Source organism: Ceratotherium simum, chromosome 3, assembly GCF_057802395.1.
Source record: "Ceratotherium simum simum isolate JZ-2026a chromosome 3, ASM5780239v1, whole genome shotgun sequence".
Classification (NCBI taxonomy): domain Eukaryota; kingdom Metazoa; phylum Chordata; class Mammalia; order Perissodactyla; family Rhinocerotidae; genus Ceratotherium; species Ceratotherium simum.
In genome coordinates, this window is record NC_141902.1 from 28,926,228 (window position 1) to 29,070,406 (window position 144,179).

At 37.8% G+C, this 144,179-nt stretch overlaps 5 protein-coding genes, 1 long non-coding RNA gene and 4 pseudogenes across 6 annotated transcripts; 2 read left to right on the forward strand and 8 right to left on the reverse strand.

The window, feature by feature from the left end:
* Positions 1–10,517: 10,517 nt before the first annotated feature.
* Positions 10,518–15,728, reverse strand: LOC101388215 (olfactory receptor 11G2-like; annotated as a pseudogene).
* Positions 15,729–34,895: 19,167 nt separating this feature from the next.
* Positions 34,896–49,812, reverse strand: LOC147917502 (uncharacterized). Its single transcript, XR_015550053.1, has 3 exons — positions 49,582–49,812; positions 41,088–41,187; positions 34,896–35,986 (listed from the first exon to the last, which is right to left on the reverse strand). It is a non-coding gene; the product is annotated as an uncharacterized LOC147917502 (long non-coding RNA).
* LOC106800421 (olfactory receptor 11G2-like) lies at positions 36,010–38,364 on the reverse strand. The gene has a single exon (XM_014780374.2). It carries the CDS (start codon positions 37,092–37,094, stop codon positions 36,141–36,143), a length of 954 nt encoding a protein of 317 aa, XP_014635860.1. The 5' UTR covers positions 37,095–38,364; the 3' UTR covers positions 36,010–36,140.
* Positions 49,813–61,009: 11,197 nt separating the features above from the next.
* On the reverse strand, positions 61,010–61,936 carry LOC101407927 (olfactory receptor 11H7-like; annotated as a pseudogene).
* A 4,254-nt stretch (positions 61,937–66,190) lies between these two features.
* LOC106799993 (olfactory receptor 11H6-like) lies at positions 66,191–67,180 on the reverse strand. The gene has a single exon (XM_014781012.1). The coding sequence runs from the start codon at positions 67,178–67,180 to the stop codon at positions 66,191–66,193; it is 990 nt and encodes a 329-aa protein (XP_014636498.1).
* A 16,595-nt stretch (positions 67,181–83,775) lies between these two features.
* Positions 83,776–84,765, reverse strand: LOC101408186 (olfactory receptor 11G2-like; annotated as a pseudogene).
* A 3,918-nt stretch (positions 84,766–88,683) lies between these two features.
* Positions 88,684–138,163, forward strand: LOC106800422 (olfactory receptor 11H2-like). Its single transcript, XM_014780377.2, is given in 7 exon segments — positions 88,684–89,629; positions 94,185–94,264; positions 97,326–97,403; positions 112,340–112,431; positions 135,648–135,703; positions 136,876–136,976; positions 137,080–138,163. Coding segments are annotated over 2 exon segments (987 nt in total). The 5' UTR covers positions 88,684–89,629; positions 94,185–94,264; positions 97,326–97,403; positions 112,340–112,431; positions 135,648–135,703; positions 136,876–136,973; the 3' UTR covers positions 138,064–138,163.
* LOC106800180 (olfactory receptor 11H6-like) lies at positions 96,116–97,109 on the reverse strand. Its single transcript, XM_014780375.2, has one exon. The coding sequence runs from the start codon at positions 97,107–97,109 to the stop codon at positions 96,156–96,158; it is 954 nt and encodes a 317-aa protein (XP_014635861.2). The 3' UTR covers positions 96,116–96,155.
* Positions 113,177–114,118, reverse strand: LOC101408449 (olfactory receptor 11H6-like). The gene has a single exon (XM_014780376.1). The coding sequence runs from the start codon at positions 114,116–114,118 to the stop codon at positions 113,177–113,179; it is 942 nt and encodes a 313-aa protein (XP_014635862.1).
* Positions 128,515–129,968, forward strand: LOC147917503 (olfactory receptor 11G2-like; annotated as a pseudogene).
* Positions 138,164–144,179: the final 6,016 nt, after the last annotated feature.

Here is a 144,179-nt window from a genome sequence, read left to right on the forward strand (position 1 = left end):
ATATATTTTTTTTTGTGAGGAAGATCAGCCCTGAACTAACATCCATGCCAATCCTCCTCTTTTTGCTGAGGACGACCGGCCCTGAGCTAACATCTATTGCCAATCCTCCTTCTTTTTTTCTCTTTTTCTCCCCAAAGCCCCAGTAGATAGTTATATGTCATAGCTGCACATCCTTCTAGTTGCTGTATGTGGGACGCAGCCTCAGCATGGCTGGACATGTGGTGTGTCAGTGCGCGCCCGGGATCCGAACTTGCGCCACCAGGAGCGGATCGCGTGCACCTAACTGCTAAGTCACAGGGCAGCCCCCTGAGGGAATTTTTTTTTTTTTCTAACTGATAGATCTGCTTTGTCTGCCTGTCTTTCATTATTCCAGGCCAGAAGTGCTGAAAACCTCTGCAAGTCCCAGAAAGCCTCAACTATGGACAGAAGGGAATTGGGATATCAACAACCCAGCTCCCTTGCTTCCATAACAGGATAACTCTGGAATGTCTACTTGACTACCTGGAGCTTCTCCAGAGGGATTAGCTCCAGTTCCCACAGCGGTAGCTGTCTTGACATGGTACCCTTTGTAGGAAGACTTCCTTTCCTCGTTCCCTTTTTCTCTGTCAATGTTCCCTTCATTACCCAAATGAACTACTTGCACTGGCATCCTAGTCTCAGGATTTACTTCTGGGGAGACCAATGAAGACAGAGGGGCAGGCACATTATGGCCTAACCACCATTTGTAACTATTTAGATGAGCAAATTTGTTTCAAGTGTCAAATAACTAGCTAAACTTTGCTTTTTCCAATTAAATTTTTGACATCTTAAATTTTGTCAGATGGGTACTAATTGTTATAATGGTTTCATTAAGAGTACTGTTCACTTTGTTTGGAAAGGTGAATTATGAACGTTTGTGAAACAAATCGTCAACAACAGTGTAATTCTTTTTTTTGTATGAGGAAGATCAGCCCTGAGCTAACATCCATACCAATCCTCCTCTTTTTGCTAAGGAAGACTGGCCCTGCGCCAACATCTGTGCCCATCATCCTCAACTTTATATGGGACGCTGCCACAGCATGGCCTGACAAGTGGTGCATCAGTGTGCGCCCAGGATCCGAACCCGGGCTGCCAGCAGCAGAGCACACGCACTTAACTGCTACACCACGGGGCTGGCCCCAACAGTGTAATTCTTTAAAAAGTCTATAAGTATCTCATCTATACATATTCTTCACATTTCTACCCCACCACTTTTTAGGAGAAAGTACAAAACATTGTTGCTTTACCTAATTCTGCTGTCTCCTTTTCATTGCTCAGAATAGATGGAAAAGATTAGATTGTGGGCAAGTTTTCTGTTTTTCTTTCTGCTAATTATGAAACTAAACTAGTACAGCTCCTCAGTTTAGTGTTCACCAATGAGCTCTGGTCAATATCTGAAAATAGTTTGTTTTCTTTTCCTCGTAAAAACAAACAAACAAGAACTTTGAGTAGACTCTGATGAGTACTCGACAGTTTGGATTCCGAGTTTCCTCCTCTGTTCGGCAGCTCATTTATGCTCCACAGCAGCCAGTTTTATTTTCAGATATCAAAGTTATTTTTAAGCAGAATTTTACCTTTTTACAAAGAATTCTGATGATTTTACATGTTCTTAAAAGAGTGATTTGTCTTTTGGAAATCTACTTAGCACCTTGATTTTGTCATTTTACTATCATATAAAAGCCTATTTGGCATAAAAAATGTTCAGAATACTTATGTTTATGAAGACACTTTTGTTCTTAGTTCTCAAGATAGCTTTTAAAATCAGCTTTTATTTTATTGTTTTTCTTTCTTTTAAATGATTTTATTGGGTCATATTGGCTTATGAGATTGTGTACATTTCAGGTGTACATTGTTGTATATCAGTTTCTGTATAGGATGCATCTTGTTCACCACTAATTGTGTAGCTTTTATCCATCCCTTACACATGTGCCCCAAATTAGAGAACTAATTTGTTCTCTTTATCCATGTGTTTGTTTATCTTCTACATATGATTGAAATCATATGGTGTTTATCTTTCTCTGTCTGGCTTATTTCACTTAGCATTGTATCTTCAAGGTCCGTCCAGGTCATCACAGTGGCATGATTTTGTCTTTTTTATGGCTCAGTAGTATTCCATTGTGTATACATACCACATCTTCTTTATCCATTCATCTGTTGATGGGCACTTGAGTTGCTTCCACATCTTGGCTATTCTGAATAATGCTACAATGAACATAGGTATTCATAAATCAATATGAATTGTTGATTTCATGTTCTTTGGCTAAATACCCAGTAATGGAATAGCTGGATCATATGGTATTTCTATTGTTCATTTTTTAAGAAATTTCCATACTGTTTTCTGTTGTCGCTTCACCAGTTTGCATTCTTACCAGCAGTGTACAAGGGTTCCCTTTTCTCCACATCCTAACATTTGTTATTTCTCATCCTGTTAGTTATAGCCATTCTTATGGATATAAGGTGAAATCTTATTGTAGGTTTGATTTGCATTTCTCTAATAATTAGTGATGTTGAACATCTTTTCATATGCCTGTTGGCCATCTGTATATCTTCTTTGGAAAAATGTCTATTTATATCCTCTGTGCATTTTTTGATTGGATTGTTTGTTTTTTTGTTGTTGAGTTGTATGAGGTCTGTATATACTTTGCAAATTAACCCACTGCTGGATATATGATTTGCAAATATTTTCTCCCAGTTGGTGGGTTGTCTTTTCATTTTGTTCATGGTTTACTTTGCCTTGCAGAAGCTTTTTAGTCTGATAGGACCCATTTGTTTATCTTTTCTTTTCTTTTCCTTGCTTGAGTGGACATGGTATTTGAAAAGATACTGCCAAGACCAGTGGCAAAGAGTATACTGCCTATATTTTCCTCTAAGGGCTTTATGGTTTCAGGTCTTATCTTGAAGTCTTTAATCCATTTTGAGTTAATTTTTGTGTGTGGTGTAAGATAATGGTCTACTTTCATTCTTGTGGATGTAGCTGTCCAGTTTTCCCAACATCATTAGTGAAGAGACTTTCCTTTCTCCATTGTATGTCCTTGGGTCCTTTGTTGAAGATTAGCTGTCCATAGATGTGTGGTTTCATTTCTGGGCTTTCAAATCTGTCCATGGATCTGTGTGTCTGTTTTTGTGCCAGTACCATGCTGTTTTGATTGTTATAGCTTTGAGGTACATTTTAAACTCAAGGATTGTGATGTCTCCAGCTTTGTTCTTTTTTATCAGGATCGTTTTTGTATTCCAGGTCTTTTGTTGTTCCATATAAATTTTAGGATTCTTTGTTCTATTTCTGTGAAGAATATCATTGGTATTCTGATTGGGATTGCATGATATCTGTAGATTGCTTTTGGTAATATGGACATTTTAACTATGTTTATTCTTCCAATCCAGGAGCATGGAATATCTTTCCATTTCTTTATGTCTTCTTTGATTTATTTCAATAATATCTTATAGCTTCCAGTGTATAGGTCTTTCACCTCCTTGCATAAATTTATTCCTAGTTATTTTATTCTTTTTGCTGTGATTTTAAATGGGATTCTATTCTTGACTTCTCTTTCTGCTAGTTTGTTACTATTGTATAGAAATGCAACTGATTTTTATAAGTTGATTTTGTACCCTGAAACTTTGCTATAGTTGTTGATTATTTCTAATAGTTTTCTGGTGGATTTTTTAGGGTTTTCTCTGTATAGAATCGTGTCATTCACAAACAATGAGAATTTCACTTCTTTGTTTTCAATTTGGATACGTTTTATTTCTTTTTCTTGCCTAATTGCTCTGGCCAAAACCTCCAGTACTATGTTGAATAAGAGTGGCCAGAGTAAGAACCTTTGTCTTGGTCCTGTTCTCAGGGGGATGGCTTTCAGTTTTTCACCATTGAGCATGATGTGAGCTGTGAGTCTGTCCTATGTGGCCTTTATTATGTTGAAATATTTTCCTTTTATACTCATTTTATTGAGAGTTTTTATCATAAATGGATGTCAGATCTTGTCAAATGCTTTCTCTATGTCTATTGAGATGATCAGGCGATTTTTATTCCTCATCTTGTTAATGTGGTGTATCATTTTGATTGACTTGCGGATGTTGAACCATCTCTTCATCCTTGGTATAAATCCCACTTGACCATGGTGTATGATCCTTTTAATATATTGCTGTATTCAGTTTGCCAATATTTTGTTGAGGATTTTTGCATCTATGTTCATCAGCGATATTGGCCAGTAATTTTCCTTCTTTGCATTGTCCTTGCCTGGATTTGGTATCAGGTTTGTTGGCCTCATAGAATGAGTTAGGAAGCATTCCATCCTCTTCAATTTTTTGGAATAATTTGAGAAGAGTAGATATTAAATCTTCTTTGAATGTTTGGTAGAATTCTCCAGAGAGGCCATCTGGTCCTGGAATTTTGTTTTTTGGGAGGTTTTTAGATTACTGTTACAATCTCTTTACTTGTGATTGGTGTTTTCAGATTCTCTGTTTCTTCTTGATTCAGTTTTGGGAGGTTGTATGAGTCTAATAATTTTGCTATTTATTCTAGGTTATCCAATTTGTTGGCATATAGATTTTCATTGTATTTTCTTATAATCTTTTGTATTTCTGTTGTATCCATTGTAATTTCTCTGCTTTAATTTCTAATTGTATTTATTTGAAACTTCTCTCTTTTTTTCTTAGGAGCCTGGCTAATGGTTTGTTGATTTTGTTTATCTTCTCGAAGAAACAGCTCTTAGTTTCATTGATCCTATCTACTGCTTTTTAGTCTCTATTTCATTTATTTCTGTTCTAATTTTTATTATTTCTCTCCTTCTGCTGACTATGGGCTTTGTTTGTTCTTCTTTTCCTAGTTCTTTTAGGTGTAGTCTAAGATTACTTATTTCAGATTTTTCTTGTTTGTTGTGGTGGGCTTGTATTGTTATGAATTTCCCTCTTAGAACCATTTTTGTTGCATCCCATAAGAATTGGTATGTTGTATTTTCATTTTCATTTGTCTTCAGGTATTTTTTGATTTATTGATTGATTCACTGGTTGTTCAGTAGCACGTTGTTTAGTCCCCACATATTTGTCACTTTCCCAGCTTTTTTCTTGTAGTTGTTTTCTAGTTTCATATCATTGAGGTCAGAAAGGATGCTTGATATGAATTCAATCTTCTTAAATTTATTGAGGATTGCCTTGTTTCCCAACATATGGTCTATCTTTGAGAATGTTCCATGTGCACTTGAGAATAATGTGTATTCTGCTGTTTTTGGATGGTATGTTCTACATATATCTATTAAGTCTGTCTGTTCTAGTTTTTAAGTCCACTATTTCCTTGTTGACTTTCTGTCTGGATGATCTATCCATTGATGTAAGTGGGGTGTTGAGGTCCCCAATTTCTCCTTTTAGTTCTGTTAATAGTTGCTTTATGTAGTTGGGTGTTCTTGTGCTAGGTGCATATATATTCATAAGTGTTATGTCCTCTTGGTGGAATGTCCCTTTTATCCCTATATAATGCTCCTCTTTGTCTCTGATTATTTTTTTTTTTCTCCTGAAGTCTGTTTTGTCTGATATAAGTATGGCAACACCTGCTTTCTTTTGTTTGCCATTTTCTTGGAGTGTTGTCTTCCATCCCTTCACTCTGAGCCTGTTTGTCTTTAGAGCTGAGATGTGTTTCCTGGAGGCAGCATATTGTTGGGTCTTGTTTTTTAATCCATCCAGCTGCTCTGTGTCTTTTGATTGGTGAATTCAATCCATTTACACTTAGAGTGATTATTGATATATGAGGGCTCAATTCTGCCATTTTATTTCCTGTTTTATGGTTGTTCTATGTTTCCATTGTTTCTCTCCTCTTGTATTTCTGTCTGCCATTGAGTTTGGTCATTTTCTCTGTTTATGGTTTTCAGCTTTCTTTTTATTTGTGAATTGTGGCTCTGCTCTGTTTTTTTGTTTACTGGTTACCTTGAAGTTTGTATAAAAGATCTCATAGATGAGATAGTCCATTTTACAAGAGCCTCTTATCTCCATTAGCCTAAGCAGGTTCCATCCCTTTAACCTTCCCCTTCTGAGTTATTGTTGTCACAAATTATTCTGTTTTGCGTTTTGAGTATGTGACTAAATTGAAGTGTTTATAGTTATTTTTGATGCTTTCCTTCCCCTTATCTTTTATATTATAATTAAGTGTTTGCTAATCTATTACTATAGAGAGCTGCAGTTTTCTGATTTTTGTCTTACTATTTATCTCCTTGCTCAAACCTTTGTAAAGCTTTGCCTTTTTGTTTCAGATATGAGGGCTTCCTTCAACATTTCTTGTAAGGGGGGGTCTAGTCGCGATGAACTCCCTCAAGTTTTGTTTGTCTGGGAATGCTTTTATTTTTCCATCATATCTGAAGGATATTTTCACTGGATAGAGTATTCTTGGCTGAGAGCTTTTGTCTTTCAGTATTTTGAATATATCAATCCGTTCTTTCCTAGCCTGTAAGGTTTCTACTGAGAAATCCACTGAAAGCCTAATAGGTGTTCCTTTGTGTGTTATTTTCTTCTGCCTTGCTGCCCTTAAATATTTTTTGCATCATGGAATTTCTCCTGGTTTAGTTCTATATGCTTTGGAGAAGGTATTTTGGCATTGATGTAAATAGGAGTTGTATTGTCTTCATGTACTTGTAAGTCCAGTTCTTTCCCCAGGTTTGGGAAATTCTCAGCTATTATTTCTTTGAATAAGCTCTCTGCTCCTTTTCCCCTCTCTTTTCTCTTTGGAATACCTATAATTCTTATGCTGCATTTCCTAATTGAGTCAGATATTTCTCAAATAATTTAGTCATTTTTTTTCAGTCTTAATTTTCTCTCCTCCTCCACCTGAAGCATTTTTATATTTCTGTCTTCTAAATCACTACTTCTATCCTCCATAATGTCAGCTCTATTATTTAAGGATTCTAGATTATTTTTTATCTTATTAATTGTGTTGTTCATCTCCAGAATTTCTGTTTTTTTTTTTTTTTTTTGAGTTTCAATGTCTTTGGTGAAGTATTCCTTCTGCTCATTAATTTTATTCCTGAGCTCATTGAACAGTCTTTCTGAATTTTCTTATAACTCACTGAGTTTCTTTATGACAACTATTTTGAATTCTCTGTCATTTAGATTGTAAATTTCTGTGATTTTAGGATTGGTTTCTGGAGACTTGTCATTTTCCTTCTTCTCTGAAGTCTTATTGAAGTTTTTCATGGTGTTTGATAAACTGATCCTCTGCCAGTGCAGAGTGGTAGTATCAGGTCACAGATTCAACCTGCCACCTCTGCGGAGGGGGCAGGAGCTATATTTTCTGAACCTGTTGTGTCTGATGGAATTGTGGTGGGAGGGCTTGTCTGCATTTGTCCTCTGCCTGCAGCCACTTGGCAGTTCACACATACACATACACGTGCTCTGGTGCAGGACTACTGCCTTGGTAGGGGACTGGCTGACCCAGTGTGCTAGGTGGGAGAGGAGGGGCAGTTTCTTTCATGCACACGGGTTGGCTCTGTGCTCACAGGCAGTTTGTCTGGGCTGCTGTGCTTGATGGGGGCTCTTTCATGTGAGTTGAGCCATGCCACTTGGTGGAGAGCATTCCCATGGGCAGGGCTGCCATGGCATGGTGGGCTTTCCTGTGGCTGGGCTGCAACACCAAAACAAACGTGTTCACACAGGCCTGGCTGCACCCCACCTCCTCTTACAGTCACGTGCCAGCCTCTGTGTGAGGACCCGTGACCTAGATCGCTGCCACTGGAGAGGAGGAGGGATCTGCTCGCCTCTTTCCATGGCTTCCTGGGGATTGAGTCCTCCCACCTTCAGATATAGGGCTGTGAGGATCTCTCAGATATTCTATTGTTCTTTGTAGGGAATCTTCCATTGGTTAATGAATGTCCGTTTAGTTGTAATTTGGAGGAGGGACTAAGGGAACAACTTACTCCACCATGATGCTGACGTCACTCCCTAATATGCTTTTCTTTTTTTTTCTAAGAAAGATTCACCCTGAGCTAACATCTGTTGTCAATCTTCCTCTATTTTGCATGAGGGTTGTCACCTCAGTATGGCCATGAGTGGTGTAGGTCCATGCCCAGGAACTAAACTTGGGTCGCCGAAGTGGAGCGCTCTGAATTTAACCACTAGGCCATCAGGGCTGGGCCCAAATATGTTTTCTTTTAGGTAGCTTTTATAACTTAATTTTCTATTAGCTTTTTGCAACAAAACTTTCAACAACGTTACTTTAATTTTGAAGTCTTTAATTTAAGTGCACTTTTAAATAATCTTGTCGAATCAGAACATTCCTTCCAATGGCCAAAGGAATTCCCCTGAGGCTGACAGCAGTTTGGTGGGCCCCTTAGCTGCAAAAGAGTGTACAACCCACATTTCTGTATGAACATCTCTGACTGCCAAATGGGGTGCTACTGCATTTTTGTCTGACAATATTTTTGAGACCTCCAACCTGATGATTATTATTCCAAGCCCCTGGGACACTAAACAGTCTTGGTAAGATTCTGCAGTTCTTTGTAAACGTTTACAGCTTCTGGAACCTTTAGCTCGGAACTCGGAGCACTTGACTCTTTAAAGATTTCTTTGTTTCTCTGTTCAAAAGCTCGAAAGGAGCCCAAAGTGGCCACTGTAATTTTAAATTATCCTGGGTTATCTTGCTAGCTGTTTACAGTTATTTCCATTTTAGAGGGCTCTTTTTAATGTGTCCACAACAAAGATAATTTCTAAAGAGAGTTTGTTACAGTCACCAAGAAACTCATCCTTAAACAGCCAATTCAATTTAGACAAACAGTAACACATAATACAATTCTATGTATAAAACAGACCAGAATACTAGCTAGTTTGCCAGGAGTAGCTCAGAACCAGTGCCAGGAGCTTCTCAAAATCAGATTGCCAGGGGAAACTCAGAGCCAGTGCCACAAGTTGCCCAGATCCCAGAAGCAACTTCACACGTGAACCTTTTATCCTGCCTCTAATTATGACAGGGAGTTCAGGCCGAAAGTTCGGGACTCAGCCTACCAGGATTCCCCAGAATACAAGCTAAACTTGCACTTCTAGGAAATCAAACCATAAAGATAAGCTAAAGGACAGTCACTTTCTTTTTTTTTATTTCTTTTTTTTTTGTGAGGAAGATCAGCCCTGAGCTAACATCCATGCTAATCCTCTTCTTTTTGCTGAGGAAGACTGGCCATGGGCTAACATCTGTGCCTATCTTCCTCCACTTTTTTATATGGGATGCCACCATAGCATGGCTTGACCAGCGGTATGTCCGGGCACGCCGGGATCCAAACCCAGGCCGCCAGCAGCGGAGCACGCACACTTAACTGCTACGCCGCGGGGCGGCCCCGACAGTCACTTTCTTGAAGAACCCAGAGATGTCTTGATGCAGAAGCTGTTTCTTGTCCCCCGCCCCCCAAAAAAAAACACCTTTGGGCCTGGAGCACCACAGCAGGAAATGGGAATCCGATCAGCTGAGCAGCTAGACAAAATTGTCCCTTTGAGGTCACAAAAATTTTTTACCACACAAAATTGGGGTTCTCTTGTCTGATGCACATAAAAAAAAAAAAAAAAAAAAAACTAATTACAGCATCAGCTTTTGGGAAAAGAAATCAGCTTTATCCTGTGAGATCAATCTGCGGGGAGATGGGGGCCTGTGCCCTCAGATCTCTCTCCCCGAATCAGGATTTGGGGTGAAATTTAAGAGGGTAGGTTGTCACATGGAAATGCTGGTGGGACGGGTTTTGGTTGGTGGGCTTGAAGCATTTATCGTAAGGTTCTAAACATTTATGGTAAGGGTCAAAACATTTATGATGAGGGTCTAAATATTTATGCTAAGGTGGGGAAGGAATTTTAACACCAAATCTTCCTGAATGACAGCCTACTCGCTTCTGTTAAGAGTCTGACTTTTACGTTCTGGTCATGTCCCAGTCCTTTGGTTCCAGGGGGAGGAGAATCTTTAGTTTTGCGATCATTTCAGGTCAAGATTTATTCTTCTGTGCAAGCTCTGGCTAACGACTTTGCAAATTTTCTGAAAGAAAAAATTTCTTCATTACTCTCTTGATAAGATGGGGTCAGTCGAACTGGTACTTGAGGGCCATTGGTTACAGTGGACTAAGGGACACATTCCAGAAGTAAGAGCAGCACTGGTGTAGACTATTTTTACCCAAAAACAGTCCTTACATGACATCAAAGTGATCTGCCTCTACTCTGTCAATTGCTAGAAGAAAACTTAAATTTTATTGAGTTACTAAACTCCTTTTCTTTACAATTTTTTAAATATAATGTTTAGCATTCAATTAAAAGAACTGAGGCATGGTAAGAAACAGGCCAAATGATCAAGAACCAAGAGAACAAACAAACAGCAGACACATGCTCACAGGTGATTGAGGGTTTAGTCAATACTAGCATGAACAATTATCAGAATAAAACAAGTTTTCTTTTGACCTGAAAACAAGTTAAATACAATTTTTGTAAATGTTTGTAAGTAAGTTAAATATACTTCTGGGCTCTAATTGCCCAAGAACCATTTTGATGAACACATTTTATATTCCCAGAAATTTCTGCAGAGCCTTTTTCATATCTTTGTTCCTAAGACTATATATCACAGAGTTAAGGAGTGGGGTCAAAACAGAATAAAAGAGAGTCATAATCTTCTGCATTCCAGATTTATGCTGAGTCGTAGGGCTCCCAGACATGGCCAGTACTGAGCAGTAGAATAGTGAAACTACAGCCAGATGAGACCCACAAGTGGAGAAAGCCTTTCTTCTCCCACGTGCTAAAGGGACATTCAGTACAGCTTGTAGGACCAGAGCATAGGACGCCATGATGCAGAGAAAGGGAACGATGAGGGGCAGAGGACTTAAAGTAGAGAAGACAAGTTCTACCCCAGAAGCTTTTTTGCAAGTGAGTGCTAGAAGAGGACCTGTGTCACACAAGAAGTGGTCAATAACCCTGGATCGGCAGAAGGACATCTGGGAGATGATGACAATGGGAATCAAGAACCAGAGGAAACCAAGTACCCAGCAGCTGACCACAAGATTGGTGCAGAGACGTCCAGTCATAAGAGTGAGGTAATGGAGAGGCTGGCAGATGGCAAGGTATCGATCAAATGCCATAACAGCCAAAAAAAAAGCATTCTGTAGAACCCAAGGAGAAGAAAAAGTAGAACTGGAGAAAACACCCAGAGAAAGAGATGACCTTGCTGTCAGACAGGAAGGTGACTAGCATGTTGGGGACAGTGGAGGTGACATAGCAGATCTCCAGGTAGGAGAAGTTGGCAAGCAGGATGTACATGGGGGTGTGGAGTTTCTGATCCCAGAGCACAGCACAGATGATGGAACCATTGCTCATGAGGGTCAGGAGGTAGACAATAGAGAACAGCACAAAGAGGAGGATCTGTCCCTCCTTAGGGCAAGGGAAGCCCAGGAGGATGAAGCCAGTGATAGTGCTGGAGTTGCTGGGGGTGTTGGAGATTTTCACGGGTCTGTGAGCTGTGAAAGGACCAGCAAATATCAAATGACTCTGTATAGAGAGATGGAGACCCAGATTTATATTAAACCATCTTGAGAAAGAAAATAAAGATATATATGAAGAGCTACTTTTTTCTTTAAAATTGAAATATTGACCTGGATTGCTTTTTTATTCTCATTCACATTTTTACTGCAGACTCAAGAAAACTTTTGTTTAGAATTGATAAGTTCTTGAAGGAGATTGCTGTAGAGGTGTTTGAAGATTATATTCAACTAAATAATTAATAATCTATTTATCATCTATCTATGTGCCTATCTATCCATTCTCATAAAAATGGAATTTCTTCCATTTTCAGAAGAGGTAACATCACTGCAGTTGTGGTAGAAACTGAGTGAAAATATGTAGTTTTGTAACAAGAGCCCAGAGAACTTTTTGAATTCATTCTTTTATATGACTTCTGAAACTAGCCTTATTTCAAACTCAATGATTAACTTATCAATTTAATAATATTATATACCAATTTCATGTGTAAAACAGTATAATCAACAAGAGGAAATTTGCCTTAGTTTCTGTTGTCTTAAAACAGCAATTCTAGCCATCCACAGTAGACCAAGGGTAAAGAATTAAATATAGGCCATATTAAAACAGGGCTGTGCTTACCTGGAAAAGAGATATGAATTTGCCCAGTCTACGGTTACAGATATAATTCTATTCCAATAATACAAACTATGAGTATTAGTGGTAACATGGAATTCTAAATAGCAGTAGCTTTGCAGGGGATGGAGAGCTAAAGGTAAAGGTAGACTACCTTTGTTTAACAAATCTGCACTCAAGCCTTGGGTTCAATTAGAACCCTCTGTAAATAATTGTAAAATGAGCAACATGGAGGATGTCTGTGTTCTCCACTCCTTCTTCTGTGTTCAATTCATATTTTGCTTCTTGAAATCTGGCCAGGGACCCAGGGTGTCTAACTATTTCTTACTAGGAATATTCAAGTTCTGAGAAACCTGTAGAACCGAGAGCAAAAGGTGGCAGCAGCAAGCTAACACCCCTTCTCAAGTATAGGTGTGGGTGCTTAGAGTGTTGTGTTGGAGGAGGGATACAATTTCAGTGGTTGTGGGGAGAAGACTGAGGAATAATTATAACACAATACATGTTCTTTTAAAATCATTTCTGGGTCATTTTAAGCTCAAGATTCCCTGATTCCCATGGCATGAGGGATGCTTGGGGCCAATAAAATCTCCACAGATCTGCCAGACTCCATTTTAATCTATATAACTTGAACCTATTTAGTGGACTCCACTGTTGGTTGGGGGAAGATAGGCTAGGTTATGGTACCTGCATTATGAACTTCCATTTCCCATGAGTCTTTTCTTTTCTGCTTTTGAAGTTATTTGTCTAGGGGCCCAATAAATTTCTGAGACCACGTATTTATCTTTCATAAAGGGGAGTTGAAAGCAGACAGCAGAACAGTCTAACATTTTTTTAAAGTCCGTCTGTCCCAGCTTCACTCATGATCAAGGACATTAGGCATTTAGCCTTTTTTGCAGCATATCTTGGCCTTTGTAGTGTGTTTTCAAAGTTACATTGGAGTCACCATGAGCCCATCGATTGCTAATGTATAAAAACAGGGACACAAAACAAGAATTCTGCTATGTGTAAAGGTTCTTGATGGATTCTACAAAAAATTAAGTCTATAAATCTAGTACATATTCAGGAAAGAAACTTTATTATGATCAATTAAAAGCAATTGTTACTAGTAATGATTAGGTATTTTTGACCAGGCTTGTTTTACTGGTGCTCTCGAAATTTCATTTTAGGAGTAAGTATCTGCTTGACAATCTAACAATTGACCCCTTGGATTAAATGTTAAGAATTTTTTTCTAGTGGAACTTATTTCAGTGTAGTATTTCCTACCTTTCCTTTACCCTCACATCTAATTCATCAACAATTTCTGTTAGTTTGTCTCTAAAATAAGTCTCATGTCCCCTCCTTTCTGGTTCAAGCCTTCATCTTTTCTCCCCTGGACCACTGTGATGCTGTCCTGACCGATGCCTGTTTCCATCCTGGCCTCTCTACAACCAGTTATCCATGCCACAGCCAAAGAGACTCTTTAAAAAAGAAAATCAGATCAGTCCCTTCCCTTGCACACAAACTTCCCAATACACTTAGAATAGAATAAAATCTCCAAGTTGGCTCTTTGATTTGACCCCTCTTAGCATCTCCAACCTCATCTCATGATTCTATTAATCAAATACACACATCTCTTTCTCTCTCTCTCACACACACACACACACACAGATGTGCACACACACAGAAACACACTGATGGGCAAAAGAGGCACACACACTCCACTCACATAAGCACTGCAAATATAAAATAGGGTTTGACAAGTAGAGGGCTAGCAGGGTGTACACCATCCCCTGTGCTCTCCTGATCCCACTGGGAAGTGTATGTATTTGGAGTATTCCCACGTTAGCCAGTATTTCAGTTGAGACGGAGCCGCTTCTGTAATGCTCTACACCAGGGATCAGCAAAATTTTTCTTAAATACTTTATGTTTGCAGGACATGTAGTCTCTGTCTCAACTACTCACTTCTGCTGTTGTGTGAAAGCAGCCATAGACAATACCCAAATGAATGCACATGGCTGTATTCCAATAAAACTTTATGTCCACTGAAATTTGAATTTCATATCACTTTCATGTGTCACAGAATGTATTTCTTATGTTGACTTTTAAAATTAAATTAAAAATGTAAAAATTCTTAGGTCACTGGTGATAGAAAACCAGGCAGCAGGTCAGATTTGACCCATTGGCCATAGTTTGCTGAACCTAGTTTTATGCATTTATGGGGGAAAGCAAGGACCATCCATTTGACTGGTGAACTATGGAAGCTTCTTGGTCCAGCAAGCGACCTTATTGGAAAGGGAGGGGACCTCTAGAAGTCAGCAGCTGGAATCAGCCTGTTCTTCTGCTGAGCTAACAGATCTGTTGGGCCAGCTTTCAGTTAAATTACAAAAATGAGTGTCCAAAGACATCAGGATTTGCCTCTCTATCTCTGTGTAAAGACACACACACACTCATGCATGCACACCTTCCCTCCTCCAAACAATATTTCAGTAATATAACATTGGCCTTCTTTTAGTTTCTGGAAACAGCCAAGTACTTTCCCGGATCAGGGTCTTTGTTCTTGTTGTCTTTATGTTCATTCTTTACCCCCAGTGTCCAGCACAGTCTGAGGCAGATAATCGGTATTTTGTAAATATTTGTCAAAGAAATGATTGTTTATACTGTTACAAACATAGAATATAGATGGATGATAGATCAATAGATTTTTACCAATTACTTCATTTGAACTTCAAAAAACCTGTGTGATTAAATTGTAGGAAATGAAATATACAAGAGAGGCTCTAAATGACCTGAGGCTACCAGAATGTTGGCCCAGACTTGAGAGGAATTCCATTCAAAGGAAGTAATGGGACATTCAATGTTCTGGGTGGTAGAACATGTCCCACCTCAGATGGTTTTCTCTCTGACTGTTAAAGATAATTATGGTCCCACAGCTCTGGATGTTGAAGTAGGAGACAGGGTGGGATGGAAATTCCAGATTCAGCCTTGCAGCAAAGTTGCTTAGTGGCTCTAGTGGAAACTTTTAATCTGTGTAACATTGTTTTCTTTATATGAAAAGGGAGTTGGATTATATGATTTTTAATCACTTTTCCTTATAAAATGCTTCCTCTTATTCCTACTATATCACAAATATACGTGATATCAAGACTTTATAGATCTAGAGATGATATTTCAGTTACTTTTATCTCTCAAATGAAAATATCAGTGGGATAGTTTGTCACTTACACATGAAACCAAAAGATCCAGGCCAACTCCCTCTCTGGACAATTCTCCAACTTTGAGATCTGAGAAGGCTGCCCTAGGAAACAAGAGGCGTGTGAAAAATGATTCTTTGTGTGCTATCACAATTTCGTGCTTTACCTAACTAAATTGACAGTGGGTGAGAAAAAAAGCTTTCTAACAAGACTGTATTATTACTCACCTTTTATTACTTGGTTACTCTGTACAGAGAGCAGTGATATTGTTCCCTTGGCACAAGGCAAAGCTGTCCAAAGTAGCAGGAAGATTCCCCTGAATCAGCTACAGAAAATGCTGTGGCACGGGAGGAGCATAAATGTGGATACAGTGGTGTCAAAGCTGTGTTATGTTTAGAGGATACTTGGACTGAGTCAATTAACAAAGCCAAGCACAATAAACTACTCTCTTACCCCCATTATGTCTTGGACAGGTCGGGATAGCCCCAATCTAGGTTAGCCAGGTTCTGAGCTATAATATATAAGATGAGAGAAAGACATTTCTCTGATATTTTACCTTTTTCCCAAGACTAGTCCAAGAAGGCACAATGGTGTGGAAGGATTATTGGCCTGCTCTCACAGCAGAACATCCATCTGCTTCATTTGATCTTGACAAGAGATTGTTACCCCTGTCCCACTTCTGCAAATCTCTTAAAAATAAGAACAACTTTCCCATTTATGGAAAGTAGTAGGCAGCTAAGGCATAGTAGTAAAGCAGAGGGTTTGGAGTAAGGAGCCTGAGGTTTGAGTTATAACTCAAACCTGACCAATCGTGGAAACTTTGTCAAGTCAATTATATAAACTATTTCCCAGTTCCTTCAGCTGTAAAATGGGTGCCATAACACTTTCTCCAAAGGGCTGAGGACTCAGTGAGATAACATATGTGGAAGTGCTTGTCTAAGGTCTGGCACACAGTAATGTTTGGGAATTGTTCACCATATAATATACAGCTGCAGCAAAGAAAAGGCAGCCTTATTCAGAGGGTAGTAGTTTTTCTAGCTCTGTAATGTTTATTTTCTCCTCCAAGCATTACATCATCTCCTTTCATAGACAAGAGGGGAATCCAAACCTGAAGTTTCTCTGACAGTGTTTGATCTTCCTGGAGAGGAGAGGTTGTCCCCTCTACAATAAACATCAAGGAGTGAGGGACCAGATACAGGGTGAAGATTTCTCAGTGTTTTCTGGAGGATAGAGGGATTATAAGCAGAGCCTCCAGGGACTGAGCCCTGCTCCATGAGGATCAATTTACCACTTCTGGAATGAGAAGAGTGTCAGGAGACTGTTCTATGTTAGTTCTTCCCTTTCGCTGGGGCTTGCCTTCTCTAGAGACCCTGATGCCTATTGCCTTTGTTTTCAGTAGATTAGAAAAATATTTCCTTTCCCAAATCTCTCAGGGACAGCATGAGATCTAATCAATCTTTAAGCCCACTTAGGGCACCTACCAGGTGCCCAAGCAAAAGTCTATTACTAACACAGGGTGTTGTGGCTGTGATGCATGAAGCTATTTTCTGAACCTCTGGTTAGTGGTTCCAATTTGAGACAGAGCCTTCTCTGATTTTCCAGAAGTAGAGAGGAGCTGGAGGTGTGATGGGACCTCAGGCATAGAGGGGTATACAGTTACAGCAGGAATCAATCTCCTTCCAGGACCACCCTCCTTTCTTATAGATCTTTTCCTTTCATGTTTGTGGTGGCTGTGTGAGTCTCAAGCAGGTGCCTCTTAAGGCACACTTCCCAGGTCCTAGAGAGGCCAGAGCAGGGTGTTCCATCGCTGCACTGCAGCAACTGCATCTGGGAGTTGGGCTCTAAGCTTTCCTCATCCCCGGTGGAGGTGCAGGTCTTTAGCACAACTCATTCTCTGTCTGTCTATCCCCAAGTGTGGAGGGAGTTTCATCTCAAAAACTAATCAGTTCGTTTCACTTCCTTGTTTGAATAGCTTTGATATTTCCCTCTGTCCACAACATAAAAATCAAAACTGGCAGACAAAGACCCCTGCAGTTCAGCCCGAACCTTTTATTATCATTACTGTTGTTGTTGTTTTACCTTTTCCCCACCAGTTCTTGCAGATGTCCTTGTGTCACAGCCACACCATGTTACTTAGACACACAATGGAAGATCAGTTACTTTTGTTGAGTGAATAATTTAACCCTCTGGAAAGTAGACAAGAACATTCTACATTGAGGACTGGCAGTGGGAGAGGTAAGGCCTGTGGAATGAGGGACCTGGGAGATTAATTTACTCATCTGGATGTAGAAAGCTATTTTATGAAGTGTCCCTTTTGTCTTCCTTTTCTTTCTTAGCCTCTCCCCTAATTGTTCCCCTCAGCACAGATATTTTCTCACAGAATTCTTGGAGGTGGCATTAGAACAGTGTAACAGAGGTCATTGGCTCCCTGTCTATATCCTCTCCATATTTCCTCCTTCTTTCCACTCTGGCGCTACTGCCAGCATCTGCATTTATTCCCCTAAGTTTATTTTCTAACTGCAAAACCTGCTTGGCTTGCCTGTCCTTCAACATTTCAAGCCAGAAGTGCTGGGAAATTAATGACCTCCACACTCCCCAGAATCCCTCAGTTATGGACAGAAGGGAATTGACATATCAATATTGCCGCTTCCTTGCCCCTATAGGAGGATAACTCTGGAATGTCTACTTGACTACCTGGAACTTCTCCAGAGGGATTAGCTCCAGTGACCTACAGTGATAGCTGGCTTGACATGGCACCCTTTGTCAGAAGACTTCTCTTCTTCGTTTCTTTTTTCTCTGTCAGTGTTCCCTTCATTACCCAAAGGAACTACCTGTACTGGAATCCTAGTCTCAGGATTTTCTTCTGAGGAGACCCACAAAGACAGAGGGGCAGCTACATTATGGCCTAGATACCATTTACAGCTGTTTGGATAAGCAAATTTGTTTCAAGTTTCAAAGAACAAGTTAGACTTTTTTTTTCCAATTAAACTTTTTGACAGTCTAAATATTAATTTTGTCAGATGAGTGCTTTTTGTTATAATGGTTTCTTTAAGAGTACTATTCGCTTTATTTGAAAAGGCTAATTTTGAAAGTTTGTGAAACAGAAACATCAACAACAATTTAACTCTTAAAAAAGTCTGTAATATCTCATTCGTACATATTCTTCATGTTTCCCACCCCTCCACTTTTTAGGAGAAAGTACAAAACATTGCTGCTTTACCTAATTTGGTGTCTCCTTTTCATTGCATATAATAACTGGAAAATATTAGATTGTGGGCAAGTGTTCTAGTTTTCTTTATGCTAATTATGAAACTAAACTAGTACAGCTCCTCAGTTTAGTGTTCACCAATGAGCTCTGGTCAATACCTGAAAATCATTTGTTTTCTTTCCATTTTAAAAACAAAGAAAAAACTAAATGAACAAAAACTTTGAGTAGACTCTGATGAGTACTTGACAGTTTGGACTCAGTGTTTCTTCCTCTGTTCCCACAGCTCCTTTATGCTCCACAGCAGCCAGTTTTATTTTCAGATGTCAACTTTATTTTTAAAGCAGAAATTTACCTCTTTATAGGTTCTGATGACTACATGTCCTTGAAGGAGTGATTTGTCATTTATAAATCTATGCATTTACTCCAAAGGGCATTTTAAAGAATGTGAACTTTAAAAACCGTCTAGTTCAGTATTTTTTTCCCAAAGTATTTTCATGAACAGTAAAATTTAAATACATTATTCATAGTTTTAGCATTCTTTAACACCAAGCAGACCTCAGAACTATTGCTGTTCATTTAAGAGAGAATGGAAGAAGTTCAAGCTCTGTGGTTTCCTCCCACAGATGTAAAGGACACATGTATGTCCAAGAAATTTTGAAACAAGAAAGGATAGGACGGGCATTTGGATTCATTAGTGAAACAATTTTTGGAGGTTTTATAGCTTAAACAAGTATACAATCAGAGAATTTAAGATATTTAAAAACGAGATGATTATTAAAAAACAAAGTTTAATCACATTTTCAATACGAGAATTAGGAAATGCATTTTAGAGTTTAAATTTCAAGTGCTGTTATTTCACACATATTACCTTCACATCCTAATATAATCATAGGAAAAACCTCACAAAGTAACAAACACACTGCTAGTACTTCTCTTATGAAGCATCACATATCATCAAAGTTAAAACACAATGAGTCATAAGACATAGCACTATTTTATACATCCCTACAAAAGAAAACATTTTTGTCAGTGAAACTATAACACACTGTCAATTATAAGATGCACCTGTCAGAGATATTAAAAGGTGAAACATGTGCTTTTTAGTCTCAATGAAATAAGTTATTCTGAAGAGTTTCCAGTAAGTCTGCAGAAGCCTGTATAGTGCTCCTTCACATCTGTGATATCTGATGACCCAAATCCTCACAACTCTATCTCCCATTTCTTCTTCTCTTATGCTTAACAAGATAATTACATAGGAATCTAGGCATATATTCCAAAAGGATGTTGATTTAACTTTCTAGTAACTCTAACACTGATAACAAGTGGCAATGTTTAATCATTGAAGTCCTAATTAAAAAATGTAAGTTGCAGAATATTAAAATATCAATGTGGATAGGTAGGGCCAAATAAAATCATTTTATTTATTTATTTGGTATATAACTCTATTTAGTTATTTATTTTGTTTATTGCAGTAACATTGGTTTATAACATTGTATAAATTTCAAGTGTACATCATTATACTTCTATTTCTGCATGGGATTACACCATGTTTTCATGTTCCCCACCCAAATACTAATTACAATCCATCACCACGCACATGTGCCTAATTATCCCTTTCGCCCTCCTCCCTCCTCACTTCCCCTCTGGTAAACACCAACCTAATCTCTGTCTCTATGTGTTTGTTTGTTGTTGTTATTATCTACTACTTAATGAGTAAGATCATACGGTATTTGACCTTCTCCCTCTGACTTATTTCACTTTGCATAATACCCTCAATGTCCATCCATGTTGTCACAAATGGCTGGATTTCATCATTTATGGCTGAGTAGTATTCCATTGTGTATAAATACCACATTTTCTTTATCCATTCTTCCCTTGATGGGCACTTGGGTTGCTTCCACGTCTTGGCTATTGTGAATAACGCTGCAGTGAACAGAGGGGTGCAATGATCTTTACGCGTTGATGTTTTCACATTGTTTGGATAAATAACCAGCAGTGGAATAGATGGATCGTATGGTAGTTCTATCCTTAATGTTTTGAGGAATCTCCATACTGTTTTCCATAGTGGCTGCACCAGTTTACACTCCCACATAGCAGTGTATGAGTGTTCCCTTCTCTCCACATCCTCTCCAACACTTGTTTCCTGTCTTGTTAATTATAGCCATTCTGATGGGTGTGAGTTGATATGTCATCATAGTTTTGATTTGCATTTCCCTGATAATTAATGATGCTGAACATCTTTTCATGTGCCTGTTGGCCATCTGTATATCTTCTTTGGAGAAATGTCTTTTCAGGTCTTTTGCCCATTTTGTAATTGGGTTGTTACTTTTTATGTTGTTGAGATGCAGGAGTTCTTTATATATTTTGGAGATTAAGCCCTTATCAGAAGTATGGTTTGCAAATATCTTCTCCCAGTTGTTAGGTTGTCTTTTCATTTTGTTGATGGTTTCCTTTGTTGTGCAGAAGCTTTTTAGTTTGATGTAGTCCCATTTGTTTATTTTTTCTATTGTTTCTCTTGCCTGGTCAGACATGGTGCTTGAAAATATGTAGCTAAGACCGATGTAAAAGAGTGTACTGCCTATGTTTTCTTCTAGAAGTTTCACAGTTTCAGGTCTTACATTCAAGTCTTTAATCCATTTGGAGTTAATTTTTGTGTATGGTGTAAGGTAATGGTCTACTGGCTGTCCAGTTTTCCCAACACCATTTGTTGAAGAGACTTTCCATCTCCATTGTATGTTCTTGGCTCCTTTGTCAAAGATTAGCTGTCCATAGATGTGTGGGTTTATTTCTGGGGTTTCGATTCTGTTCCATTGATCTGTGTGTCTGTTTTTGTGCCAGTAACATGCTGTTTTGGTTACTATAGCTTTGTAGTATATTTTGAAATCAAGGAGTGTGATACCTCCAGCTTTGTTCTTTTTTCTCAGAATTCCTTTAGCTATTCGGGGTCTTTTGTTGTTCCATATAAATTTTAGGATTCTTTGTTCTCTTTCTGTGAAAAATGTTGTTGGAACTTTGATAGGGATTGCATTGAATCTATAGATTTATTTAGGAAGTATGGATATGTTAACTATGTTAATTCTTCCAATCTAAGAGCACAGAATATCTTTCCATTTCTGTGTCTTCTTCAATTTCTTTCAGCAATGTTTTATAGTTTTCAGTGTACAGATTTTTCACCTCTTTGGTTAAGTTTATTCCTAGGTATTTTATTCTTTTTGTTGCAATTGTAAATGAGACTGTATTCTTAATTTCTCTTTCTGCTACTTTGTTGTTAGTGTATAGAAATGCAACTGATTTTTGTATGTTGATTTTGTATCCTGCAACTTTACCATATTTGTTTATTAATTCTAAAAGTTTTTTGATGGATTCTTTAGGGTTTTCTATATACAAAATCATATCATCTGCAAATAGTGAGAGTTTCAGTTCTTCCTTTCCAATTTGGATCCCTTTTATTTCTTTTTCTTGCCTGATTGCTCTGGCTAGGACTTTCAATTCTACGTTAAATAGGAGTTGTGAGAGTGGGCATCCTTGTCTGGTTCCTGTTCTTAGAGGGATAGGTTTCAGTTTTTCACCATTGTGATGATATTAGCTGTGGGTTTGTCATATATGGCCTTTATTATGTTGAGGTACTTTCCTTCTATCCCCATTTTATTCAGAGTTTTTATCATAAATGGATGCTGTGTCTTGTCAAATGCTTTCTCTGCATCTATTGAAATGATCATGTGATTTTTATTCTTCATTTTATTAATGTGGTGTATCACATTGATTAATTTGTGAATGTTGTACCATCGCTGCATCCCTAGAATAAATCCCACCTGATCATGTTGTATAATCTTTTTAACGTATTGTTGTATGCGATTTGCTAGTATTTTGTTGAGGATTTTTGCATCGATGTTCATCAGTGATAGTGGCCTGTAATTTTCTTTTTTTGTGTTGTCCTTTTCTGGTTTTGGTATCAGTGTAATGTCAGCTTTGAAGAACGAGTTAGGGAGCTTGCCCCACTCCTCAATTTTTGGAAGAGTTTGAGAGGGATAGGTATTAAGTCTTCTTTGGATGTTTGGTAGAATTCATCAGGGAAGCCTTCTGGTCCTGGACTTTTATTTTTGGGGAGGCTTTTGATTACTGTTTTGATCTCCTTACTGGTGATTGGTCTATTCAAATTCTCTATTTCTTCTTGATACAGTTTTGGAAGGTTGTATGATTCTAGGAGCTTATCCATTTCTTCCAGATTGTGCAGTTTGTTGGCATATAGCTTTTCATCTTATTCTCTTATAATCTTTTGTATTTCTGAGGTGTCTGTTGTAATTTCTCCTCTTTCGCTTCTTTTTTTTGTTTTTGTTTTTTTTTTTTCTGGTTTGTTGTGGTAACATTGGTTTACAACATTGTATAAATTTCAGGTGTACATCATTATACTTCTATTTCTGCATAGATTACATCATGTTCTCATGTTCACCACCCAAATACTAATTACAATCCATCACCACACACATGTGCCTAATTATCCCTTTCACTCTCCTCCCTCCCTACTTCCCCTCTGGTAACCACCAATCCAATCTCTGTTTCTATGAGTTTGTTTGTTGTTATTATCTACTACTTAATGAGTGAGATCATACGTTATTTCCTCTTTTACTTCTGATTTCACTTATTTGAGCCTTCTCTCTCTTCTTCTTCGTGAGTCTAGCTAAAAGTTTGTCAATTTTATCTTTTCAGAGAACCGGCTCTTGTTTTTATTAATTTTTTCTATTGTTTTTTAGTCTCTATTTCATTTATGTCTGCTCTGATTTTCATTATTTCCCTTCTTTGACTGATTTTGGGCTTTGTTCTTCTTTTTCCAGTTCCTTTAGGAGCATTGTTAGATTGTTTATTTCATATTTTTCGTGTTTGTTGAGATAGACCTGTATTGCTATAAACTTCCCTCTTAGAACTGCTTTTGCTGTATCCCATAAATTCTGGCATGTCGTATTTTCATTTTCATTTGTCTCCAGCTATTTTTTGATTTCTCCTTTGATTTCTTCGTTGACCCAATCATTGCTTAGTAGCATTTTGTTTAATCTCCACATAGTTGTGGCTTTTATGATTTTCTTCCTATAGTTGATTTCTAGTTTCATGCTGTTGTGGTCAGAAAAGATGCTTGGTATTATTTCAATCTTCTTAAATTTATGGAGACTTGTTTTGTGGCCTAATATGTGATCAATCCTGGATAATGGAGAATGCATTTGAAAATAATGTGTATTCTTCAGTTTTTGGATGGAATGTTTTGTATATATCTACTAGGTCCATCTCTTCTAGTGTGTCATTTAAGGCCAATGTTTCCTTGTTGATCTTCTGTTTGGATGATCTATCCATTGGTGTAAGTAGAGTGTTAAAGTCCCCTATTATTATTGTGTTACTGTCTATTTCTATTTTTATGTCTGTTAATAATTGCTTTATATATTTACATGCTCCTACCTTGGGTGCATAGATATTTACAAGTGTTATGTCCTCTTGATTGATTGTTCCCTTGATCATTATGTAATGCCCTTCTTTGTCTCTTTTTACAGTTTTTGTTTTAAAGTCTATTTTCTCTGATATGAGTATTGCTTCCCCAGCTTTCTTTTCATAGCCATTAGCATGGAGTACCTTTTTCCATCCCTTTACTTTCAGTTTGTGAGTGTCTTTAGGTCTGAAGTGTGTCTCTTGTATGCAGCATATATATGGGTCTTGTTTTTTCATCCGGTCAGCCACCCTATGCCTCTTAATTGGAGCATTTAGTCCATTAATGTTTAAAGTAGCTATTGATAAGTATATACTTACTGCCATTTTTTAACTTTTTCCTTGGTGTTTTAGTAGTTCTTCTCTGTTCCTTCTTCTCTTGCTCCCTTCCCTTGTGGTTTGATGGCTTTCTTTAGTATTATGTTTGGATTCCTTTCTCTTACTTTTTGTATATTTATTATAGGTTTCTGGTTTGTGATTACCTTGGGGGTCATATATAGTAACCTATGTATATAGCAGTCTATGTTAAGTTGATAGTCTCTTTAGTTTGACCTCTGTATGAAAGCTGTACTCTTTAACTCCCTTCCTCCCTCATTTTATGTTTTTGATATCATATGTAACCTCTTTTTTGTGCTTTTGTATCCATTACCCTCTTATCATGGAAATAGATAACTTTTCCTATTTGTGGTCTTCTCTCTCCCCTTAAATAAGTCCCTTAAGCATTTCTTGTAGTACTGGTTTCTTGGTGACAAACTCCTTTAATTTTTGCTTGTCTGGGATACCTCTGATCTCTCCTGCCATTTTGAATGATAACCTTGCTGGGTAGAGTATTCTTGGCTGTAGGTCTTTTCCTTTTAGCATTTTAAATATATCATGCCACTCTCTTCTAGCCTGTAAGGTTTCTGCTGAGAAGTCAGCTGATAGCCTTATGGGGTTTCCTTTGTATGTAACTTGTCTTTCTCTTGTGGCTTTTAGGATTCTCTCTTTATCTTTAATTCTGGACATTTTATTTATGATGTGTCTTGGTGTGGGCCTCTTTGGGTTGATCTTATTTGGTGCTCTCTGTGCTTCCTGTACCTGGATTTCTGTTTCCTTCCTTAGGTTAGGGAAGTTTTCAGCTATTATTTCTTCAAATAGATTCTCTGTCCCTTTGTCTCGCTCTTCTCCTTCTGGGAAACTTATAACATGGATGTTAGTGCACTTGATGTTGTCCCAGAGGTCCCTTAGACTGTCCTCCCTCTTTTTAGTTCTTTTTTCTTTTATCTGTTCAGCTTGGGTGATTTCTTCTAGTCTTTCATCCAGCTCGCAGATCTGTTCTTCTGTATCCTCTACTCTGCTTTTGAGTCCCCCTAGTGAGTTTTTCATTTCCAGTATTGTATTCTTCATTTCTGATTAGTTCTTTTTTATATCTTCCATTTCTTTGTTGACATTCTCACTGAGTTCATCCATTCTTCTCCCAAGATCAGTGGGCATCCTTAACACTCTTTGTTTGAACTCTCTGTCAGGGAGGTTGCTCATTTCTGTTTCGCTTAGTTATTTTTCTGGGGTTTTTCCTGTTACCTTACTTGGAACATATTCCTTTGTCTCCTCATTTTGCCTCTTTCCCTGTGCTTGTGTCTATGTATTAGGTAGGTCAGCTACGTCTCCTGCTCTCAGAGATGTGGCCTTATATAAATGTTGCCTTAGGAGGCCTGGCAATGTGCTTCCCTCTCCTCTCCAGGTGCAAATGTTCCAGAAGTGACCTCTGGGTGGGCTACGTGTGTCCATCTGTTGTGGTGGGGTTGTTCTTCCCATAGGTTCCCAGGGAGGCTGGGCTATGCCCCTGGCCAGCTGTTGTAATGCTTAGCTGTGTGTAGTTGTTGTGGGCCCTTCAGTCTCTTTATCAGGTATGCAGTGTCCCAGAACAGTTGTCTGCAATGTCTAATAGCACACTCCTGTTGCCGTATTTCTATTAAGTGAGTAGGCCCCCAGTGTTTCAGGTTGTTAGGCTCAGGGGCTTACAGTTGCTATAAGCCTCTAGCCTTAAGGTCCCATGTCAACTCTCTGAGGATTGCAGCTGGGTGGGGCTGGCCTCAGGCACAGGAGCACCCAATTGTTTCAAGCTTTGTAAGGTGGGGCTAACCCCTATGTGGCTCTTTGAGAAGCACAAGTCTTCTGCAGATGACAAGCCCCCCAGCCCACATGTTCACACACACAGTCAACATGGTCCTGCCCCTGCACGCTCCCTGACCTCCTGAAGTGGACCCAGTCTCTCCAAGGTGGGAGCCCCACGCTCTCCATCACCGCCCCACACTCTCCACTGGCTCCTTGCACACACTCTGCCTTACAGAGGCAGACCCAGTTGCCAGGCTGTGCAGACTCCAGGCAGCTCCCTTAGCAGGCCCACAAGTTGCCCAAGGGCTTGTTGTTGGGTGGGACCCCTCCCTAGGATGGGCTTCCCTCCCTGGCTGAGCTGGATTAAATCAGTGCTCTAGTGGGTGTGGCAGACCCTGGGCTAGCAGGCCCCAGGGAGCACTCCAATGGCATCTGCTGGTGTCTGTGTCAGCACGCCCACACCAGGCCACAACTACAGCTGCCGCCAATGTCCCAGTCCCTGGAGAGGTCTCACCTCTCACCAAGATGCACTCAGAGCCTATCAGGTGAGTCTCTTTTCCCCAAAGGGCTGTGCACGTTTCTTTCTGCTGATTTTAGGTTGCTTTCTGAAATGGATGAGTTTGTGCGTGGGCCCTTTAAGAGCTGGTTTTAATTTCTTTGTGCACCAACTTTTCTGGGGGTACTCCCCCATGTTTTAGTAGCAGGCAAAGTCAGATATTATGCCACTCGTCTTGATTGTTCTGGGTCCACAAAATGTCTATAGCGAGGGTGTTCCCCGGCTCAGGGCCCCACTCCTCCAGGGAGGGCTATGTACCTTTGGGCTGCTCCTGGGTGACAGTGAGGTGCTGTGGCTTGTGAAGGTGGCGTTTTTTCTCTCCAGAAAGGAATTTCTGCCTTTTCCACCTCAATTAGGATTGTCATTTGTTGCAGGAGTTCCTCTTATCCAGTTTTCCGTTCTGTCTCAGGGGTAATGTTTCCAAGAGTAGTTGTAAATTGGCTGTGTCTGCGGGAGGAGGCGAGTTCAGAGTCTTCCTATGCCACCATCTTTACTTTGCATCCAAACAAAACCATTTTAATGTGGCAAAAGCGGAAGCTAAGTAAAATGGAAGTGGAGAATACAAAGACTGGTGTTCTATGTTTGCACCATTGCTAAGTATAAGGAGAGACCCCTGATATCAGTGAGGTGGGGATTCAGATCTCGTGTCATCTCTGTCTCCTTCTGTGGTTCAGATGAAGCATAGTCCTCCTGCAGTGTCATCACATATACTTTATATACTCAAAGGGAATTGTTTTGTGTTTAGTTCATCCCCAAATCATCTTTCATATCAATCTCCTAGACTTAATAGAAGCAATATGGAAAAATATATCCTGTATGATATCTTGCACAGCCACAAGGCTGTGACATTGAGACATCATCCATCTGCAACCAGGACTATTCACTGTGGAAGACGGAGCATGCGTGAAGATTTTCCAGGTAAAGGAATAATGGATTCATTTGATACGGCACTGATTCTTTCTCTTAATATGTTATCAGCAACAGATTTCTTCTAAGTAGAGAACAAATTTCAAAAGATAATATACTTTGTGAGGATGGAGCTTGTTGACACTCTCCACTAGGGAGCAGAATGCTGCTACCACTTCTCTTAGAAAGAGAACCACAAAGATTGCTCTACTATTCACATTTTCTACTACTACTCAGTGGCAGAGGTGTCTCAGATATAAAACCATTTTCTTGTAGAGAATGTGCAGGAGACACTACCTCATTCTGCAGCCCAGCTGATCTCTGGTGAGCTTTTAAGTTACTTTGTTGCAGATCTTCTTCCTAGAATGTCTACATCACTGGTTAGTTCAAGACTATCAATAACTACTGAATGATACCACCTATTTTTCATATTCCCTGTGATGTCAAGTTCCCCATCATCATTTTCTGGTTTTAAATCCCATTATTGTTGGATTGATTGCACCTGCTTCCATTCTCCTTGCCTCCGTCCTTTTTTCTCCCTCCCTCCCTCTCTCCCTCTCCCTGTTTCTCTTTTTCTTTCTTCCCCCCTCTCTTTTTTCTCTCTCTCCCTTTTCCTCCCTCCTTTCATTTCTTCCTTCTTCCCTCCCTTTTGTCCTTTTTCCCTTTTCCTCTACAGGCCACCTTTTTAGCCTTCTTAGAAGAGTTTCTTGTATTTCTGGAAACATTCGCATATTGAAAGTTGCTCGGCATTTCATCATTAATCATTTGAGTCTGAATTGACATTGAAATTTTATTATGAACATCATCAGAACTTCTTATTGGCAAAATCACATTTTTTGTTGAATTTTACTCTGAGCCATTGAGTAGATTTGCTTTAAAATGGTCTTTTTTTAAACTACTTTTTTTGGTATGATTGCCATGCAAAAGCTGTCCATATTAAACGTATACAACTTGATGACTTTGTGGATAGGTGTACATCTGTGAAACATCACCACCATCAAGTCCATAAACATATTCATCACCTCTCAAAGTTTCCACTCCTTTATTATTGTTTTTTGTGGTAGGAATATTTAACATAAAATCTACCCTCTTAGAAAATTTTGTCTGCAATACAGTATTGTTAGCTATAGGCACTGTACTGTAGTAGTTCTCCAGAACTTATTTATCTTGCATTACTGATAATTTGTACCCTCTACCATCGCCTTCCCACTTCCACCTTCCCCCAGCCCCTGGCAATCAGTATTCTGCTCTCTGCTTCTATGAGTTTGGCTATTTTAGATTCCACATATAAGTGAGATCATATAGTGTTTGTCTTTCTGTATTTGCCTCATTTCACTTAGCGTAATGTCCTCTTGTTTCATCCATGTTGCTGCAAATGGCAGGATTTCCTTCTTTTTAAAGGCTAATGGAATATATGTGTGTGTGTGTATACATATGTATATGAGCTAACATCTATGCCCATCTTCCTCCACTTTATATGTGGGATGCCTGTAACATCAAGGCTTGATAAGCGGTGCATAGGTCCATGCCTGGGATCCTAACCTGCGAACCCTGGGCTGCCGAAGCGAAGTGCACGAACTTAACCACTGTGCCACTGGGCTGGCCCCATGGCAGATCTATCTTTAATTTTTTGAGGAACCTCCATACTATTTTCCATAGTGATTGGACCAATTTACATTCCCACCAACAATGTCTAAGTGTTACCTTTTCACCACATCCTCACTAGCATCTGTTATCTCTTGTCTTTTTCTTTTTTTTGTGGGAGAGATCAGCCCTGAGCTAACATCTGTGCTAATCCTCCTCTTTTTGCTGAGGAAGACCGGCTCTGAGCTAACATCTATTGCCAATCCTCCTCCTTTTTTTTTTCCCCAAAGCCCCAGTAGATAGTTGTATGTCATAGTTGCACATCTTTCTAGTTGCTGTATGTGGGACACGACCTCAGCACGGCCGGAGAAGCGGTGCATCGGTATGCACCCAGGATCTGAACCCAGCCGCCAATAGTGGAATGTGAGCACTTAATCACTAAGCTACTGGGCCAACCCCTATCTCTGGTCTTCTTGATGGTGGCCATTCTAACAGGTGTGCGGTGATATCGCATTGCTTTTTGTTTTTTGTTTTTTTTTGTGGTGAGGAAGATTGAGCCTGAGCTAACATCTGTTGCCAATCTTCTTCTTTTTGCTTGAGGAAGATGGTCTCTGAGCTAACACCTGTGCCAATCTTCCTCTAGTTTGTATACTGGATGCCGCCATAGCATGGCTTGATGAGTGATGTGTAGGTCTGTGCCTGGGATCTTAACCTGCAAACCCCGGGCCACCAAAGTGGAGCATGCAAACTTAACTACTACCTCACTGGGGTAGCCCTTCTCATTGTGGTTTTGATTTGCATTTCCCTGATCATTAGTGATGTTGAGCATCTTTTCATGTGCCTATTGGCTATTTTGACATCCTCTTTGGTTCTTCTGCTCATTTTTAAGTCAGATCTTTTGTTTTTTTTTTTGTTATTAATTTCTATGAGTTCTTTATATATTTTGGATATTAACCCCTTATCTGATATATGGTTTGCAAAAATTTTCTCCCATTATGTAGGTTGTCTTGGTTGCCTTTCATTTCGTTTATTTTTCCTTTGCTGTGCAAAAGGTTTTTAGTTTGATGTAGTCCCACTTGCTGATTTTTGCTTTTGTTGCTTATGCTTTTGGTATCTTATCATTGCCCAGACCAAAGTCAAGAATCTTTTTTCCTATGGTTTCCTCTAGGGGTTTTACAGTTTCAGGTCTTATGTTCAAATCTTTAATACATTTTGAGTTGATTATTGTGTATGGTGTAAGATATGGTTCCAATTTGTATGTAGATGTTCAGTTTTCTCGCACCATTTATTGAAGAGACTATCCTCTCCCCATTTGTGTTCTTCGTGCCCCCGTCAGAGATTAGTTGACCATATATGTGTGGGCTTATTAGATGTGTTTCTTTCAACTTTGTAGCTTATTGTCATGATTTTGAAGCTGGCCACAAAGTTGGATCATGCTGTTCAATTGTTTAACTTCTCATCTTCTGGCTGAGCTGCAGAGTAGCATCTTGTGCATTCATTTCCAAAGGAGTCACTTACACAATCAAAACAGAAGATGTATTCATATCCTCCTTGGCACACAGGTTCCTTCAGAATATTGCCACAATCCAAATAGTTCAAGGTCTTATCCAGTTGGTTGTATTAATTTCCTATCGATGTTATATCAAATACCACACATTTAGTGGTTGAAAACAATGCAAATTAATTATCTTAGAATTCTGGAAGACAAAAGTCTGAAATAGATTCTACTGGACCAAATTCAAAGTGTTAGCAGGCCTGTGTTCCTTATGGAGGCTCTAAGGAAGAATCCATTCCCTTGCCTTTTTTAGCTTCTAGATGTCTCCTGCGTTACTTAGTTTGTGGGCCCTTCTTCCATCTCCAAAGACAGCAGTGAGACATCTTCAAACCTCCCTCTAACTCCGCTCTTACTTCCATTGTCACATTTCCTCTTTTGAATCTTTTTCTCCTTCCTCTCTTTTTCATTTATAAGGATCTTTATGATTAGATTGGCCACCCAGATAATCCAAGACTGTGTTCTTGTCTCAAGATTCTTAATTCAGTCGTATCTTCAAAGTCCTTTTTGTCATGCAAAGTAATATACTCACAGGTTTAGAGATTAGGACATGGATATCATTGGGGCATCATTATTCTGCCTACCACACTGGTCCAGGACAGTGTAGATGTAGACTCAGTTTTCGTAATCTGCCCAATCAATGGCAGACTCAGGCAAGGCTTGTTCTAGGAGAGGACTCTAGGTTGTATGTAGATATCCCTATCTTCTGTATATCACTTTATCGCCTACCAGTGATTGGAAGTAAGTTATCTAGTAAATCAGCTGAAGTTTCTAACACTCTCTCCTTAACTTTATTGAATTGTGAGTTAAATACTGACTATAAACCCTTCTGGCGTAACTTTTTCTCTCCATTGCCAGCCTAATTCAGAGATATGAAATAATCTTCATAAAAATAATTGCTGTTTGTCTAGGACTTAATAGTAATTAGAACAATTTGTAGGGTTTAGAAAGGTTAGATTTAATTTTACCTTTACATACAAGGGAACTCAAACTCAAAGGATTTTAGTCACTTTCTGCCATTGCACAATTTGTAAGGGTCAAAACTAGAATTCAAACCAATGTCATGAGTGTTTGGGTTCATTGCTCTTTGAGCCTATGTTGATGAGTTTTTGGGGCAATTATTGTGTTCTCCTATGTTCCCTGCACAATCCATAATGTATTGATCAATATTCAATCCAACACCATCTCCTTACCTGGCTGCTTTGCTCAGTTCTGCTTTATTTCCCTGGACACAGCTGAGTGCTGCTGGTTCTCTTTCATGGCTAATGATTGGTACCTGAACACCTGCTGCACTATCCCACCATCATGGTTAGCTCTGAGCCTTCTGATGTCCTTGTAACTGCTCACTGGTCTCCTTATATATTTAGTCCTCATTTTCTTCTTCTAACATTATTAATAACTTTATGTGTGATATGGACCCAATGATGCTCTGTCCTGTGTGATCCTACCCATCATAGAGTACCTATTCTATTCCCTGAGCCCCATATCGGGGAGTTCAGTTAAAATGCAAACATTTTTTACACCATGACATTGACATATTCCTGAGTGATGTCAATCTCAAACACTCTCATCTCCAGCCTACTTGACAGTAATATGAATCTTGCGCTCAGTCATGTCTTTTGTGGAATGAGAGCTAACAAATGCTCATGAATTGCCTTTGTATAGCCCAATAGTTCCATCTTTTCCTGTTTTGATTAAGAGGCACATGGGAGAATGATTCTTTTCTGACAATCCAATTTCACCTGTCTTTATTCTCTATAAATCTCTAGCTATTATTACAAAGAAAAAAATATTCTGTATGTGTAATCAAATTTTAGTAAAGAGACTATAAACAAAAATGAAATGCTGGATTAGAGAAAAATATTTGCAATGCATTGGCAGATAAAAGGTTAATATCTAAAATAAACAAACGTTTCTTAAGAAAAATATAAATAATTAAAAAATGGATAAGGATGTTAACAGGCAAATCAGAGTAGAGAAAATCCATTGGCCAGTAACATAAGAAAAAAAGCTCAACCTATCACTAGTAGAAGAAGTGGGCCATCTTTTCTGACCCACCAGGCTAGTAAATATTTTTTTTGTTTTTTTGCAGGGAAAGATTTGCCCTGAGCTAACATCTGTGGCCAATCTTCCTCTTTTTTTCCCCTCCCCAAAGCCGCAGTACGTAGTTGTATATCTTTAGTTGTTAGTCATTCTAGTTCTTCTATGTGAGCTGCTGTCACAGCATGGCAACTGATAGATGGGTGGTGTGGTTCTGTGACCAGGAAGCAAACCCAGGGTGCTAAAGTGGTAAGTGCCAAACATTAACCACTAGGCCATCAGGGCTGGTTCCAGACTTGCAAAATTTAAAGTCATTATATTAGTTTGTAGGGGTAGATAGGGTACTCATATTGATGGCGGAAATGTGATTGTATATGGCCTTGAGTGAAAGCAATCTAACAATATGTATTATGTGTATTGCTCTCTGATCTAAAAACACACTCCTAGTAATTCATCTCACAAAAATAAAGACACAAGTATTTTAGAATGTGTGTGTGTGTATATTGCATCATTATTTATAGGGACAAAATCAGGAAATGAAGTTAATGCATACAAATGGGGAACTAGCTGAGTAAATTGTGCGAAATGGACTATTAAATGGCTAATAAGAAAAATGAGATAAAATTTATAGTACTTGACTTTGAAGGAATCCATCAACATAATGTTAAGCCTAAAAAGCAAGATATGAAGAAGTTTACATTATATAATCCCATATTTTAAGACAATTGCATCATCCAAATTTATGTGAGTATATGTGTATATGTGTGCATGGGTATGTAACATATGCATGGGAATGTAGATGTGTGAAAGTATGTGTGTGTGTGTATAGGTGTTTATTACATTTGCATGGAGAATAATGTAGAAGGATACACACTAGGTAACTAATATTGCTTATTTAAATAGAGTGTGAGGGGGTTGTAGAGAAAAGTGAGGAAATATTGAAGGGAAGAAAGGAGAGGAAAAGAAAAAAATGAAGGTTGGCTTCCGTAGAGACAGCAGGTCTGTTGTGACCATATATGTAGAACTATATACATGTATGCATGTGTGCATATAAATTATATACATTAATATAAATTTTATATTATATATAATATACGTATGTATATAGACATGTCATAACAGGAGGAGATGGTTACCTAAAATTTAATGATAGCTGTCTTAGGATGGTGGGATTTTGGGTGATTTAAACCTGTGTATCCTTTTTGTTTAAAAAATGTTTATAATGAACAAGTATTGTGTAAATAAAAAAGAAAAATTAGGACATTTTAATTATAAAAATAATTACTATGTTACAAATGCACATTGAATGCAAAAAACTGATCTTTCCTTTGAGATGTAATGCTGAATATAGGGGCGGGGCAAAGAGCTGAAGCAGTTCCCAGCTTTTGTGGTTCCCACCCTGAGGGAAATCAGATGGGGTGTTTGATGTTCCATGTCTCTTAAAGAGTAGTTTTCACATTTTTTTTCTTTTTGTGAGGAAGATCGGCCCTGAGCTAACATCTGCCAATCCTCCTCTTTTTGTTGAGGAAGACTGGCCCTGGGCTAACATGCATGCCCATCTTCCTCTATATAGGACACTGCCACAGCATGGCTTGACAAGCGGTGCCTCGGTCCGCGCCCGGGATCCGAACCGGCGAACCCCGGGCTGCCACAGCGGAGCGCGCACACTTAACCATTTGCACCACTGGGCCGGCCCTAGTTTTCACATTTTAGTCATGAAATAATCCATTTTTATTTGCACATGTTGTTTTTAAAAAATGCATTTTGGGTTTTAATTTTTATCGTGTTTTACAATCAGACATCTTTTGCCTGTAGTAGCAGTAAACTGTAAAACAGGAGACTGGCTTTCTTTAAGTGCTTCATAGACCCTTTCTAGGGACACTCCTGACCTTTCTCTTGTAGTGACCCTGTAGACCATGAGCTGTAGTTAGCCATGTGGAAATACATCATTTTCCTGCTATCTTACCACTTACCTCTCCATACTTTGCATATACTGTTCCCCAGCCGACTCCTATGGCAACTAATCTCTCTCTTGTTCATAGCACATCTCACAATTTAAATTTTTTATCATCCTAGACTGTCAACTCCATGAGGGACTGAAATGTGACATTTCTGAGTTCTGTACCTGACTTATTGAAGGTATTCATTAAATGTTTTTTAATGAATGAGTGAACAATAAAGCATATAAATACAATAGTTCTGAAAAGAGACAAGTCATAGTTTTAACACAGTTTATTTTCTCCCACAGATCATCAGAAGATAAGTAATTTCCCATGTTCTTTCTCCAGTATCAATAAGTCTGAATGAAATGACGTCTGTGGGTCCACGGATCCTGGCTCCTTTGTTTGCCATGGAAGGCAGCCTGCTTCATAGATTCCCCAAGGAACCCAGGAATTGTGGCGAACTGTTTCTTAGGTTCCAATTCTCAGAAAATTTACCAGTAGAGAGATCATCATCATCATCATCATCATCATCATCATCATCTATAGATTTTGTATCAAAGATACCAAAGAGTACATAGTGAAAATAAGTCTTTCATTCTTTTGTATCCAAGACACCCTCTCTTCCCAAATGCAACCATTGTTAGGTTTCTTATCTATCCTTTGAAAGATATTCTTTTTTTTTTTTAAACACACACACAAATTTATAATTTTATACATAAATGACAGCTTACATACTATACATCATTTACTCACTTAACAATATAACTTGGAGGTGGTACCATATCTGTATATCTAAAACACCCTCATTTAAAAAATGCTACATTGTATTCCATTGTATGGGAACATCATAATTTATCTAAACACGTCTCAGTAAATGGGCATTTAAATGGTTTCTAATAATTTACCATTACAAACAATGCTGCAATGAATATTCTTGTACATACATATTTTCACATATGTATGATTATACGTGTGTAGGCTAAGTATATAGGAGTGAGTGCAATTGCTGGGTTAATGTATATGTGCATTTTAAATTTTGTTAAACTATTTGCAATTTGTCCTAAGTGGTAATTATACCAGTTTACACTTCTATCAGTAATGTATGTATTTTTCCCCTCCTCACATGAAAAAGTATTTGATGGCCACATATCTGAATGGCAAAAAGGAATACTTTCTTATGGTTTATTATGTATTTCTCTCTTTATGAGTGAAACAGAGCAGTTCTTTACAAAATAAAAAGATTTCTCTTTGTATTATAAAGTAATGACCAAAGCAAATCACTCAAATTTTTTATTCTCCAGCATCTTCATCTGCAAAAGGAGGGAGTTGGATAAAGTCTCTGCGTCCTTTCTCATCCCAACAATTCTAGGAAAAGGACAAACAACCATGATGAATAGGTTCAATAATAGGATGAATAATTCTCATAGTGGTACTAATTATTTATTTAAATCTTTTTACTAGAAAAAGTATGAAGATAAGCCAGTTGCCCAAATATTTTTTTTAACTACAGCTCTAATTTTTATATCGCCAGAAATGTCTGCAGGGCGTGTTTCATATCTTTGTTCCTCAGACTATAGATCACAGGATTAATGAGTGGAGTTCCCACAGAATAAAACAGAGTCACAAGCTTCTGCATGCCAGCTTCGTGCTCAGATGTTGGGCTCAGATACATGGCCATCACTGAACCATAGAAGAGTGAAACCACAGCCAAATGAGACCCACAGGTGGAGAAAGCCTTTCTTCTCCCAGCTGCTGAAGAGATCCTCAACACAGCTCTCAGGACCAGAGCATAGGAACTCATGATGCAGAGGAAAGGCATAAATAAGAGCAGAGAACTTATAACTGTCCAATAAGACTCCACTACTGGGGCTCTGGTACAGGTGAGTACTAACAGAGGACCTGGGTCACACAGGAAGTGGTCAATAATCCTGGACCCACAGAAGGACATCTGGGAAATGATGATGATAGGGACTGGGAACCAGAGGAAACCAAGTACCCAGCAGTTGACCACAAGATTGGTGCAGAGATGTCCAGTCATAAGAGCAGGGTAATAGAGAGGCCAGCAGATGGCAAGGTATCGATCAAATGCCATAATAGCCAAGAAAAAGCATTCTGTAGCACCCAAGGAGAAGAAAAAGTAGAACTGGAGAAAACACCCAGAGAAGGAGATGACCTTGGTGTCAGAAAGGAAGTTGGCTAACATGTTGGGGACAGTGGAGGTGACATAGCAGATCTCCAGGAAGGAGAAGTTGGCGAGCAGGATGTACATGGGAGTGTGGAGTCTCTGATCCCAGAGCACAGCACAGATGATGGAACCATTGCCCATGAGGGTCAGGAGGTAGACAATGGAGAAGAGCACAAAGAGGAGGATCTGCCCCTCCCTGGGGCAAGGGAAGCCCAGGAGGATGAAGACAGTGATGGTGCTGGAGTTGTTGGAGATTTTCATGTGTCTGTGAGCTGTGAAAGGACCCATAATTACTAAATAACCCTAGAATCACAGAGGGACTTCATCTTCTTCGTCCAAACGAGAAACTGACAGTTGTTTGTTTATTCATTATAAATTCAGTATTTATTGAGTGTTTACTATTTGCTAGGTATTTTTTCTAGGTACTGGGTGTACAGCAGTGAACAAAATAGATGAAAATCCTTATTTCATGTAGCTTACCCCAGGTAGGAGAATGCAATGTAGAAAACATTACAATGTATAATTTTCCTTTTCTCTCCCGTGAAACTAAATATACTGGGTTAGCTCTTCCTGGAAAATACCTTTTTAAGAGTAGGCTGAGGTTATTGCTAAGTCAAACAGGAGTGTCAATGGAGGTGACTGGGGATACACATGATCCTTGCATTTAGAAAATTTTCTGTAATCTTTTTTTTTTTTTTAATTTTATTTATTTATTTATTTTTTCCCCCAAAGCCCCAGTAGATAGTTGTATGTCATAGCTGCACATCCTTCTAGTTGCTGTATGTGGGACGCGGCCTCAGCATGGCCAGAGAAGCGGTACGTCGGTGCACGCCCGGGATCCAAACCCGGGCCGCCAGCAGCAGAGCGCGCACACTTAACCGCTAAGCCACGGGGCCAGCCCTGTAATCTTTTTTTTAAATGAATGGATAAGTGCTTTTGCTAAATACTCATGAGCAGTCACCTAATGCAACTGCTTGTAGGCAGGTGCCTTGTTAGATCATTGGATTCTGGAGCATGAAAAATGTGGGACTTTTGATGTCACTTAGAAATTACTTAAGAGTTGGCTATATTTCAACATAACCTGCTGATTTATTCTCTCTAGTACCATTATCTATCAATTTCAAGAATAAATCCATCCATGTTTGCTGGGGAAAACTACCTGAAAAAATAGCACATAAGGCCATCTGGATGGGTATCCTGAAAGTTAACATTAACGTTAGTAACCTGACCGTCTTGAAACAGGTCTATTCTCTGGCATAAGGATGCAGTGGTGTGCTAGAACTCTTTCTCTGGGTCAGGTTTGTTTAGGACGTTACTTGATTCTATGTCAAGGGGCACTCACGTGTCCAATAAGAACTGCCACGACTCTAACCATTTCTGTCTTAATATCTATCACCATAGGACTTTGCTGGCCTCAGCTAGGGTGGGATGGTGAGGGGGAGACGATGACTGCATTAGGAGCTCCATCTTCTATATGCTTTTGCTTAGCTTTTAAATTCATCAGTCTAGGAGCTCAGATTAAGTTTCAAATGATTATATATTTATTTCTTATGAAGGGGAGCTAAAAGCAGATTTTATTTTAAAATCTCATTTTATTATAAAATAAAACAATAAATTTATTAATAATTTAATAAAAATAGTATAAAATAACAAAATTTCATTATTTTTTTATAAAATCTCAAATTTATAAAAAATTTGTAAAATGACTCTCTATTATATCTGCTTGGCATAAAAATATTGAGGACTTTTGCCCTTGTTGAAGAAGTTTTTTTTTTCCTCTTCTGTAATTTGCCTTATCTCTTTGTAGAATGTTTTAAAACCAAGTGTTGGGGTCATTTGGCACACTAGCAGATGCTAGGATTTGATATAACTGATGAACTCAGGTTATTTATTCTCAGAGGTTAAAACAAAACAAAACAAACACTTTATGAAGCCTGTGAGTTTATAATATTAATTTAGAGAAATGATAATGGCTTTTTTCAATTCAAGGAATCTGTTGCTTAGTAGTGGCTGCATATTTTTGGTCTGGATTGTTTTGCTGGTTTTCCTCAAATCCCAATTTATATGCAGTCATCTATTTGACCATCTGATTCCTGGAAATGTGGATAGCTGACTAAATATTTGAGGACCTTCTTTTTTCTTCCTTATGTTTTTATGTCACATCTCCCTTTCTCTTATCCTTCATATACAATTCAGCTGTGATTCCTGTTTCCTGTATTTCTAAAATACAGTTTGATGCATCTGCTTCCTCTTTTCCCTGCACATCTACTTATTTGTCTGTCTTTGCCAGTTGAATGAGGGCAGGGACCCCGTCTGCTGAAGTCATTGCTTTGTTATAGTTGTGGCACATAGTAGGAATTTAATAAATTGATGTACAACTGCTCTCTTTTTCTCCCCCAAATATTTTCCTGATTATAAAATATGTTGAACACTGAAACTGGGAAATGCATGAATTGTAATGAAGAGAATAAAGCTTCTTTTTAAAAATATCTACAAATAGAAGATATTTTGAAATATGTTCTAAGCCTTAAAACAATATTATTTAATAAAAATGATTTTTATACCAGGTGAACTGAAAAAATGATGTGAGTAAAATTTGCAGGAATGTATTATTTAATAACTTCTCCATATTACCGGAAGTTACTGGAGTATTGATATAGATTTCAGGGAATTCATTTGAAAGGGGGTTTTGAGAGATTGAATGTTCTTGGTAACAGAAGCTATCTGAATTTAAGTGATTATTCCTTCAACAGCTAACAGATGGGCAGCGAGCGGAAGAGTGGAAAGACAACGGCATAAATTCTGTTGATTTTTTTTAAACTAATAGGCTTTCTGAGTCAAGCATAGTTATTTAACATCTCTGAGTTTTAGTTTCTTAAATGTAAAATGGGAGTTGTACTTCATAATTCTTAATCCTGTTCATCTCTGAGATGTTTATTGTTATTCTAGGAATGCCTACACTACATAGGACAGCTACACTTGCAAATCTAGAAGTGATATATAACGCTGGAAGGAAAATCTGTGCTGGATTTTGTGTTAATTATACATGAAGGTACAGGATTCAGAACAGTTCCTTTTCAGGATAGTTTTCCAAGTATAAGCCTCAAAAATCTATCCTGGAAAATAGGAAATGTGTTAAAATATTTTATGCTAAACTTAATAAAATTAAGTGAGGGTAAAGGTACAGTAATAATTACTAAGCTGTCTTGTTACTCATCGTTTGCCAGCTCCTAAGTATAGGAAGCAGCTGTTGTGTTAATTGGTCAGTCTCAGTGGGCCAAGTCCCCCTGTAATGAGAATGTGAGCAGAGGGGCCTCAAGGCCACATCTGTGCCCTCAGGCTGCTTGGAGAGAGGATTAAGAAAACAAAGCAAATCAGCTTTACTCTTATACTTGTGAAAATGGTCTCCAAAAGTCTGGATGCTATATGTGTATGTGAACTTCTGACTTCTGGATGCTACTTTAACAATCTAGATATTTTTCGCTGATACTTTCTTTGGAACTTAAAGCTGGTCCCAGAAACTGCAGTGGAGTTGAAGTCTTGGTATGCTCACGAGTTAACTCCTCAGCAGCCAGTCCAGACAATTCCCCTGTGAGCATAGTCCTCTGACTCCCTGGCCTGGGGAGGCTGTTCCATGGAGGAACACACCTCCAGAACTTGACCATCTGGGTTTGAATTCTGCCTCCACCACTTTCTAGTTGTGGTTGCTGCACAAGTTATTCACCTCTCTATGCTTCAATTTCATTTTCTGTAAGGAGGAGAGAATGAGAATACTGGCTACAGAGGGTGTTTTAAAGATTAAATAAAGAATATTTGTAAAATGCCTGGTAACCAGTTAATGCTGTATAGCCCTCTATCTCCTTGTATAAACCTTATTGAAAGCCCTTGAAAGTAAGTATACTTATCCATCGCTCTTAAGTGGTAGGCAACTGTGCTATATTAGAAGTAGTACTGGATTTGAATATGGGAGCCCAGGATTTGAATTCCAGAATTACATTGCACTGTTGCGGGAAATTCTAAAAGGCAATTATTTCTTGTCTCTTAGTTTCCTCAAATGACAAATGGAGATGATAATGCCTTCTTCTCCCAAGGGTTGTTACAAAGACTGTTGAATAAGATTGTAAATTGACAAGGTGGAAGCACCTTGTCAATATTGGACATATAATAAATATTAGATGTTTTGTGTAAAATTGTAGCAGAGTTCGCAGGAGTCTTTTTTTGAGTGATGTAGATTCTCCAGCTATATTTGAATGTTTTTTTCTCCTCTAAGTATTGCATTACCTTCTTTCTTGAAGCAGGAAAGGAAATCCCACCTGAAGCTTCTCAGTCAGTTTCTTGTAGCCGTTCTGAGAGTAGATGTAGTTGTCTTTGTAGTAACCAGCTGGAAGAGAAGGCATAAAAATAGGCTGGGATGAGGACCAGTGCATATATGTGCTGTAGAATCCAGGGATCATAAGTAGAGTTTGTCTTTTGCTCCTTGAGGATTCATTTACTGTATCTGGAAGGAGAACAATGCCAGGAGAAAAAGCTGTGCTAGTTATTCCCTTGCTCACTCCCTGTCTTCTCTGGAGACCCTTGTGCCTTCACTTCTGCTTTGATTTTCACCTCACCCCAGTGGTGGAGGAAGTAATATCTTCCACTGAGTCTGAATCTCTTAGAGAAGCAATCAATAGATTTATCAATCAGTCACCAAACCTGTTCTGAAAATCTATCATATGCTCAAGGGAAATTCTTTCAAACAAAACCCAAGGTATAGTATCTGTATGGCTGGAGTTTGTTTTTGGTCTTCTGATAAGTTGATGTCAATTGGGGGTTCTGGGGACAAGTACTCCCTCCACCCTCCAGAAAGAAGGGATCCTATTTGGAAGTACAGGACTTCAGCCAAGAGGGCTGTGGATTATCACTGCCTTCCTAAGACCACCATGGCCTCCTTAGTGATCTTTCCCTCTCTTCTTTCAGTCAGGGCTTCTGAGTCACAACAGTTCTACTGAAGAACCGTACCTCTCATGGGACATTTACCAGGCCCAAGGATACTTTTGGCCAAGGGGCCACATGGCAGGGTCATTCTGCAGCAGCAACATGCAGAGAAGCTGCAATTGGGGGTTGGGCTTCATCCTCAACAAAGGAGCAGGTCTTTAAGCACAACTCATGGACTGTCCCTTTATATTCCTTGAAGGAGTTTCCATCTTAAACATCTCACATCCTATTTAAGCACCTTTGATGTTTCCTCTACCCACAGCATAAAGCTCAACATCTGCAGCCTGGTCAGTAAGGCCCCTGCAGTGCAGCCCTGACTTATCTGTCAAGTCTTGCTTCTCAGAGTTTCCTGTGCCTTTTTTTCCTGTGCTCCAGCCATACTTAGCTATGCACACACACAACTCCAGCCCCGTATTTGTTGAGTGAGTCATTTTACCCTCTGAAAAGCATGAAAGGACACTCTGACTCTGAAAGTAGGAGACCCCACCTCTGTGGAGTGATGCGCCCAAAGACCTGGATTCACATATTCAGGTGTAGCGTGTTTATAAGTTAACTGCATGCAAGAATATCCATGTGTTGCTATGCTTATTTTTCTTTCTTTTTTTTGCCTTTCCCCCTCTCCCAGTCACTGTGATTAGATCTCAGAATACATTGATATTATGAGCAGATATATTATGAGCTGAATAGGATATCATGTGCTGACTTAGGCATGTAATCACCATTTACAATGTTTAGGTGAAAAAGGAAACCTGTTGCAGATTTAATCAGTCTTGGCGTGAACTTATATTTCTAGCAATGGTTATTTAAAAAGTACATACTTCATATGGGAAACTTGTTACGAAAAAGGATACAAAACAAAAGTATCGGTCATAATTAACTCCTCAGAAGAGTTGATGATGTTTTATTTACACAATATTCTCCTTTTCTTCACATTTCCGGTCAACTATTTCTTTTCTTCTTCTTCTCCTTATCCTCCTCCCCCTCCCCCTCCCCCTCCTCCTCCTCCTTCTCCTTCTTCGTTTCTTTTTCTTCTTTCTTCTTCTTTTTTTTTTTTTATGAGGAAGATTAGCCCTGAGCTAACACCTATTGCCAATCCTCCTCTTTTTGTTGAGGAAGATTAGCCCTGGGCTAACATCTGTTCCCATCTTCCTCTACTTTATGTGGGATGCCTGCCATAGCATGGCTTGACAAGTGGTGCATAGGTCCATGCCCAGGATCCAAACCTGTGAACCCTGGCGCACCAAAACAGAGTGGGTGAACTTAACCACTACCACCAGGCTGGCCCCACTGGTCAACTATTTTTTTTTTTTTAATTTTTTGTTTATTGCAGTAACATTGGTTTATAACATTGTAAAAATTTCAGGTGTACATCATTGTACTTCTATTTCTGCATAGATTACATCATGTTCACCACCAAAATACTAATTACAACCCATCACCACACACATGTACCCAATTATCCCTTTCACCCTCCTCCCTCCCCCCTTCCCCTCTGGTAACCACCAATCCAATCTCTGTCCCTATGTGTTTGTTTATTGTTGTTATTATCTACTACTTAATGAAGGAAATCATACGGTATTTGACCTTCTCCCTCTGACTTATTTCACTTTGCATCATGCCCTCAATGTCCATCCATGTTGTCACAAATTGCTGGATTTCGTCGTTTCTTATGGCTGAGTAGTATTCCATTGTGTATATATACCACAGCTTTTTTATCCATTCGTCCCTTGATGGGCACTTAGGTTGCTTCCAAGTCTTGGCTATCGTGAATAAGGCTGCAATGAACACAGGGGTGCATGTACCTTTGCAAATTGGTGTTTTCAAGTTCTTTGGATAAATACCCAACAGTGGAATAGCTGGATCATATGGTAGTTCTATCGTTGATTTTTTGAGGAATCTCCATACTGTTTTCCATAGTGGCTGCACCAGTTTGCACTCCCACCAGCAGTGTATGAGAGTTCCCTTCTCTCCACAACCTCTCCAACACATGTTGTTTCCTGTCTTGTTAATTATAGCCATTCTGACGGGCGTGAGGTGATATCTCATTGTAGTTTTGATTTGCATTTCCCTGATAGTTAGTGATTTTGAACATCTTTTCATGTGTCTGTTGGCCATCTGTATATCTTCTTTGGAGAAATGTCTGTTCAGGTCTTTTGCCCATTTTTAATTGGGTTGGTAGTTTTTGTTGTTGAGATGCATGAGTTCTTTATATATTTTGGAGATTAAGCCCTTATCAGATGTATGGTTTGCAAATATCTTCTCCCAATTGTTAGGTTGTCTTTTTCGTTTTGTTGATGGTTTCCTTTGCTGTGCAGAAGCTTTTTAGTTTGATGTAGTCCCATTTGTTTATTTTTTCTATTGTTTCTCTTGCCCGGTCAGATGTGGTGTTTGAAAAGATGTTGCTAAGACTGATGTCGAAGAGCGTACTGCCTATGTTTTCTTCTAGAACTTTCACAGTTTCAGGTCTTACATTCAAGTCTTTAATCCATTTGGAGTTAATTTTTGTGTATGGTGTAAGGTAAGAGTCTACTTTCATTTTTTTGCATATGGCTATCCAGTTTTCCCAACACCATTTGTTGAAGAGACTTTCTTTTCCCCATTGTATGTTCTTGGCTCCTTTGTCAAAGATTAGCTGTCCATAGATGTGTGGGTTTGTTTCTGGGCTTTCGATTCTATTCCATTGATCTGTGTGTCTGTTTTTGTGCCAGTACCATGCTGTTTTGGTTACTATAGCTTTGTAGTATATTTTGAAATCAGGGAGTGTGATACCTCCAGCTTTGTTCTTTTTTCTCAGGATTCCTTTAGCTATTCGGGGTCTTTTGTTGTTCCATATAAATTTTAGGATTCTTTGTTCTATTTCTGTGAAAAATGTTGTTGGAAGTTTGATAGGGATTGCATTGAATCTATAGATGGCTTTAGGAAGTATGGACATCTTAACTATGTTAATTCTTCCAATCCAAGAGCACGGAATATCTTTTCATTTCTTTGTGTCTTCTTCAATTTCTTTCAGAAATGTTTTATAGTTTTCGGTGTACAGATCTTTCACCTCTTTGGTTAAGTTTATTCCTAGGTATTTTATTCTTTTTGTTGCAATTGTAAATGGGATGGTATTCTTAATTTCTCTTTCTGCTACTTCGTTGTTAGTGTACAGAAATGCAACTGATTTTTGTATGTTGATTTTGTATCCTGCAACTTTCCCATATTCGTTTATTACTTCTAAAAGTTTTCTGGTGGATTCTTTAGGGTTTTCTATATATAAAATCATGTCATCTGCAAATAGTGACAGTTTCACTTCTTCCTTTCCAATTTGGATCCCTTTTATTTCTTTCTCTTGCCTGATTGCTCTGGCTAGGACTTCCAATACTATGTTAAATAGGAGTGGTGACAGTGGGCATCCTTGTCTGGTTCCTGTTCTTAGAGGGATAGCTTTCAGTTTTTCACCATTGAGGATGATATTAGCTGTGGGTTTCTCATATATGGTCTTTATTATGTTGAGGTACTTTCCTTCTATACCCATTTTATTCAGAGTTTTTATCATAAATGGATGCTGGATCTTGTCAAATGCTTTCTCTGCATCTATTGAGATGATCATGTGATTTTTGTTCTTCATTTTATTAATGTGGTGTATTACGTTGATTGATTTGCAAATGTTAAACCATCCCTGCATACCTGGAATAAATCCCACTTGATCATGGTGTATAATCTTTTAACGTATTGTTGTATGTGATTTGCTAGTATTTTGTTGAGGATTTTCGCATCGATGTTCATCAGTGATATTGGCCTGTAATTTTCTTTTTTGTGTTGTCCTTGTCTGGTTTTGGTATCAGGGTAATGTCAGCTTCGTAGAATGAGTTAGGAGCTTCCCCCTCCTCAATTTTTGGAAGAGTTTGAGAAGGATAGGTATTAAGTCTTCTTTGAATGTTTGGTAGAATTCACCAGGGAAGCCGTCTGGTCCTGGACTTTTATTTTTGGGGAGGTTTGTGATTACTGTTTCGATCTCCTTACTGGTGATTGGTCTATTCAAATTCTCTACTTCTTCTTGATCCAGTTTTGGAAGGTTGTATGATTCTAAGAATTTATCCATTTCTTCCAGATTGTCGAATTCCTTGGCCTATAGTTTTTCATAGTATTCTCTTATAATCTTTTGTATTTCTGAGGTGTCTGTTGTAACCTCTCCTCTTTCATTTCTGATTTTACTTATTTGTGCCTTCTTTCTTTTTTTCTTGGTGAGTCTAGCTAAAGGTTTGTCTATTTTGTTGATCTTTTCAAAGAACCAGCTCTTGGTTTTATTAATTTTTTCTATTGTTTTTTTGGTCTCTATTTCATTTATTTCTGCTCTGATTTTTATTATTTCCCTTCTTCTACTGATTTTGGGCTTTGTTTGTTCTTCTTTTTCCAGTTCCTTTAGGTGCATTGTTAGATTGTTTATTTGAGATTTTTCTTGTTTGTTGAGATAGGCCTGTATTGCTATAAACTTCCCTCTTAGAACCGCTTTTGCTGTATCCCATAAATTCTGGCATGTCGTATTTTCATTTTCATTTGTCTCCAGGTATTTTTGATTTCTTCTTTGATTTCTTCATTAACCCAGTCGTTGTTCAGTAGCATTTTGTTTAATCTCCATGTATTTGTGGCTTTTCTGATTTTCTTCCTATAGTTGATTTCTAGTTTCATACCTTTGTGGTCAGAAAAAGATGCTTGGTATTATTTCAATCTTCTTAAATTTATGGAGACTTGTTTTGTGGCCTAATATGTGATCAATCCTGGAGAACGTTCCATGTGCATTTGAAAAGAACGTGTATTCTTCGGTTTTTGGATGGAATGCTCTGTATATATCTACTAGGTCCATCTGTTCTAGTGTGTCGTTTAAGGCCAATGTTTCCTTATTGATCTTCTGTTTGGATGATCTATCCGTTGGTGTAAGTGGAGTGTTAAAGTCCCCTACTATTATTGTGTTACTGTCTATTTCTGTTTTTATGTCTGTTAATAATTGCTTTATATATTTAGGTGCACCTACATTGGAGTGCGTAGATATTTACAAGTGTTATATCCTCTTGTTGGATTGTTCCCTTGATCATTATGTAATGCCCTTCTTTGTCTCGTTTTACAGTTTTTGTTTTAAAGTCTATTTTGTCTGATATGAGTACTGCTACCCCAGCTTTCTTTTCATTGCCATTTGCGTGGAGTATCTTTTCCATCCCTTCACTTTCAGTTTGTGAGTGTCTTTAGGTCTGAAGTGTGTCTCTTGTATGCAGCATATATATGGGTCTTGTTTTTTTATCCAGTCAGCCACCCTATGCCTTTTAATTGGAGCATTTAGTCCATTGACGTTTAAAGTAGCTATTGATAAGTATGTACTTACTGCCATTTTTTAACTTTTTTTTTTTTCCTCAGTGTTTTAGTAGTCCTTCTCTGTTCCTTACTTCTTCTATACAGAATTGATGGTCACTTTAGTTTGACCTCTGTCTGAAAGCTGTACTCTTTAACTACCCTCCTCCCTCCTTTTATGTTTTTGATATCATATCCAACCTCTTTTTTGTGCATTTGTATCCATTACGTTCTAATCGTGGAAATAGATAATTTTTCCTATTTGTGGTCTTCTCTTTTCCCCTTAAATCAGTCCCTTTAACATTTCTTGTAACACTGGTTTCTTGGTGACAAACTCCTTTAATTTTTGCTTATCTGGGAAAATTTTGATCTCTCCTTCCATTTTGAACGATAACCTGGCTGGGTAGAGTATTCTTGGCTGTAAATTTTTTCCTTTTAGCACTTTAAATATATCATGCCATTCTCTTCTAGCCTGTAAGGTTTCTGCTGAGAAGTCAGCTGATAGCCTTATGGGGTTTCCTTTGTATGTAACTTGACATTCTCTTGCGGCCTTTAGGATTCTCTCTTTATCTTTAATTCTGGACATTTTGATTATGATGTGTCTTGGTGTGGGCCTCTTTGGGTTTATCTTGTTTGGGGTTCTCTGTGCCTCCTGTACCTGGATGTCTGTTTCCTTCCTTAGGTTAGGGAAGTTTTCATCTATTATTTCTTGAAATAGATTCTCTGCCCCCTTGTCTCGCTCTTCTCCTTCCGGGACACCTATAACACGGATGTTAGTGCGCTTGATGTTGTCCCAGAGGTCCCTTAGACTGTCCTCACTCTTTTTAATTCTTTTCTCTTTTACCTGTTCACCTTGGGTAATTTCTTCTAGTCTTTCTTCCAGCTCACAGATCCGTTCTTCTGTATCCTCTACTCTGCTTTTGAGTCCCTCTAATGAGTTTTTCATTTCCAGTATTGTATTCTTCATTTCTGATTGGTTCTTTTTTATGTCTTCCATTTCTTTGTTGACATTCTCACTGAGTCCATATATTCTTCTCCCCAGATCAGTGAGCATCCTTAACACTCTTAGTTTGAACTCTCTGTCGGGTAGGTTGCTCATTTCTGTTTCACTAAGTTCCTTTTCTGGGGTTTTGTCCTGTTCCCTTACTTGGAATGTATTCTTTTGCCTCTTCATTTTGCCTCTTTCCCTGTGCTTGTGTCTACGTATTAGGTAGGTCAGCTACGTCTCCTGCTCTTGGATAGGTGACCTTATGTAAGTGATGGCTTAGGAGGCTTCCAGTGTGCTTCCCTCTGTTCTCAATGTTCCAGGGGTGACCCCTATGTGGGCTACGTGTATCCTTCTGCTGTGGCCTGTTTGCTCTCCCTGTAGGCGCCCAGGGAGGCTGAGTTATGCTCCTGGCCAGCTGTTGTAATGCTCAGCTGCTTGTAGTTGTTGTGGGCTCTTCAGTCTCTTTATCAGCTGTGGGGAGCCCCAGCACAGTTGGCTGCAAGTTCTAATACCACATTTGTGTTGCAGTATTTCTTTTAAGTGAGTAGGCCCCCACCGTGGCAGGTTGTTAGGCTCAGGGCCTTACAATTGCTGTAAGCCTCTAGCCTATTAGGTCTCTTGTCAGCTCTCTGAGGATTGCAGCTGGGTGGGGCTGGCCTCAGGCACAGGAGCACCCAATTGTTTCAGGTTTTGGAAGGTGGAGCAAACCTCCTATGTGGGTCTTTGAGAAACATAAATCTTCTGTGGCTGAGAAGCCCTGCCGCCCACAGGTCCACACACACAGTCAACACAGTCCTGCCCCGTGTGAGCGCCCCGACCTCCCCAAGTGGACCCAGTCTCTCCACGGCGGGAGCCCCACACACTCTGCCACCGCCCCACACTCTCCACCTGCTCCTTGTGCACACCCTGCCCCGCTCAAGTCAGCTCAGTTGCCAGGCTGCAGAGAATCCAGTCACCAATCTATGCAGGCCCACAAGTTGCCTGAGGGCTTGTTGTTGGGTGGGGCTAGTCTCTAGGGTGGGCTGCCTGCCCTGGCTGAGCTGGATTAAATCGGTGCTCTAGCGGGTGGAGCAGACCCTGGGCTAGCAGGTCTCAGGGAGAACTCCAATGGCGTCTGTGTCAGCACGCTCACACCAGGCCACAACAATGGCCGCCGCCAATGTCCCAGTCCCTGGAGAGGTCTCACCCCTCACCGAGATGCACTCAGGGCCTATTAGGTGAGTCTCTTGTCACCGAAGCACTGTGCACCTTTCTTTCTGGTGATTTTAGGATGCTTTCTGGAACGGGTGAGTTTGTGCGCGGGCCCTTTAAGAGCCAGTTTTAGTTTCTTTGTGAACCGGGTTTTCTGGGGGTGCTACCCAATGCTTTAGTAGCAGACACAGTCAGATATTATGCTGCTGGTCTCAATTGTGCTGGGTCCACAAAATGCCCACAGCGGGGGCGCTCCCCGGCTCAGGGCCCCACACCTCCAGGGAGGCTGCGTACCTGTGAGCTGCTCCCGGCGGCCGTGAAGCTGGCGGTTTGTGAAGGTGGCGTTTTTCCTCTCCAGAAGGGAGTCTCTGCCTCTTCTACCCCAGTTAGGATTGTCCGTTGTTGCAGGAGTTCCTCTTATCCAGTTTTCAGTTCTGTCTCAGGGGTAATTTTTCCACGAGTAGTTGTAAATTGGCTGTGTCCACGGGAGGAGGTGAGTTCAGAGTCTGCCTACGCCGCCATTTTGACTCCCTGTCCTTTGATCCATTTTGAATTAATTTTTTTCTTTGGAATGAGTTAAGGGTCAAATTAAGTTCTTTTATTTGTGATGTTCAGATGCCCAGTGCCATTTTTTGAAGACACTATTCTTTCTTCATTGAATCATCATGGCACCCTGTTAAAAATTAATTGAGCATAGATATACAGGTTTATTTCTGGATTTTCAATTCTATTCCATTGATCTATATGTCTAGACTCAACCTCTACTACTTTGATTACTGTAATGTTGTAGTAAGTTCTGAAATTGGAAAGTATGTGTCCTTTAACTTCGTTCTTCTTTTTCCAAGATTGTTTTGGCTTTTTTAGGTCTTTTCAGATTCCCTATGAATTTTATAAGCAGCGCTTCTATTTCTGTGAAGAAATCCACCGGAATTTTTATAGAGATTTCATTGAATCTGTAGATCACTTGATGAATATTGGCATTTTAACAATATTAATATTTCCAGTCTATGAACATATCTTTCCATTTATTTAGATCTTAAATTTCTTTCACAATGTTTTATAATTAGTGTATAAGTCTTGCATCATCTTGATTAAATTCAATCCTAAGTATTTAATTATTTTTGATGCTATTGTAAATCGATTTGGCTTCTTAATTTCCTTTTCTGATTATTCATTGCTAGTGTATAGAAATACAACTGATTTTTGTATATTGGTCTTGTACCCTGTAATTTGGCTAAATTCATCTATTATTTCTAGATTTTGTGTGTGTGTGTGTGGATTCTTTGTGATTTTCTATATATAGTTTTGTGTTATCTGTGAATGGAGATAACTTGACTTCTCTCTTTCCAGTTTGGATGCCTTTTATTTTTTTTATTGCCAAATTAAACTGGCTAGAACTTCTAGTGTAGTGTTTAATAGTCGCTACTCAACGTTGTTGATGGAGTCCTTTAAGCAATTAGGGTGAATCAGGAAGCAGTTAGTAGTGTCCCTTTGATGAGTTCCAAGCCCTGGTTGCTGTGCTCCCAGCCTCTTCACAGTCCTTCAGTTATGCAGATCACCTCAGTATTCTGGATGCCGTGCAAAAGAAGCTGGCCTCTTGGGCAGCACCCCACACAGCTGGGGAAGTTGGGAGGCTTTCACGTTGTTGTAAAAGCACGCATCTTTATCTTGTTCCTGATTTCAGGAGGAAAGCTTTCAGTCTTTCACCATTGAGTATGATGTTAGCTGCGGGTTGTTTATAAGTGCTCTTTATCATGTTGAGGAAGTTTCCTTCTAATTTTAATTTGTTGAGTATTTTTATCATGGAAGAGCTTTGGATTTGTCTATTGATTTTTCTGCGTCAATTGAGACGATCATGTTTTTTTCCCGTTTATTCTATTCATGTAGTATATTACATTGATTGATTTTCTTATGTTAAATCACCCTTGCATTACTTGGATTTCTTATGTTGAACCACTCTTACATCTCACTTGGTCATGGTGTATAATTCTTTTAATATACTGCTGGATTCAGTTTTGTAGTGTTTTGTTAAGGATTTTTATATACATATATTCATTGGAGATATTGATCTGTAGTTTTAATTTCTTTTGATGTCTTTGCCTGGTATGGTATCAGGTTAGTGCTGGCTTCAGAAAATGAGATAGGAAATGTTCGTTTTTCTTGTATCTTTTGGAAGAATTTGAGAAAGATTGGTGTTAATTCCTCTTAAATGTTTGGTAGAGTACATCACTGAAGTGATATGGCCCTGGTTTTCTTTTTTGGCAGATTTTGATTAGTGATTTGATCTCTCTACTTATTATAGGTGCATTCAGATTTTCTATTCCTTTTTGAGTCAGTTTTGGTCGTTTGTGTGTTTCTAGGAATTCATGCATATTGTCTAGGTTATCTAATTTGTTGTCATCTAATTGTTCTTAGTATTCTCTTATAATCCTTTTTAAATCTGTAAGGTCAATAGCAATGTCGCCACTGTCGTTTCTTTCTTTCTTTTTCTTTTCAGTAATTTGAGTATTCTGTTTTTTTCTTAGTTCTGCTAAAGGTTTGTCAATTTTGTTGATCTTTTCAAAGAACCACCTTTTGATTTCATTTGTTTTCTCTATTATTTTTCTCTTCTCTATTTTGTTTATGTTTGCTTTAATGTTTATTATTTTCTTCTTTCCAATAGATTTTAGTTTACTTTTCTTTTTCTTGTTATTTGATCTGTAAAGTAACGTTAGTGATTTCAGATCTTTCTTTTTTTTTAATGTAGCTATTTACTAGTATTAATTTTCCTCTGAGAACTATTCTCACTGTATTATTTTCCTATTAACAAAGATTTAAAATTATTGTTTTATTCATTTGTGTTTTACATCACACAGAAAAAAAGAAGAGTTACAAACCAAAAATACAAAAATACTGCTTTTATATTTATTTATATAGTTACCTTTGCCAGTTTTTTTAATATATAAATATGGCTTTAAGTTACTTTCTATTGTCCTTTCATTTCAGCCATTAGGGCTCCCTTTAGTGTTTTTTTGTAGGGAGGTTTGCCAGAATTCTTAGTTGAGTGTTTTTCTTTTAGCATTCTAAATATGTCATCCCATTGCTTTCTGGCATCTTTGGTTTCTGATGAGAAATTGGTTGTTAATCTTATTCAGTATCCGTTGTTCATAATGAGTGACTTCTCTTTTGTTGTTTTCAAGATTCTTTTGAAGCCTCTGTATTTGACAGTTTGATTATAATGTGGCTCAGTGTGGATGTCTTTGATTTTATTCTACTTGGAGTTTATTGAGTTTCTTGGATATGTACAGTCACGTCTCTTATCGTTGGGCAGTTTTAACCATTATTTTGTCAGACATTCTTTCTGTCCTTTTCTTTCTCTCCCCTCTTCTTCTGGACTCTCATTATGTGTACATAGATATATTTATTGATGTCCTACATGTCTCTTAGATTCTGTTGGTTTTACTTAATTCTTTTCCTTTCTGTTTCTCAGACTGGGTAATCTCAATTGACCTATCTTTAAGTTCAGTGATTCTTCTGCTTTCTCAAATCTACTGTTGAACTTGTCTAGTGAATTTTTCCCTTTTGTTATTGTACATCCCAGCTCTAGAATTTTTATTTAGATCTTTTGTAAATTTCTATCTCTTTATCGATATTCTCTGTTTGGGGAAATTCCCAGGAATATGTGAGTGGTCTTCAGAGTCCTTATTCTCCAAAGTTTCTCACTCCAGAGCTTTTCTTCCCAGGATTTTCAGTGTGTTTATTGCTTATCTCTATTGATATCATTTGTCCTAGGTGGCAGAGGCTGGTTCCTTTGCCTTTTAATGTTTTTGAGGAATATCCTCTACACAGCTGTTTCTCTGCCCCGAAACATTTCCAAATTAGATGAAGTAAAGACAAGCCTCCTCTTGTAGTCTTTTAGGAAGCCACTAGACAGGTCAAAACAAATAAATAACTTTTGAGAATAAGGTGCATTCTGCTGTCTCTGGAACCAGGAACCCTTACTAGGAAGATATACTGGTATCTTTAAGAGTGCTGCTGAGCTGAGGAGGAGGAGATGTGGAAAGGGTAAGTTAAAATGCCATAAAGCTGTCCTACCATGTTTTATTTGCCTTTTTCTTGATGAAGCATTAGCTTGGTTGCTGTAAATCTTTGATTATTTTCCAGAGTTCTCATAAAGCTGATTCTGACAACTTTGGCCATTTTTTTCAGTGTTTCTGTAGAGGAATGGGTCTTTGGAGTTCTCTACGCCATCATGTTAATTTAGAGGAGAATAAGTGGTAAAGCTGAAGAAAAGCATGGGCATGACTAGTATAAAATTCCTCTTTCCCCTTTGGTGCATAGATAGACTGACGTAGTTGCAGATAGGCTCACGGGAGGCTCCTAAAGAATTGATAGCATTCCATATTTTTTTGTTTGGGTGAAGACAGGCACAAGCATTTCTAAGTTTTATATTCTTTAAACTTATATTTATATTATACAGACTTTTATGTATGTATGCTATATTACATAATTAAAAAAAAAAAGATTTGCAATACATTTGTCATTGTCTTTAACAAGACCCTTCCTAGAAATTTTTTTTAATGGGTTGAACCTATGTGAGAACAAAACACTTTAAAGCAATGTGTATCTAGCAATAGGGGAAAAATTAAACAATAATTCATTTACACAAGAGAACAGTACTAAACTGTGAAAAAGAATGAGGCATATCTATTTATATTGACCTGGATAGAAAGTTATAAAATTTTAAGAGAATAAAAACACATAAGCAATAGTCTGTATAATATAATCAGTTTAAAGAAATTAAAGCCATTATATAGGCATGCATTTGCATGTGTGAATATGTACAGAAACTCTGACCAGTACTAATCTTGTTACTGTGGGAAGTGGAATTGTGAGGACAGAGAGTGGGAAACTTTACCCTTAACTTTATACTCTTATGTATTGTTTGAAAATTTTATGACAAGCCTATATTATTTTATAATAAAAACACATATTAAGGGGCCGGCCCAGTGGCGCAAGCGGTTGGGTGCGTGCGCTCCGCTGCGGCGGCCCGGGGTTCGCTGGTTCGGATCCCGGGCACGCACCGATGCACTGCTTTGGCGAGCCATGCTGTGGCGGCGACCCATATAAAGTGGAGGAGGATGGGCACGGATGTTAGCCCAGGGCCGTCTTCCTTGGCAAAAAAAGAGGAGGATTGGCGGATGTTAGCACAGGGCTGATCTCCTCACAAAAAAAAAAAAAAAACAACAACAAAAAAAACACATATTAAAATGTAGTTTTAAAAACAGATAAGTGTCTTAAATATTAAAAATTGTAAATAATCAGTTAGTGGTTTTGTGACTAAAACATATTTAATTCTAGTGAGGGCTGATTCAAGAACTAGCTCATTCACTCAATTCTAAAAACTGTTCCTTTCTCCACATGCTTACTATGAGTCTATCAGTTATCATGCTAGATGCTGGGGATAAAAAGATGAGATACTGTCCTTGTCCTCAAAGGGCTAATAATCTGGAAAAAGAGACACAGACACATAGTAGACTCACCTCAAAGAGTCTGTGAGTAAAGTGATGGAATTCTATTTATTTTATTTTATTTTATTTTATTTTATTTTATTTTATTTTATTTTATTTTATTTTATTTTATTTATTTTTTTGGAGGAAGAGGCGGAGTCAAGATGGCGGCGTAGGCAGACTCTGAACTCACCTCCTCCCGTGGACACAGCCAATTTACAACTACTCGTGGAAAAATTACCCCTGAGACAGAACTGAAAACTGGATGAGAGGAACTCCTGCAACAACGGACAATCCTAACTGGGGTGGAAGAGGCAGAGACTCCCTTCCGGAGAGGAAAAACGCCGCCTTCACAAGCCGCCAGCGCCACGGCCGGGAGCAGCTCACAGGCACGCACCTCCCTGGAGGCGCGGGTCCTGAGCCGGGAGAGCGCCCGCTGTGGGGCATTTTGTGGACCCAGCACAATCGACACCAGTGGCATAATATCTGACCTTGCCTGCTACTAAAGCATTGGGGAGCACCCCCAGAAAACCGGTTCACAAAGAAACTAAAACTGGCTCTTAAAGGGCCCGCACAAACTCACCTGTGCCAGAAAGCATCCTAAAATCACCAGAAAGAAAGGTGCACACTGCTTTGGTGACAAGAGACTCACCTAATAGGCCCTGAGTGCATCTCGGTGAGGGGTGAGACCTCTCCAGGACTGGGACATTGGCGCGGCCATTGTTGTGTGGCCTGGTGTGAGCGTGCTGACACAGACACCATTGGAGTTCTCCTGAGGCCTGCTAGCCCAGGGTCTGCTCCACCCGCCAGAGCACCGATTTAATCCAGCTCAGCCAAGGCAGGCAGCCCACCCTAGAGACTGGCCCCACCTAACAACAAGCCTCAGGCAACGTGGTGGGCCTGCATAGATTGGTGACTGGATTTTCTGCAGCCTGGCAACTGAGCCGACTTGAGCGGGGCAGGGTGTGCACAAGGAGCGGGTGGAGAGTGTGGGGCGGTGGCAGAGTGTGGCAGGAGCTCCGCCGTGCGGAGAGACTGGGTCCGCTTGGGAGGTCGGGGCGCCACGGGGCAGGACTGTGTTGACTGTGTGTGTGGACCTCTGGGCGGCAGGGCTTGTCAGCTGCAGAAGACTTGTGCTTCTCAAAGACCCACATAGGAGGTTTGCCCCACCTTCCAAAGCCTGAAACAATTGGGTGCTCCCTGTGCCTGAGGCCAGCCCCACCCAGCTGCAATCCCAGAGAGCTGACAAGAGACCTAATAGGCTAGAGGTTTTACAGCACCCTAAGGCCTGAGCCCAACAACCTGCCACACTGGGGGCCTACTCACTTAAAAGAAATACTGCAACACAAATGTGGTATTAGAACTTACAGACAACTGTGCTGGGGCTCCCACACCTGATAAAGAGACTGAAGGGCCCACAACAACAACTACAAGCAGCTGAGCATTACAACAGCTGGCCAGGAGCATAACTCAGCCTCCCTGGGCACCTATAGGGAGAGCTAACAGGCCACAATAGAAGGACACACGTAGCCCACATAGGGGCCACCCTGGAACATTGAGAACTGAGGGAAGCACACTGGAAGCCTCCTAAGCCATCACTTACAAGGTCACCTATCCAAGAGCAGGAGACGAGCTGACCTACCTAATACGTGAGACACAAGCACAGGAAAGAGGCAAAATGAGGAGGCAAAAGAATACATTCCAAGTAAGGGAACAGGACAAACCCCAGAAAAGGAACTAAGTGAAACAGAAATGAGCAACCTACCTGACAGAGAGTTCAAACTAAGAGTGTTAAGGATGCTCACTGAACTGGGGAGAAGAATAGATGACCTCAGTGAGAATGTCAACAAAGAAATGGAAGAAAAAAAAAAGAACCAATCAGAAATGAAGAATACAATACTGGAAATGAAAAACTCATTAGAGGGACTCAAAAGCAGAGTAGAGGATACAGAAGAACGGACCAGTGAGCTGGACAAAAGACTAGAAGAAATTACCCAAGCTGAACAAGTAAAAGAGAAAACAATTAAAAAGAGTGAGGACAGTCTAAGGGACCTCTGGGACAACATCACGCGCACTAACATCCATGTTATAGGTGTCCCGGAAGGAGAAGAGCGAGACAAAGGGGCAGAGAATCTATTTCAAGAAATAATAGATGAAAACTTCCCTAAACTAAGGAAGGAAACAGACATCCAGGTACAGGAAGCAAAGAGAGCCCCAAACAAGATAAAACACAAAGATGCCCACACCAAGACACATCATAATCAAAATGTCCAGAATTAAAGATAAAGAGAGTATCTTAAAAACCGCAAGAGAAAGTCAAGTTACATACAAAGGAAACCCCATAAGGCTATCAGCTGACTTCTCAGCAGAAACCTTACAGGCTCGAAGAGAGTGGCATGATATATTTAGAGTGCTAAAAGGAAAAAACTTATAGCCAGGAATACTCTACCCAGCCAGGTTATCATTCAAAATGGAAGGAGAGATCAAAAATTTCCCAGACAAGCAAAAATTAAAGGAGTTTGTCACCAAGAAACCAGTGCTACAAGAAATGTTAAAGGGACTGATTTAAGGGGAAAAGAGAAGACCACAAATAGGAAAATATCTATTTCCACGATTAGAACGTAATGGATACAAATGCACAAAAAGAGGTTAGATATGATATCAAAAACATAAAAGGAGGGAGGAGGGTAGTTAAAGAGTACAGCTTTCAGACAGAGGTCAAACTAAAGTGACCATCAATTCTGTATAGAAGAAGTAAGGAACAGAGAAGGACTACTTAAACACTGAGGAAAAAAAAAAAAAAAAGATAAAAAAAGGCAGTAAGTACATACTTATCAATAGCTACTTTAAACGTCAATGGACTAAATGCCCCAATTAAAAGGCATAGGGTGGCTGACTGGATAAAAAAACAAGACCCATATATATGCTGCATACAAGAGACACACTTCAGACCTAAAGACACTCACAAACTGAAAGTGAAGGGATGGAAAAAGATACTCCACGCAAATGGCAATGAAAAGAAAGCTGGGGTAGCAGTACTCATATCAGACAAAATAGACTTTAAAACAAAAACTGTAAAAAGAGACAAAGAAGGGCATTACATAATGATCAAGGAACAATCCAACAAGAGGATATAACACTTGTAAATATCTACGCACTCCAATGTAGGTGCACCTAAATATATAAAGCAATTATTAACAGACATAAAAACAGAAATAGACAGTAACACAATAATAGTAGGGGACTTTAACACTCCACTTACACCAACAGATAGATCATCCAAACAGAAGATCAATAAGGAAACATTGGCCTTAAAACGACACCTTAGAACAGATGGACCTAGTAGATATATACAGAGCATTCCATCCAAAAACCGAAGAATACACGTTCTTTTCAAATGCACATGGAACATTCTCCAAGATTGATCACATATTAGGCCACAAAACAAGTCTCCATAAATTTAAGAAGATTGAAATAATACCAAGCATCTTTTCTGACCACAACGGTATGAAACTAGAAATCAACTATAGGAAGAAAATCAGAAAAGCCACAAATACATGGAGATTAAACAAAATGCTACTGAACAACGACTGGGTTAACGAAGAAATCAAAGAAGAAATCAAAAATACCTGGAGACAAATGAAAATGAAAATACGACATGCCAGAATTTATGGGATACAGCAAAAGCAGTTCTAAGAGGGAAGTTTATAGCGATACAGGCCTATCTCAACAAACAAGAAAAATCTCAAATAAACAATCTAAAAATGCACCTAAAGGAACTGGAAAAAGAAGAACAAACAAAGCCCAAAATCAGTAGAAGAAGGGAAATAATAAAAATCAGAGCAGAAATAAATGAATTAGAAACCAAAAAAACAATAGAAAAAAATTAATAAAACCAAGAGCTGGTTCTTTGAAAAGATCAACAAAATAGACAAACCTTTAGCTAGACTCACCAAGAAAAAAAGAGAGAAGGCACAAATAAGTAAAATCAGAAATGAAAGAGGAGAGGTTACAACAGACACCTCGGAAATATTTTTTTGGAGGAAGATCAGCCCTGAGCAAACATCCGTGCTAATCCTCCTCTTTTTGCTGAGGAAGACCGGCTCTGAGCTAACATCTATTGCTAATCCTCCTCCTTTTTTTCCCCAAAGCCCCAGTAGATAGTTGTATGTCATAGCTGCATATCCTTCTAGCTGCTGTATGTGGGATGAGGCCTCAGCATGGCCGGAGAAGCGGTGCGTCAGTGTGCTCCCGGGATCTGAACCCCGGCCACCAGTAGCAGAGCGCGCACACTTAACCGCTAAGCCACGGGGCCGGCCAGACCTGGTGTATTCTAGATGTATTACAGAGGGGCACATAGGCCAGCCTGGGGATGTTGGGAAGGCTGTCTGAAGTGACATCCGAGTTGAATCTTAGTGAAAGAATAGGTGTTTGACAGGTGTAGCTACATATTCAACGTCTAGTAAGTTGCAGTAGTAGGATACTTGTGAGCTATGGAGTTTTATAGAAAATGTTTTCTGTTCCTTTTTCAGCTAATTAGTTCAGCTGAATCACTAAAATATTAGTGCTGAGTTATGGCAAAACTGTGATGGATAGTTGAAGCTTGTCTTTAGTAGCTGCCTAAGCAGATTTTCTGATTCCTTTGCCCACCATTTTTAGGTCTCTCTACCTGCCCTGAAGCATTGTGCTCTCCACTCTTCCAAGAGGACTTGCAAAGAGATACCTTTCGGTCTTCAGGTGTGGTTTTTCTTCTTTCTGAGGCTACAGCAATGTTTAAACATTTGTACTTGTAGCTATTTAACTGGATGGTTTGGACTTGGTAGGATGTAAACATAAAGGAACTTTATTTTTTCTCACCATGTCTACTTCAGACACTTCCTGATATTCTGTCTGTCTCCACCTGTGGGTAATATCTTGGGCCGATATGATAGCTTTTCTAATTAATTTTAGTATTAATACATGGTCTCCTTATCCAGGTATTGGAAATTCTAGTGCAGTCTAAAACCAAAATTTTAATTTTTTATCCAAATTAAAACTTTATTTCTCAAGGTTGGGTCTGACTCAGCCTTGATCTATTTCTTTCCTCTGTCCTTTCACTCCTCCTCCTCCACATTACTGCACTGCCTCTGGTCACACTCGGATTGAGGTGGAAGAGAATTAAAAATAGAAAGGCTTTTCCTTGACTGGTGGTGTTGCCTTATGGGTTTAACAAATGTTTGTATGTTGATTTTAATCTCATGGAGTGCTTTCTTTTTGGGGGGAGGTGAGCTCCCCAAACTTCAGTTCCCTCGTGTGAGCAATACTTCACTGGCTGGCTACTTATGACTTCATTGGTCCTTAGATTCTGGCGACTCACTCCAATAGACTCACTTTTGTGGTTGCCTTACCTCTCCAACTAGTACTTCTGGGTGGAATTCCTGTCAAGATGGTCCAAGGTGGTTACCTTCCAGGAGCTCTAACTAGGCCTAATGTGGGTAATCTAAATTTGTTCTATTATTGGTGGGAATTCAATTTGCTCCTGTTATAGCCTGTTTTCTTTCTGCTCTGCTCTCAGAGCCGGCTTTTCTACAGTATTTACATTATTTTCCATGTATGAATCAGTGATAGTGTAGGTGTCCCTCAAACTCCAGGGGACAAGGTCAAGCTTTCTGAGTGGTTCTCTTGATGTCATCATCATTTTTCTTATGAGAATTACGTGCTAACAACTCACCAAAGATATTTTTACTTGTGGCTTCAATCAAACTTCCAGCCTCCCCTTGTATACTGTGGATGAGGATGATGAGCTAAGAACTGTGAAACTGGCTTTATAATCTCTTAGTGTATCCAGCATTGATGTGTGGATTTTCTGCCAAAAATTCAGGATAACAGGCATTTTACGTGTTATGTGTCTTTTTAACAAAGTGTTAGGCAGACATGTAAGCAAATAACCAATATCTTTCATATGTCTTAGAATTGTGTGGACAGATACGGCACATTGAAAAAGTTAAAAACGTCTTAGAAGTAAATATTAAGATTTCTAAGAGTTATTTTAACCATGTATTGAGTGACAATCCCTTTCCATGGTAACACATTTATGAAACTACAAGCACCTCAAAATATGATTGAATACATAGTGAATTTTGCTTTACTCAAAAGGTCCATGATGGCTATGAACTAAGCCAAGTGAGCTTGAGTTGGAAGAAGATTATTCTTTCACTTACAGGAAGAGAGTCATTGGGTTTCACAAAGCCTGTTCATAAGGTTTGGATAATTCTCATTCTACAAAAGACCTGACGGAGGGCAAATTTCATGTCTCTGTTACGTAGGGTGTAGATGAGGGGGTTTAAGACTGGTGTCACTACAGAGTATATCAGTGTGATGATCTTAGGCATAGAAACTGAGTTGCTAGATGTGGGACTCACATACATCACCATTATGGTTCCATAGAACAGAGACATCACAACTAAGTGGGATCCACAGGTGGAGAAGGCCTTTTGTCACCCAGCTGAAGAAGGAAACTGAAGAACAGCTCTGAGCACCAGGGTATAAGACCCAAGGATGTACAAAATGGTGAGAATGATGATAAAAGAGCTCATAGAATAGAATACACGCTCTATGATGTGTGTAGGGGCACAGGACAATGACATCAGTGAGTCCACATCACACAGAAAGGATCAGTGACGTTGGGACCACAAAAGGGTAGTTGAGAAATGTAGAAAATAGAAATTATATATCCAAGGAAACCAATGAGCCAGCAAAGAGACACCAGAATGGCACAGAGCTGCACAGTCATGATGAAGGGATAGTATAGTGGACAGCAGATGGCCAGGTACCTATCGTGAGCCATGACACACAGGAAGAAGCATTCAGTTGTGCCCAGGGAAAAGAAGAAGTAGAATTGAGTGAAGCAACCAGAGAAGGATATGGTCTTGGTTTTGGAAAGAAAGTTGACCAGCATGTTGGGGACTGTGCTGGTCACATTCCAGATCTCTAGGAAGGAGAAGTTGGCGAGGAGCGTGTACATAGGGGTATGGAGTCTGTGGTCGCACCTTACTGCACAAATGATGACCATAATCCCAGTCAGAGTCAAGACGTAGACCAACAAAATCACTGAGAAAAGAATGATCTGTATTTTCCAGGGACCAGGAAAGCCCAACAAGACAAACTGTGTCACAGTACATATCCCTGACTTATTCGTGGTCTCCAGACTGTGTAGAGAAGACAGACAGATAATGATAAGTCACTTTGCTGCTGAGGCATTTGAACATTTTCTTAGAACAGGGATCATGCAGGTAAATATATTGAATATTCTAAAACAAGACTGAATAAATCCTATCCTATTCTGAATGAGTCCTTTGGCCCTGATTCTTTGTAAATGTACAATTCCAGGCCACTTAAACTTACATTGTCAGTGGACAAAATCAGTTAAATTTCATCTTCTTTTGATATAAAGAAATCTTGAAATAGAGGCAAAATGGTTTATGTTATATTTAGTTTTTTTTTTCAGTGAAAGCTGTTCATATATAGCAATTAGTGCTATTCACTTCAAAATGTGAAGACACACATGCTATGATTTAAAATAGGTTTGAATTGGACAGTTTTTACATATTTGAATAGTTTGATCTTTGACTTTATATCAGACTCTCTCCCTTTCTCTCTCTCTCTCGAGGTATTTCCACTTGGAGAATTTATTTTCTATCATTTTTTTTTTTTTGAGGATGCCAGAATAAAATCAACAAAAGATATTCAAACAATTCTTCATGTATCTTGTGATTGCCTATTTAAAGACATTTATATTGCACTACAGCTCATTTACAATTTGGTGTTTAATCCTTTGTTTTTAGCTATAAAAAGTCACTATCATTCACTCTCTGAAGATTAATTTCACATGGCAATTTATTATGTTGCATATACATTTAAAAATATATGTTATTAAAGATGAATATATATTAGATGTATTGGAGAAGGAAATTAAAGTCACCAAGAGGTTCTCTTTTTTTTTTTTTAATTTTTTGTTTATTGCAGTAACATTGGTTTATGACATTGTAAAAATTTCAGGTGTACATCATTGTACTTCTATTTCTGCATAGATTACATCATGTTCACCACCAAAATACTAAATACAACCCATCACCACACACATGTACCGAATTATCCCTTTCACCCTCCTCCCTCCCCCCTTCCCCTCTGGTAACCACCAATCCAATCTCTGTCCCTATGTGTTTGTTTATTGTTGTTATTATCTACTACTTAATGAAGGAAATCATGCGGTATTTGACCTTCTCCCCAAGAGGTTCTCTTTTAAAGCTCTTTTTACTGCTGCCATGAGTTTCCCTTAAAATTAATTAGTTGGAAGATATTACTTTAATCTACTTAAGAAATAGCTGCCAATTTTCAAAATAACAGAAAACAAGGGAATCAAAGATGTTTCAAAAATAGTTATTTACCCATATTTCAAAATTTGCCCTTATTCTCTTTATAACACCATCACCAAAGATGATGTCATTTTGAGAATCAAATAAAACTCATAGAAAAGAGCACGATGATAGTTTTAACATATTGGAATCTGCAGATATTTTTTAACAAGATATTTTTAACCTTTTTGACTGATAAGAGAATTTTCCTTAAAAATAATTTTGATAGAAACAGTGTATATGGAACATTTATAGTACCTACTGGACATAATCACGTAGAAAAAAAGCCACTTATATTCAGTGAGGTCATACTAATAAGAAATCTATTTCTAATGATTTCTAATGAGCCTGTTGCAGGCTCACTAAATTAGTAATGCATAAAGTGAACTATGAACCTACTCATCTAGAAGCAAACATAGCCTTCCTACTGGGCTGGTTATGTTAAAGCAGGTTGTAGTCTTATGGGCAAAAAACCAAGAAGATAAGGAAATGGAAAGATGAGGATAAATTCTTCCTAATTTTTTAAACTAGGATGATTATGAAGAGCTAAACTAACCTGCATTGATGATCATTTAGGTGAGACATCATGAAAAAATCGTTCCTCACTATGAGAACTCTGTGCATTCCAAGCAAGAGACTTCTCTTCTCAAGAAGACAAGAGAACAGTGATGCAGAGAGCAGCCACTTACCCCTGGAACAGCAGCAATAGCTTGAACTCAGATTCACAGACTTTGACTCAAAATCGAAATGCACAAGATTTAGCTCTATGTATTTGAGCTATAGACTACTCTTTTTGACATTAAAAGAAAAAAAAAACCGCATAGACAAACTATTAGTCAGCTGTAGGGAAAGGATAGTAAATGAATTTCACAGATAATTTCCAACATAATTTTAAGAAGCAGTTCCTAATATAGTCACCATTAAACTCTGTGTGACTCTTAGTCCTCATATACGCTAATTTGATTTTATGCTTAAAAATTTTTTTAAAACCAAATCTCCTGAAGGTGCAGATGAGTAATGGAATGACAAACAGGAAAGGGCTAAAAGAGGAGATAAAAAAAAAAATCCCTGTTTTCTTTTGGATTCAGTCCCAGTGGATAGAGCTAGTCCCATACTGTTTTGTTCAAAGTATCTATAGAAGTCATACCATTCCTGGTGCCCTGGCCACTTCCTGAGAAGAGGAAGATATGTGGATGACTTTGGCACCATTTAGTGCACTTATTCTGTAGAGCATATGTTCCATGGTGACCTAAATTCTCTGAGAGTTTTTTGGGTTTCTTTTGGTTTTTGAGCTGAAAGAGAAACGAATATTCTTTGATATTTCTTGAGCATATTGAATGAACAAACGTATAGGTGAATAGGCCCACCTGTGGTGTATAATAGCAGCAATGCCCATCAGAGAAGATGTCTCCTATATACCATGAAGCTTTCCTAGGTCATCCTGAGAAGACTTAGGATAGTCACAAAGAGGAAGTCACAAAGATTCTCTCCTTCACTGGCTTTAATGTGGAAGCCCTGTGTGACAGCTTCCTGCATGGCTTATTTCACTCTCCCTGCACCGTTAAGATTCTAATTGCCTATTTCTTACCGAGTGCGTTGAAACTGTGTGCTGGTCTTAATTTATGTGTCATTTTAGCCACTGTTGAGAATTCTCAGGTATCTCTTCATGTGGTCCTGTAAGTTTCCATGATTTCCCTGGGGACTTTCTTACTTCTTGCCTGGGGGAATCATTAATATTTCTGATAAGTTGGCCCATCAGATTTATTAAAAATAATATGGTCCATTGACTCTAGGGGGACTGCGTGCTCTCCTTGAGCTTGTGTTTCTCAAAAAGGGTATGTGATTTTGTGCCATGAGATACACAAAGCCCCTAATTAAATGTCTTCCTGAAGTGACAATTTTACTCAGGGATGATAATTTTGTATTATACCAAATACGTATGTACTATGAAGCAGAAGATATAATTTGAGATATCTTTAAGATAAAACTTTGAATTGCAGGGAAATATTGTCTCCAAATGTGCGATGTTTTTTGACTGCTCTTGCCAAACATGATTTGATGGTGGAAAAGTTTGAGAAACGCAGTGCTAGATTATTTCACCACCTAGCACCAGCAGGCCTATCTTCCTGGCACTGCTAATTTCATTCCAAGTATGGCCATAACTAAAAGGATGTACTCTCATTTTAAGTAAATTGGCCTCTCAGCAGATGGCTTTCTTATTTGGTCATCGAGTTTGGGTACAAAAATGGAAGTTGTTCTTGGTATAATTTTCTCTGAATACGTTTCTGACCACGACTTTGCCCTAGAGCCTTCTGAGAGGCATAATATATGTTTAGGGCATTGTTACTCCTTATTACAAGTGGTATTGTGGTTGTCACAATTGATATGGGGAGGATGCACTGTGTGTAAAGATGCCCAATTGGTAGAAAATGTATTTAATGTAAAATAAGATTGATCATTGTGAATTGTGTCAGTAGAAGAGAAGGCTGAATGGAGCAGTCTACTGAGTGAAGGCTTTGAATGGCAGGAAGAAGAATTTGTACTTTATCTTTAAGTGATAGAAGTGTGAATCATATTCAGTTATTGATGTGAAAGCCTCAAACAATGGAAAATGTCCACTACTAGGCGTTTTTTTTTTTTTTTTTTGTAGCCTCTTGACCCATTGTCTTTTAGAATACTTATTTTCTGAATTTAGAAGATTGCACTCTCCCTTGAAAGGCTCCACACACATATGCATTTGATTCCTTCCTCTAGCTAAGATTAAACCAGCAAAGATACTCCACGTTAAAAGAACATATATATGATAACACCGTACAAATACTCAGTGAGTCATGCATGTTTAAAATGTTTTATTGAGCATTTATCATCAATGAACTGAGCTTTAACTGCTAAGGAACTGTGAAGAATAAGTCTCTCCCTCTACTTAAGTATGAGCCAGACATGACTTACTAAGGCCATTCTTCATTGTTTTTATAAAAAAGTGAGTTGAGAAGTGACAAATTCTTCTCTTTCAAAGATGTCTCAGTTTTGGTTAATTCTTAATCCCAGGACTTTCCTTAGGGCATCTTTCATGTCTTTGTTTTGGAGACTATAGATAATGGGATTTAAAAGTGGAGTCACTACTGAGTATACCAATGTGACAATCTTCTGCATTCCTGTGGGGGTCCCAGATGTTGGGCTCACATACATCACCATAAGGGTTCCGTAGAATAGAGACACCACCATGAGGTGGGACCCGCATGTGGAGAAAGCTTTAGTTCGACCAGCACCAGAGGGAACACGAAGCACAGCTCTGAGTATCAGAGTATAAGATCCTAAGATGAAGAGGAAGGGCCCAAAGATAATCACTGAGCTGAAAGTGTAACAGATAAGCTCAGTGGAAGGAGCAGGGATGCAGGCTAGTGCAAACAATGGGCCTGGGTCACACACGAAGTGGTGAATGATGTTGGGTCCACAGAAGGCAAGTTGGGAGATACGAATAATGGGGATTGGATAGTAGAGAAATCCACTCACCCAGCAAAAACAGACCAGGATCACACAGAACTTCCCAGTCATGATGGAGGGGTAATGTAGTGGGTGACAGATGGCCAGGTAGCGATCATAAGCCATAACTGATAAGATACACTCTGTTGTACCCAGTGAAGAAAAGAAATAGAATTGGAGGAAGCAGCCAGTGAAGGAGATAGTCTTGGTGTCAGAGAGGATGTTGACCAGCATGTTTGGGACAGTGGAGGAAATGTACCAGATCTCTAAGAAGGCAAAGTTTCCCAAGAAGATGTACATGGGCTTGTGAAGTTGCCTGTCCCATTTCACTGTACAAACAATAGCCCCATTTCCCAGCAGGGTCAGGAGATAGACCACCAGGATTAATGAGAAGAAGAAGTTCTGCATCTCTCTTTGACCGGGGAAACCCAGGAGGACAAACTCAGTCACGAAATTCATTGTTGTGTTCTGAGATCCCAAAGCTGTTAGAGAAACAGAGGTAACCAAAGAGTGAATAGTAATGAACATTTGTAGTTTTTGCTGACAGATTGCTTGAAAATGTATGAAATATTTTTACGTACATTATCTCATTTGGTCTTCCATATGACCCTTTGATTTGTAGGCAGGTGTGCTTTATGCTTCTCTTTTACAGATAAGGAAACTGCAGTTCAGAGACGTTTAAGGGGTTTACTTAAATGTGCAAAGGCAGTAGCCCCTAGATACACTGGTCCATATGGAGATTGTTTTGGAACAAACTCTACTTCATTTCAAATATTCCGTATTCAAATATGATTTCTTTGGGAGGCCATCATTTTCCCTGGCTTGTTTCCCCCTAGGCTGCACTTGGAGGGGCTTTATCATGACGAGGCTCTTGAGGTATCTTGTAGCTGGTCAAATTCTCTAGTATATAAAACCAAGTGCCTTCGTTTTTGCTAGGAATTAAGCCCAAAATACCATAACTTGTCCATTCATCATCTTGCTTTTATCCAAATTAAATAATGAATAGAGAGTTCACCTTAGGATGTGCTGAGACCACAAAGATCTTTCTCATGTTGGCTGAATTAAGAGTTGAGAGTTGAGACAGAACTAAATACTTGGATATTCTGCTAACAACCTTCCTAAAACTATTGGTCCAGGTTATTTCTATGTCCTAAAGTTTCCTGGTTAAAGTTCAAAATATTTGGCTTGGTAAGCCAACCATCATTATTTTAAATTTAGTAATATATTGAGTACAAATGTAGGATAATTGACCATATTATTTACTAATGTCAATGGTAAGATACTCACAAGTTTGCATCCTTATGCCATTGATACCATCTTCAGAGAGAGAAAGTCCTGCTTCTCAGTATTTGTCCAGACCTGGAGAAAACTCAGAGGATAAATGTTTGATTGCCAAGGTAACATTGGATATTTATATCAATTAACAATATTTTTAGAATGCTGAAAAAGATTCTTTCCAATAAACATGATTTTAATGAAAATCTAAATTTTGTCCAAGTGATTTAGTTCAACGGAATATAATTATGATGACCATATGTATCAATTTCTAGGAAAGTTGTAATTTCAAATATACTTCCCGTAACTATACCTATATTTGCCAGACCACATGCTGTCATTTTTGTTTGGAAATACAGTTACTGGGCTTGAAATAAGAAAAAAGTTGAATGCTGAATTTAAATTGTAGCACATTATACATTTGCTTATTCATTTAGGCATTTAACAAATGTTTATTCACCATTTATGATATTCCTAGCAGTGTGCTAAGTTCTGGGGTACAATCCTAAACATGAAACATAAAATTCCTTCCCTTTTGGAACTTCTGGTTTATAAAAGCAATCAAGACTGTCACCTACATCTGTACAGTCATGTCTCTGTGTGACGGTGGCTTCCTTGAACCGTGTGTTTCACAGCAGGCCCACCTATACGCTGTGGGCCGGAAAAAAGATATTTATTCCAGTCAGGAATAACAGATAAATCTATGTAGTGACAGTAGTAGCATGATGGCCAACTTTATTTGACATAAATGTGATATTTTGGGATTTTCAAGATGGTAGGCAGAGACAAGAGACATGAATTGACTTAGTCTACTCCCAGGCCAGGAAGGTATGGCACCGAGAAGAGAAATATAATTCCTATTCATGGTTTTTGACATGGATCCAGATCTCATAAGTCTTAACTCCCACTTGGTCTATTGACTTCAAAATGTCCAAGACATTTTGACATTTACATTGCAGTGAAATTTTAGTTATCTATGAAATACAGGATCAGAGTAAGATGGATAAATGAACTTCACAGGTAATTTGAAATCTCACTGCATACCTTTCTACCGCCTCCACCTCCAAAGTAAATCTATTAGTAGCTCAAATGGTGAATTTAAATCCACCTCTTTCATCTTCTATTCACCTCAAGTGATACAAGAAATGAACAGATGGAGAAAAGGTGGGCAATCCATTCTGTATGAACTGATAAGGAAGTCAGATCCTCCTCCATAACCCCAACCACTTGCTTGCTTGAGATTTAACCACTTGCCCAAGGAAGAGCATGTTTATGATTATAAGTAATGTGATCCTTCTTCCTTCAAACATTTATATTTTTAAGGTTAACCTGTAGATAAATCCAAAGGATAAGAGAATCTGCTGGCCTGCCTCTTTCTCAGTTGCCACTTGCCAACAACTCTGAAAAAATAAGAACAGCCTGCTTTAATAGCTCTTGCTGAAGGATATTTGTCAATCAAAACTTAAATGTTAGAAACAAAGCGGAACAAGACTCAGTCTATATTCTAATTGAAGGAAATTTAATGCCCCCTCAAAATATCCAAGACATTTGAGCGCTATTTTCCCTGAGTTGTATAGTGGGAGTTCTGTGATAGCAGAGTCAGCCCATATTGTGACTGTATCACCCCGAGCACTCCTCAGAGTGTGCTGGGAGAAGAGAACCGCAGCACCTAACACGTTGTTCCTACAAAGAACAAAGGCCACAGCATTAAGGGATTTAGGAAGAAGCAGCATGCTCTTTGTATCTGACAGCAGTGGCTGTGCAGGAGCAGTGGTGCACTGATGCAGGCAGAGTTTCCTTACATACCTGATGGTGTTTCTTGCTCCAAGAGGAAGATGTGAAAGAAATTCTAGGCACAAGGCTGTCCTTGTCACACAATCTAAAAGCTCATTCATGGATGGAGAGCAGTGTTGGTGGCTCCAGAGACTTGCTTCCTTCAGTATTCTGAACCAAGTGAAATGTATTTTTCATGTCAGTGATTATTCATGTCTACAAGTCTCTCCTGAATAGGATCCACAGCTCCCCACTGTGCTCGCTGGGAGGCACCTAGTTCCCTGTACATGTATCTCTGTGTTTGCACCTAATCCCACCTATATTAGTTTATATTTCCTCCAGTGGTCTGACTAGTGGACATAGAGGTCGAGAAAATATCCAAGAGTGGCCAGGGAAAGTTTCCTGTTTGTGGAGATGTCCTTCCTCTAAGGAACTGATCTGCCTGGGGAGTAGGGTAGGGGAGAGAAATGAGAGGGACAGGTTAATGGGAGAGAAGAGAAGGAGAAAGAATGTGTGTGTGTGTGTGTGTGTGTGTGTGTGAGCTTCTCTCCAAAGTAGACCTGCTTTATTATTCATGCCAAATGTATAAACACTTAAATTTAAAAAATTCTTTGTCTATACGTAGTTTACTTAATTTTGTTATGTTCAACATAAGGTAAAAAATCTCCTTTTTCAATTTTAAGTACAGCTTGAACAGGTTTGAAGAAATTTAGTCTTCTGTAAAAGCAGATTTGTAATGCAGTTGACTTAACATGATGCAATATTAGTGAAAATGAAAGTTTAGCACTGTAAATAGCCCAGAGTGGGAAGTATGAAGTTTTTCATTGTTATCAGGGGAAGGAGAACAAACAAAATGAGGTAGAGAACCTGAGGGGGAAATGAATTCAATCACAGCAAGAGTTCAAGTACAGAACACTACTGAGGTTAGGAGGGAGGCTGTGTAAGGAGAGAGCAGGTTCTCAATGATGTAGTCCCTGTACTGACACTTTTTTTATTATTGATGTTTTAATAGTTTTTAACATTGTGAAATTTTGGGTTGTACATTTTTGTTTGTCCCTCATAATATATATGACTCCCTTCATCCCCTGTGCTCACTCCCCACCCCCATTGCCCCTGGTAACCACAATACAGTTTTCTCTGTCCATGTATTCGTTTATATTCCACATATGAGTGAGATCATACAGTGTCTGTCTTTCTCTTTCTGGCTTATTTCACTTAACATAATACCCTCAAGGTCCATCCATGTTGTTGCAAATGGGACGATTTTGTCTTTTTTTATGGCTGAGTAGTATTCCATTGTATATATATACCACATCTTCTTGATCCAATCATCAGTCAAGGGACACTTGGGTTGCTTCCACTTCTTGGCTATAGTGAATAATGCTGCAATGAACATAGGGGTGCATAAGCCTCTTTGGATTGTTGATTTCAGGTTAGTTGGACAGATTCCCAGTAGTGGGATGGCTTGATCATAGGGCATCTCTATTTTTAAATCTTTGAGGAATCTCCATACCGTTTTCCATAGAGGCTGCACCAGTTTGCATTCCCACCAGCTGTGTATGAGGGTTCCTGTTTCTCCACATCCTCTCTAACACTTGTTGTTTTTTGTCTTGGTGATTATAGCCATTCTAACGGGCGTGAGGTGATATCTGAGTGTTGTTTTGATTTGCATTTCCCTGATGATTAGTGACGTTGAACACTTTTTCATGTGCCTATTGGCCATCCGTATATCTTCTTTAGAGAAGTATCTGTTCATTTCCTCTGCCCATTTTTTGCTCGGGTTGTTTGTTTTTTTTCTTGTTCAGTTGTGTGAGTTCTTTATATATTATGGAGATCAACCCCTTGTCAGATGTATGCTTTGCAAATATTCTCTCACAGCTGGTGGGTTGTTTGTTCATCTTGATTCTGGTTTCGTTTGTCTTATAGAAGCTCTTTAATCTGATAAAGTCCCACTTGTTTATTTTTTCTTTAATTTCCCTAGTCTGGGTAGGCATGTCATCTGAAAAGATTCCTTTATGACCAATGTCAAATAGTGTGTTGCCTATATTTTCTTCTATGAGTTTTATAGTTTCAGGTCTCACCTTCAGGTCTTTGATCCATTTTGAGTTAAATTTTGTGAATGGCGATAGCAGATGGTTCACTTTCATTCTTTTGCATTTGGCTGTCCAGTTTTCCCAATACCATTTATTGAAGAGACTTTCCTTTCTCCATTGTATGTTCTTAGCACCTTTGTCAAAAATTAGCTGTCCGTATATGTGTGGTTTTATTTCTGGGCTTTCAATTCTGTTCCATTAATCTGTGTGTCTGTTTTTGTAACACTACCATGCTGTTTTGATTACTATTGCTTTGTAGTATGTTTTGAAGTCAGGGATTATGATGTCTCCTGCTTTGTTCTTTTTTCTTAGGATTGCTTTAGCTATTCAGGGTCTTTTGTTCCCCCTTATAAATTTTAGTATTCTTTTTTCTATTTCTGTGAAGAATGTCATTGGGATTCTGATTGGGATTGCATTGAATCTGTAGATTACTTTAGGTAATATAGACATTTTAACTATGTTTATTCTTCCAAACCACATGCATGGGATATCTTTCCATTTATTTATGTCATCATCGATTTCTTTCAATAATGTCTTGTAGTTCTCATTGTATAGGTCCTTCACCTCCTTGGTAAGATTTATTCCTAGGTATTTTATTCTTTTTGATGCCATTGTAAATGGTATTATCTTTTTGAGCTCTCTTTCTGTTAGTTCATTATTAGCATATAGAAATGCAACTGATTTTTGTAGATTGATTTTATACCCTGCAACTTTGCTGTAGTTGTTGATTATTTCTAATAGTTTTCCAATGGATTCTTTAGGGTTTTCTATATATAAAATCATGTCATCTGCAAATGGTGAGAGTTTCACTTCTTTGTTATCTATTTGGATTCCTTTTATTCCTTCTTCTTGCCTAATTGCTCTGGCCAAAACCTCCAGTACTATGTTGAGCAGGAGTGGTGAGAGTGGGCAGCCCTACCCCCTTCCTGTTCTCAGAGGAATGGCTTTCAGTCCTTCCCCATTGAGTATGATGTTGGCTGTGGGTTTGTCATAAATAGCCTTTATTATGTTGAGGTACTTTCCTTCTATTCCCATTTTGTTGAGAGTTTTTATCATAAATGGATGTTGTATCTTGTCAAATGCCTTCTCTGAGTCTATTGAGATGACCATGTGGTTTTTATTATTTGTTTTGTTGATGTGATGTATCACGTTGATTGATTTGCGGATGTTGAACCATCCCTGCATCCCTGGTATAAACCTCAGTTGATCATGGAGTATGATCTTTTTAAAGTATTGCTGTATTCGGTTTGCCAATATTTTGTTGAGGATTTTTACATCTATGTTCATCAGCAATATTGACCTGTAATTTTCTTTCTTTGTATTGTCTTTGTCTGGCTTTGGTATCAGGGTGATGTTGGCCTCGTAGAATGATTTAGGAAGTGTTCCATCTTCCTCTATTTTTTGGAATAGTTTGAGAAGGATGGGTGTTAACTCTTCTTTGAATGTTTGATAAAATTGACCGGAGAAGCCATCTGGTCCTGGACTTTTATTTTTTGGGACGTTTTTGATTACTATTTCAATCTCTTTACTAGTGATCGGTCTATTCAGATTCTCCATTTCTTCTGGGTTCAGTTTTGGGAGGTTGTATGAGTCTAAGAATTTATCCATTTCTTCTAGATTGTCCAATTTGTTGGCATATAATTTCTCATAGTATTCTCTTATAATCCTCTGTATTTCCATGGTATCCATTGTGATTTCTCCTCTTTCATTTCTAATTTTATTTACTTTGGCCTTTTCTCTTTTTTTCTTAGTAAGCCTGGCTAAGGTTTCGTCGATTTTGTTTATCTTCTCAAAGAACCAACTCTTTGTTTCATTAATCCTTTCTACTGTTTTTTTTTTGGTCTCAATTTCATTTATTTCTGCTCTGATTTTTATTATTTTTCTCCTTCTGCTGACTTTGGGTTTTGTTTGTTCTACTTTTTCTAGTTCTGTTAGGTGTAATTTAAGGTTGCTTATTTGGGCTTTTTCTTGTTTGTTAAGGTGGGCTTGTTTCACTATGAGTTTCCCTCTCAGGACCACTTTTGCTGCATCCCATATGGTTTGATATGGCATATTTTCATTTTCGTTTGTTTCCAGATAGTTTTTGATTTCTCCTTTAATTTCATCAATGATCCATTGGTTGTTCAGTAGCATGTTGTTTAATCTCCACATTTTTGTCACTTTCCCAGTTTTTTTTTTTTTTCATGGTTCATTTCCAGTTTCATAGCATTTTGGTCTGAAAAGATGCTTGTTATAATTTCAATCTTCTTAAATTTATTGAGGCTTGCTTTGTTTCCCAACATATGGTCTATCCTTGAGAATGTTCCATGTGCTCTTGAGAAGAATGTGTAGTCAGCTGTTTTTGGATGGAGTGCTCTGTATATGTCTACTAGGTCCATCTCGTCCAGTTTTTCATTTAAGTCTACTATTTCTTTATTGACTTTTTGTCTGGATGATCTATCCATTGATGTAAGTGGGATATTAAGATCCCCTACTATTATTGTGTTGTTGTTAATGTCTCCTTTTAGGTTTGTTAATAGTTGCTTTATGTACCTTGGTGCTCCTATGTCGGGTGCATATATATTTATAAGTGATATGTCGTCTTGGTGGAGTGTCCCTTTTATCATTATATATTTCCCTTCTTCGTCTTTCTTAACCTGTTTTATCTTGAAGTCTACTTTGTCTGATATGAGTATGGCAACACCCGCTTTCTTTTGTTTGCCATTAGCTGGAATATTGTCTTCCATCCTTTCACACCGAGCCTGTGCTTGCCTTTAGTGCTGAGATGTGTTTCCTAGAGGCAGCATATTGTTGGGTCTTGCTTTTTAATCCATCCTGCCACTCTTTATCTTTTGATTGGAGAGTTCAATCCATTTACATTTAGGGTAATTATTGATATATGAGGGCTTAATGTTGCTGTTTTGTCACTTATTTTCTGGTTCTTTTGCATTTCCTTTGTTTCTTGTCCCATTCGTTTCGTACTGCCAATTCAGTTTGGTTGTTCTGTCTTATGACTCTTCTAGTTTTCTCTTTTTTATCATATGTGGTTTTGTTTTGATTACTTGTTTAGTGCTTAACTTGAGGTTTGTGTAAAAAATCTTTTGTATGAGATATTCCATTACCTGATGGCCTCCTATTTCCTTATACTAAGTCAATTCAATCACTTTCCTCTTCCCCTTCTAAGTTGCTTTTGTTATACCTTATTCTATCTTGTGTTGTGGCTGTGTGTTTACAGTGATGAGGTTAAATTTATTTTTGGTGAATTCCTTCCTTTGATCTTTGATTTTAGTATTTAAGTGGTTGCTAACCTATTCCGGTAAAGATCTACTGTTTTTCTGAGTTTATCTTCCTATTTTTCTCCTTGTTCCAAGCTTTGTAGTCCCTTTCTCTTCTTTTTTGCAGGCCTGAGGGCCTTCTTGAGTTTTTCTTGTAGTGGGGGTCTCGTGGCCATGAACTCCCTTAGCTTTTGTTTATCTGGGAGAGTTACTATTTCTCCATCATATTTGAAGGATATTTTTGCTGGATAGAGTATTCTTGGCTGAAAGTTTTTGTCTTTCAGTATTTTGAATATATCATTCCAGTCTCTCCTAGCCTGTAAAGTTTCTGTTGAGAAATCCACTGAGAGCCTGATGGGAGTTCCTTTGTACGTTATTTTTTGTTTTTGTCTAGCTGCCCTTAATATTGTTTCTTTCTCATTGACTCTGGCTAGCCTTACCACTAGGTGTCGTGGAGAGGGCCTTTGCCTGTTGATATATTTAGGTGACCTGTTGGCTTCGTTTACTGGTATTTCCTGCTCCTTCCCCAGATATGGGAAATTCTTAGCTATTATTTCCTTGAATAGGCTCTCTGTTCCTCTTTCCCTCTCTTCTCCCTCAGGAATGCCTATAATTCCCATGTTACATTTCCTAATAAAGTCAGATATTTCTCAGAGACTTTCTTCATTTCTTTTTAGTCTTGGTTCTCTCTCCTCTTCCATCTGGAGCATATCTGTATTTCTATCCTCTAAAATGTTAATTCTTTCCTCCATATTGTCAGCTCTGTTCTTTAAAGATTCCAGATTCTCCTTTATCTCCTCCATTGTGTTCTTCATCTCCATCAGCACTGATTGGTTTTTATTTATGATTTCAATCTCTTTTGTGAAGAAATTCCTAATCTCGTTGAATTGTTTGTCTGTGTTGTTTCGTATTTCGTTGAGTGTTTTTATGATAGCTATTTTGAAATCTCTGTCGTTTAGGTTATGGATTTCTGTGTCTTCGGGGTTTATTTCTGGGTGCTTGTCATTTTGCTTCTGGTCTGGTCATTTCATAAATCTTTGCCTTGCGATTCCTGTGTTGGCTTTGTTTTTCCTCATCCTGGAAATCTCTGGTTGCAATTTCCACCCGCCACCACTGTGTGGTGGTAAAGGGCTGTGTAGTCTAAGCCCCCTGCGCTCTGCCGCGGTTTTTCTGCTGCAATCCGCATTTTTTTTTTCTCCCTGCTGTGATCCGCGGGTTGAGTCACTTGGTCTTGTCTGCCGCAGATCGCTTGGTCTGGTCTGCCGCGGATCGCTTGGTCTGGTCTGCCTTGGTCTGGTCTGCCCCGGATAGCTTGGTCTGGTCTGGTTGGTTGAGCTGCAGGGTCCGGTTTGGGGGGGAGGGGCTCTCTTGCCCTCTTGGTCCCTGGCGTGGGGGTGCTTCTCGTTAGCCCCTCGTTATCTGCTCTTTGGGGTGCTCAGATGTTGATGGTAGCCCTGTGGCTCTTCTGAGTCTTCTCTGTGGGAGTTTCCCACTGGCTGAGAGAGCCTGAAGAGCTACGGTTTCCCTGCTGAGGGCCGCCTCTCCCCCCTCTCTGGGAGTCTCGTGGACCAGATCACTGATCTGATGGGGAGGGAGAGGAGTTCTCCTTACCTCTCCCCACCTCCTCCGGGGGCCCAGCATGTTCCACTCTCAGATGTGCGGCAGTGTGGATCTTTCCGACCTAGCTTTTCACTGTCTGGGATTCCATTGTTCGTCTGTGACTGTTCCTTTTGTTGTATCTTATCAGGGGAAGAGTTCACGGGAAAGCTCACTCTGCCATGACGCTGACGTCACTCTATCATTAGTATTTTAAAAAAATAATAATTTATTATAGAATCAACATTACTATTAATATACTATTACTTGATATAGAAACATCTGAAAATAAAGCATGCAATTGGAAAAAAGAAAAAAACAACAAAAAAGGCCTCCATATTACTACCCAAACATTGCCATTTAAAATATTTTGGTAGACTTTCCTTTTGTATTTTTTTCTAAAGGCTGGATTTTAATTTTTCTGCACAGAGATGTCGTAGTATATTTACAATATTATACTGTGTTTATTCATTAAGTTCTTATCAGCTATTTACCATAAATACTTCCTAATAGCTGAATATTATTTCAGCTTTAGTGGACATAGAGAATTTTCCCCATTTTTCAGTAGTATGTATAACTCTGCCATGACAAATTACTAGTGATGAGGAACATGTGCCTTGGACTCAGAGAGACCTGGTTGAGTCCCTGCTTTCCCGGTTACTACTAGACTGTACTATAGGCAAGTTGTCACCTATTCTCTCCAGGCCTTAGCTTTCTATTTTGTAAAGCAAGTAAAGTAGTAAACGGCTCATACAATGTTGTAATGAGAACTGAAAGAGATATGGTATACAAAATGCTTAGCTCAGAAGCTCACATACGATAACCTAACACTAGGAGACAGCATAACATAACAGTTAATAGTACAGTTTCTGGAGTCATAATTCTTTAATTCACCCTAGTTCCAACACTAACTGTTTAGCCTTAGGCAACTTGCTTAATCAATCTAGGCTTTAGTTACCTCATATGTAAAATGAAGATATTAACAGTGCTCCTGAGGCTGCACAATTCTTGAATGGCAAAAGTGGAAGTTAACCTTAGATACATTGTGAGCTAGCTGGTGGAGGTATCATGATTTTTGCGTGTGTGTGAGGAAGATTATCCTTGAGCTAACATCCATTGCCAATCCTCCTCTTTTTGCTGAGAAAGATTGGCCCTGGGCTAACATCCACGCCTGTCTTCCTCTACTTTATATGGGACACCGCTACAGCATAGCTTGACCACGAACCCTGGTCTGCCAAAGTGGAGCATGCAAACTCAACTGCGATGCCACCAGGCAGGCCCAGTAGCATGATTTTTTAAGTTACTTTCACAGTCTTCAACACGCTGGACAATTTTATTTCTAAAACCAAGATAATTCCCTATTCCCGTTGCTTCAGTCAGCTCTACTCCTTTTCTCTAAGCACAACTGCATGGTCCTTCTACTCTGTCATGGAAAATGGTCAGCACTTGGCCATCTGCCACCCAATGCACTACCCCATCCTTGTGACAAGATCTGTGGTCAGCTGATGTGTCTCTCTTAGCTCATTGATTTCCTCAAACACTCAACTCAATCCCTCTTTTCTCTCTAAGTACATGGTGGTGTAGGTGGGGTTCTCTGGAAACAGATGCTAAGATTTTATGTGGAAGGTTTGTGGTGGAGTTCTCTTGGGAACAACAGCTGTACAAGAGTGAGGAAACTAGGGTAGAGTGGAAGGAGAAGTTGAACTGTGTTAAAGTTGAAACAAAAGTCTCAGCTGAGGCCATGTGGAACTGTGGAGCTGGGATGACTGTTCAGAGTTGTCACTAATTGAGGCAAGAGTGTCAGGCCTTTGTACACCAGCACTGACCAATCACTGAATGCGAACTGACCCTGGGTAGGGGAGATCATCAAGGAAAAGGCTAGTGCCTTTGGCTGAAGGCAATTTATGGCAAGGGATTCAGTTGTGAGCCAGTCATCTAGACTTATGTCTAGTCATCTGTTAGACTTATGGCAGCTGGGGGAATGAGTGCCTCAGTCATGAATGAAAGATCTGGACAGCACATTACAGCATCTACTACACATGGGCCCACTGATTGCCCCTGCTCTATACCTATGCCACATCGTAGAACATGTACTTTTTACTCACCATCATTCTCATTATTTCATATGTCTTTGGACCATATATATTTGTGCTAAGAGCTATGCTTCATGCTTTAAGCAGATGTCATCAAAATGACTTCTCTAAATGTGGGTCTCACTTGGTGGTGGTGTTTCTGTTCTCTGAAAACCCAACGGTGATGTATGTGAACCCCACATCTGGCCATAGAGTACAAATGAAGGCAATAAATTGCTTCATTACAATGATATCCTCTATAAAGACTCTGGTCTTAAACTTCCTCAATGACAACCCACTCAATAAGGACATGAAACCTGTTCTCAGTCATGTCTTTCGTGGAATGAGTAATAGCCAAGGTTCATGAATAGCTCTTCCTATTGAAGGACCCTGCTGAAGGACACTGGTTTTATTAATTATACACGCTGGCCTACTATACAAAATGAGAATACTTGATATATCTAATCTTACTTTGGAAAGACTTGCATGTTATAAGGTCAAATGAAAAAACACTGTATAGAGGTCTATGTAATATGATTTGATTTTTGTAAGATAAAGAATGAAAATACCCCGATACACGATTATAAATGTTTTAGAGGAATGGAGAATGGTATGAAATGTATATCCTAGGTTTTTAATATTGTTTACCTTCTAGAGATGGGAGGTGATGGAGTGAAAAGTAGATTGAGGATGAAGTGGTGGTGGTAGGGAGTAGTAGGGAAAAAATAAAGGAGCCTACCGTAAAAACAGCATGTACAATATCCCACTCATGTAAACTTGACATATGTGAGTGTGTGTGTATGTGTATAAAAGAATGCATGAAAGATTATTCACCAAAATATTAATGGTGGTTACCTCAGAGTGGTGGGATTTTAGATAACTTTTTAAATATTTTTATGCTTTTGCCTATTGTTTGAGAATTACTGCAATGAGCATTTATTATTTACATATTAAGAAATGATCCAGCTTTTTTCTTATGGCAGATGAAAAGAACAATTGCATTAAAGAAATCTTTTTTGAATAGAAATAAATGTCGGTGTGTTCCTTGAAGTTAAAAAGAAAGCTAGATACTGAATTCACAAAAGCAGGTCAAATACACAAAGTGCATTGCAGCAAATGTGATTTTGGCTCAAAGGATAAGTTCTGAGTGTGAAATTTTAAATATCAGTATAATATTTGCACTTTGATGTCCTTTGAAGATTGATTTTTATATCTTAATACCCAAATGACATACTTGTTTGTTTTAACTGAATAAATTTGACGTGTAACATTGTGTAAGTTTAAGGTGTAATATGTGTTACGTTGATACATTTATATATAGTAATATGATTGCCATTGTAGTGATATTTATCACCTTACATCACTATAGTACAATATCATTGTCTATATTCATTATACTGTGCATTAGATCTCTGTAGCTTATTACTACTCGTTATAAGTTTGTACCCTTACACACCATCAATCTTATCCCCTACACTCTACCCCCTGGTAACCAGCATTTTACTTTTTTTTTTTGTTTTAACTTTTTTAGATTCCCCCTATAAGTGATATCATACCATACTTGTCTTTCTCTGTCTGTCTTACCTCGCTTAGCATAATGTGCTCAAGGTCCATCCATGTTGTCACAAATGGGGGGGTATCTTCCTTTCTCACGGCTAAATAATATTCCACTGTGTATATGTGTACCACATCCTTTTTATCTATTCATGCATTGATGGGCATTTGGGTTGTTTCCACATCTTGGCTATTGTAAATAATGCTGCAATAAACATGGGAGTGCATATACGTACCTTGTCAAAATCCTGTTTTCCCAAATGATGTATTTCTTTATTTCTCTCTGTTTCTTTTTATATCTATCTTCCTAGCTATATCTATTTAAGTGTTTGTTGAATTGTGAATTATATTACATCTTGGAGCCATATTTATTTTGATCAAGGATGCTTATTAAGGGCCAGCCCCGTGGCTTAGCGGTTAAGTGCGCGCGCTCCGCTGCTGGTGGCCCGGGTTCGGATCCCGGGTGCGCACTGACGCACCGCTTCTCCGGCCATGCTGAGCCCGTGTCCCACATACAGCAACTAGAAGGATGTGCAGCTATGACGTGTGGCTATCTACTGGGGCTTTGGGGGAAAAAATAAATAAATAAAATTATTAAAAAAAAATGATGTTTAAGGATGCTCATTAATATACCAATAAATGTGACCAATTGTAAATTATGATGGGTATTACATGCCCTATGGACACCTATTCTAGAAACACTTCTTTTCTGTGTATTGTGGTATACTTATAAATAGATAGTGATCAGTGAATGGTTACATGTATTTTTCAGAACATGCCATGATTTCTCACCCCTTTATACTCCTGGCTTTTATCTGTACTATTCTTTCACTTGCTCCCACAGCAACTTATAATTCCGTTATTTATAATACATCTTACTCCATTTACCACTTGTTTATGAGCCCCACAAGAGAGGGAAATATGTCTTATTCACTTCTGTATATGATTCACCTTCTAACTCAATGCCTACTATATTGAATGTGTTTGTTTTAATGAATAAGTGACCATGGAGGAAGACGATACAGCAATTATATAAAAAACAGACACTTTAAATTTTTAATAGTTTATTTATTCTCTTAGTTCCTCATAGGAGGAAGACATTTCCTACTTTGTTGCAACAGAACCAACAAATTTTAATGAGATAACATCAAGAGGTAGTCAGTTTTCTTCTTTTTCATTTTCCGTCAACAATCAGTCCTCTTCCTAGTTTCCGGAAGAATCAAAGAATTATGAAGAAATGTTTCCCTGGTTCTAATTTCGCAGTGAAATCGTTTTTAAATTTATTTATTAATGTTAACGTTAAATGTTATTTCAATGCAATACATGCATATAGAACAAAATTTTAAAAGTACGAAGGCATATACAGTGAAAATGTCTCCTCCTCCTTTCCCCAGACACCCAATTCTCTTTTCAAAAGCAATCACTGTTACTAGTTTCTTCTTTCTCCTTCTAGAAGCATACGATATATTTATGAACATATATACATACCTATATAATCTTTTTTCACATGAAAGATAGCCCAAGATACAGATCTCTTTCATTTAGCGGTATATTTTGAGGATAGTTTTATATCAATAGACATTACAGATCTTCATATTTAACAGTTACATGGCATATTCCATGCTGTGGATATATAATAATTTATCTAATCAGTCCTCAATGAATGGAAATTTAGGTTGTTCGGATCTTTTGCTAATAGAAACATTATAGTCATATTCTGGTACATATGCCATTTTTCTTACATGTAAGCATAGTAGTCAGATAAATATCTAGGAGTGGAATTGCTGAGTCAAAGTGAATGCCCCTTCAATTTTGATAGTTTTTGGCAAAATGTCCTCCATAGATGTTGTACCAGTTTGTGCTCTACTAGCAAGGGATGAGATTGCTATGTTTCCCAACATCATTTTTGATTTGTCAATTTTGGGGGAAAAGAGGTATATTCATTATATTTTTCTTTATATTTCTCTAATTCTGAATAAAATAGAATGTCTTTTCAGATGTTTAAAAGCCTTTGCTGGGCCGACCCGTGGCTTAGCAGTTAAGTGCATGCGCTCTGCTGCTGGCGGCCCGGGTTTGGATCCCGGGTGCGCACCGACGCACCGCTTCTCCGGTCATGCTGAGGCCGCATCCCACATACAGCAACTAGAAGGGTGTACAACTATGACATGCAACTATCTACTGGGGCTTTGGGGGATTAAAAAAAGGGAAAAGGATTGGCAATAGATGTTAGCTCAGAGCAGGTCTTCCTCAGCAAAAAAAAAAAAAAAAAAAAAGAGGAGGATTAGCATGGATGTTAGCTCAGGGCTGATCTTCCTCACACACACACAAAAAGCCTTTGCTGTTTACCTTTTTCATATATTTGGCACCTTTTCTGTTGTGCTGTTGCTTTTTTTCTTATTGACCTGAAGATATTTATATATATCTCTCTCTCAAAGATATTAATCTTTTGTCTGTAATTGATGCTACCATGGCAGATGTTCTAGAGGACAGAATATAAGCTCAACTGGAAGAGTAAAGATAATTTGTTGTTGTTGAAAGAATAAAAGAAAACTTTAGGGTTTGCCCTAGGGTTATAACCTTGTATAATTTGTAAGGGAAAATTCAAATAAAAAAAAGAGGCCTAATTATCCCTGTTAAAAATAAGGGAAGAGAGGTACCCCTTTCTCTTTTTTTAGAGCATTTACTTTAGAACACTTGTAATTATGTTTTTTCTCTGTCTTTGAAATGAATGTAAATCTTTTTAAAAGCTAAAGAAGACTCTTGCCAGCTTTATGACCCAGGAATGTCTTTGTCAAGGACCTGGGAAGTCTCTTTGAAATGTAATCATCAAGGTAGATAGCGCTTCAAGCTCCCAGTTTCTGTGGGAGGGTGGGATCCTGACTTTGGTGGTCTTAATTTTAAGTGGCAAAACTGCCTCCTGTCCTATAATATGTTTATCTTTCCTTTGTATGAAGCCAATTAGCAAACACAGATGCCCATCCCAATTACCAGATGAATCTAGGATGAACTATGTGTGGCAAATGGTGCTGTCAAGTCTTTTTGAGGACTAGTTATTGTTTATCTTGAAACATGTATGTAATGGGTTATGTTTGCGTGCCTACATAAAAGTATGAAATTTCTTTCTAGCTTTGCCATCTCTTAGTGGATTGAGTGTGATGCACATATTCCCTTGCTTTAATGCTTATTCTACAGTAAACTGTTTTATTCTCTTCTACCTTTATGGCGAGGTTTTCTGGTTGGGCAGGAGAATTGTTTTTAATTATATTTCCCCAACAAGCTCAATTCAGATTTTCAATCTACAGCTCTATCATATGTAAAATTAGGAAGGTGGAGGACATCTTTGAGATCCCTTATAGCCCTATAAATTCTAGGAAATAAAAAAATATTATAGTATATAAAATTCAAAACATTTGAACAATTTTCTGAGTCATGTCCAGTTCCTTTTTAAGCAAGAAATTAAAATCAGATTTTGCCCCCTAAAATATTTTAAACCAACACTCTTATTTTTAGGTTCCCAATAATTTCTTCATATCTTTGTTTCTCAGACTATATATCATAGGGTTAAATAGTGGAGTAACTACAGAATAAAACAGAGTCACTATCTCCTGTGTTCCAGCTTCATGCTCCGATGTTGGGCTTACATACATGATCATCACTGAGCCATAGAAAAGAGAAGCCATAGCCAGATGAGACCCAAAGATGGAGAAAGCCTCCCAGCTGCTGAAGGGACCCTCAACACAGACAGCTCTTAGGACTAGAGCATAGGACACCATGGTGAAGAGAAAGGGAATAAATAAGAGCAGAGATGTTAAAGTGGAGCTAGTTAACTCTATTACAGGGGCTCTGGTACAGGTGAGGGCCAACAGAGGACCTAGATCACACAAGAAGTGGTCAATGATCCTGGATACACAGAATGATATTCAGGAAATAACAATGATAGTAATCATGGACCAGAGAAACAAAGTACCCAGCAGCTGACCACAAGATTGGTCCAGAGACATCCAGTCATAAGAGTGGGGTAACGGAGAGGACGGCAGATGGCAAGGTATCGATCAAATGCCAAAATAGCCAAGAAAAACCATTATGTAGCACCCAAGGAGAAGAAAAAGTAGAATTGGAGAAAGCACCCAGAGAAGGAGATGACCTTGGTGTCAGATAGGAAGTTAGCCAACATGTTGGGGACAGTGGAGGTGACATAGCAGATCTCCAGGAAGGAGAAGTTGGCTAGGAGGATGTACATCAGGGTGTGGAATCTCTGATCCCAGTGCACAGTACAGATGATGGAACCATTGCTCATGAGGGTGAGGAGGTAGACAGTAGAGAAGAGCACAAAGAGGAGGATCTGCCCCTCTTAAGGGCAAGGGAAGCCCAGGAGGATGAAGCCAGTGATGGTGTTAGAGTCGTTGGAATTATTGGAGATTTTCCTGGGTCTGTGAACTGTAAAAAGACCCTCAAGTTATTGAATGACTGTGAATACAGATGGGAACCCAGTTAGATATTTAAGCCACCCTGGGGAATGCAATAAACACTTGTATATCAACAGTCACTATTTTGTCTGATCCTGAAATACTGTCCTGGGTTAGTTGTTGGACTGTAAAAACACTAGAAGTCAGTGAATATCAGTGGATAGACAGAGACGTTTCCTTATTGTGAAATGTATGGAAACATGCTTAATATATGAATGTATAGCTTATGAAATCATTATTAATAAAACTGTACTGTAACTACCACTGAGGTAAAATATTTTGGGGGGCAGAATCTCACTAGAATATCATTTGCACCCTAGAACCTCCCCTCATGCTCCATCTCAAATACCATCCTCTGCCTGTCTCTCCCTACAGTTTTATTTTTATTTATTTATTTATTTATTTTTTGAGGAAGATCAGCCCTGAGCTAACATGCGTGCTAATCCTCCTCTTTTTGCTGAGGAAGACTGGCTCTGAGCTAACATCTATGGCCAATCTTCCTCCTTTTTTCCCCGAAAGCCCCAGTAGATAGCTGTATGTCATAGTTGCACATCCTTCTAGTTGCTGTATGTGGGACACGGCCTCAGCATGGCCGGAGAAGCGGTGCGTTTGTGCGCGCCGGGGATCCGAACCTGGGCCGCCAGTAGTGCAGCGCGCGCACTTAACCGCTAAGCCATCGGGCCGGCCCCTCTCCCTACAGTTTTAACAATCTTTCCTTATGATAATCACTTCCTATTTTCTTTATTTTAATGACAAAGTATAAATTCCTAAACCAAAGCATTTAGTTTTGCTTGTTTTTGTACTTTATATAAATGAAATCATGTTATATGTAGTATTTTTGGATGGCTTCTTTTGTTCAACAGTAAGTTTGTGAAATTCATGTTGCTGCATGTATCTGTAGCTTGTCCATTTTTACTGCTCTTTATGCTATTACTTTCTATGAATAAACCACCACTTAGTTAAGCATTCTACTAGAGATGAGTATTTTGGTTATTTCCAGCTTGGGGCAATCAGGAGTAATGCTACTACAAAATAATAGTTCATTATTTCCTGGTTCCCACATGCATGCATTTCTGTAGGCTGGATCACAGGATGTGTGTCTCTTCAATTTCAGTAGATTAAGCTACACAGTGTTCCATCATTATTGCACTATTTTTTATTCCCACTGACAGTATATGAGAGCTCTGATTGTCAGCATCCTTTTTTAATATTAAGGTCTATATTTATCAGAGCCTGAGGAATAACATATAGACTGAATTTTAACAGCTGCCCTTTTTTTCCCCTTCTTGTAATATCAAATTAGGCAGTTCTCTTGGCAGCACTTTTTTTCAGAGTAGGTGGTTATATTAGAACTGTTACACTCTCAAGAGAGTGTATTCTAGAAATGATAAAGCAAATTGTCCCCAAACTTGGTTTAGGAGAACATTTTAGGTGTGATGCCATTTATAGCCACTTCTGGGAAGTTCATTATCCATCTTAGATGAGCTTTGAGTCTTATGATCAGCCTTATGATTTAAACAAGACGTTTCTTTACTGTATTTCCTACTTTCCTATATGCCTCTCCCAAGAGAGAATTGTTTGAAGTGGCTCACACAGGAGCATCGTCCTGTGCAGGAAGTTTCAAACAGAACTTTGTCATAGGCTTGAAATCAGCTTGCCTGAGAAGTTACTTTACCAGAAGTGATTGGGAATTAGAGCGTAATACTTTGCACTTAGATAGCTTTTAATAAATATTCATAAAATGAATGAATAAATGTACTTTTTCAGTTCTCAGAGAGAGAGCATATCAACACGTCTACTTGTGGGCAAAACTGACTTAGATTGCATGGCCATGGAAAATGGGAACCTTTGGAAAATTGGAGTCACTTTTCTGTTTTGAGGTGGTTAACCCACTCATTGATTCTGTTTGGTAATGCAATCTACCAATTTTAGGAGTAAAACATTCAAATTAATTGTAGGAAATAGCTGCAGCTCACTTCTGTTAATACAATTCCTCAGCTATCCAGGGTAGATACAGCTGAGGGATAGGATCAGCATTAGTCTGGTCTTGTTGAAACCAATCCTTGACTGTCTGGTTTGAGAACATGATGCTACAAAATCCATTGTTTCCTATTCCAGTTATATAAACCGTGGAACCTGCTATTATCGATCTACTGTTAAGGTACATGTAGCTGGAAACTTGAAAAGAAAACTTTAAATGTTTTGCTTCCCCTTGCAGTCAATGCTCGGGAGCATCTCAAGGCAGAATGACATTCAATGGTATATATTTGCATAATGGCTTTATGTTTTTATGAGTCAAGAAAAAAAAGACCCACAAACCTTTGTTAAATAATCCTGTGCTCAGACCTTGTTCTTGGTGAATATGGCCTCTGTAAATAGGACATGCATAAGGAACACAAAAAATATCTGTTTTCCATTATCTCAAATATAGCGTCAATCACTCAATCAATCCATCAGTCACAAATTATTTTTGAGAGTTGGCATAGTTATCCAAGGAGTCTCACAATGGTCTATTTGGAATATTCAAGCAGAGTAAGACCTCCATGGATAAATGGCAAAAAGTGTCAGGGAGAGGTAGTTGATTACAATGTATTTTTGTTTTGTTTTGTTTTTGGAGAGGAAGAAAATTTGTGATGGGAGACTAGCAAACTGATTAATAATTTTGGAACTTATAAAATGTGTACAGACGCTTTCCTTTCTGAGCTAGATCTAGTTCTGGATTTTGTCTGATTTTCATGACATGGGGGACTCATGTGGTCAATAAAATTTCCCAAGATCGTCATAATTTATGTCTTATATTATTTCAGGTCTTTTAGTGCCTCGGCTGTGGAAGGTTTACATCTTGTTTCTTGTACTGGAAACTTACTTACATTTTTAAATGCCCTTTCCTCTCTGATTTTAAGGACGTGTGACTAAGGACTGAGATTGAATTTCAGATACCAAATATTCACCTTTTGAGGGTGAACTTAAACCAGACATTAAATATCTAATATATGTTTGCATTACATCACACTCGTCCTATTTAGGATGAAAATATTCAGAATATGGTCTTTTCTGAAGGCATCACTTTTCCAAATGCCCTATTCTTTGAATGGGGCTGTTGACAAATGTTGGAGCCGTGAAAATAACTGCCAGTGAGTGGAAGTAGTGACTCAAAAGAAAATTTGCTGTCACATGTGAAGGTCACATATGGACTTTAAATTCCATAAACTTAAAAAAGGTCCTTTTTAGGCCTATAGGTCTAATACTAATTCAGAGAAAAGTCACTCAGCTTTCAATAGGTCAAAATAATTTGTTACTAATTGTGGTTGGGGCCTTTTTAATCAAAGTGTTTTGCAGGGTGTTTCTAAAAGGATATTTTTTGTGATAATCACTTGGTCCATCATCTCAAAGTATTTTCAGCACTTTGAATGAATTAATGTTCAAGAACTTACATTCCCTGGTCTAGTTTATTTTAAAGTTACATCCCTTCCTTTCTTTTACCCCTCACTCCAAATCGTCAGCAAGATGCTTCTGTTTCTGAAATATGACTCATATCATGCACTTCTCTTTGTCTTCACTGTCATCTCCCCAGTTCGAATTATCATCCTTTCTTCCTTGGACTTCTGCAACAGTACCCTAATAGAGCTTCTCACTTCAACTTTTGCCCCTAAATCCTCCATTTTCCAAGTAGCAGCAGAGTACTACTTAAAATTAGAAAACTGATCACGATAGACTTTGGAGCAAAATCATTCCCTCTCAGAGCAATTCTGTGTCAGGAAGTATCACAAAGCTGTTCTAGAAAACAGAAAGGTGTTCTAGATAAGAGGAATGGCCATCCCATTTTATGTTCAATCTAATATGTTTAACCAGACTGTACCGTCACTCACCTGTTATTACTTAACTCCTCTGTACCGAAGAAACTATGACATTTATTTGCCACAAGTCTGAGCTGGAGCTGTCAAAAAAAAAAAAAAAAAAAAAAAAAAGGCTTCTGGATTCACCCTGTGTGGACTGAAGAGGCCGCTGTGAACATTGGTACAATGACATTTGTGTTTATGTCCCATGGCCATTTGGACCCAATCAACATTTTTTGGTTTACTTGTTAAATTAGTCAACACGGGAAAGGTCGAGATGATAGACTATGTCTGAGTGAGCCAGGCAGTGCCATACACAGTGCAAGAAAGACATTCCTTGATATTTTAATTTTCTTTTAAAGCTCAGTATAGTAGAAGTCTTGGTACTTCATTTGTTGGCCCTCCATCCACAGCCAGTCCAGAGATGTCTCATGACAACCCAATTCCCCACTTCAGTTAGTGTGTAGAGTTTCAGTGAGGGGGCTGCCACAGCTTTAGCATTGGGTAATCTGTTCCTGGAAAATACTTAAAAGTAAGGATAATTTTCTGGATTAGGATGAGTGGTAGGAAGCTGTGTATAATAGAAAAGCATTGGATTTGGAGTCAAGAGCTTCTTTTACTAGTCATAGGAAATTAATACTCAGTTTCCTTAGCTAAAAAATGGGCATAATTGTGCCTTCTTTAAAGGGCTGTTGTAAAGATTACTGAATGAGATAAACGTCTGTTGAAGTACTTTGACCATTGCCTCACCAGTAAGAGCTTAAGAAATATTGGTTTTATGTGTATGGCTGTAGCAAATTCGAACAGAGCTGTGGGTAAAAGCTGGCAGATTATGATTTTTTTGCTCTTCTAAACACTACATAACCTTATTACCTGGATCAGCAAGGGGAATTCCAAACTGAAGCTTCTCACTAGTTTCTTTTTTATTTTCTTAGAGAGAAGAGATAGTCTTCTTGGCAACAACCAGAGAGGAGAAAAGAGGTAGAAATGGTTGTGATAAGAATCCTTGACTGTATTTGCTGAAGGATGGAGGGGTTATAAGCAGAGCCTGCCAGGAAGTAAGCCTTGTTTTTCCTGATCCTTGAGGATCCTTTTAGTGCTTCTAAAAGGAAAACAGTATCAAGAGACATCTATATGCTTGTTATTCACTTCTCTTTGGGACCTGCCTTAATTTCTGTTTTTTTTCTACACAAGTTGAAATAATATCTTTTCCTTGCTTTAAACCTCTCATAGGTAGAATGAAATACTAAAAACATTGATTATTTGATTAATTAATCAACCAATAAATCTATCTCTAACTCCCCTAAGTGTGCCTACCATGTGGCCAATGAAGAATCTTACAAGCCTGAAGGGGATAAAACAGCCCCAGATGTCCCTAACTGATCTGGCATTCTAAGTCTTGGTGAAACCAAACCACTCAGGCACACGGTGGGAGCACAAAAAAAATGTGTTGAAGGAGTAATTTCACCCCCTGGAAAACGTGAAAGAGCACCTGATGTGACTGACTTGCAGTGGGGGAGTCAAGCCCTGGTGAGACAGTTACCTTGAAAAGCAGGTGTGGAGGGTTGATCAATTAATAGAGTTCAAGAGGATCTGTACTACTCTTTTCCTCTTTTCTGTCCTTTTCATATCCCTTTCCCATCTCTGGGATTGATCTGAGAATACTTTTTATGTTTTAAACAGTTTTACAATGGTATAACTGACATACAGTAAACTGTATACAAAGTGTGTAAGTTGATAAATTTTCACACACATATATATACACACCTGTGACACCATCTCCATAATGAAGATAATCAATGTAATCATTATCCCCAATCATTATGCCCCTTTGCAGTCTTTCCCTCCGACCCCTCCCTGACCTCACTCCCCAGGTAACCACTGATCTCTCTCTCACTATAGATGAGTTTGCATTTTCTACAGCCTTATATAAAAGGCATCATACCATATGTATTCTTTGTTTTTTGGTCTAGATTCTTTCACTCAGCACAATTATTTTGAGATTCATCCATGTTGTTGTGTGTATCTGTAGATCATTCCTTTTTATTGCTGAGTAATAATCTGTGTATAGATATACCAAGGTTTGTTTATCCATTCACTTGTTCTTGGACGTTTAGGTTGTTTCCAGTTTTGTGTTATTATAAATAAACCTGCTAGAAACATTTGTGTATAAGACTTTGTACAGCATATGCTTTTTTTCTCCTAGGTACATAGCTAGGAATGAAATGGCTTTGTCAAATGGTAGATACATGCTTAACTTCTTAATAAACTGCCAACTGTTTTCCAAAGTGCTTGCACCATTTTACGTTTGCACCAACAATGTATGAGAGCTCCAGTTTCTTTATATCATCACTAACATTTATATGGCCAGTCTTTTAATTTTAGTCATTCTGGTATATATACAGTGGTTTCAATGTCTCATTGTGGTTTTAAATTATATTTCTCTATTGACTAGTGATGTTGAAAATATTTTCATTTGCTTCTTTGCCATCTGTATATGTTCTGTTCAATGTCTGTTCAAATCTTTTTTCCATTTTTTCATTGGGTCGTTTGATTTCTTATTATTGATTTTTGAGTGTTCTTTATATATTCTGGATGCAATTCCTTCAAAAGATATATGCTTTGCCAGTATTTTCTCCTAGTCTGTGGATTGCCTTTGATTCTCTTGATAGTGTCTTTCCAAGAGCAGATATTCTTAATTTTGGTGGAGTTAAGTTTACCAATTTGTTCTTTTATAGATGGTGCTTTTGGTATTGTATTTAAGAAATCTTTGCCCAGCCAGGGTCACAAGGATTTTCCCCTATGTTTCCTTTTAGATGTTTTATAGTTTTAGGCTTTATAACCAATGACCCATTTCAAGTTAATTTTTGTGTATTTTATGAGGTGTTGAAATATTGAAGTTCTTTTTTTAAAAAATACGGATGTCCAACTATTCCAGTACCATTTATTAAAAATGCTCTCCTTTCTCCACTAAATTGCTTTTCCACCCTTGTTGAAAATATTTTCCATATGTCCGAGACAATTTCTTGACTCTATTTTGTTCCATTGATCTATTTTATGTCAATGCTACATTGTTTTGATCATTGTAATTGTATAATAAGTCTTAAAATCAGATAATGTTATTCTTTCAACTTTGTTTCGTTTAGTCTAAGTCCTTTGCATTTCCATGTGAATTTCCAAATTAGCTTGCCAATTTCTACCAAAAAAGCCTGCTGGGAGTTTGATTGGAATTGCATTGAATCTATAGATCATTTTGGGAAGAACTTATTTCTTAACAATACTGTTTTCCAATCCGTGAACAAGTTATATCTTTACAATTGTTTACATCTTTAAATTCTTTCAGCTATACTTTGTAGTTTTCATTGTCTAAAAGTCTTTTGCATCTTTTATCGTATTTATCTCTGTTCAATACTTTTTGATTATATTGTAAATGACTTTTTAAAAAAATATCAATTTCTGATTGTTGCTAGTACTTGCTTATAGAAATACAATTGAGTTTTGTATATGGACTTTGTATCTTGAAATCTTGAAAAACTTACCTATTAGTTCTAGTAGCTTTTTTTGTTGATTCCACTGGATTTTCTACATAGAGGACCATGTCTTCTGTAATTAAAGACAATCATTTCTTTCTTTCAATGAGATGCCATTTATTTCTTTTCTTTGCCTGATTGCACTAACACTTCCAGTACAATGTTGAATAGAAGTGGTGAGAGCAGACATTCTTATTTTGTTTCCAGTTTGAGGGGAAAGCATTCATTTTCACTGTTAAGTATGATGTTAGAGACAGGTTTTTGAAAATGTTCTTTACAGACCAAGGAAGTTTCTGTCTATTCTCAGTTTACCAAGAACTTTCATCAGCAATGGATGTTGGTTAGAATATAGTTTAATATGTGCATGTATATTATGTATTACCTAGATGTCATGTGCCAACTTGGGCATTTAACTACATTATCTAACAGGGTTTAAATGGGAAAACTAATGTCAAATTTCACACAACCCTGTTCTGAGAAAGGTTTTGCACTTAACTTAACATTTTAGTTATTAGTTGAGAGTTTCCTATATTAATGTTTTATATTTAAAAGAAATATCACAGAGACATCAGCAATAACTAAACCTTAAGAAGGGCTTGATAAAGTAAAAACTCTTTCTCCACATCTGGTATTTTCATGGCAGCCTGCATTAGTCATGCCAATGAAATCTGAGTGTTTCCTTGGAAAACTAAGACAGAGGGTAAATCCATAAGATATCAACAATGCAGGTGTTAACAGCCTCTGGCAAGTGGTCTGAAGATGGTTCAGTTTACCAGGATGCACTCTCACATCACCCATGAGATTTCTGTTCACCTGTAGAGGTTACTCTCTGCTCTGGAGGGTGACTTGTTCCCTTCAAACTGGGTGAGAGAAAACCACAAGTGTGAAGAAATTGGTCCCTGGTGCTGCTGAGTATCTATTTAATATGTTTTAATCCCTCTCTCTCTTTCTCTCTGCTTCCAGGATTCTGACAGCACTTTATTCTCACTGCCGCTCACCTCAATACCTGATATCTAGTGTCCTGCAAATTCTGTTCACTACTTTATTAGGATCATTATAGAAATAACATCCCTTCTCCCCTTATTTCAGCCAGCCTATCACTGTATACGTTTAAAGGAAAATTTCTAAGGAAAAAAAGAACAAAACCAAAGAAAAATGCATTTATTTGGAATACAAGTATGTTATCCTAAGATAATTAAAATATCTACCTGAAGATTTGTTTGAATAGTATAGTTTATGGGATTCGTGTACCACTCTCCATACGTCCTCCCCCACACCCTTATTTCAGTCATGTCAGGAATAACGATTTCCAAAACTTCCCACTTCTTTTTCAGTTCTAGGTCACCCTTTCCTTCAACCCCTCCCTCTTCTTTGGAGAGCAGGTGTGGGAGCCCTGTATAGGTAAATTACTTCTAGTGGAGAAAGAATCTAATAAACATCTTAAGACAAATATTGTCATGTCAACAATTCTTCCCATTCTTGTGAACACTCCTCCAGAGTGAGCTTCTACATGACAAAAGAGAACTTTGGTATCCAAATTTAAGGGATTATTAATCTTTGACTTGAGTGAACATGCAATTAGCTCTGAATTTTATTCTTAGGCTATTTTAGGTCAGACTTTTGGATTAATGCAGATGATCAGAAAGCTGGTATTTGGACCACAATTCTTAGATCTAGGAAGAATTGCTTCTATTGAATTATACTTCTACATAGTGCCTTTGAATTTTATTGAGAAATGCTATAAAAATAAGGTGTATTGAACCAAATATAAATATATAACAGATATTTTGGGAAACCACTGTTCACTATATCTCTTAGTTTCCTTAATATGAATCCCTATGAAAGAAATTATTATAGGACTAAGAGCCAGTAATTTAGCTTTCTCTATGAACCCACTTGTTTTCTTCTTACAGTTAACTAAAATCATAAAATGGAAAATGTTTCCCCATTCTTCCCTTTGTTTTAAAGGAGGTTCATAACAGATTTAGAGGCCTGACTTTAATACCAGCATAATATCTTATTATCCATAAATCACTCTATTTTTTTCTCTTTAAATTCATATTTCTCTTATTCTTTCTTTTAGTGCACTTTTTTTTGGGTACATCAAATCCTTAGTGGAACAAGGTGGAATATAGTACAATAAAGGCCCGTATACATAAACATGTAAGTAAATAAATAATTCCAAGATAAGAAGAGCTTATGAAGGTATGGATTTTATTAAGGTAGGATTTTTACTAAGCCTTCTTAGTATATAGTATTGAGCAGGCTTCCTTAGGCGTTCAGATAAAACATTCTTTATTGTGGCCTAGAAGGTTCTAGATGATCTGATCCTACTTCCTCTCCAGCTTCATATACCATTTTCCTTCTGGATAGCCCAATCAACCTTTTCTTGTTCTTTCAAAACCCCAAACTTTTAGCTGTATTTACATGGGAAATGATAACCTTAGATGTTTGCATGTTATATTCTCTTACTTTGAAATATCACCTCCTCACAAAGGCATTCTAGGACCCTCTGTCTAAATTATCCCTTATCCTACCTCAATGTTTTCTATATTCATATTCTTCTTTACTCTTTTTGTTTTATTGAGATATAATTGGCATATAACTTTAGACTAGTTTCAGATGTACAACAGAATGATTTGATGTATGTATATATTGCAAAATGATCACGTCCTTCACAGCTAGTTAACATCCATGAACACACACAGTTACAATTTTTTTTCTTTCTCCTTTATTCTCTATATACTACTTATGACTACTGGAATTATAGATTTATGTGTTTACCTGCTTATTATCTGTCTCCCTCACTAGAATGTAAGTTTCACAGAGGCAGGGACTTTATCTTCTACACTGATGTAATTCAGGGCACATCATAGAGGTAAATAAATGTTTATTGAATGAATGAATGAAATGCATCAACCCCAGATGCCAACTAACCAAATTATTTTTGACCAAATTTTTGAGCCCAATTACCTGGAGCTGTCATCAAATTCCTCTGCATCTGTCTTCGTCTCAGTATCTTAGAATCACTGGTGGTTGCCCTCTGTCTGTTTTTACCACTTTGGGGCTGTGCACCCAGCTCAACTTTCCTTCATGTGAAACTAACCCAAATTGTAATGCCACTACATGCCAATCTTCTTTCAAAATGTAAACCTATTGCCATGTATCTGAATTATCTTGCACAGATAGGAAATGTTAAGATGAATATAATCTATTTCTTATTTTATAAATGGAGGATTTGAAAACTAAGGCAAAAAAGAAACTTCTACTGCTACTGTCATGAGTTTTTCAGTCACCTATAGTATTCACTGTAACTTTCACTTTTCCCAATATCAGATTTTTATTTCTCTGTCTATGTCACGTCTATGTAAAATAGTGACTCTATAAGATTATTCTGTGGATTAGTGCTGGTCTAGGTGCAACAGAATCACCTGAGTAACATTAAAATAGGAATTTGGGGGGCCTACTTCAAAGGTTGTGATTTAGGAGATTTGGAGAAAAGCCTGGGAATTGGTTCTTTTAAGAACTCCCCAAATAATGATGAAACAGTCAGATTTGAGAGACAGTGTGATTATTGTCACTTGGATGTCAATTAAATAAAAATTTTGGCTCAGTTATGATTTATTGATTGCCACTAATTTCCTTTAATCTGAGCTATAAAGGGGTGAATACTCTTCTCTTCTACTAGGAGTAGAGCAGAGATCATTAGGTCAGAAAAACCATGTGTAAGAATGGAAGTACTTAATAGATGTCAAGAAAATCATGAGGTCAGAGACCAGGTAAGTAATCACAGAAAAAAGGGTAAGCAGTTATTGTAGGTCAGGGTAGGAAAAGAGGCTAAATTTCAGACATCCAGGGCATTTAATTCAAGTTACTCTGTATTAAGTCCTGATTTGAAGACAAGGTCTTGTTTAATTGGATTGACTATAGTTCATTATTGACTAGGCAGAAATGGATGAATTTGGGTCTGCATGTCTAGGTGCAGATGAATAAAGACCTATTTTTTAAGTGGGAATATAATTGGAGAAAAATATTAATTCTGATCTTGGTCCACTCATAAGCTTTTACTGTTTTGACTAATTTTTGTGCACACCTGAAATTTTCTCAAGGCAGCCTTGATGTCCCTGTTACGGAGACTGTAGATCAGTGGGTTTACAAGTGGGGTCACTGATGAGTAGAACAAGGTTACAATCTTCTGTATCCCAGATGGATTTCCAGAGGTTGGGCTGATGTACATGATCATGAGGGTTCCATAGAACAGAGATACCACAGCCAGGTGGGAACCACAGGTGGAGAAGGCCTTACGTCTGCCAGCTGCTGAAGGGACATGCAACACTGCCCTAAGAACCAGGATGTAGGACCACAGGATGAAGAAGAAGGTGATGAAGATAATAAGAGAGCTCAATATAGAACAGGAAAGCTCAATTCCAGGAGCAGGGATGCAGGACAGGGCCAGAAGTGGACCAGGGTCACAGACAAAATGGTCAATGGTATTGGGGCCACAAAAAGGAAGTTGTGTGATAAAATAGATAGGAACTGGATAGCAAAGGAAGGCTGTTACCCAGCAGAGGGCCACCAATTTTATGCAAAGATGACTGCTCATGATGGTAGGATAGTGGAGAGGCCGACAGATGGCCAAGTACCGATCAAAAGCCATGAGGGGCAGTAAGAAGGTCTCAGTGATGCCCATGGAGAAGAAGAAGTAGAACTGGAGGAAGCAGGCAGGGAAAGAGATGGTTTTGGTCTCAGATAGGAAGTTCCTTAACATATTGGGAACAGTGGTGTTGATGTAACAGATCTCCAGGAAGGAGAAGTTGGCCAGCAGAATGTACATGGGGGTATGGAGCCTGCGATCCAGCTTCACTGCACAGACAATGGCCCCATTCCCCACCAGTGTCAGGATGTAGGACACAGAGAACAGCATGAAGAGGAGGAGCTGAACCTCTCTGGAGCAGGGAAAACTCAGGAGTATGAATTCAGTCACTGTGTTGATTCCTGACATATTCATAGCTTCCTAAGGGGTGGAGAGGAAAAAATGACAAAGACAAAAATAACCTTATTCCCTAATGCTCAGGAATATTTTTCTTTAGAGATCTCTAAGTCCCTCAGATTCTATTATTCTGTTAAATAAATAATATAACTATGTTGTTGAAGATTGTCAAACTTGGAGAGTGCTTGATATGACCAGACTTTGAATCTTTGTACTCTCTCTTTCTTCTTTCAGTATTTTCTCCAATCCAGTAAAAGACAGAATCTTATGCAATAAGCAGCTTGGAGAAGGTTAATGACAGTACTTACAAATGTAAGTAGATATGAAAATCATGTATTTGCATCTATAGAATAAGATATAGAGACTCTAATATTGTACACACAGTTTGAAGTACTTGTATCTTTGGAATATTAGAGACACAAATATTAGGCATCTGAAGAGGAGAGGGAGAAAGGTAACAACAGACTGAAATCTTTATCCATTTCACTTTTGTTCTGGATCAGTATTGGAATTATAAGTCTTGGTGTCTTAAGGAAGTCTGACAATCTAGACAAAAAATGTCAAATGTGCATTATTTCTTCATTGTTCATTATAGTTTAACTCAAGAAAACTTTAAAAAGTCCAGATATCTACATAATGTCTTTCAATTTGGTTCTGTCTTTTCTCTCTTGGATTAAAATACTTCTGTAAAATCTTGGTCTAGGTTAATACTAGAAAAATACAGAAAAAGTGAGCAATGGATCTGGTATATTAATTAAGGATTTTTGCCTGAGATGTCAAGATTCCTAGAAGGGTCTTTATTCTTCTGGTTTATGGATAGATGTAGAGGATCACAAATGTCAAATACGCCCAAGCAGAGACCTCTGGGAACCAAGGACGGTGGTGGAAGCCATAAACTGTCTCTCTGGACAAGGATTCCTCTCCTACTTCCGCACCCCCTCTGTTGCCCCCATCCTATTACAGATGTGGACGGTTGGAGTTGGTTTGGGAAGTGGACAGAGGATCTTTGTGAAAACTTCCTTCTCTGAGTTAGACTTAGTCTTGGAGATTGTGTGACTTCCGTGGTAAGAAAAGCAAAGCAAAGACAATAAAATTACCTACGATTCTGTTGTTAGTAGTTTGGTCTTAATTTATTAATTTATTTTAGGATCCCCAGTCATTATTTGGGCCTAAATGACCCAAAATGACGTGATTGATTGAAAATATTTATTCAGGAAAATATACGTGCAGAAAGCAGACCCAGGCACTTTTAATAAAAGTATTCTAGCTAAGAATATTTATTAATTTATTAGTTAAAAATGTGTTACTTTCCAGATCTTGTAATGTCATAGATTTAAGGATGCTCTTGATAATTTCAATTAGTGGCACAAAAGATGAAAGAAATTCACAATTTTCCACATCACACTTAACTGTAAGGTTCCTCTTCGGTCTCTGACTAGATCTTGTTTGGCACAGCAAAGCTGTGAATAATTCTTCTGTAGCAGGAATTGAGAGTAACCCGGAAGCCAAAGAAACCATGAGGAAAGAGTGAAAAGAGCAAAAAACATTTGGTCACTAATGTGTAAGAGGATTACAATGGCTTGTAAACCATGTGGGAGTGAACTCACCAATCTTGAGTGCTCACTCATCTTGTTGTTCTCCCTCCTGGCAGTGGCTGATCATCTGTTCTGTGGCAGAGCCAAACATGGCTAAACACAGGGAGAACTGAAGCTTTTTTCTGCCTTGTTCCTCACAGCCACTTTGTCAGCCATTTCCAGATGTCACTTCACTAACATACTGTTTCCCCAAAGACCCAGTTCTGACTGGGTGCACCTCCTGATTAACAAAGACAGAATTTACACACTATTGAGGCTCCTTCCTCATCTTCATCTCTCTCACTTCCCTGATTCCCAGCCCTTTCAGATGTAAAGATGAATCTCCTACATTAATTCGTGTAACATGAGGTGCTATTGTATTTACAGCCACATAAAATAGGCAGAGCTAAAAGGCACACTCAGAGCCATCCTATACTTGTATCTCTTCTGAATCCATCTCCTCACTGAACTGGCAGGTCTGGCATGTAATCTGTTTTCACTGCAGCAAAAGGCAGGCAAGATGGAGGGCATGGCATCCTTGGCAGCCAGCAGCCCAGAGAGAGGGCTTACATTTGGACACCGATATTGATTTGGAGAGAAATTGGCATATTGGTTGCACAGCAGAGACTTATGTATGTTGCTCTGAAACCCGTGTCTTTTTTTTCCTGAGGGATATAGTCTCCTATGAATTCCAAAAGTGGGAATTCATGAGGGAAGATTGTCAGTCATATCCCAAATGTTCTCTTCCCTCAGGAGGCCATTAATGGGCCTTTGGGACCCAGTTTCTCCTGTGGTGATCAGATTAGGTCATACTATTCTTAGAGCAGATGTGTATTTTTTTCCATAGACAGGTTACTGTTATGATGGTGCAAACACTACAGAAACACCAGCTTAGCTGGAACATGAGGTTTTTGTTTTTCTTATATTCCTTTCATTCAATTTTATTCATTTTCTGAGTCTGTCTGGAAGTTTTGGACTCATCTGTCAATATCAGAGTTACGACATCAGAGCTCTCATTCTCTTTCCTACTGACTCATTCAATGGCTTGAAAAGGGTCATTCCTTTTTTTTTTTTTTTTTTGTAAAAAGATTTCTCTCCTGGGTCAGTTCTGTGCTTATAGTATGATATTGATAACCAAATACCATTTCCTGGTGAAGAGGTCCCGGAGAGGAGATCATGGGGCATGTGGTGAAATGTGAAAGTTCTAGAAGATATCTTCCCATCTTTAGGTTATTTCTAACTGTTTTTAGCAGATGTCCCTGAAAGTTAGCATGATGGTTGAAATTTTCTTGCTTCTTTCAAGTGAGACATTACTGAGATAGATGACAAAATTTTGGACTTCTTTGTTTTTATTACTTATATGTGTGTGTGTATGTGTGTGCACGTGTATATTATGGGTATGTATGCACTTAGATCAGATATTTAACAATGTTTTTCTTCTATTATTGGCTTGGAACCACCCCTAATGAGACTCAACTCTTGTTAATAATTTACTATTTGCTATGTGCATAGAATTCAATGAGCAAAAAAGAATTTTTTGGGTTATGACTTTAACTTGTTTATTTTTCTCACCATTGTTTCTATCAAGTAGAAATGTTTTTGTCTTTTAAATGGTAGCAGCACTTTTTCAGTCATGAAAATTGATATCCTAGGATGCACAATCATCCAGTTTTTCAGAATGACTTATTCATTGCAAGCTTTTGGTGTTTGAAGGCACAAAGTGAATTTTCTTGACACTAAGTTCTACCAAAATAGTTATGAGGAAGCAAGATTTTATCTAACTTTCATAGGGTGGATGGTGCTGTGCCAGATACTTGAACTGAAGTATTAAACTACAGAAATTAACAGGAGGGAGTTGAGGAGCACTTTTCATTTTTAAAAAAATTCTATGTATATGTTCAAATACATAATAAAGTTCTCCCTCTTGGTGAGGAAAGAGATTTATGAAATACTCCCTTATTTTATTTTTTTCCAGTTTTATTGAGATATAATTAACATATAACATTACATAAGTTCAAGGTGTAAAGCATAATGATTTGGTATATGTATATATGGTGACATGATTATCACACTAAGTTTAGTTCACATCCATGAACTCACATGGTTACAAGATTTTCTTTTCCTTGTGATGAAAACTTTTAAGATCTACTCTCTTAGTAATTTTCAAACATGCAGTTAAAATATATTGGTAACTATATTCACTATGCTGTACTTCACATCCCCCGAACTTACGTATCTTATAACTGGACATTTGCACATTTTGACCACCTTCACCCGTTTACCCCACCCTCCAAGTAGGAGAACAGATTGGTTCCACCAATACCAACAGACTGGTAACCACCAATCTGTTCTCTGTCTGTATAAGTTAAATTTTTTTAGATTCCACGTATGAGTGAGATCATACAGTATTTATCTTTCTCTGTCTGACTTATTTCACTTAGTGTAATGCCCTCAACATTCAACCATGTTGTCACAAATGGCAGCATTTCCTTCTTTTTTTATGGCTGAATAGTATTTTATTATATATATATATATATGTGTGTGTGTGTGTATATATATATATATATATATATATACACATATATATATATATTTCACATTTTATTTATACATTCATCCATCAGTGAACACTTGGGTTATTTCCATGTCTTAGCTGTTAAAAATAATGCTTCAGTGAACATGATGGTGCAGATATCTCTTCGAGATAGTGATTTCATTTCCCTCATATATATGCCCAGAAGTGGAATTGCTGCATTGTATGGTGGTTTTATTTTTAATTTTTTGAGGAACTTTCATGCTCTTTTTCATAGTCTGTACCAATTTACATTCTCATCAACAATGTGTAAGGATTCCCTTTTCTCCACATCCTTGCCAGCACTTATCTCTTGTCTTTTTGATAAAAGCCTTTCTATCAGGTGTGAGGTAATATCTCACTGTGGTTTTGATTTGCATTTCCCTAATGATTAGTGATGTTGAGTATCTTTTCCTGTACCTGTTGGCCATTCATGTATCTTTCTTGGAAAAATGTTTTCAGGTCCTTTGCTCATTATTAATAAAATGTGCAAATGTCCTTTGCTCAAATGTTATTTGTTTATTTTTGCTATTGAGTTATAGAGGTCCCTTATACATTTTGGATATTACCCCCTTATCAGATATGCGGTTTGCAAATGCTTTTTCCCATTCCATAGGTTGCCTTTTCATTCTGCTTATTACTTCCTTTGTTCTACAGAAGCATTTTAGTTTGAGGTAGTTCCACTTTTTCTTTTCTTTTGTTGCTTGTGCTTTTGGTATCATATCCAAAAAATCATTCCCAAATCACTGTCAAAAAACTTGTTCCCTATGTTTTCTTCTAGGAGTTTTATAGTTTCAGGTCTTACATTTAAATCTTTAGTCCATTTCAAGTTAATTTTTTTATATAGTGTAAGATATCATTCTAATTTATTCTTTTGCATGTGGATATTCATTTTTTTTCCAACAGCATTTATTGAAGACACTATCCTTTCCTAACTGTGTATTCTTCATATCCCTGTTAAGATTAGTTTACTCTCTATATATGAGTTTTTATTTGGGCCTTTGATTCTAATCCCATTGATCTGTGTGTCTATTTTTATGCTAATACTATACTCTTTTGATTGCTATAGCTTTGTAGTATAGTTTGAAATAAGGACATATGATGCTTCCAGCTTTGTTCTTCTTTCTCAAGATTGCTTTGGCTACTTGGGGTCTTTTGTGATTTCATACAAATTTTAGTATTTTTTTTCCTTTCTGTGAAAAATACCATTGGAATTTTGATAGGGATTGTATTGAATCTATAGATCACCAGGTGATATGGATATTTTAACAATAGTAATTCTTCCAATCCACAAAAATAGAATATGTTTCCATTTATTTGCCTCTTATTCGATTTCTTTCATCAATGTCTCATCATTTTCAGTGTACAGATCTTGCACTTTCTTGGTTAAATTTACTCCTTTGTATTTTATTTTATTTTTTGGTGCTATTGTACATGGGATTATCTTTTTAATTTCTTTTTTGGATAGTTTGTTGTTAGTGTATAGAAACACAACTGATTTTTGTGTATTGATTTTGTATCCTGCAACTTTACTGAAATTGTTTTTTAGTTCTAACAGTTTTTTGGTGGAGTCTTTAGGATTTTTTGTATATAAGATCAAGTCATCTGCAACCAATACAATTTTACTTCTTCCTTTCAAAATTGGAGGCCTTTTATTTCTTTTTCTTATCTAATTGCTCTGGCTAGGACTTCCAGTACTATATCGAATAGGAGTAGTAAGAGTCAGCACCCTTGTCTTGTTCCTGATCTTAGAGGAAAAGCTTTCAGCTTTCACCATTGAATATGATGTTAGCTGTGGACTTGTCTCATATGGCCTTTATCATGTTGAAGTATGTTCTTGCTATACTTAATTTATTGAAAGTTTCTATCATGAGTGGATGTTAAATTTTGTTAAATGCTTTTTCTGCATCTGTTAAGATGACCATATAATTTTTATCCTTCATTTTGTTAATGAGATGTGTCACATTTATTGATTTGTGTATGTTGAACCATCCTTGCATCCCAGGGATAAGTCTCACTTGATCATGGTGCATGATTCTTTTAATGTGCTGTTGAATTCCATCTGTCAATATTTTGTTGAGGATTTTTGCATTTATGCTCATCAAAGATATTGGTATGTAATTTTCCAGCAGTTTGAATATTATATGTCTGGGTGTACATTTGTGTGTGTGTCTGTTTACTCTGCATTTTCTTCTTTGAGCTTCTTGGATCTGTAATTTGGTGATTGTTATTAATTTTGGAAAATTTTTGGTCATTATTTCTTCAAATATTCCTTCTTCCCTAAGCAGACAGAGTGAGATGTCATACAGGGAACAATAACAGAATCAGCAGAATTGAATGGTTTCATAAGTGGTAACGTCCTAGTTCATATTTCTTTTCAGGTTTGAATAGTGACTATATCACTTTCCTGTCTTGAACAGTGGGAGGAGTACAGTAGTTTTGAGGCCAAGTCTAGTTTCACTATTTTCTGTATCATATTTTTCTGAAAAGTTTTAGCTAGATAAAAAGTTGTTATTTGTTAGTGCCACTGAGTCAACTCTGACTCCTAGCGACCCTGTGTACAGCAGAGCAGAACCCTGCCTGATCTTTTTTGTTCCATCTTCTCATCTTCTAGTGCTATATCAGACAATGCTTCACTGCTATTCATAGGGTTTTCATGGCCAATTTTTTTTGGAAGTGGTTGGCCACGTCTTTCTTCCTGGTGTGTTTTAGTCTGTAAGCTCTGCTGAAACGTGTCCACCATGGGTGTATCTGCTGATATCTGAAATACTGGTGGCATAGCTTTCAGCACCACAGCAGCATGCAGCTGCCACAGTATGACCACTGACAGGTGGTTTGGAAAAAGAACCTGAGCTGTGGTGGTGAGAGTGCTGAATCTTAACCACTAGACCACCAGGGCTGGTTAGATAGGAAGAGGGGAGTCTCAATAAATGCAGCAATATGAAGATGCAGTATAGCTCACTCTATGTTTGCTGGTTGAAAGAGTAATTATAATAAGCAGAGTGTGAATTCTGTCTTTCTTCTTGGAGAATCAATTTGTAGTTGAGAAGGAGGCGGCTTAGATCAGTTGTTCCTTCCACTTGGCACTTGCCCCCTCAGGAGACTTGGTCTTAGAACGATTACTGTGAAATGTCCCCAGGAAGCCTGTAATCTTGGATGAGTCAACTTTGTTCTCAGTGCCTCAGTTTCCTCATCTTTAAAGTGATAATAATAATGTTATTTACTTCATATGGTTGTTATGAAGATTAAATGAGTTTATATGTAAAGCAATTACATTTATATGTAAAGCTTGGCACATTTTTAATACAAAATAAGCATTTCCTATTATTGGGGAAGAAAAAAATATAGCCCAGAGAACCAATGCCTAACAGCTAGGCCATTGTCTTCCGTGCTGAGCCTAAATATTTGCATAGAGTATCAGATAAATTTACTCCATGACTGTGGTGGATTAAGACAAAGCAAGACCATTCTGTAATCACGCACAAAGAGAGACAAAGACAAGGACACTCTACAACTGCAAAAATATCTGAACATCACCTCCTCCTTGCTAATTTGAGTGAATATTGCATCTTTACTCTTGTCAGTTCTAGTACTGCTTGATTCCTCCCAGCTTTTCGATAGAAATGACTGAGATGCCAGTTACTGAATTGCCCATTTCCTGACAGCATCCTATCTAAAACAGACTACTATTTCCTTGAACTTTCCCAAAAATCACATAACACACTTTCAAATCTTATAATAAAGCTCCCCAAGCTCTTACTGAGATGTCCCATGGTTCATTTGGGCTATTCTCTCTTGCTTCAGCAAACTAATAAAGATGATTACTACAAGTACCATTATTATCACTAAAATTTGCTTAAAATGAACTCATAATCTTCACTGTGTTCTACAGGACCTACATATTCTAGGCTCTGGCTATTTTAATGATCTTATTCTCATTCACTCTAAGCCAGTCACACAAGATGTGTCTTAAACATGCTCGTTATGCTCCAACTTCAGCATTTTTGTACTAGATATTCTTTCTGCCTGGAATGTTCTTCTCCCAGGTATTCATATATCTCACTTCCTTGCTTCATTCAGTTCTAATCTCTGTCCCCTACTTAGAGAACACTTCCTTGACCAACTTGTTTGAAATATACACTTCAACCCTTCTATTTCTCTATTCTATTTTTGTTTGTAACACTTAACGGTATATGGAATTATATATGTCTTTATTGTCACTCTTTTGTCCTCTCCAAAGGGTAAGCTCCATGAGAACAAAATCTTTTTCTTGTGTCTTGTTCACTTCTGTATTATCAGCACCTAGAATTCCTGGCAAAAATGAAGAATGTAATAGAAAATATTTGAAATGATGATAATTCATTGCTTCACATTCTGTGAGGCAAGAATAAGAAGGAAGCATGTAATCTGTCCTCAGTAATGACATGATGTAAACTGTAGGTGAAAAGGTGAAATGGGGGTAGGGTAGGGGCAAATTAAAGGGATCAAGAGAAGGTGTACATTCATAACCCTCTGGTCACTGTTGTTTAGTTGAAATTCTGTTCTGACTGTTATATTGTAGAACTCCAAGTGCTCTAAACTTATTTTCTGCTTATATTACTATAGGATTTATTCTATTTTTATGACTTTCTATTGGTTACTCTTCTAGTGTATCTATATCCACATATCTTCTACTCATCTTTCAATGTCCAACTCAAATGCCATTCCCTTTGTATTACTTTCCTTATCACACTCTTCCAGGCAGACTAGGCTATAAAACTGCTTCTATAATATTGTTCACGCAATTTAACTGTATAATATTCAAGTTACTATGTAACTCATATTATTGTATAGTTAGAGGTTAAAAGGTTAGGAAGGGACTTTCAGAATAGAAAAGTAATGGCTTCCAAAAACCCACTCCTTCAAAAAAGCATCAAGAAATCTGGCAGAAATTATCAGAATAAGCTTTTTCAAAACTGAAAATTAACTGAAGGCTTGCAACAATTTGAAAAGTATTTATTCAGTGAAACAGCTAACTCTTGGTAAGAAGAGTGAGCTTTGTGGCATCCTAACTGGCCTAATTCTCATCTTCCTCTCCCCAACTCCATATTAGCCTTGAAAACCAGCAGCTTTGCAACCATGGTATCTGTGAAAGCCAGAAAACTAGCAGCCCTGGAGAGGGAGGGCTGGGTTTAGAACTTCTCAAAAAGCCCATCCCTGGAGAACCCTCACTATTTGACCTGTCTTGCAACTCCCTGGAAAAGTTCCATTGCTGCGACTTGTTATTTGGCCTGAATTAGAGCTTTCTCAGTGGGAAAAGCCCTATCCCCATGATATTGTTGAAAAAAGTCAATGGCAGTTTAACATTGAAGTTGCCTGAAGCAGTGATGTCAGCTGGGATGGATGGACGTCCGGAAAAAACTTAAAAAAGAAGATCTGGGTAATGAGATGTCCATAGTGATCTTTGAAATGCTCCAGCATTTTCCTGGGGATCTAGAAAGCCACACGCATGTGCAGGGCTGTGAACATTTCCAAAGAAGACTTAAGAAGGCCCTAGTGTTTTTATCTAAAGCTGTATTTGAGGCCCTGTGCAAGTAGAAAATGAAGACTAAGGCAGAGTTAAAAACTGCTGGAGCACTGAAACCATGTCCTAACACAGAGCCCCTAAGCAAAGAGTGGATATAAGCTGTTGGTTAAAGGCAGTTAAGGAAGTCTCTGTGCAATCATGATCTGACCCAGAGAACTAAGCTAACCAAGCAGAGACTTTAGTAGCTACACATAACAGGTGATATAGATTCACAGAATTAGTGAAAAAAGTCATTAAAGAAATAAACAGCAGCATCAACAGGAACAATAACACTCACAAGAAACACGAATAACAATGAAAGCTGGAAAAGTGGGGGGAATGTGATTTTCAGAGTTGGCACATTATATTATTTAAAATACCCAGTTTTAAATTTAAAAAAATGAGACATTCAAAGAAACAGAAACGTATGGCCCATATACAGGAAAAAATCAATAGAAACTGTCCTCAGTGGAGCCCAGATGTGGGGCTTACTAGGCAAAGAATTTAAAGAGGCTTTTATAAGCAAGTTCAAAGAATTAAAGAAAATTATGTCTAAAAAATTAAAGGAAATTATGAGAATGATGTCTCACTCAGAGAATATCAAGAAAGAGAAATAAATTATCACAAAGAAAATGGAAACTCTGTTTCCGTGTGATGTGATGGTTACCATCAAAAAGAACTAAATGGAGACTGTGTTGAAAAGTACAGTAACTGAAATAAAAAATTCAATAGAGGGATTCAACAGCATATTTGAGTTGGCAGAAGAAAGCATCAGCAAACTTCAAAATAGATTAATTGAGATTATCCAATATGAGAAATAGAAGCAAAAGGAATAAAGAAAAATGAACAGAGTTTTGGAGAACTGTAGGATACCATCAAGCCTACCAATGAATAATGGGAGTCTAAGAAGGAGAAAAGACTTTAAAAGGGGAGGAAAGAATATTTGAAGAAATAATGGTTGAATACTAACCAAATTTGATGAAAAACATAAATCAACACATCCAAGAAGCTTAATAAATTGCAAGTAGAATGAATTCAAAGAGATCCATACTTAGACACATTAGGGTCAAACTCTTGAAAGAAAAAGACAGAGAAAATCTTGAAAACAGCAAGAGAAAAACAACTCGTCACATGAAAGTGATCTTAAGTAAGATTAACAGGTGACCTGTCATCAGAAACCATGGAAACCAGAAGGGAATAGGTTGACATATTCACATGGGCTGAAAGAAAAAGATTGTCAACCAAAAATTTTATATCCAACAAGACTGTCATTCAAAAGAGAAGGAAAAATTAAGACATTCTCAGATAAAAACTGATAGAATTTGTTGCTAGCAAACTTGCATTACAAGCAATATTAAAAGGAGTCGTTCAGGCAGAAATGAAAGGATACTAGAGAAAGTAACTTGAAAAAGTAAAGAGCACCAGTAAAGGTAACACTGAAGGTAAATATAAAATACAATATAAATGTATTTTTACTTGTAACTCTTTTCCTCTCCTGACTCAAAAGACAACTGCACAAAACAATAATTATAAAACTGTGTAAATGGGCTTATGACATATAAAGATGTCATTTGCATGACAACAAAACCAGAAAGAAGGAGTAAGAGAAAGGAGCTATATTGGAGCAGAGATTTTGTATACTACTGAAACTAATCCAAACTAGATTGTTTTAAGATGCAACCACTAAGAAAATAACTCAAAAAGTATAGCAAAAGAAACAAAAAGGGAATCAAAATGGCATACTAAGAAATATATATTTAAACAAAAGGAGGTAGAAATGGAGGAAGAGAATTTCAAAAATAAATGAGAGGAAGTAATTCTTCCACCTCATTCTCTGAGGCCAGTATTACTCTGAAACCAAATCTAGACAAAGATATCACAAGGAAAGAAAATTACAGACCAATATTCCTTATAAACATAGAGAAAAATTTTCTCAAAAAAATACTAGCAAACTGAATGCAGTAATGCATAAAATGGTTTATGTATCACGATAATCACAGAAATGTAGGGTTGGTTTTGATTTGAAAGTCATTCGGTACTATTTAATATATGAATAGAGTAAAGGACAAAAATATATGATCATCTCAATAGATACAGAAAAAAGATTTTACAAATTCCAACATTCTTTCATGATAAAAATCATAAAAAACAAAAACAAAAAAAAAACTAGGAATAGGAGGGAACTTCCTCAACCTGATAAAGGGCATCTATAAAATACCCACAGCTAACCTTATACTTAGCAGTGAAATAGTCAAAGCTTATCCTCTAAGATCAGTAACAAGACAAAGATGCCCGCTGTTGACACCTATGTGAAACGTTGTACTGAATGTTCTAATCCACAGCGAGAAAAAGAAATGCAGGGCATCCTCATTCCATATGCAATAGCATACAATAGTATAATAGCATAAAAGAGAATAAAAGTCTGACAAAGTAATTTAACGAAAGAAATGCAAGACGAGTACTGACAACTGCAAAATATTGTTGCAAGAAGTTACGATAAACCTAAATAAATAAAATGAGATCCCATGTTATTGCATTGGAAGATTTAATACTATTAAGCTGGCAGTACTCCTCAAATTGATCTATGCTGCAATTCCCAGTGCAATCCCTATCAACTCCCAGCTGCCTTGCTTTTTTTTTTTGCAGAAATTAATAAGTTGATTCTAAAGTTTGTAAGGAAATGCAAGGGACCCAGAATAGCCAAAACAGTCTTGAAAAAAAGAACAAAGTACTTTTCCATTTCAAAACTTACCAGAAAGATATAGTAATCAAGTCTGTGTGATGCTAGCATAAGGATAGATAGGCATATTTAGAATTCAGAGTCCAGAAATAAATCCTTACATTTATGGTTTAATTTTCAACAGGGGTGGCAAGATAATTCAGCAGGGAAATAACAGTCTCAACAAACAGTGCTGGGACAACTGTGTATCTGCATGCAAAAGAATTAAGTTGGAGCCTTATCTCCCACCATATACAAAAATTATCTCAAAATGGGCCATAAGCTTAAATGTAAGAGATAAAACTATACAGCTCTCTGAAGAAAACATAGGCATAAATATTTGCGATGTTGGGTTAGGCAATGATTTCTTAGATATGGCACCAAAAGAACAAGAGACACAAACACAAAAATAAATTGGACTTCATCAAAATAAATAACTTCCGTGCTGCAAATGACACCAAGAAAAGGGAAAAACAACCCACGGAATGGGAGAAAATATTTGCAAATCATATATCTGATAACAGACTTGTATCCAGAATATTTTAAAAACCATTCAACAACAACAATAAAAAATAAGACAACTGAGCCAATTAAAAATAGGGCAATGAATTTGAATAGACATTTATTTAAAGAAGATGCATGAAGGGCCAATAATTACATGAAAATATGTTTAATATTATTGGTCATTAGGAAAATGCAAACCAAAACTACAGTGAGATACTACTTTGTACTGTCTAGAACGACAAATAAATAAATAAATAAGTAGAGAGAGAGAGAAGGAGAGAGAGAGAAAGAGAGAATAACGTGTGGTCAGAATGCGGGGAATTTGAAAACCACATAATTGCTGGTGACGTTATAAAATAGTGCAGCAACTTTGGGAAACAGTCTAGCAATTCTTCAAAAGAGTTACCATATGACCTAGCAACTTCACTCAGGTATTGTTATGTACTGAATTGTGTCCCCCTCAAAATTCATACGTTGAAACCCTGACCTCCAATGTAACTGTGTTTGGAGAAAGGGCCTTTAAAGAGGTAATTAAGGTTAAATGAGGTTATAAGGGTGGGACCTTAATCTGATAGGACTACTCTCATTAAAAGGAAAGGAAGAGACACCACAGCTCTCTCTCTCTCTCTCTCTCTCTCTCTGTCCGTGCACACACAGAAGAAAGACCATGTGAAGACACAGTGAGAAGGTAGATGTCTGTTAGCCAAGAAGAGAGGCTTTGCCAGCAAGGAACTCTTCTGGCACCTAGATCTTGGACTTCCAGCCCCCAGAACTGTGATAAAATAAAGTTCTGTTGTTTAAGCTGCCAAGCCTGTGCTATTTTGTTATGGCAGCCTATGCAGGATAATACAGGCATATATCTGGGAGAAATGAATACATGTTTTCACATAAATGAGTGTACATGAATGTTCATAGCATCATTACTCACATTAGCCCCAAAGTGGAAACAACCTAAGTGTCCACCAATTGATGAATGCATAAACAAAACGTGCTATATCCATACAAGAGAATATTATTTGACATTAAAAAGGAATAGAGTACTCACACATGCTACAACATAGACGAGTTGTTCGTGGATAAACATTACGCTAAGTGAAGGAAGCTAGCACAGAAGGCTACACATTGTATGATTCCGTTTATATGAAATGCCCAGAATAGGCAAAATCCATAAGGACGGAAAGTAGATTAGTGGTTGCTAGGGTCTGAAGAGAGTAGGGAGTGATTGCTAATGGGTATGGGATTTCTTTTTGGGGTGATGGAAATATTCTAAAATTTGCTAGTGGTGATGGTTGCACAACTATGTGAATAAACTAAAAAACACTAATTGTCTACTTTTGAAAGGGTGAATTTTATGGTATATGAACTATATTTCAATCAAGCTGTTACAAAGCAAAAAAAAAGGGTTAGGAAAGTTTAGTTCCGTCACTGAGTTGTGGTCTTTCTGAGGACAGGAAAGAAATATTGCTAATTGGGGTCACTCCAAAGGCTGGTACAGTGCCATGATAGTTTTTCATATTGTCTTTTCTTTTTATTATGCATAATCTCCCAAATATAAGCATGTAAAATACATACAAAGGAGACATATCTATCTCGGATATAAAATTTTTTGAGAGAACAATGATGATTATACTTGTGTTATAACATGTCTTATTGCTATCTAATATTCAGTTTGGTTGATTTGCACCAAGGTGGCTTTCAACAGAAAGAGAAGGTGGATGTGGTCTCATTCTATGATACTGTACAGTTTAGAAATTCCTAAACTTGAATGCAGTGATTCCCAACTCTCTCTGTATATTACAGTCTCCTGAGGAGATTTTCAAAATACCTATGCCTAGGCCCCACCCTCAATTCTGAGTCAATTAGTTGAGAACCACTGCTCATGTGGAGGTAGGTGTCAATAGGCATAATGCAAAGTGAAATAAGTCAGAGGGAGAAGGTCAAATACCGTATGATTTCCTTCATTAAGTAGTAGATAATAACAACAATAAACAAACACATAGGGACAGAGATTGGATTGGTGGTTACCAGAGGGGAAGGGGGGAGGGAGGAGGGTGAAAGGGATAATTCGGGACATGTGTGTGGTGATGGGTTGTAATTAGTATTTTGGTGGTGAACCTGATGTAATCTATGCAGAAATAGAAGTATAATGATGTACACCTGAAATTTTTACAATGTTATAAACCAATGTTACTGTAATAAACAAAAACTTAAAAAAAAAAAAGTCCTAAATGTGGTTGTGATTACTATGAGCCTTTCAGATAATTTGTTGTAGTTTTCCAACTTTAATGTGCATAATAATCCACTGAAGATAAAATGCAGATTCTGCCTCAATAGGCCAGAGATTGGGCTCTGAGATTCTGCATTCTGAACAGCTCCCCAGTGATGTCCAGCTGATGACTGATGATGCCAAAACCACATTTTCAATGGTAAGTGTTGTATAACACATTTTAAATTTGCAGGAGTGGAAGCATGGTTAGTAAGCAGAAAATGAAATAAAGCAGTTACATCATTAGACAAAGGGATTGATGAAAAGAAGGAAGCAGGTAATTTCTTAGACATTAACTTTCATCTGGTGAGACTTTTCCATTGATTAGATTATCATTTAATGATTGGTCCAACCAGTTCAAGAGGACCTCACATTTTTCTAAAAAAATTGTTTTCATTTCATTCATAGCACATATAAAATACAGATTGTCACAGAGTTTTTATAGTTTCTTTAGATATTGTTCTGACTGTCAAGAATGATAGAATCTAGTGAGGAAATATGAATAAATATATTCGTTTTATTTAAATTGACATTATGGACATTTTTGTGCTAGGCACTGTGTTGGGTTCTGGAATTACAGAAATTAATAAAGCATAGAACACTGCTCTTAAAAAATTCACAATCTAATAAGGATGGGGAGGCACGTGGAGACAGATTTGTGAACAGCTAACTGTTATACAAGAAAAAAATCAATGACATGTGAAATAGAAGTAGAAGTAATGTGTTGTGGAAGAGGTGATGAATTCCGCCTGGAGAAAGTCTTTATTGATGATCTGGCATTTAGGATTTTGAACTGCCTCCTTCAAAAAATTCACAGCTACTTGCCAGTCTCCCAACTGTTCATTGACAAAAAGCTCACAATCTGAACTCATCTGGGAATAACTCACTAACATCACAGACTAATTTTAGGAACCTCCTAGAACTTTCTTCAAGGCATCCTTCATTTCCTTATTACGGAGGCTGTAAATCATGGGGTTGAAAAAAGGGGTCAAAACTGAGTAGAACAGAGTTGTGAACTTCTGCATGCCCTCTGCTTGTCCTGCCCCTGGGCTCACATACGTCATCATGACAGAACCGTAGAACAGAAACACGACGGCCAGATGTGAGGAGCAGGTGGAGAAGGCCTTCTTCTGGCCAGCAACTGAGGGCACCTGCATTACAGCCCTCAGCACCAGGGTGTAGGAACCAATAATGTAGAAAAATGTGGCAAAGATGAGGAGGGAACTCATGGTGCCACATATGAGAACAGTCCCTGGAACTGGGATGCAGGCTGAAGCCAGGGCCAGCAGAGGACTGAGGTCACATAGAAAATCATCAATCACATTTGGGCCACAAAACGGTAGCTGGGTAACAAGTATCACTGGGATCAGAAACCAGAGAAAACCATACACCCAGCAAAAGATGACCAGGCTGCTACAGAACTTGGTAGTCATGACGGCTGGGTAGTGCAGGGGGCGGCAGATTGCCAGGAACCGGTCATAGGCCATGATGGAGAGAAATAAGCATTCGGTTGTGCCCAGTGAGAAGAAGAAGTACAACTGGAGGAGGCACCGAGCAAAGGAGATGGTTTTGGTCTGGGAGAGAAAGTTGGCTAGCATGTTGGGCACATCAGACTTGACATAGCATATCTCCAAGAAGGAGAAGTTGGCCAGCAGAATGTACATGGGGGTGTGGAGCTGGCGGTCCCAGCGCACTGCACACACGACGGCCATGTTTCCAAGGAGGGTCAGGATGTAAGTCACAAAGAATATGGAAAAGAGGAAGATTTGTATTTCCCAGCGGCAAGGGAAGCCCAAGAGGATGAACTCACTCACAGTGTGGGAAATATTTCTGGCCTCTGAGGTCATTTCCTTCCATCCTGCGAGGATTGCACCAGAAATTACATATACAAATGGAATTATGCCTCCTGATTCCTCCCCAGGAGAGTGAGCTCATTTTCCTGATCATAGGGGAGGGGGCCTAGACCAGTGGTTTCTATTTTTGATTGGGCACCCCAACAATACAGTGTTGAGTATACTCTTCTATATGTGACTATTGACTTTTAAACTATACACAAACCACTGTCAATCAATATAGTAAACACAGTCATAAACTGCATAATGACGTTTCAGTCAACAAGAGACCTCATATGTGACAGTGGTCCCGTAAGATTAGTACCATATAGCCTAGGTGTGTAGTAGCCTATACCATCTAGGTTTGTGTAAGTACACTCTATGATGTTGGCAGAACAAAAATGCCTAATGATGCATTTCTCAGAGCATATCCCCATTATTAAACCAGGCATAACTGTATTGGTAAAGATTTTGCTAAAAGTTTTCTTAGAATTAAAATAAAAATAGAAATTCAGATATTTCCTTTCTGCATCCTTCATGGGGTTGCCTGGTGCGCTCAACTTCGGAGAGCATTGCAGAATACAGAGAGGAGGCTGGCTAAAGCTAAATTGAGATATAAACTTTGACATGGCCAATTCAATTTTTAAAATATTAGAATTGACGGATTTACTGAACAAAACAGTAATATCAGCTAAGTGACATGAAGGAGAGAACATGAGACTTTGAAGTCAGCTATAAAAATAATCACAGATTGACTTGAAGCAGGTTACAATTTAGCTACATTAAGTGACCCTTTTTAGGTCATTATTAGTATCCATTCTCTATCTGTAGAATGGTGTAGTACATGAGCTTCAGGCTTTGATCTTATCAGAATCATGTGGGGCAGGCTTTGAAAGGTGTAAGTTTCAGCCTGGGTTTGGGATCACTGGTGTGGCAAAGCACAGACTTTGGACACATTGTAGATCTTGGCTCTGCCACTTCCTGAGGAGTCTTTCCTCAGGAAAGGACTTAACCTCTGAGACGATTTTCCTTTCTCTGTGAAACATGAATAATAATACCTCCATAGCAAGGATGACATAAGAACTGCATAAAATAATGTATGCAAAAGCAGTTTAAAAATTATAAAATGCTACATAAATATAAACTATTATAGACTGTTCAGGGATTATCATGCTAGATTTTATACTCCCGTATTAATCTTATAAATTAAACTGATTTCAGAATGCAAAAGAATGTTTTTGCCTGTGGAATTTCAGCCATGTGACAGGCAAATTACATGTATGTGTGTACGCGTGTGTACATGTGTGTGTACGTGAGTGTGTACGTGTGTGAATGAATAGGAGTGTGCTCTTCAGTCCTCTCAGACCACACCAGATGCAACTCCCTAATAAGCTTCATTTTAAGACCATTTTTTGCCCATCAAACACATCAGAACTCTCATCTTCTGCTTTATGGACTGTCTTCCTTGGTAGGGATACCATCACAGTCTTAAATGATGGGATAATTTTCCTGATGGCTACACTGTAATTTGTATTAAGGCCATCTAGTTTTGAATCTGCGAAACTTCCTGGGAGATCCCTTCCCACGCTGCCCCCTACCCACGCCCGGCTCCCCTGTGGGATTTCCTGGGAAATGAAGATCAGAAGGTACTCAAATGACCATAACTGAGAAGCACCAACTAATACTATTTCAAAACAGGCAGCCTTCTGGAAATCAGTTTTTTGATGCAATCATTTTTCTCTCTGGTATTCTTTGATTTTGTGGTTTATTCAACCCTGGAAAAAGCCTGGCTATTCTTTTGAATACAAGGGAATAGAGAAGAGTTTATCTAAATTTTAGGATTGACCTAGGCCAAAGTTTAACCCAGAAAAACTTTGGAATATGGGTCTGTCATCTGTTTCAACTGTCTTTTTCCTCCTTTCCCATTTCAGAAGCTCAGAGCTCAAGTGCTGTGTTCACTTTTTCTTAACAACACCAGTTCTCTGGGAAAAAAATTCAATAAACTCATACATCAACATTCCAAGAGGGCTCCCCAATCTTTGAGCTGTGAGGTTTTTTTTCAGCTGCATGATTATGGAAGTGCCAACTCCTCCCCTAATGTGATTAGGGCCAGGGTACAATATCAAAATGAAGATCACTTGGCTCTAGTCCTATTTCCAGGCTCAGAGTTTGTGGCTGGGGGAGAGGGGGCATCAGCTTTTCTCCTGCTGTGATGGGGGCTGCAGTTCAAGCTTTGCAGCTGCGGCTATAGCATTTGACAAGCTAATAGCAGGATTCTTTACATCAGTCATGTGACAGAGAAAGTAATTGCCATAAGCACTGGGCGGTAGCTGCTTCATTTCCATGGACTCCACAGGAGGCAACTTCCTTTTAGGTAGGGCAGCTTGAAAGGGGTTAGTTTTGAACAAGTTAACCCTTATGTTTAACATGCATCATTATTGGGGGCTTTCATAATTACTCTATGGAGGAGCCATAGCAAGGGTTGTTGCCTATATTTCATATATTAAGGGATAAAGACTTAAAGAGGTTAAATGCCTGAGGTCCCAATCAGTAAGTGATGGGGTCAGGACAAGAGTCCCTGCTTTTTGGCTCCTATTTGCCTGTTTTTTTCACCATTTTAGAGGACCTCCAGCATAAATGTGTCTGAAATGTCACCCCTTCCAAGGAAAAAGTGCATCAAATTAACAAAATGAATAACTGTTGGTGTTGCAGACACCACCACGTCATCTGAGGGGAAAGGAGAGGGGGTTTCCCAAGCACCTCTCAAATCATACCGCTTGGATAGAATTATGGTTTTTTTCTTTTTAGTTTTTCCTTTTATTTTTCATTTTTACCTGGTTATCTTATTTTTCGTAATAAGAATAGTTAAAAGGCATACACATACCATCCAACATAGTTCAACTTCAAGAGTTGAACTTAATTTATCCTCAAATGTGGTCATAAAATGGCATCAATTGGCCATTGGAAATGAGACCTGCTGCAGGTGTCACTTCACCGCCATAGGTAGAAGAGAGGCGGTCCCTCTCACGTGAACTGAGGTGGGAAGGGCGGAGCAGGCCGTTATTTGCAGAGCTATTTTACTCTTACCTGACTTTTGTGATATGCATTATTCAGCTCCTCTATAGTTATCCATAACCTGAGGTGGATCATCCCTCACCCATTTATACAAAATCAACCTAAATGATAAATTTAAAGAAGTAAAATGAAATGAAATTTAAAAAAAAGAGAAGATACTAAGAAGCAAAGATAGACACTGAGGAGACATGTAAGGGGGATACAGGTGATTGTTTCTTTGCGTTTTGGGGTGTTATAATTCTTTTTATTGAAACCTTTGATTTATTATTACTTTTATTATTTTAACTTTTTTTCACCCATTAGATATGTTTTCCAGTTTCTACCACTGCCTGCCTGAGTCTCTATTTCCTAGTTATTTTGTAGCACAAAGGACAATTGATTCAATGGGCTATGTCCTAGGGACTCACGTAAGGGAATAGTTGAATTCTGTTCCTTGTTCACCTGTCTCCTCCTGTCTCTAGAGGGAATGAAACTGTCAAGTTTGGCCTTCTGTTTCTTGGAATAATGTATTGCTCATATTCACTAGCCTCATAGATATCATGGATTAGAATGGGATCTACAAGATCACATTTTCTTATTGATCTGAACTCACTGAATCTTGGAGCTGGAAGGATTTTAGAGGTTCTCCAGCCTCTCCTTCTACCAGCAGTAAGAGCCCCTCTCTTTTACCTTCTAGCTAGTTGGTTAATTAGCTTCTCCTGGAATAATCCACGACAAAGAGCTCACTGAAAGTCAGAACAGCTTTCATTTTTAGAAGTTGTGATAAACTTCCTTGTTCTCTCCTACATTCCTGAGTCACTTTCCCTTCTTGATTTATGGTCTTGGTCTTGTTTTTACCTCAGGGAAGGGAGGTTAACACTTATTATGTGCTCATCATGACACATTCTGTTAGGATTTTGAACATGCATATTCTTCTTACTCTTTATACAATTACAGATTTAATAATTGAGCTACAGGAAGGCAGTAAGTGGCAGTGCTGTGCAGATTTGTATTCTTTCAACTACATTATACTGATGCTCAGAATAAGTCTACACAGCAGCACTTAAAAATATTTGAGGAAGGTACTCATGTCTTGTTTGAAGCTTCTCTATTTATACTAAGCACTCTTGATTTCTCCAACTGAATATGAGATAATTTCCAGGGTGCTTATCATCCTGGTTGCCTTCTTTTGACTGTTCATAACTTTCTGAAGATGTGATCTTACTAAAACTGAACACAATACCCTTCATACTGTGTGACTGACACAGAGCACAATATCTTTTTCTCTAGAAACTCATGCAGACTTCAACTGACATTAACTCTTTTGGGCAGTAATTTTGTACCTTCGACTCATTATTGAGTTTTCATTTTACCAAAGCCTGTAGAGTTTGTTCATAAGAACTTCTTTAAGACCAGATTGGTCCCATCTAATGCTTCTCTCGTTGAGTTTTGGAAGTGAGGAAGGTGGGGTAATACCAAGATCTTAAGACTTTCAAATATTAGCTTTCTTTTTTATTTTATTGCCTATAAATTTGATAAAATTTCTTGTGAATTTCACCTAGGTCTTTGGTTACAGTATTATGTAGAACATGAGAAAATCCTTTTTCAGATTACTTAAAACTTTTTCTAGGTTAACATCTGTTATTAGATAGATGGCTAAGCTAAAAATAGATAAATAGTACAAAAGTGGTGAAAATGACATTGTATCTCTGGAAAACATTCTGGCATATATTATTAAACAGACGGTTTATGAAAAAAATTTAGAAGCAACTTTTGGACCTTAAACTGGTACCATTTTTCAATTTCAGTTTTTAGAAAATGTTCTTTCATTCTCTAGAATTCTTTAAAGATACCAATGGTGATATTGAAAACACATCTGTAAATTCTCTCTTCACCCTGGCATATAATTTGCCTACGTCTGAGAATTTAAGCTTATTTAAAATATATGAGTGCCATTTTACTTCATTTTCATGTCAATTCTCTTTTACACATTTGTTCTTTGTCTAGAAAGGAGATCATCTTTTGAAGCTGTCCATATTCTAATTTAGATTGATGGGTTTTGTGCCTTCTTCTCTCCAGAGGGCAGGAGATGGCTCAGTCTTTTTTTTTTCATCTCATAAACCCTGAGCAAGGAGACTCTCACCACAATGCTGTCATCTGGTGTTGGAAAGACATTCTTGTTTAGGTCTTAGTCCAGTGAACAGCTCACTAAATTCCTTAGAGAAACTCATTCTTTCTTCATAATCACTTTATTTCACTAATCTCTCTAAATCTGTTTATGTCTGTCTCTTTCTTTCTCTCCAATTATTTTTTTCCTTAGTTATTTCTAAGATGACAATATGACTTGGGATTTCGGACTTCGCAAAATTTAAGATCCGGCTACAATACTACTCATCTTATATAGTTTCAGTAGTTGTATAATTAAAGAACAATATTTCATAACATTTTCAGTAAAATATTTTTAAGTAATAGCATTAACTTTTTGATTGCTGTCCATCATGAGCTCTAGTTCATTTTCTATTAACTATCACTTTGCTACCATTTATTGAACACTTAAATGCTAGGTACAATCTTTTCAAGCTTACCGTCTAAACTTCCTTTGGCATAGCTGGTCTTTGGCCTATACCATTTCAAAAATTCAACAAAAGTTTACTGAATGCCTTCTGTATTTTTGTATACTTTTCAATGCAAGGGATGTTTTGGAACATGTATTTATTTTCCTGCATGGTGAAATGTCTTGAAAATTAAAAATATTCTTTTCAATAAAATTAAGGGGAATTTTAAGAAGTGAATATGAAATTTCAGTGTAAATTGTGGGAGTCAAATTTATAACCTCCACAGTTCTAACTGAAGGTTGTTAATTTAAATATGAAAGATACAGATGTTCTTTTGTTTTTCAAATTAGCACACATGAATAATCATGATACAATTGTTGGTGAAGGTGCAATGAAATGACACCCAGAACTGTTGGAGGGACTATAAACTTGTAAATTTTTTTTCTGGCAGGCAATTTGGAAATACTCAGAGCTTTTATAACATCTATACACATTAAATAAAAATCAGAGGTGTAGAAATAATTAATAATAAGCAAGTTCATCATAGCAGTGCATAAGAATTTCCCAAGATCATGTTAAAATACAGATTATGACTCAAAAGGAATGAATGAGGCTTGGGATTCTAAATTTCTAATAAGCAACCAGGTAATGCTGATTCTTTGAGTAGTAAAAGTTTATAAAGTTCTTTATACATTATAGCGTTCTTTGTGTAGCAAGGGTTTGTGTAGTTGTTTATATACATTTCTGTAGCAAGAGTAATAACACAAAGGAATAGAAAAAATCCTGGAAAGAAATAAAACTTCATATTAATAGTGGTAGGTTTTTTTAAGGTCTGATAATAGGTTATATAATTTTCTTCTTTATACATATCTAAGTTTCTCAAAATTTCTATGAGTAACATATGTTACTTTTATAATCTGAAAAAATAGTCACTATAAAATATTGTTTTTGAAGGTACTTACTTTTCTGGATCTTCTACCTTCTCTAAGCACTTTTTGTGACCTTTACTGTTCCTTCCAACGTGTTAGGAGGGCCACTATTTGTGTCAGGTTTGGCTTACCATATAGGATATACCTCCCCTTCACTTGTTACTTGGATCTAAAGCTGATGGAATCAGCCTCTGTGCCAGGGTTGAGGATGAAGGGAGTATTCCCAGCAGGGCATCCTGAAGGCTTTACTCTTAGGTGACCAATACCATTTCATAAAGCTAGGGCTGGGATTGGAAGTATTTTAAAAGTCGAGTACATTGTTATGAGAAATGATAACCATTATCTTCTGGAGAGGATTTGTGTTTCTCCTTTCCCACTGGAAGGAGTCATATCTTATCCTCAGTCTACTTTTATTTCCTAAAAGAAACAAAAAGGAAAATTATATTAGTTTCCATGTTAGGTTTTACTTTTCTTCAGTAAATTTTATTTCAAGGAGAATGCTATAGTTTAAAATAAAGATCACAAAAACTGTGGTAATAGAAAGGATTAAATGAAGGAAATATAATTATTTTTTAATTTTTTCTTTTACCTTTCCAGTTGACAAAATTTGAAAGTAATGGTTTCTTTTTCAACTAGAAAGGTAGCAAGTACTTTCTCAGACTAACATTTCCACACTCAAAATACAACACACATTTTCCTCTGTCCCACATTCACGAAATATGGGCATCCGCCCTTTGTTTCAGGAGTGGATTCAGACACTGATTGGGAGTAGGAAACAGTGTCTGCAGATAAGCCTTTCCCTTGCTCTTCATTTCCCCTGGGTCTCAGAGTTCTGTCCCTTGTGCTTTCACTTTCAGTGCATTTGGGGAAACGTTTTTTTGGAAGTTGGAAGAGAGGTGTCTTTTTCCCCCCTCCAGCAGTGATAAGAACGAAAACTTGGATTCTCCACTTCTCCCCGGTGAAACAATTGCTGGGCCAAAGCCGGCTTCCCTGAAGGGACTCTGCTGAGATTTCCTCAGCTGGATGGACATTACCCCAAGGACCCATCTTTTGATGAGTTTATTTCAAACACGCGATACTGCTTTGCTCACGTTGGACCAACGGTTCCACTCCATCTGTTGACGCTGTCCATTAGGCATGCAATTCTGAGCCTCTTTCTCTGACTAAAGGGACATCTGTTTTGTTTACTCATTTTTGAATTCATTACACGGATCTGAAAGTCTATCCATGCCTGTAGCTGCCCTTTTATTTCCTATACAAATATTAGCAGTTAATATTTATCGAAAGCTTGTTATGTTCCAGGCAGTAAAATGTGTAACTTTTATGAATAATCTCATTTGATTCCCATAATAATCCAATATGTTAGATATTACAATTTTTTTTTACTTTGTAGGTGAAATCATTGAAGCTTAGATAAATTAATTAAGTTGTTCAAGGTCTCACATCTAATAAAAGGGAATGCCAATATCTAAATTCAGTTTTCTATGAGAGCAGAACCTCAGTTCTTAAATACTAAACTATTTACCTTGTATCTTTACTTGGCAGGGAAGGAAAGTAACGCTTATTGATAATTCATCTCACGTCAATCACTGTGACAGATTCTTACATATAAGCCATTTTATTTAATTCTTACCACACCCTGTGTGCCAGGTATCTCTGCTGCAATTAAAAAAAATTCTGATTATCAAAGTACTATGCATTTAAACAAAAATTTGGAAGATTCAGAAAAGTTAAGGGAGCCAAAAAATTACTGATAATTTTATCAAGCAGATATAAATTCAGGTAAAACCTTGGCGTGTATCTTCTTGTCTTTTTTGTTCTAAGAATTTTTTGTACACATATGAGGTCATATAGCATTTACAAATTAGTATCCTGCTTATATAAACATTTCTTCATGTAATTAAACTCTGTTAAATATTTTTAAAGCTGCATTGTAGTGTTATTTGTATAACATTTCCTAATGTATTTAGGCTATTTTAAATGTTCTGATCCTAAAATAATGCAATATAAATTTTGGGGTTTAAATGCTTGTTTAATTTTAGAATATTTTCCTACAGTAGATTGCTTGAAAGAAAATTATAATGTCAAAGATTTATATAATTTAGTGTTACCAATACATATTGCCAAATTGCTTTCCAAAATATATTCTCAAAACATGTTGATGAGGATGCCATCCTTTGATATCCTGCTTGGCATATGGATGGTATTTTAAAAAATTATCTCTATATTGATAGAAGAACAATATTTATGTCTCATTTTTATGTTTACATTTCTGTGCTTACTAATTATGTAATTTTTTTTCCAGTTTTATTGAGTTACAATTGACATACAACACTATATAAGTTTAAGGTGTACAACATAATGATTTGACTTACATGTATCATGAACTGATTACAATAAGTTTATTTAACATCCATCATCTCATATAGATACAAAAAAAAAGGGAGAAAAAAATTTTTTTCTTTTTCTTTGTGATGCGCACTCCTAGGATTTACTCTCTTAACAACTTTCATATATATCAGACAACAGTGTTAACTATAGTTATCATGTTGTACATAACATCCCTAGTACTCACTTATCTTATAACTAAACGTTTGTACCTTTTGACCACCTTCAACCAATTCCCTCTACTCCCACTCCCTGCCTCTGGTAACCACAAATTTGATCTCTTTTTCTATGAGTTTGATTTCTTTTTTTGTTTAGATTCCACATGTAAGTGAGATCATACAGTATTTGTCTTTCTCTGTCTGGTTTATTTCACTTAGCACAATGTCCTCAAGGTCCATTTATGTTGTCACAAATGGAAGGATTGCCTCCTTTTTTAATGGCCAAATAATATTCCATTGCATATATAATCCACAACCTCATTAGCCATTTATCTGTGAATGGACACTTATGTTATTTCCATGTCTTGGCTATTGTGAATAATGCTGCTATGAACATGGGGTGAACATATCTCTTCGACATAGTCTTTTTATTTCTTTTGGATATATTACCAGGGGAATTGGAATTCCAGTGGAAGTGGAATTGCTGGATCATATAGTGGTTCTATTTTTAATTTTTTGAGGAACCTCCCATACTATTCTCCATAGTGGCTGTACCAATTTACAATCCCACCAACAGTGCGCAAGGGTTTCCTTTTCTCCATGTCCTCACCACATTCGTTATCTCTTGTCTTTATGATGATAGCCATTCTAACAGGTGTGAGGGGATATCTCATTGTGGTTTTGGTTTGCATTTCCCTAATTATTAGTGGTGTTGAGTATCTTTTCATGTACCTGTTGGCTATTTGTATGTCTTCGTTGGAAAAATGTGTATTCAGGTCCTTTGCCCATTTTTTAATTGGATTATTTTTTCTATTGACTTGTACGTATTCTTTATATTTTTTTGATATTAATTCCTTATCAGATACATGGTTTGCAAATATGTTTTCCTGTTCCAAAGATTGTCTTTTCATTTGGTGCTTTAGGTGTCATATCCAAAAAGGCATTGCCAAGATCTATGTCAAGGAGGTTTTTTCCTATGTTTTCTTCTAGAAGTTTTATGCTTTCAGGTCTTACATTTAATCTCTTTCAAGTTAATTTTTGTGAGTGGTATAAGATAGGGGTCTAATTTCATTCTTTTACGTGCAAATATCCAATTTTCCCAGTACTATTTATTGAAGAGATTGTATTTTCTCTATTGAATATTCTTGGCTCCCTTGTCAAATATTAGTTAACCATATATGCATGGGTTTATTTCTGGGCTCTCAATTCTGTTCCATTGGTCTATGTGTCTGTTTTTATGCCAATACAATACTGTTTCCATGACTATGGTTTTGTAATGTAGTTTGACATCAAGAAGTGTGATGCCTCCAGCTATGTTCTTCTTTCTCAAGATTGCTTTGGGGTCTTTCGTGGTTCCACACAACTTTTAGGATTTTTTTTTCTATTTCTGTGAAAATTGCCACTGGAATTTTGATAGGGATTTCACGGAATCTGTAGATTGCTTTGGGTAGTATGGACATTTTAACAATATTAATCTTTCCGATCCATGAACGCAGAATTTCTTTCCATTTATCTGCGTCTTCTTCAATTTCTAGCATCAATGTCTTATACATCAATCCTTATTCTACAGTCTAAAATAATGGAAATAGCCATGGTGCCATTAAATTTATTTTACCCTGAGAATCAACAACCAGATAATAGTCACCAAAAGAACAGGAAAAGGAAGATGGGGGAGCGGCATCAGTTATGGAATATGTGACCTCTTTCCATTGTTTGTGTCTTTATAACTTACCTGTTGTGATAACATTTAAAAAGCCAATTACTTTCAAGTTTGTGATTCTAAGAGGGAAAATGGTCTGCCCAAATTGTATCTGTTCTCGTCTGGCAGAGCGGTTCTCAGAGAGGCTTCCACAATGGATAGAGTGAAGCTTTTTAGGGTCAGAATATCCTTCAAAAAGTCTCGGATGGCAATAGATATATACTTCCAGGAGGTCAGAGATTGTACATATAAGTGCCTCCTTCTCAGGACTCACTAAAAAAAAATTGTGTGCCCTATAGGGCAATCAGAACATCTCCCAGCGGTTTAGGAGGAAGCAAACACATTGAAGGCAGGGGAAACAAAAGAGATGTATTTTCCTTAAATAATAATCCTGTCAGAGCCAGAAGTAGTTGAATGCTAGAAATTTATGCTTTCTCCTGCAAACAGGACACTTGGATTCCACTGGAGGTTAGACATATCTCACCAGAATGAGTATGATTGAATCCTGCTTTTATTCTATCTTCCTCACAACAGATGGCTAATATATATGTGCTGAGTGAATGAATAGATGTCTTGAGGAAGTCACTTAGTTGAGAATTTCACTGCATTCTACCTGTGCAAGGTGGCCAGATAGAGACAGGCCATGAGTACTCTCTTTGATAAAATTACCGTGAGAATCAACATTACTCTGTGAAAAATTCCTGACGTGCAAGGAAACCTATCTTGGCAAAAGTTTTCACATGTCTCAGACTTCAGGTCTTATTGTCTCTTAAAAATTTCTAAACCAGTTTTAGTCACTTGCATTATGAAAAACTCAGCCCTCCTTGAAAGGTCTCCTAGTTTTACTATCTCCTCTGATCATACAATTATCCTCCCAGTAACAGAGCCTCAATATGGTTACTTTCTGTTTCATAGTTCTTCTCCACAGTTACTCCAAATTGTTTCCCACCCTCTCCAAATCATCTTGCTGTTTTTACTTGTGATCACATCTGGGCCACAATCACTTCAGTGATCAGTCCTGTTTATTGTCAGCTTTGCTTAAAGTTTGTTCATCTAGGTGGATGCTGAAAAAGATGCTAAAATGGGGGTGGGGGGGAGGGTGTTCTGTGTTACTAGCTCCTATTCATCCTAGGTTGGAACAGGGAAGGAAGACAGGAGGGAATGACAGTAGTATCCTACAGCAGCAGGGGCAGGAACAGACCTCCTGAATATTATTATTTGCTCAAGCTCTGTCTCTATTTCTTTAGCTAGCAATCTATTTGAGTTAGATTGATTACGGACTTTGGAATCATGCAAACCTGGGTTCAAGTCTTGTCTCTCCCGTTTATTACTCTGTGACGTCTGTAACCTGGGAAACTATCAAACATTTCTAAAATCCGGTATTCCAAAAACTTATTTGAAGCTTTTCTCTGGGTAAAAAAAGTTTTTTCAATTCAGACTGAAGGGACACAGCTTCACTTCTACCCTCCCAGCTTTAACATGTGCAAAGCAACAGAGGAGAGAGCTGTGTCTGGACACGTGAGTTTTAACTAAAATGGAATTTTATTCACAGAAAGAAGTTTCTTAATGGTGGTTAATTTCAGGAAACCCACAAAAGTCTCTTAAACAAAATCTGTAGCCGAAACACTGTGTAGAAGGGACTGAAAGAATAGAAGGCAATAGGTTGGGGATCAGAGAAAGATGAAGATTGCATGGAATAACATCAAAAGGCGCTCAATTAAAAAAGTAAGGAATAATTAAGGTAATTTCAATGATCAAATTAGTCTTCTGTGTGCTCTTTGGGAATTCAACTGTAATGTTTTTATTGAGAGATTCATTCTGAGTTCTATACCATGCAATCTTAGAACACTTTTTCAACTGTAAGTTAGCACCATGGAAATGCATTAAACTCATATCATTCATGAGATTGAATACACAGATATAAGAATGTGTATGGAAGCTGAATATTTTCCCTTTAGGTTCAAGCAAATACTTTTTGGAAAGAACCAGCTCGTGTTTTGTATATGGTAATTAGGGCAATAAAATGAGCCCCCCACAATAAGCATTTACTTTATGCTGGCACTGTGCTAGGTGCTTCAAAAACGTGATTTTATTTAATTTTACATTAACTCTCCACGATAGGTATTATTAACCTGATTTTCCAGATAAAGAAATTAAAACTCAGAGAGAGTCACTTGTCTCAGATAATAAATCTCATTTTTAAAAAAGCTAGGATTTCATTTTAGCTGTTTCTGAATTCTGACTCTTTGAACTATTATTTAAATCTTTTAAAATTTTTAATTGTGGTAAAACTGACACTTCATTCTGAGACAGTTACTTTGATTTTCCACCTAGGAAACATTAAGATGACAAGCCCTTTGTTTTTTCACTAAACTCTATATATTTAAAATAAAAATTGGGGAAATATCATATAAAATACATAAGAAAGAAAAATGAACAGCTGGAAAACCTGTTCTAACTAAAAAGTAAAGTATGTGATATCATTTTAACAAATAGTAAACTGGCAAATTTTGCAAATGGGACTGAAAGGCTATAGCAAATGTGAATGAAGGGGACTCCACAGAGGATAATGTGAATCAAATTAAAATAGTTTAATTTAAATATTTCTAAAGCACATGCTACATTCCTTAATTTACACTGGGAATTGCTGAATTAGCATCTAGTTCTTTATGAGCTCTCTTTTATTTTATATACTTGTGCTCTTAAGTCAATCATATAGCCTCCATATTTTACTTTCACTGCTGTTAATCCAAAACTTCTGAAAGAACTTTTTCTGAGTTCAAACCTCTCTGGCACCCATATGGTATAATAGTAATTCTCAAAAGCCAGGCGTTGTCTTTCTCACACTAGAATCATCTGGAGAGTAAGTTTTTAATAGAAACTAATTAATGAATTAATGTATTTATTTAGGGATGTGCATTATTACTGTGACTAAGAGTCTATAATAATGTAATTAAATAGGAAGAATTTGTGGGCCTTGTGATGCTGACTGAAATGATAGTGTAGGCAATGAAATAATCAAGTCCAGTTTAAGGGCATAAATACCTTCTTTTTTAATTAATTTATTTTTTTTGTGAGGCAGATCGGCTCTGAGCTAACATCCGCCAATCCTCCTCTTTTTGCTGAGGAAGACTAGCCCTGGGCTAACATCTATGCCCATATTCCTCCACTTTACATGGGATGCCTGCCACAGCATGGCCTGATAAGTGGACTAACATCTATGCCCATATTCCTCCACTTCACATGGGATGCCTGCCACAGCATGGCCTGATAATTGGTGCGTCGGTGCGTGCGCGGGATCCGAACCAGCAAACCCGGGTCTGCCGCAGCAGAGCGTGGGCACTTAACTGCTTGCACCACTGGGCCTGCCCTTCATAAGTACCTTCTTGAAGCTTATTAGCTGTGTTTGAGTTAAATAAAGGTGACCAGTTATGGCGTATAATGATTTATCTCTGTCTTTATTTTTCTTATACGCTAAAATCAGAAAAAAAAAATTTCTAGAGGAAATATTTAAAGTAAAGTAATATTTAAAATAATATTACCAATGGTGTTTTTTTATTTGTCTTCCAACAATGCTATTTTGATAAAAATTCTTCATGTTGACTAAATATTAATATTCCATTTTATTCTCTACATATAATACCATCAACTTTCAATGAGAAATTAAGGTACTCTGGAGAGCTGAATAAAATAGGAGACTCTTAATATGTAGTTCTGATTATGTCTGTGCACGTTATAGGTTAGAGATAAATGCATGTTTTGCATAACAATAATGTCACTGCTACCATTCATGAATTCATCCTCCTGGGTTTCCTGTGTAGTCAAGAAATAGAACTTCTCCTTTTTGTTTTGTTCTCAATCATCTACATCTTGATTTTGTCGGGCAACAATGCTGTTATCTGTGCAGTGTAGTGGGACCAGCAACTCTGCACCCCCATGCATGTATAACTTATTCGCCAACTTCTCTTGTCTGGAGATCTGCTACATAAATTCCAATGTGCCCAACATGTTGTTCAACTTCCTATCGAAGACCAAGACCATCTCCTGTAATGGCTGCATCCTACAGTTCTATACCTTCTTTCTTTCTGCCACAGAACTCTTCTTCCTGGCCTCATGGAATTTGATAGGTATGTTGTCATGTGCCATCCACTGCGCTATCCCACCATAATGAACAGGAAATCCTGTGGAACCCTTGTATCTGTTTGCTGGATGGGTGGCCTCCTCTGGTTGGTGACACTTGCCACTCATCTCCCAAATTCTATTTTGTGGTTCAAATGTCATTGATCACTACCTCTGTGATCTTGAGTCAATGCTGGCCACATCATGTGTCCCTGTTCTCAAGACAACTCTGACTTGTACCACTTTCAGTGCTATCATAACGTTTATCATTTTGTTCTATATCCTTGTATCTTACACTCTTTTGAGTTGTGGTTCAGATTCCCAAAGGTTCAGGTAGGAAAAAAGCCTTCTCCACGTGAGCATCCCACCTGGTATTCGTGTCCCTATTTTGTGGCTCAGTCATGGTGATGTATGTAAGCCCGGGGGCAGCCAATCAGCCTGGGCTGCAGAAGTTCTTTGCCATGTTCTACTCAATTGCTACTCCACTTTTAAACCCTCTGATCTGTAGCCTCAAGAATAAGGAGATGAAGATTTCCCTGAGGAAAGTTATATATAAAGTTATGTATAAAGCTCTTGAATGGGAGACATTTCAGTGAGATTAAATTCATTTTGAGTCCTGTTGTAAAGAATCAAGAAAAATTATACTTAAAGTAAGAAAAGGTACTAGATCTAGAATAAATGTTTCCACAGGAGAATTCCTTAAAATTCACAGCTTGTCTCTATTCCTCATGGATTCAGTGACTATGGGCAAGTTACTCAAATTGTTATTCATCTATTTTTCCAGTTTTAACTGTAATAATCATATTTACATCATAGAATGTTTGGGATTAAATGATTTAATATATTGAAGCATTTATAACTGTTCCTGGCACTCAGTAAATATTATATTACAATATTATGTAGTATATTATTATCAATAAAAATTGTACCAAAATTTATTATTATTAACTACCATTGCCAAGTATGAGCTTCAGTGATTTCTTTTTTCAAAACTTTTAAATGATAATCACATATACATGAAGACAAAAGTGCCTATTTTTAAGGAAAAAAAAAAGTTTTGATTTTTGAAAGAAGTCTATATAAATGCAAATCAAAAGGAGAGTTATCTTGGCTACACTCCCCCACATTTCTTTGTCGTATGAAATTGATGACAATGATTTGTTGTAAAAGATTGACGAGGACTGTATTCTGGTTCCACCTCAGCAAATCAAACTTTCATTCCCAGTTCTTCAAAAGGACATTTTGGTGGGGTTTTATGTGGATCAAATGAGAAGTCACATATAAAAGTATTTGTAAAATGCAAAGTACAGCCAAAAGATGAAAGCAACTCAAATGTCCATCAGTGGACGAATGGGTAAACAAAATGTGATACATATATACAGTGTAATATTATTCAGCCTTATGAAGAAAGGAAATTCTGAAATATGCTGAAACATGGATGAACAAGCCAGTCAAAAAACAACAAATACTGTATGGTTCCGCTTTTATAAGGTTTGTAGAGTAGTCAAATTCACAGAGACAGAAAGTAGAGTAACAGCTGCCAGGAGATGGGAGGAGAGTAATGGGGACTTGTTTAATGGATACAAATTTTCAGTTTTGGAAGACGAAAAGAGTTCTGGAGATGGTTGGTGGTAATGGTTGCTCAACAATATACCACAGAAATGTACACTTAAAAAATTGTTAAGATGGTAAATGTCATGTTATGTGTATTTTACCACAATTAAAAATAATTAAAAAAATGCAAAGCACACTATCAATTTTGGTTGTTTTTCATTTTGATTATCATGTTAACATTTCCACTGTACTCTTTTCTAGCAGCTTCTGCAGGTGTAGTCTCGTCTATAGGTACATTTTCTTTTCTTCTGTGATATTGTTGTTATAGCTTTCTCTCAGTAACAAAAGCTACAGAAGGTAGGATCTTTACCTTCCAATGATGGATACGTCTCCACTCCCCATCTCCAGCAGTGCTCTGCCCTCCAAGGTTCCCCTTTGGTTTGCTTTTTGATGACACAAAGCGTGGTCTCAAGGAGGCAGCCACTCCCCTTCTTCCAAAGGCCAACTTTGATCTCAGGGAGTTTCTTTCACCCCATTGCACATGATCATTAGAAACTGCATTGTCACCAGGGATAAAATTAGAGAAAAGAATAATTTTGGTTCTGGGATGGACATTTAAGAGCAAGTTCACCTAAACTGTGCAAACTCTTGGTACCTGAAGGAATTTTCTCTGAGGCTGTCCAGTGTTGCCCACTCTTCAGGTCTCATAGGCAGAGCCTCTCCTGAAGCTCAGAAATACCTCATAGCTGAGCTGACTGGATTCTACCTGGGGTCAAAAGCCTCCTCCACTGTGAGCAACAGTTTTGATGTGCCTGAGCTCAAGAAGGAGGAGAGCTCATCCTCTGCCTTTATTCTAAGCACATATAAGGCTAAGGCAGAGCTGTCCAATAGAAATATGTGGTCCACACATGCAAGCAACATGTATAATGTAAAATTTTCTAGTTACCACATAAAGAATTAAAAATAAATAATGAAATTTATTTTAATAATCTATTAGCCCAATATATAAAAATATTATCATTTGAATATAATCAACATAAAATTATTAACCAGGTATTTTGTATTCATTTTTTTTTTTCATACTAAGTCTGCAAACTGGAATTTTATACTTATAGCACATCTCAGTTTGGACCAGCCGCATTTCAAGTGTTCCATAGCCACACGTAGCTTGTGGTTACCATATTGGACAGTGCAGCTCTATGGCTTCTCATGTCCTCCCTTGTAATGAGAGTATGTGAGTGGGGTGAATTAGGGTTAGTAGATTAGGCGCTTTCATAATTATCCTTAGATAAATGACTTATGTGTTTTCTTTATTCTCTGTCACTTACCCTTTGTCTTCTTTCTCTAAAGGGAAATTAAACTTCAAAACATGGCTTTTAGAGAGGAGGGAGGGAAAAAAACCCAGGAAGCAGCAAAAGAGACAAGGAGGACCCTCTTTTTGTTACCCGTGGAGTCAGATCAGGGACATCGTGGGAAAAAGAGCACAGTGGAATTTGTACTGATGCTCTCCACACCAGACGTTGTAGAAGGGTTGATGGGGAGGGAGAGGAGGATAACTTTACTAAGAGACAGCAGAGCTTTGCAGCCCCCTCTTTAGTCTTGTTGATAGTGGTGTATAGGCCTGAGGATATGCAGTCTTACTCGTGGAACTCTGGGGCCTGCAAAGGCTTCTTAACTGTAATCATGTTCCAGGCAGTATGCTTGGTATTGATGATACATAGATGCATATGATAGGATCCTTGTTCTCGAGGAACTCTTGACTTATGATGGCACAGATGTGTTAACAATTCCAATAAAAAATGCTAAGAGAGAGGAATGCATAGGGTGCCAGAGGAGTGTTGGACTAAGAGTATAGATTTTGGGGGTGTAGGTGGGAAGTGTCAGAGGAGCTGGTATTTCAGCTGAATCTTGAAGGATGGGTTGGAAATTTTTTAGCTAAAGGGAGGAGGGGTGTGGATGATAATGTTATAAGCAGAAGGAGGAGCACACACACAGAGCAGTCCTAATGTATGAATGTATGAGTGTAGAGTGAATGGGTGGGTCCTGAAAGGAGATGAATTTAGAGATGCAGGAACTTAGATATGCTAAACCAGTTGAACTTGATCCTGTAGGTGAGAAGGAACTATTTAAGGATTGAAAGCAAGGAAGTGACATGATCTGATTTACATTTTTGATAATTCGGCATCTTTAAGTTTAGATTCTGTGGTGTTTAATGCCACAATACAGCTCCTTCTCTCATCAAATATACTGGAAGCTATCCAATTAGCTTTAACCTGAAGATGAATTCAAATTAATTGTATTCTTTCAATCTTTTGAGAATTTCACAATTCCCCTTGATAAGACTGCCAACACCGCAGAATCTTACAGAGTCAAGGCAGCAAATCTCTGTATTACATTAACATTTTAAGGTTAGTAGCTTGATATTTCAGTCGTGTAGTATTCAATTACAGCTGTATCTCTAATTGAAGGTGGCCAAACAGAAATTCTGTGCCTTTTATTCATCTTAGACTCCAAACAATGGAATACTCCCTGGGGCTTCTACCACATATTTGGCATCTGAGAACAATTTAAAAAATGATAATATGTGATTAAGCACATGTGTATGGTGATAGATTGTAGTTAGTCTTTGGGTGATGGACATGATTTAATCTATACAGAAATCAAAATATAATGATGTATGCCTGAAATTTGTATAATGTTATATACCAATGTTACCACAATAAGTAATAATAATAAAAAAACCCACAAAAAATGAAATTAACATTGAAAATAAACAATAAAAGCAACAAAAAATAAATAAAAAATAAAAAGTAATAATAATAATAGTAATAATAACAATAACTCCCTTACATTACCTCATGCTCTCTCTTTTTAGCATGTTTCCATGGAGGCTTTTGCTATTGCATTTAGAATGTATGACAAAGTCTGTGTTAAGTGTTGTAGAGCTCTTTCAAGCAAGAGAAAACTACTCAGAGTGTACTTTAGGGATTAAAAAGCCATGTGCTAGAATATGGGGCCCATCTTAAGAAATTAGAATGTAAAAATTCTCCAAGAAATGTATGATTTGTAAGATGTGTGAGAGTTCTAAGGGTAATAACCTGGTTTAGTAACAGATCTAGTGAGCTCTGAAGAATCATATATCCCTCATATGTGCATATTAAAACAGCAAGAGAGCTAGGTTGTTCCTATAGTAGCTTGTGGGTAGCTAATGTGGTTTCCCAGGTCTTTATTTAGTGCGGTCATTAGCTTTATATTCTTGAGGTTGTAGATTGTAGATTTGAAGGGTAGACATTGGGTCACCTTGGATGAAAAGAGAGTCTTAAACTTAAGGATATGTTCCATGTTCTCTCAATTGACATTGAGATATATCATCATAATGGAGGTATAAAATAGTGTTGCTATATTCATTTATGAGCCCAGTTTGAAGAACTAGGCCAGTAGCACAGTATGAAAAGCTAGGCCTTGGTGCTAACGATAGAGAAAAAGGAAGAGTAATGAAGAAAGCTCCAAAACCTCTTTGGAGGGAAATGTGGCCACATTGACCAAAATTTAAAAGGCACCAATCTATGACTCAATATTTTCATTTCTCAGGATTTGTCCTTCACAAACATTGTTTCATTAATTTCTCCTGGCTATTTTAGGATTAGAAAATTAAATGGAATAAGCCTGCAAATAGACATATTTTGATATAGTCACCCACAGATTGTTTTCTTTCTACATTTAAAAAAATGTAAATATTTTATTCAATTAGTCACATTATTGTTCTCCAAATAACCTTATTTTTTAGCGGATCAGGTATGAAAGGTGTTATTTTTCTGCTCACTTAAAATCCAGACGGGTGTACCTGATTGATAGGTGATTGTTATTCAAGTGGTAATTCTGGAACTCAGGCTTTTTCCACCTTTGGCTTCATCATCTTCAAAACTTGACTTCCTAGGTCAACATGCTCATTTATGTCAGAGATCATCAAGGACCATGCATGGGAAAGGCCTGGAGTACTGCACCTCAGTTTCAATTACATTCTACTGACTATAGCTCAGTCACATGAGCACAGCTAACTGCAACGAAAGCTTAGAACAAATGAATGTAGTCTTGACTTGAAGAAGAGGAAATGGATTCATCTTTGTCACATAATTAATGCCCTGACTTCTTGGTTGACCAATATCTATCCTGTTTGATCTATATGTGGAGATAAGGAGATATAGATAAAGATATATAGATAAAGGTATGTAGAGAATGGAGATAGGGAGCTCTGAGAATATCCAGGAATGGATACAGTGGATGAGATCTTTAAACTGCCATTTGGACAGCAGACATGGGAGACTCTAGGTCTAACAAAGCTTGAAGGTAATGATGCATCTCATGTCAAAAAACTTTGTTAGCTAAGTAGTAATTTATTAAGTTTAGAAGAAGCAACTCCAGAGGGAGCAACACTATGTTAGCCTGGACTGTGTGGGTATGTGTGTGTGTGTGTGTGTGTGTGTGCAAGTGTACACGTGAGTGTGTGCACAGCCATGTAATTTTCATCTCCAATATGATAATCACTGAAGATGAAACATACTCAAGTCTGTATGATGCCTGTTAATTGCCTCCATTGCTCCCAAGGTTGAGGCCTCTAGAGACGGGCTTCAGAGTCTAGAAGGGATAAGTAGCGTGGAATGGAGAGATTTGTGTCGTGTTCTATTATCTGAGTAAAGCCTGAAAGGGATCTTTGTGAAAAAAAGGAACCAAAAGGTGTTTTACCAAGGAGCTAACACCTTAGACTCCTGGGCTGCATTAAACTAAGTGGGTGTGGGCAATGGAACAGTAACTTCTTTCCTATGCCTCAATTTCTATTTTATTTTATATATTGACATGAAAAAGAGAATAAATTTTCATAATTATTTTCCTTTATAAACATAGTTCTTATTTTACAAAACTTATTAGACATAGGATTAGGGAAATGTTTTCTATAGAACTATCGTTTTATCTTTGTGGGTCATCTTCAGAAGAACTGTATTCTTAGCAGACAGGAAAATGGCAAAATTTTTCTTTAAGACTTGGCAATAATTTAGATGACTGTCTTGTTTACCGTTCTCCTTCACACAGGTGACAGCATAGCAAATCAACACCCATTGCGTGTGGCTTGTAAGAGAGGAAACTTTGTAAGTAGAAGCTAATTTATTTAATGAAATATAATACTCAGATTCCAAAGAGTCAAAAGGAAACAGGGGACTGGGGAATCAAGTGGGAGCTGAGAGATCCCCAAAGGCAAGGACAGGAACGCGACTCTTCAGTAGGTTGACCTGCAGGAACAGAAAGGCCCCATGAGAGGTACTAATGTGAGGCATCCCAGGTGAGAGGACAGTCATGGAAAGTGAGGTCTCTCTTCTGTGTCTTCCTCCTGTGCCCCTTGCTCAGCCTTTAATTACTTCTGCTGATTTCAAAGACCGGGAGATTAGGTTTCTGCCATTGCATATCCCTTGAATCCATTCCTGGCATCTTTTTGCTTAGACATTACCCTACGTCGAGCTCTTCATACTTTTTCCTTGGACTTTCTAATAGTTTCCTGCCAATTTCATTACCGTGTAATTCTCTGCCAAATTGTCGTGCAAATGCAGCTTCCATAAGCCTTTCATCATGTTACTCTCCTACTAGACCAGCTCCAGTTGGTTTCCACTGACGAGCAAATTACGCCTGGAGTAGTCAGACTGGCAGTGAGTCCCCTGCCATGTGGCCCCATCTTTGGACCTTATATCTCATCATTCCTTTACAAGTACTCTAACTTCCATTCTTTTGGACTCTCCTCTAAACGTATTGTCTTGTATCCAAATCTTCTCACATAACTGTTATATACTAGTAATATTTCTCCTCCATCATTGCCCTTGGAACATTCTGTCTTTTGTCCAGGTCCATCTCCCTCTGAAAAGCCTTTCCTTATTTTTTCCAACTGAGTAAAATCTTCACGTCTCATAAGACAACAAAAAATTTTGTTTTGATTGTCATATCTCGTTGTTATTGTGTCAGTGGCAGCACCATGTTATAGGTGGAGGGATGCTAACCTCCACTCCATATTCTGTATCAGCTCACCATGAAGTTGCCACAAATAAACATACAATCAAAGTAGGAACAGTTTTCTTGCTATGCAAGTGAGATTTCAAGGTAAATCTCCTTGGATCTCTTCCAATCAGATTTAAGCTCCTAAACTCCCTCTCTGTAAAAGTTCTAGAGCCGTAATGTACTGTTTGAAGTTGCTTTGAACAAAAGATATTTGACATAAGCTCCAAAAGAGCAGGGACTCTGCTCTTTTATTCATTGTTCTTTCCCTATCTCCTAGGACAGAGGCAATACTGGGTGCAAAATAAACGCTTATTGAATAAATGAAGGAGGAAAGGAGACAAAGAGGAAAGAACAACTCACCATTCTGAAGGGAAGATGGTAATATCACAAACCCAAACTAAGGAAAATAAACATATATCTCTTTACCAGGGAGAAGAAAGATAGTGTAAATATGTCGATGGTTCTTGCTGTCTCTCCACAGGTCAGACTCATGAGGACCTTGGAGACTACTAATATCTCTGGATTTGTGAGTGAGTTCATTCTCCTGGGCTTTCCCTGTGGCACAGACATCCAGATCCTCCTCTTTGTGCTCTTCTGCTTTATCTACCTTCTGACCCTCCTGGGGAACACATCCATCATCTATGCTGTGTGGTCGAGCCGGAAACTCCACACACCCATGTACATCCTCCTGGCCAACTTCTCCTTCCTGGAGATCTGCTATGTCAGTTCTGATGTGCCCAAAATGTTGGCCAACATCATCTCCCGGACCAGGAGCATCTCCTACGCTGGCTGCCTGCTCCAGTTCTACTTCTTCTTCTCCATGTGTGCTGCTGAGGGCTTATTTCTGTTGGTGATGTCTTTTGATCAATTTCTTGCCATTTGTAGACCTTTGCACTATCCCACTATAATGACCCATCACCTATGTGCTCAGTTAGCGGTTTTCTACTGGGCAGGTGGCTTTCTCTGGTTACTGACTCCTTTGACTCTAATATCTCAGGTGCCCTTCTGTGGTCCAAACACCATTGACCATTTTCTCCGTGATCTGGCACCTTTGCTGGCATTGTCCTGTGTTCCAGTACTTGGAATTACTCTGATCTGTGGAATTGTTAGCTCTCTCATAATCTTTCTCACCAACCTGTACATCCTTGGCACTTACTTCTGTACTTTAAGTGTGGTGCTACAGGTGCTCTCAGGCTAAGGAAGGCATAAGGCTTTCTCTATTTGTGCCTCCCATGTTGCTGTGGTGTCTCTGTTCTATGGCTCAGTCATGGTGATGTACGTTAGCCCAGGTTCTGGGGACTATCCTGGGATGCAGAAATTTGTGATCCTGTTCTATGCTTTGGCAACCCCATTATTTAATCCTCTGATCTACAACTTTCAGAACAAAGATATGAAGGAGACACTAAAGAAAATTCTGAATGTGTTGTTACAGGAAATCTCTAAAGGAATCAAAAGTCAAATTTAACATAATGCATCATTAATGTTCAGGAGGATGGAAGATCATGATACAAATGAATCAGGCTTTTTTTCTCTTCATTTTATTTTATTTTTATATATTGGGAAGATGATCTTTAAAAACTCATTAGACTTATAGTTTAAGTCTTAGGAAGTTATTACTCTTATGTTCCAGATATTTCTTTACTTTAGATACACTTCTTTATTTTGAAATCCAACTTAAGATTTTCACATATTTCTCTATAATTGAGTTTCTAGTTTCTCTTTTGATTTTCATTACATAATACTTGATGTATTTCAACATCTTTAAATTCTGCCTTCATCAAAGCCAGTTGTTCTTTTTCAGAGCATAGGAAATGCTGAATGTATTGCAAACACACAAATAGTTAACCAACAATATTTCAGATAACCAAATTAAAAAAAAAAACCTCTTAACATCATGGACAATTTTTAAGCACTACTTTTGTATATTTGATATCCAAGTATAGATTTGGGCACCAACATGAGTCCTCAGTAAAGTTATGTTGACTTGACTGATTTTCCACATTTTGCCAATGCTATTGCTTTAGAAAGTAGGTCCAAATGTTCCATACGCAGACACATGAATGTTAGTTAATACTCAGTGTAAGCCGAAGAGCTATCAACTTCGTGAATCACTACCATCTAGGTCTAAGGTGCCCTTATTTTCATACAGTTCTCCATAAAATTCTGGATAAGTGTCCCTTAGGGATAATTTCTACTCTCTAATTTCTTGTTTTCTACAATTGTACTTTAATTTACTATATTGCACTTCGTGAGGAAACGTTGGGCTAAAACATCATTCTGGGAGAACTCCAGAACTAACTTTACTTCCAAACCCTCGCCAAACATCTGCAACCTCCTGCTTGATATTTTTACATGAAGATCTACTTTAAATTCAAATGTCTGATTCTAAATTTGCTAATCTCCTTTTACATTAGCTCTAAACATCCTTATTTGCCAATAGCTCCACTGATCTATAACCTGAACTTAAAATCTTAACATTTATAGTTCCTCACCTTCTCATACCCTATCCTAATGTCATTAAATTCTGTGGCATCTTCCCTATGATCCTTTGTCATATTTACTCATCATTTTTGTCCAGGTCCTAGCATTCCATACCTGTAAAGGCATAATAACTTCATAAAAGTTCTCTCTATTTCTGACATCTCCCATGTCAAATTCCAGAATCATCTCCTTAAACCTCTTTTCCATCAGTCCCCACACTTAATTCCTTTCTACTTACACACTGGATAAATCTCAAATTCTCTTTTTTGTGTGTGTGGGTAAATGTCATCATAAATTTTTTAAAACCCACAGAATATACAACACCAAGAGTGAACACTAATGTAAACTATGAACTCTGAATGATGATTATGTGTCAATGCAGGTTCATCAACTGTAACACATGTACCACTCTGGTAGGAGATGTTAATGGGTGAGGCTATGCATGTGTGAGGTCAAGGGGCATATGGGAAATTGATATGAACCTAAAACAACTGTTCTAAAAAAAAAAGTCTAATATATATAGAATTTATATATACCTATACATCTATATCTACCATAATATGTCTATCATATATATCTAGTTAGGGGCTTAATGTTTTCCTAACATAATATCCATAACCACTGTCTTGTGCTGAATTTGTGACATTTGGCTTGTAGATCTTCATCCTCATATTTGTTACCTCATGGTTGAAAGATGGCTGCTAAACATCCAGGTATTTCCCTGTTCCAGGCTAGAGGAGAATGAAACAGCAGTTCTTGTTTCAAGAAAGCAAAAGGGTTCCCAGAAACCATCAATTTGTGTCTCATTGGCCAGAGCTATGTCTCATGACCAACCTGGATGCAAGAGAGACTGAAGAAGCAAACGTCTTTAGCTGAACTCATTGCTACTCTGAACAAAATCAGGATTCTTTTACTAAGGAAAAGGGGGATGCACTTTGGGTGGGCAGTAGCAGTCCTTGCCACAGAAGGATCTGGAGAGTTTCTCTAATCACCTTCGATGTAATGAAACAAGCAACTGGTAGCATTGACCTTTGACAAGTATGAAAAAGCTGGACAAGAAAAGCACATAAACATTTAAAAAGGTGTCACATTTATAAATCTGACTAGAGGCAAATAGGACTGAGAACTGTTTGTTGACTAACCACTTAGAATTATTTTTTGTGGATTATAATGATGATGTCTAAACAATTGGTACAACTAAATTTGAATAATAATGGGCTGTTCTAGTGATGAGAATAATGCTGAGCAAATAGCATTTGACTATAAAAGGACACCTATGAGTTTGACGATGAGGAAAGCTATTTGGAAGAGAAAAGACTAAAGTCTTTTTAGACTTTAGTCTTGAGTCCTAGTTTTCAGTGAACAGTGTCTTGCGAATGGCATCTCTAATTTAACCATCTTCCCCCAAGGAATATATAAATAATCCCTTCCAGTCTGGTGATTAGAAAGGAGTCAGTTGAATCACAGAGACTCTAGATTGGTCAGCCTACCAAGAGGAAAGGACATCACCCAGCCAGTCATTCATCTTGGTGCTTTATGAGATGTTTCCTTAGAAACAGAATGGAATGGAATAAAATAGTAGTGCATCATTTGTGATAAGGGTGGTATTGTTCTAAGAAACTTCTGTTTCACTTATATATGTATGTGTGTACACTTAGAAATTGACGAATAAACATCCAAGTGGAGATTCAAGTAGGCAATTGCATATTCAACTCCGGAGGTATGAGATGAGATTGGGAGTGAAGATAAAAACCTCAGAATTATCAACATATTAATGGCATTTAAAGCTATTAGATTCTTTGAGATCAGTCTAAATCAGTGCTGTCTAATAGAGATATTATGTGAGCCACAAATGTGAACTACATGTATAATTTAAATATTCTAGTAGCTACATTAATAAAGGTAAAAAGATGAAATGAACTTTAATAATATATTTTATTTGACCCAATTTATCCAAAATAGTATCATTTCCACATATACTCAATATAAACATTATTAATAAGATATTTACATTCTTTTATTATACTAAGTCTTTGAAATCAGTATGTAATTTTTCACTTACAGCACTGCTCAATTAGGACCAGTCACATTTCAGGTGGTCCACAGCCACACGTGAGTCATGGCTATTGTATTGGATAGTGCCGGTGTAGACAGAGAAGCCTGAGGACTAAACATAGAGTCAGAAAATGTTGAGGCTAAACAGATAATTGAATCGTCTTTATTTTTCAGAATAAAGTTTCTTTACATAGAGGGAAAAGTACCCTCTTATTTCACAGGTTTTCCTGATTTAAATCCTGATTTTGGTGGCAGAAGAGCCCACTGAGCCACTATGTCGTGGGAGTAGAGCTCTCAAACGGCCATGCACCACCTCCTGGTAAAGAATTTCCTGAAAAATTGTATCTGCAGCTTCATTGTCCTAATTTGTTCCAGACTGAGAGAAGTCTCTGTGGAACCTGGATGAAATTCTCTCTCAGATATTGCTTTTTAGGTGACAATAGTGCATGGATGTGACAGTCAGTTGTAGAGCAATACTTGAGTATAATCCAATTTATATATTCATTCAAAACCTGCAATTTATATTTTTATATATAAATCCATAGAAAAAGGTCTAGAAGTATACCTACCAAACTGAACACATTGCTGAGGAGACAAGTACGTGTATAGAAGTGTGGAGATATGAGAATTTTCTTTATTTTGCACTGTTTTGTCTTTTACAATGAAAATGTATTCATTTTAAAATATATTACTTGTAATTTAAAAAAATATAGAGAAAATGGAATATAATGCATCCAAGCATAACTAAGCAAGCCCTGGTTATTTAAAATTCTAGGTATATAACATTTAGGCCAAAACCAAAGTTATTTAATTTTAAATATTTTAATTTTACATTTGAGTATCTTTTTCAGACAATACAAAAACCTACATATAAATGAGGATCTTAGTTATTTGGTTAATTGTGGTCTATTGACCCCCAGGCTAAAAATTTTTGGCTCAAAGTGAGTTAAGTGAAGAATCTTTATCCCCTCCTCCCCAGTTCTGAGAAAGGAGAGTGGTTAGCATTAAATTTCACTGCAGCTAATAGAGACTTTTCCAGATGATGGCTGATTTCTTTCCCTTTAGCCCTTCTGGCTCTCAGAACTCCAGATAATGCAGCAGTGACTAATAAGCATCATAGTGTGTTCTTACAGCAATCATCACGAGATAGACAAGCCCTCAACTACCCACAGGGAAGTTTATTCCCCTTTCTCATCCTGCTTCTACTTCACTGCTGTTGACAGGCGGATCATTTAACTAGGTTCTATCCTATGTAATCTCCAGCAGGAACATAGCCTAAGGAAATTATTGGGGAGTCAAAATGAATGGGTTGTTATAGTTGGTAATTTTTGTTTGTTTGTTTTGGCTGTCTAGTATCTCAATCCCTTTTTGTGGCTGGAAGAATCACAATATTATCAGGCTTGAAACATATCTTTGCATAATCGAAGTTTTTATTGCCAGGTATTAGCTCTCCTAATACATTGCAGCTATGGCGTGGGGATGTATTCTTGGTTCCACCAAGCACACACAACTACACCAGACTTTGATGCAGGGGCTAGTGATGCAAGAAGCAGAAGCGGGGTAGGGGGGCAGTAGTGGTGAAATATTGACAGAAAAAATAGCAATGAAGCAAGTACCACAATTATTGCAGGAAAGACAAGTTCCTAGCATAGAATTGGCAGTGGTTAAAACTGTGGCATCTGGTGGCCTCTGGCAGTGGTATGGCTGTAGTGATAGTGATTTTTCATCAGACCAGTTCCATAGAGTGGTTTGCACATTGAACTTTGAATCGGAGCCTCAACTCTGATTCTTTAGCTTTCATTGATTCTATGAGTTTCCTGATATTCCATCAATATATATTTTCCATTGTCATGCTTAATCAGTCAGAGTCAGCTTCTGTTGTAGGCAAGTAAGAACTCGCTATAATTACATCATAGTGGAGTTACCTCTGATTGGTGCAGTCCTGGTAATCTGCAGAGGGCAAGGAGAAACTAACCCTTCAGGATTGTAGGTTGCCATGAATTCTCCTGTAGTTTCACAATGGTTAAGGAAGCTTCATCACTTAGCATATTCTATTGCAGAAAAGATCTCCAATGCCAAAATAAGTTGGAAGAGGACTTTAGGATGTCTATTTTTCTATGGAAAACTTGAACTGAGGTCTGGTCTAGATTGCATGCCGTCAGTCAAATTATTAGCTTTTCTTCAACATATAGAAGACAACTTCACAAACCACCCCCTCCCCCAGAAAAGGATATTTTGTGGCATAGTTTAAAATATGAATATTTCAGAGTGCAGGCAGATGATAAAGTCAAGTCAAAAAGTTTATATTAAGGGCTGACTGCCTCTAACTAACTAATATTTTGGTTGGCAGAGTCTATTTCCTGGTTTCTCATATCTATTTTCTGTAACAGTAAATATTCTTCTACTGAAGGCTCAGAAGGTGCAGAAACCCAGATATGAGAAAGGAATACTTAATGGTTTGGCATCTGTGAATGTGTGCCTTCTATGCATCCTCTTCAAAGTTGGGCTGAGAATTTTCCTTAAGAAGAAACCATATCATTTCCCGTTTTCATTTGCTGCACACCGCGGACACTTTACAAATGCTTGGCACTAAGGAAAACACCAATGAAAAAACACTACTGTTTCAGTGACAGGCATTAGGTCTTTGATCTTATAAATGAAGCAATAGAATTTTTTAGTGCACTGAGTAGACGCTATATCTCATTATGGAAAAACCTGTAATTGGAAAGGAAAAAATAGCTGATAAATTTGAAACACGTAAAATAGTATTATGATAAAAGCCAAGATACAGGTTGGAAACATGAGTCTTAGCTTTGTACATACCATCTTGATTATACTAGTTTCAGGACTTCAAAAAATCTCCAGAATAAAGAAATAATCTGTTGGTGAGTGAAAACTGTACAGAACTTTCCTACATGGGATCTTTAGGACTGTGGGTATTTGTTTTTGAGATAGGCTTTGGGTTCTTTGCATGTAATGAATCAAACTTTTATGAGAGTAAGAAATAAAACACTTAGACGTGCCCAGAAAAGAGTTTTTTAAAAT

What these genes read in the sequence shown, in the direction of transcription:
- LOC106800421 (XM_014780374.2), bottom strand. Translation starts at nt 37,094, where the DNA reads ATGGGTCCTTTCACAGCTCACAGACACATGAAAATCTCCAACAACTCC.
- LOC106799993 (XM_014781012.1), bottom strand. Translation starts at nt 67,180, where the DNA reads ATGTTCATTACTATTCACTCTTTGGTTACCTCTGTTTCTCTAACAGCT.
- LOC106800180 (XM_014780375.2), bottom strand. Translation starts at nt 97,109, where the DNA reads ATGAATATGTCAGGAATCAACACAGTGACTGAATTCATACTCCTGAGT.
- LOC101408449 (XM_014780376.1), bottom strand. Translation starts at nt 114,118, where the DNA reads ATGACCTCAGAGGCCAGAAATATTTCCCACACTGTGAGTGAGTTCATC.